At 34.5% G+C, this 128372-nt stretch overlaps 11 protein-coding genes, 1 non-coding gene and 3 pseudogenes across 17 annotated transcripts; 5 read left to right on the forward strand and 10 right to left on the reverse strand.

The window, feature by feature from the left end:
* Positions 1 to 2176: 2176 nt before the first annotated feature.
* LOC130956038 (floral homeotic protein AGAMOUS) lies at positions 2177 to 9479 on the reverse strand. The gene is made up of 9 exons (XM_057883060.1): positions 9309 to 9479; positions 8605 to 8868; positions 3594 to 3675; positions 3445 to 3506; positions 3188 to 3287; positions 3058 to 3099; positions 2814 to 2855; positions 2526 to 2737; positions 2177 to 2429 (listed from the first exon to the last, which is right to left on the reverse strand). The coding sequence occupies exons 2-8, from the start codon at positions 8841 to 8843 to the stop codon at positions 2528 to 2530; spliced, it is 777 nt and encodes a 258-aa protein (XP_057739043.1). The 5' UTR covers positions 8844 to 8868; positions 9309 to 9479; the 3' UTR covers positions 2177 to 2429; positions 2526 to 2527.
* Positions 9480 to 29399: 19920 nt separating this feature from the next.
* On the reverse strand, positions 29400 to 34121 carry LOC130956111 (integrin-linked protein kinase 1). The gene is made up of 12 exons (XM_057883143.1): positions 33503 to 34121; positions 32803 to 32877; positions 32612 to 32707; positions 32116 to 32201; positions 31914 to 32034; positions 31707 to 31786; positions 31280 to 31342; positions 31048 to 31154; positions 30782 to 30867; positions 30421 to 30542; positions 30068 to 30179; positions 29400 to 29864 (listed from the first exon to the last, which is right to left on the reverse strand). Exons 1-12 carry the CDS (start codon positions 33827 to 33829, stop codon positions 29757 to 29759), a joined length of 1383 nt encoding a protein of 460 aa, XP_057739126.1. The 5' UTR covers positions 33830 to 34121; the 3' UTR covers positions 29400 to 29756.
* Positions 34122 to 35338: 1217 nt separating this feature from the next.
* LOC130955364 (uncharacterized) lies at positions 35339 to 46698 on the forward strand. Its single transcript, XM_057882204.1, has 4 exons — positions 35339 to 35435; positions 35538 to 35734; positions 45880 to 46155; positions 46306 to 46698. The coding sequence occupies exons 1-4, from the start codon at positions 35339 to 35341 to the stop codon at positions 46696 to 46698; spliced, it is 963 nt and encodes a 320-aa protein (XP_057738187.1).
* Positions 41971 to 42078, forward strand: LOC130958356 (small nucleolar RNA R71). Its single transcript, XR_009077483.1, has one exon. It is a non-coding gene; the product is annotated as a small nucleolar RNA R71 (small nucleolar RNA).
* Positions 46699 to 51422: 4724 nt separating the features above from the next.
* LOC130955365 (vacuolar protein sorting-associated protein 45 homolog) lies at positions 51423 to 54109 on the forward strand (annotated as a pseudogene).
* A 9494-nt stretch (positions 54110 to 63603) lies between these two features.
* LOC130955367 (uncharacterized) lies at positions 63604 to 64979 on the reverse strand. The gene is made up of 3 exons (XM_057882206.1): positions 64936 to 64979; positions 63923 to 64822; positions 63604 to 63823 (listed from the first exon to the last, which is right to left on the reverse strand). Exons 1-3 carry the CDS (start codon positions 64977 to 64979, stop codon positions 63604 to 63606), a joined length of 1164 nt encoding a protein of 387 aa, XP_057738189.1.
* An 803-nt stretch (positions 64980 to 65782) lies between these two features.
* LOC130955368 (uncharacterized) lies at positions 65783 to 68514 on the forward strand (annotated as a pseudogene).
* Positions 68515 to 69744: 1230 nt separating this feature from the next.
* Positions 69745 to 75847, reverse strand: LOC130955786 (vacuolar protein sorting-associated protein 45 homolog). Of its 5 annotated transcripts, none has more exons than XM_057882753.1 (14): positions 75480 to 75847; positions 74055 to 74324; positions 73677 to 73878; positions 73444 to 73523; positions 73021 to 73248; positions 72572 to 72697; positions 72378 to 72458; positions 72138 to 72279; positions 71840 to 72018; positions 71092 to 71247; positions 70670 to 70777; positions 70459 to 70580; positions 70205 to 70336; positions 69745 to 70000 (listed from the first exon to the last, which is right to left on the reverse strand). In XM_057882753.1, the coding sequence occupies exons 2-14, from the start codon at positions 74142 to 74144 to the stop codon at positions 69940 to 69942; spliced, it is 1707 nt and encodes a 568-aa protein (XP_057738736.1). In that variant the 5' UTR covers positions 74145 to 74324; positions 75480 to 75847; the 3' UTR covers positions 69745 to 69939. The 5 variants fall into 5 exon arrangements, with proteins under 5 accessions (XP_057738736.1, XP_057738733.1, XP_057738735.1 ...); XM_057882750.1 differs by having other exon boundaries at positions 74055 to 74390; XM_057882752.1 differs by having other exon boundaries at positions 74055 to 74405.
* LOC130955369 (protein TRACHEARY ELEMENT DIFFERENTIATION-RELATED 6-like) lies at positions 74213 to 80538 on the forward strand. The gene is made up of 2 exons (XM_057882207.1): positions 74213 to 74253; positions 80079 to 80538. The coding sequence occupies exons 1-2, from the start codon at positions 74213 to 74215 to the stop codon at positions 80536 to 80538; spliced, it is 501 nt and encodes a 166-aa protein (XP_057738190.1).
* Positions 80539 to 80857: 319 nt separating this feature from the next.
* Positions 80858 to 83058, reverse strand: LOC130955361 (alcohol dehydrogenase 1-like; annotated as a pseudogene).
* A 6647-nt stretch (positions 83059 to 89705) lies between these two features.
* Positions 89706 to 91411, reverse strand: LOC130955370 (uncharacterized). The gene is made up of 4 exons (XM_057882208.1): positions 91368 to 91411; positions 90546 to 91253; positions 90362 to 90494; positions 89706 to 90254 (listed from the first exon to the last, which is right to left on the reverse strand). Exons 1-4 carry the CDS (start codon positions 91409 to 91411, stop codon positions 89706 to 89708), a joined length of 1434 nt encoding a protein of 477 aa, XP_057738191.1.
* A 5435-nt stretch (positions 91412 to 96846) lies between these two features.
* On the reverse strand, positions 96847 to 100061 carry LOC130955497 (receptor-like protein EIX1). 2 transcript variants are annotated; one of them, XM_057882368.1, is made up of 2 exons: positions 99704 to 99804; positions 96847 to 99174 (listed from the first exon to the last, which is right to left on the reverse strand). In XM_057882368.1, exons 1-2 carry the CDS (start codon positions 99718 to 99720, stop codon positions 97056 to 97058), a joined length of 2136 nt encoding a protein of 711 aa, XP_057738351.1. In that variant the 5' UTR covers positions 99721 to 99804; the 3' UTR covers positions 96847 to 97055. The 2 variants fall into 2 exon arrangements, with proteins under 2 accessions (XP_057738351.1, XP_057738350.1); XM_057882367.1 differs by having other exon boundaries at positions 96847 to 100061.
* Positions 100062 to 101026: 965 nt separating this feature from the next.
* Positions 101027 to 102685, reverse strand: LOC130955503 (oil body-associated protein 2C-like). The gene is made up of 4 exons (XM_057882373.1): positions 102139 to 102685; positions 101974 to 102056; positions 101779 to 101893; positions 101027 to 101707 (listed from the first exon to the last, which is right to left on the reverse strand). Exons 1-4 carry the CDS (start codon positions 102482 to 102484, stop codon positions 101451 to 101453), a joined length of 801 nt encoding a protein of 266 aa, XP_057738356.1. The 5' UTR covers positions 102485 to 102685; the 3' UTR covers positions 101027 to 101450.
* A 122-nt stretch (positions 102686 to 102807) lies between these two features.
* Positions 102808 to 106597, reverse strand: LOC130955501 (protein NRT1/ PTR FAMILY 4.5-like). Its single transcript, XM_057882371.1, has 6 exons — positions 106513 to 106597; positions 106101 to 106248; positions 105620 to 105837; positions 104434 to 104877; positions 104152 to 104279; positions 102808 to 103848 (listed from the first exon to the last, which is right to left on the reverse strand). The coding sequence occupies exons 1-6, from the start codon at positions 106513 to 106515 to the stop codon at positions 102966 to 102968; spliced, it is 1824 nt and encodes a 607-aa protein (XP_057738354.1). The 5' UTR covers positions 106516 to 106597; the 3' UTR covers positions 102808 to 102965.
* A 1522-nt stretch (positions 106598 to 108119) lies between these two features.
* Positions 108120 to 112391, reverse strand: LOC130955502 (MACPF domain-containing protein CAD1-like). Its single transcript, XM_057882372.1, has 6 exons — positions 111881 to 112391; positions 110515 to 110753; positions 110011 to 110206; positions 109632 to 109815; positions 109332 to 109486; positions 108120 to 109020 (listed from the first exon to the last, which is right to left on the reverse strand). Exons 1-6 carry the CDS (start codon positions 112169 to 112171, stop codon positions 108379 to 108381), a joined length of 1707 nt encoding a protein of 568 aa, XP_057738355.1. The 5' UTR covers positions 112172 to 112391; the 3' UTR covers positions 108120 to 108378.
* Positions 112392 to 128372: the final 15981 nt, after the last annotated feature.

A 128372-nucleotide genomic window follows, 5' to 3' on the forward strand; every position in this document is an offset into this window, starting at 1 on the left:
CGTGACGAGGACGTCTGCGCATTAGGTGGGGGAGAATGTCACGGTAAATTTTAGAAGGTTAGATTTAACGGTATTTGTATAGTTTTTTGGAGTGTTTGAGAATGCTCTAGATGGTTTTGAAACGTTTTAGAATGTCCTAGAAGATCCTGGAATACTCTAAAAGGTTCTAGAGAACTCTGGAAGGTCATAGAGTATTCTAGAAGAGTGTAGATGTATATAGAAATATGAATAGTTGTATGAAATAATCTAAAAGTATTTAGAAAGTTGTGGTATGATGGATATTTGTAATGATGGTTCTAGATGATTAATCTAAACTGTTGATTATATTTAATCCTAACCATCAATTGAGAAAGTGGACGGCTATAAATAGGAGGTAAGAGTTAAAAGGAGTGATGGGTGAATCATTTGTAACAAACACTTTGAGTAATAAAGTGTTCTTTCCACCAAAGTTTTCTTTCCTTTGTGTTCTCTTGTGTTCTTAGCTTTCTTACTAAGTATTAAGGGTTAAGCTGACTTGGTTTTAGTTCAAGAGGTTGAGTAAGTCTGAGTGCCGGCACGGTAGCATTGAAGTTTGTCCAAAGCCGTGACATACGGCTAACTACACTAATAATCCATGATGCTCACACTAATATCCAAAGCTTAGATTCAAGAAACAGACACCTAAATGGTACCCCATAGCAACTATCTAATGTAGGCTACGTGGATTCAAGCAAACATGAACCAAAATAAAAAAGGAGAGTGGCATGCAGTTATCCACAAAAATAACTACAACCACAGAGCAGTACAATAAAGTAGCGAAAGGAATTAGGAATGCTTACTAGGAAGATATGCAGAAGGTAGAAAAATGAAAGCAAATGGAGAAGGGAGCACAGGAGTCTCCCAAACAAAAGCAACTCAGAGCAAAAATGGAAGAGAAGCGAAAACAGAAGCGAACGAATTAGGGAATGGAAAATGAGGAATGAGGAAAGTTTTGGAGAAAGAAAGAATGGTAACCATTAAGAAGGGAGCGCAAAAAGGCAGGGGCATAATAGTCCTTTTCCCTGAATTTTCAAATTAATCATAATGAGCATTAAATGTCCAGCGCGAAGTTCAAAGCGACACACCAAGCTGCGAATAGAGGAAATACATGCGCACGAGATCACGATCCCCGTTGACGGACTCCCGACCTAAGGAGAAATCAACCAGGGAAAGAGCGAGTAGCTAAAACGTGCCGATCACCGCCTGGGCTTGCGATCAGCGCGTTGGGGACATTGTTCCGCCCCAGCCCACTAGCGAGTCGGGCCTGAATACCGAGTCAACGACTTGACGGGTCCTCCGACTCGCGAATCCCCTCCTTTCTTGCTTGATTACAGCACCAGGACACCTGGAAGGAAGCTTCCAAGGAGGGTCTGCTTCTGTGGATCCCGCTCTAGTATGTCACCTACTCTAACCCTAATAGCCGCCTCTTGTATGGACACTAATTTGAACGTTGAAGTCCTTGCAAATGGCTCTCTCCCTCCCCCTACTCCATCACACTTCGTCAGCTTCGAAGAGTCTCATTCGTCTCATCTCCGGAGCTCATCCAGGCCAAGCATCCAGCGACCCACCGATTCTCAACATCCATTGGACCAGACCCGTTTTAGATCCAAACAATCGAATAGTTAGATTTTAAACAATTCTATAATTATGAATTTATAATGCTTGAAAAATGAAAAAAATTTGACAAATTTAGTTTAAATATAAACACTTTAATATAATTTATATCCTTAATTATATATTTAGTCCTGTATACTGTATTATATGTTGATAAAATTTAAGAAAATTAAATTATATATTTTAATGAAAGTGTTAGCCTATGAAACTTTCTCTAATAATAATAAGATCATAATAATTAATATTCATTTGTTACGTTGCAACCAATCAATGACTATCCCAGTTCTGTTCTAGTATATATGAAGCTACATAATTGATTGTTCAAGTTTAGTGAATTACTTTAGGATTCTTAGAGAATGATTGTCAACCAAGTCATCGCTACTAAAACTTATTTTTCTTCAATTCTCTCTCTTATCTGGGGCTGAAATAAATAACCTCCCTCAGTTATTCAACTTGTAATATACATATAAATTAAACTCATCTCTTAGATCTAATCCTATTTATTTGGCAAATAAATATGCATATATATGTCAAGAAATTAAAGTAGTGTCTTGTTGATAATCTTAGTACACATACTAATTAATATAAACATAATAGAGATGGAGCAGTTGAGAATATATAGATACAGGGTAGTCTTATGAGTGATGAAAGCCTAAGATGGCAACTACATATATATATTAATTAATGGTTAAATCCCATGCAATGCATCCTCATATATTTTGCTGCTTATATTACGTACTAGCCAGTTGGTAATAATTAGGTAGCTAGGGTGACAATCACAATCACAATGACATCAACTGCAGAAACAAAGAAGAATATATAGTTAGTTAGATTAGTTATTAATTAGTTGATTCCATATAATTAATGAATGAATGAATGTTACTAGTACTTACTCTTAGACTAATTGAAGGGACATTTGGTCTTGGCGTGCATACTGACTATTGGGTTGTAAGCCAGTGACTTGAAAGTAGCCACGAGAATCAAATTGCTGCTGATGATGCTGATGCTGATGCTGATGTTGTTCATGAGATTGATGCATTGATTCATAGTTTGTGGGTCCAGTAGTTGGCAACACACTCATGTTGTTCCTCTCACTTTCTGCTATCTACCAACATCAACACCATATATAATTAGAAGAAATTAATCAAAGACACATGATATATAGAGATAGAAAAAGAAACCTTAGCTCGAAGAAGCTGGTTGTTGTTGTGCAAGTCTATCTCCTGCACCAGTTAACATTAAGTTAGAGGATTCAAGTGAATGTCATCTTTAATTATGTGGATAAATATAATTCCAAAACTAACCCTCTAGTATATATAGACTTATGATAGTCACATCCTCTTCAATTTAATCATTTCTAGTTTCTAAAAAGAAAATGTTTAGTCAAAAGCCACTATCAACTGAAGAACAAAAGGAGAAATTTACCCTCTTTTGCATGTATTCAATTTCAGCAAACAGCAGCTCGTTCTGTTGTATGTAAATAAAGGTTATTAGCAACATAATTAACAATGAAAAAATTAAGACCATATTCAATTTATTGAAAACATTATAATACCTTTTTGGAACGAATCTTGCTGATTCCTTTCTCTAATTTATTCTCCAGGTTTTTGAGGTCCCTCACATTCATACTGCTCAATGACTCACCTAGAATTTGCCTACAATTCAATTCAATTCAATTTTCTTTTCATAATATATATATATAGATATGGAAGCTCAAATTGAACAATGCAGATTCCAAACAACTAAATGCCTTGAAATTTTAATCCCTTCAAACTTTCTTGTACCACAAAACAGTTCAACTTAATTAATTACCTGTTGTTATTCTGCAGGTTACTAATTTGGGCACGCAGTTTTTCTGCTTCTTGCTGGTAATACTGCAAAATATAATGTAATTTAATTAATATAATGATAATTATGGTTATCATTGAATATATATAAAATAATATATTCTATACATATACCTGAGCATTAATCTCGGAAGTAGATCCAACACCAGATGAATCTGAACATGCTTTCTTATACCTATCAATAGTTGCTTTGACACTGCAATTTATTGTAGTATTATTTGATTAATTGATGTACATTTTTAAATATCAGCATTCTAAAATCTAATAAACAATTATCAACTAATCAGAAAGGCATGACTTGTACATTATCTGAATCCTACTGATCAAATCAAATATATGAGAATTAATTACTCAAATCATATAAGGAATTCTACAACTAGGTATGTATTTACTATTTTTCTTTTGAGAGTGTTATTGTAAACACTTGTAACTGAAAAGCCAAAACACTAACTAAAGCACAAGAACATGCATTTCATTATATATGTATGTTAATATAAATTCTTCAATTGCTTAACTGTTGAGATCATAACATTTCTTGAAACATATACCATGATAAGTTTGTTCTGATACAAGCTTTATGTGAGTCTCAAAATCATCACCATTTCATAGTGGACAAAAGTGGAGGCCTAATTTCAATGACATATATAGTACTTAAATAAAGGGTTATGGAAGAATGAAAAGATTTAGATTGAACCTCAAGCTGTATTTTTCTAATAACATTTTAAAAAAATTAATTAGAATAAAAAATAATTTTTATTTCTAATGTTTATTGTTTTTTTTAAATATTTTTAACATTTAATTTGATTCAATTTGGTTTTTAATATTTTTTATTAATATCAAAATTATTTCTAAACATTTATTTCATTTAAAATATTAGAAATAAAATTAAAAAATATCTAAAAATAATTTATATATATATATAAAAAATATTAGAAATAAAACTAAATGAATAAAAAAATAAAAAATAAAATTAAATCTAATTAAATATTAAAAATAATATTTTTTTAAAAAACAATTATAGATATTAAAAATAAAAAGTATACTTTATCTCCTAATTACTAGTGACTTTCAGCTGTATAAGCCTCACAAATCAAATTATAATCGTCAGAAATGGCAAATCAATCAGCTTTTGTTTGAGTAATCAGCACAACTAATAAGGCATATATGGGAATGGTATATGCTTAATATATGTGGGTTCCGAGTGATCATTAATCAATTCAACTGAAGTTTATCCAAAAAAAAAAATCAAATATTGCACAAACATAGAGCTAAAGAACTAAATTTTCTTCAATTCATATCTATCATAACTGATTTCAAAGATGAAACAATTGGTGAATTATATAGGTTAGGGCATATGGAAATTGGATAAGATGAATTATACATTGCAAAACTCTCATCTTCTTATCTCTCCATTAAAATTTTCAAATTATTTTTTATATGGTTATTCAAGCTATTTCTTTTAGTCTAACAAACAAGTAAGGATCTAATTAGAAAAAGGGGAGAAGGAGTGGTTCAAAACTCTAGGAGGAGTATATAATAAACCAAATTGGAGGTTTCAAATCAGATTTAATGCCATGGTGAGGTCAGCATGCATGTCACCTCTAGAATGTTGCAACATTTCATACGCAAAGAAGAGCATATTGCCCAGACATGAATACTAAACAAGGAAAGAAAATTTTTCCATTTTCCTTAAACTTGTGAAGTTAAGTATAATTAATAAGCATTGAAATATGAGCCTGAAAAAAAAGATTCATTTTCTTTAAGCTTGTGAAGCTAAGTATAATTAACAAGTATGGAAATATGAGCCTAAAAACAATGTAGATACAAGCATTTAGAGTCAGTTCCATGAAAACATAATATTAAAAAAAAAAATTTAAGTGCACCAATTAAAATCAACGGTTAAAAATTATTAAAACACCAGTGTACCAATATAAAACTTTTTCTATAACATTATGTATACAACTCAAAAATCACATCACCTCCTTGTAGTTGAGACCCTGAATTGAGTCTATTCCATATTACTGAGGAGTAATTACATATACTTTGAGAATGAGTCTGTGTTACATGTTAATTATGTTGAAAATCTTGAGATTGAAGTTTCCCTAGCTCATTTAGTTTATTTGAAAAGTGTGTTATTAAAATATGGTAATTAAAATAATGCATTTAAAACAGTTTAAAATATGGTAATTAAGTTTCCCTAGCTCGTATTTATTTATTTATTTTTGGAGCGGGTGTCATTTTTGTCTTTAATTGTTAATTATGAATGAAGCTAGCATCTTCCACAATCTCTCATTTAAAATATGGCAATTAAAAAAAGTAAAAAATAGAAGAATTTCTAAATTTCTTTGTCAAATTTTAATTTCAAATACCTTTTTAAGTATAAAATAAGAATATAGTAAACATTTTTTTTCTCATCGATATCAAACATATTAACTTTTTATTTAATATTAATAAAATTCTATTAGAACTAATATAAAAAATCATAAAAATGTTAAGTACCTACAAAAAATCAATCACTAGGTTAGACATTATATATACATAAATAAATTAATTGTCTCTTTTATTTTTTAATTTTATTAAAAATAATAATGCATTTAAAACAAAAATGTATCTAAAAATATTAATTTTTGAATATATAGGAAAAAAGGAACTACTTTGAGGGGGAAAAACTAAAGGAAAAAAATGGCAAATCCAACATATATGTAACCTTGTTATTTAGGACATAGATGGGTTAATAGAAGATAGTAAAGTGCATGCAGTTGGGGTTGAATTGAATCATAGATATGAATTTGAAAGATGAAATTGAACATTTAATTGGTGGTCAAATCATGCAGCTGCCTCAGTAAACTGAACCTTAAAGGCAACTTCTTTAAAAAGCAACATCAAATGATCTCATTAGTCAGTCATCCGATTAGATGTGATGCAAATAAATTACTATTAAAATAAAATAGTAAGAATTTGTTTGACCATGTTCTTCAGATACCTTAATTTCCTCGAGCCACGCTGGCACAGGTTGCCACTTTATGATTGGTTCAACCATTTCTAGGGCTAATTCCTCTGCCACTTGGAGGCAAAACCATTTGCTCAACGGTTAATACCCTCAACCCCATCCATATATCCACCTCGGTGAACCCAACAACATAAGACTCACACCACTCTTCCAAAATCCTAAGTAGCAATAACTAGGAGGTTACCAACCCCCATTCAATATCATTATTTTATTGAGTGAGAAGATCTGAGCCGTCCATTTTGCATGGAAGAAGCCAAATTAGTAATTACTCAGAACTCTTCCCTCATTGGCTACTTCAATTGTCGTACGTTGTCTCTGCTACAAAAATTATCACACTCACTACTCACTCATTTCAATCTCTTCCCTAGGAAAGCCTTTAACTTTCTTTTCTTTATCTTATTTTATTGGATTCAGTATTCACTTCTGATGGATGAGTCCATAACTTTCACCAATATATCAATGCAAAGATGTTGAGAAAATGCAAAACCCAGTCTGGGATACCCAACAGTGTGTGAAATTATGATAAGCTACTCTTATTGGCTTATCAATCTCTTCGCTGTCTTTTTTCTCTTCTCAAGCTAATATAAAAGAATTTTTACTGGGAAATAAACAAAGGGGAAAGAAAAGAAATTTGGGCCTGTTTGCACTATAGCAGATACAATTTTAGGGTTCAGATGGAAGAGTGAAAATCAACCAAGTATGGGAATCATGACATAAAACTCTTTTGTCAGAAGTCAAGAACTGAAAAATCATGTGTGTGACGTGACCAAAGATTCTTTCAACCGAGACAAATCCTATGGACTAGTCCTTTGAACCCTAACCAGGATCACTACCCACCCCGCCCCAATTTCCCAAAATCGACCCCAAAACACTTTCAACTTTCACACCCTTTTGACTATTGTCTAGTTCCCAACTTCCCCATTGCCTCAAAACAACAGAAAAAGTTTATTTTTTTTACTTCGATTTCTTAAGCATGATTACCCAAATCACTCAATTGCTAATAAAACCCTAATCTTTACACTAGGGTTATATTTGACCTAACATGAGATCTGGCACGTGGGCGCAAGTAAGATTTGGGGAAAACTCAGCTCAAGTATTTGGATTGGAAAATCTTTATCTGGGTTTTAATGTTTCTGAGCTGATTCAGCAGAAGTGGGCTTCAAAAGAGAAGATTTCTGCACAGTCTAACATAAAACCTAGCTTTGGGCTTTTACAAACCCTAAAGATCCTTTACTTCTTTTCCTTTCCTTTCTTATTTTCCTAAAACAAAATTAATTTTTAAATTGTTGTTTATTTATTTCAATTTGACATATTGACAAAAAATAAAAAATAAAAATTGAGAACTGTACTATACTTTTTCTCGATATCTAACTGACGTGTTATTAAGGAAGTGTCAAAGAGAAAGAAGGGTTTGGGCTTATTGAAGCATGACACCTTTTCCTTTTCTTCTTTTTTGTTTTTGTTTTTGTTTTGTTTTCCTTCTTAGGCCTTCTTCATAGCTCCATAGCCTTATAGATATGTGTAAGAGAAAGAAAGAAAGAAAGAGAGAGAAATATTAAAGAGAGAGTAGAGTAGAATAATAATAATGGAAGGGGAAAGAAAGAAAGAGGAAAAAAGGAAACAGAAAAAATGAACAAGAATGGAAGAGGGAGTTAGGGGGGTGTTGGAAGTGGCTGATCTCACAGGCCTGAAAATCCTTACAACAACCCCAATTGGCTTCTATTTCTATCTATTGCACCAGATCTATGTATCTAACAAACCAAGAGCTAAGAAAAATTATCATAAGCAGAAACAAAATATATAAACATAAATTAAAAAAAGAGGGCTCATATAGAAAGGAAAAAGTCAAAATCAGAAGTAAAGAAAGACAAGTGGAACTTCTTGTTTGCAGAACAACAGAGATACAAAGAGGAAAAAGAAAACCTCTTATATCTCTAGAACTGAATCACAAAAAAAAAATGATTGTGATTTTTCTTGTTCTCCAAAATCAAATCCTTCACAAGATCTATTTGCAGGAGCAAAAATCTAAGAACCCCAGAATCATAATTTTTAGCTGAACAAAAAAAAAAAGAAACTTTGGAAGAAAAAATGTCAACAAAAAAAATTAATCTCTACCTGTTATTAGCATATTCATAAAGACGACCACGGCTGGAGAAAACTATAAGAGCAACCTCAGCATCACAAAGCACAGATAACTCATAAGCTTTCTTGAGAAGACCATTTCTGCGCTTGCAAAAGGTTACTTGGCGATTTGTAGTGTTCTCAATCCTCTTGATCTCAATCTTACCCCTTCCCATCTTTCTCTGTGGTGAACTTGCTCCTGACATGGATTCATTTGCTCCTGGAAAAGCCATCTTCTTTATTTCACCTATACCTACCCTGAAAAATCACAAAAATCTTCTCAACAATATGAAGAAAAAATTCTGGTCTTGATCAGCTTCCAGATGGTGTTTGTGTTAGGGAAAAATCTGAAAAGAAAAAGACAATGAAATACTGAAACTTTTGGGGAATCTATCTTATCTCATTACAGCATACTTTTTCAACTTAGTTCACAACATTTATATTGTTAGCTTCTAAAATAGTTTCATTTGCTTCTAATATTATAGCATAGTATGCACTCCATGTCAAAGCTTGTTTTGCCAAATCTGAGGGCTTGAAGTGAAAGCAAAAGGAAAAAGAAGAAAAAAGTTTAATTAAGTCCAAAAGAGTTGAAGCATTAAAAATGGGAATTTCAAATGATGTTTCAGTATTTTGCTAACTAACCTGGGTGATTAGAAAAATAAATAAAAATAATAATAATAATAAGGGGGAGAATATACAAATTAAGACACAACAGAGGTTCTGAGCTCTTGCCCTTGATTTTCTTTTGGCTTTGATCCTTCTTAGCTTGTTTGTTCTTAGAAGAAGAAGAGGAAGGAGATAGCTTTATATATATAATTTCAGAAACAAAGTGACATGGATGAAGAGATGGGTATTTATAAAGTGATAAAACCACCTTTCATCCATCATGGTTTATGATTATGCATCAAAAACTCTATATCATAAACATACTCATATATATGCCATCTCTAATATATTTTATTTATTTTTTTTCCCTCTCTAGTGCCATGTGTTTCAGATAAAATCAGATTCAAAGAAAAAAAAAAGGATATATCTAGAAGATTATTTAAGTTATGCCTCATTAGCAACTTTTTTTCTTTTTTTTGGGTATTTAAAAAAAATAAAAATACAAGTGACAGAAAAACACAACATAGAACAAAATTGAGATTTTATTTGAAATCAAAAAAATAAATTAGATATATAAAATATAAAATTGTAGCAAAATTTAAATAATAAAATTTCTGTAGCTAATATAAATTTTGTAAAATTGATTAACTAATTTAAAATTGTAATATCAAAAAATTTAAGATTTAAATTGAGATTTTAAATAAGAAAAAGTATAAGTAAACAATGAAAATATTAAATAATGTGAACAATGGATATGTCGGATGTTCAATTTAATAGGTATGCGAATGGTTGATTATGTTAATTCTTAATTGGATGGTTATTTTTTTTATTCGATTTACTCATACACAGTTAACAATGACTGTGTATTCAATTCACTAGATATACGTATTGTTATCCTAATGTTAGAGTTTAGGAGATAATTTGGGATAGAGTATTTTTTTATTTTATTAAGTCAATTCTAAAATTTATTGTTCACATTATTTACAAAAGCCATTGTCTATGTGACAAAATTCTTTAAATAATAAAATTGCTATATCTAATATAAATTTTATAAAATCGATTAATTAATTTAAAATTATAGTATTAAAAAAATTTAAAATTTAAATGAAGATTCTAAATACTCTTCAAAGAAGGACATGTGTGTTTAGCCATAGGAGAGAGAGAATGCTCAGAAAACCATATTAATGGAATGAAAAGGACAATAAATTTACTTGCAAAAATTCAGAAAATAGGAACCAATTCTTTTTTGTTTTAAAAAAAAAATCTATATTATTTTGTTGGAGATAATTATATTCAAATTATATAAAATATTTGACAATAGAATTTTCTCTCTTTATTTTAATTCAATTACATCACTTATAAAACTTGAAATTAAGATTCATTAATTAATAATCTAACACAAATTTTGGCTAACTGATTATTTAGGTTCAAGTAATTTTTCACAGTAACATAATTTTAGAGGGACCTCTGTAGTTTTAATTTAACTCAACTGCCATTGACAATTGGAAGAGTAGATCATCAACTAGAGTTATTGATCTTAGGCATTTAATTTTCTAATAAATTTTCCATCTTAGGCATTCAAGCAAATAGCATTTTTTCCTTAATTGTACTAGCTTTTCTTACAAAGTGACAATAGGCATTAAACAATACAGGTTAATCAAATTAATTAATCAGTAATAGTGGTCCTTTCTTACTATAATATATATTTTTTGTACAACAATTAACCCATGAAATTGATAAATAACTAAACAGTCAAATGGTATTGTTTAGCTATGTCCATCAATCATGATCACAGTGCCTATTTCATATTTCTTTTTAACTGTTAGCATTTTGTTTGTGTGGGATTCCATCACTGTGGGGACTTCCTTCTATCATTGACACCATATTTATTTATTTATAAATATAAATAATGTAACTGTTATTAACTATTAAGTGGTGACCCAAAATTGAAGGCTACTAGCGAGTGCCATGTGACATGCATCCATTTATTTATTATAACAATTATTAATTATTCCTTTTTTCATGATTTTTTTTTTCTAGAAAAAAAAGAGAGTATAAGAACTTATGAAGCAAAGTCTAATACTTGAAACAATTATTGGACCAAAAACTAAGAGTTGAAGTCAAAATGAGAATTTCTAAACTCAAGTCATCACCACACAAATAATACATATTGATTTTATAAGAATGAGTAGTGAAATTGTGTGAGTCCAAAATAGTTTTCATATCCAGAACTAGAGAGTGGACAAAAGACAAGTGATGATGATTTGACCATAAAATTATAACCAAGTTCTATAAAGTCATAAAACCAAACATATGATATTGACTTGTTGTAAGAGCTTTACTTTGAATGGATAGAGTTTTGGGTAAAACAAAAATTACCATGTGAAATTAATAAGAAGGATTATTTACATTTACCATGCATGCATGTCGAATTGGTAAGGTATGTAAATTAAGATTGATTGGACGGAGCAATGAGGAAATTGTCGAGTGGGTACAATTTGTTCTATTCATGGATTGTGGCTTATCACTCATTAAGGTATGTGTAGGACATGTCAAGTATCCATGCCTACCTTAGCAATACATGTTAAGCATAGCGTTGACAGGTCCTTCTATAGCAAGAAATTTTGTTACACATTATTCCACTTATTACTTAACTTAAAAGTACATATATCATGTCTATCTATGTGGTCAAAATTTCTTATTATTTATCGCCTTGGTGTGTTTTTTCTTGCTAATACTTTATTTGCTTTTTTAGGTCAATCTAAGGTATAGTCTAGGCTTAGAGTGATTGGTCTTGGTTGGTAGTGTTCAAGGGATTTATTAAATTACGGCGCATAAGATGATAACAAGTTCTTATTAATGATTACGGTCACCTCAAATTGTAGTTGAAGATGAAACTCATGAGAGGAAAATTGAGTAAACGGATAGTATTAAACATCACAATTTTGGAAATTCAACTAATTAACGAGACAACCCCATGTGACCTTGAATATAATCATCAATGTATATGAGATCGTTACTAGGTTATTCTTAACCACGGAAACTAAAGCATAAGGAACCTTTCTTTAATTTCTTTTCGAAATTTTAACATTTCTTTTCATTTTGTGACTTATATACACACGCATGTCAAATCAATAACACGAAACTCCTATTATCGGTATTCAAGTTGGGATATGACTTTGACAACCATAAATAAATAAATAAAACATGCATATTACGTCATTAATTAGTTATACTAATATATTGAACGCTTACTAGTTTATTTATATTGAGTTTTATATTTTTTTTTGTATTTTTTCTTTATTACGAAAATATTGAGAAAACAAGTTATTCCTAGGGTATATTTATGAGAGGAGGGGGAATTATTGAACATAACGCTCTAAATTCAAATAAAACATGAAGAAATAACTATTAATTAGGTTGTTTTATGATGTGAGTTCAATTATTAATCACAAAATAAAAATAAATTAAGTAAAAATATTTAAAAAATAATAGAAAATCATCAGTTTAAAGTAGCTTAAATTATTTTATTTTATATTTTTTAATTATTATTAAAATAATTAGATAATATTAGATATAATAAATATATAAATATAGATATTATATACATAAAATTATAGATGTTAAATTAAAAAACAGTAACTTTGAGTTATTATCTCTAGAGTAAGTTAATCTCATTGTATTAATATTTAATACACATCTAAAATATGATTAATCTTAATTCAAGCTGTTGACTTTAATTATCCTCACAATTATATAGAACTTATTTGTTAATTTAACATACTATTAATACTAATATGTTTAATTTGTAGCAATTCTACTACTATGTATATTTATCAGTATTTTTTTAATAATCATACATGAATTCTTTTTATTTTTTTAGTTAAAAAATAATTTAAATATATAACTAATTAGTAATAATTATATTTTTGTACAAGTATTAAGAGTGTTTGGTGCATATAGTCATTCAGTCATGAATATGGTATTAAATTATAAAATTTCTAATAGAGTAACCTTTTTATTTACGGTATAATAAAATGAATAATACAAGTAAACCTTAATAGACACTTCTTGTTATATTAGGAAAAAGAATTGATATTATTATCCAATTAAAAATTGTTACACCAATTATTATCATTATACTTTAACTATTACTATTTGAATAGTCATATAATTAAGCAAAGTGAAAACTCAAGTGCAGTCGACTTCACGTGAAATTGATAGTTGAGAGTCGTTAGATGATTTGACTAATTTGATTAAATTTTTATCTAACAACTCTCAACTATCAACTTCACGTGAAGTCGACTGCACCTGAGTTTTAGCTTAAAAAATGGTGTACACAGGATGGTAAGTTGGTAACTAAGATCTAAGGTGTATTAATTGATGAACAGGAAGATTGCCTTGGTAGGTACCAACAAATCGTAGATGCAGATATATAAGCCCATAGCTTGTGGATGCAGGGGAATATATAAGCAGCTACTCCATCTATTAGGTGCTGTATTTTTGGCTTTTGGCATAACTCAAAATAGTCATCAACATCTATCTCTACCTCATGATTGGCCCAAATCAAATTTCAAACTTTGAAAACAAAATAACAAAAGGTGAAAACTCAACTCCACGTAAAGTTAACAAGTGAAAGTCGATAAATAAAAATTTAGTCAAATTAATTAAATTGTTTAACGATTTTTAACTATCAACTTTACGTGAAGTTGACTGCACCTAAGTTTTCACCTTCACTTCTTAAAAAATGGAAAATGTTATTTGTATACCAAAATCAGCCACTATCAATGTATTTATGTATAAATACATATGTGATTTAATTTATTTTCAATATGTATTTATATTTCAATATAAATTTTATACTAAAGACTGAATTTGGTGACTAATTTTAGTGTACACGTAGCATAACCTAAAAATAATTCTGATTATGAAAGCAATCTAATTATGCTTAACCATCACTATCTAAATGACTAAATAATCCTATTAACACATATTCGATTAATTTGATCTGATTTGACAAAATTTATAAATTTTGAATATTATTTTAATTTATAATAATGAATATTATTATTTTTTAGAAAAAGTCAATACAAGGTATTCTAAATTCTAAATTCTAAATTCTAAGTTCTAAATATAAATTATTGATATAAAATTATTGAAGAACATAATAGTTTAGTTATTGAAATCTTTCAACAAAAATATAATAAATAAAGAATTAAAATTTATTTAATTAACAAAGAATATAATATTTTTATATAAGAAAAAATGTTTAAAGTTAAACCATTCTTGGATTTAAAACTACTTCTGAATAAAGAACTAAAAATACCATATATTTTGACGAGTTTGATGATATTGTTGATAGAAGGTTTATAAATTTGTAATAAATTAAAAGTTTGACGGCTGTGACATTTTAGAAGCATTTTCATTTGAGATTAAAAGTAGCTAGTGGGGGGCTGGTTTGGTAAACTAGCAGTATATTGATGGTGGCTTGATAAGTTGCACTATTACAACGGCTTCTTAATTATATTGTGTTCTCCTTTCTTTTCTCTCCTCTCCGGAACTCATACATTATTTCAAGAGAACCTTGGACAAAACTTTTCTTTATGTTTTTATATGGCAAAAGCTAGTGCACTCCAGGTAAAGTAGGAAGTGCAACACTCTTTAAAAATTAACCTACTATCAAAAGTTATCAGGTAAATTAAATTTATTTATTATTATTATTATTATTTTTTTGTTATGGGCTGAACAAATAAAACGACACTAATAAAAATACTAATTCCCTCATTTAACTCAGAAAAATTTGATTGAATTCATCCATTACTCTGTTATTATCGATGTGATGTCTTCAAGCATTTTCACTGTTTTATTTGTTGGCAGGTGCTTCCATTATCGTTCTGACTAGTCACAGATTCCAACGCTTTTGAACCCACCACATTCCACCTCTACCATAAATGACCTTCAAAGTCCGAAGAATTGCTGCCATAGAAAAACTGCTGATTGGCTAACTCCAAACGCAAAATCGATTCTGTATAAGAACCTCGGTCTCCATGAAGGCGCCATGATTCTCAGATGACGACATAGTCAAAGCACAAAATAGATGGCAGTTACAACAAGTTCATTATCTTTTATTTTAAATTATCCTCAAATTGTAGGTAATAAAATGAAAAATTAAAATACAATTATTTTTAAACAATTATTTATATTAATTTATTTGAAAAATAATTAAATTTTAAAGTTAATTGGTATAAAATATTACAGATATAAAATTAAGAAAAATTTTTATTTGTATAAGAATGAGCCTAATAAATAATTATTCTATTTAATATATAATTAAGAAGATTTCTTTCTTTATCAACGAGTTATAGTTCAAATGACATAGTTTTCATCTAAGAGTTGGTAAAATAAAAAATAATACTTCTTTCTTTTATTAATTTTTTTTAAACATTAATTATTTATTTTACATGTAATATGAAAATAAATGAAATAATATTTATTGAGTAGACGCAGTTATGTAAAAAATTTTTATTGTCATAGTGTTTGAATCAAATAAAAAAATATTATTTTAAGAAAAACTAATAATATATTTTTAATAATATTCTTAATACAAAATAATAAATTTTAAATATTTTTTTAAATAATATATATTAACTAAAATAATAATATATTATAAATATAATAAAATAACATATTTCAATAAAAAATTTGTTAATAAAAAATTATATAAATATTTTTTTATATAAATTTCGCACAAAATAAAATTATTATATGTTTGTTTGCTTTTTATGTTGTATATATGTTCTTTTTAATTAAATTTATATAATACAATTTTTTTTATCATTTTATTCATATTTAATGTTTTACACAAAATAAAATTATATATATATATATATATAACACAAAATTTTTTATCATTGTCTTTATATTTAATATTATAATTTTATTTTACATAAAACAAAATTTATTTAAATTTTAATATTATATATATGTATAATACAAAATTTTTTATCATTGTGTTTATATTTAATATTATAGTTTTATTTTACACAAAACAAAATTTATTTAACTTTTAATATTATATACATAATATATATTTAATATTTTTTTTAAGATTCTAATATATCTTTTTTTCTGGATTTAGTACATGAATTTTTAATCTATTTTTTATGTATTATTTATTTTAATTCTAAAGTCCAATAACTTTTTTTTGTACAGACATGCTGTTTTTAATATTTATATACTATTTTTTTATTTAGAACTTCCGCCCAATATCTGATATTTACAAAAAAAAATCTAAAACTTGTAAAAAAATAATTAACTTGATTAACAGGTTGCCTTTTTAAATCTAGACCATTCAAATAAAATATAATAAATAAAGAGTTCAGATTTAATAAATTTACAAGGTGTGCAGCACTCGTTACTTAGCAAAGAACGTTTAAGGATGAGCCTTTTTATATATCCTCCTTTTTAATTTGCATCTTTATGAATCTTTTATTTGATACTAGCTAGTCGTTTTCACTAGCTAGCTATGCCTATTTTATGTTTACACAAATCCTTTATTTTTTATTGGAAAGGTGACAATACTACTCGAACCTGCATTCTACAAGTATTTATTCTGTCCCTATCCATTTGAGACGGGTAATTATTCGTTATGGTACAGAGCACATTTTCAGCAGAGCAAAGTCTTGAGCGAGACAAGTCTAAGTTGGGTTTAAGTAATACCTATCCGTACCTATCTCCGATATATATATAATATATAAAATTTTAATATATAATATATGTAATATATGTAAAATAATTGGTAAAATAATTAATAATATTACATCATATTTAAATTTTTACCTTAATTTATATTATATATGTGATGATATATAAATTTTAAAATTTTATTTTATTTAGAAATTTTAATAATTATAAAAGCGGAACAAGTATTTACAGAAATAAGTTAGAATTTAACTTTTTACTATTCGCTAATAAGAGTGGGACAGATTTTATGCGGATTATTATAAAGCGAGACAAAATCGGATATGACAAAAATCTGCTCCTACCAGGCCCGCCCCATTGCCACCTTCACCTGTAGCCTCATAAATAATAATAATAATAATAATAATAATAGTTTATTTATCAAATAAAAAAATAAAAGGCAAATGTATTATCTCTTCCTTATTGATCATTATGACAGAGGGTTTCATGCATGATCAATGATTGATTAGTTACACTCTGCCTTTCTCCTAAAATCAATCTTTTTGGTCAAGTCTTGATAGAAAGTACGGACTAAATCTAAGATGCAAAAGTGATCTGAATCTAGATGCACAAAGGAAAATTGTCAACAATATTGGACAAAAAATAAATAAAAAAAATAAAAAAGGACAAAATAGTCCTTTAAAATTTGAAAAAAATATAATAAATAAAATTTGCCATTGATCAAACTTATTTATCAATCAATTTGCTCACAATACAACCCCTTATGAATAAAACAAAAATGGAATGTGATTTTGAAGGGACGATTTTGCCTCTGATCTCATGTTCTCAAGGTTATTACACTAGCTAGTACATGGGACTAACAAATGTTCACCAATTACCTCATGGTTGTGGTAGAATGTTCCATGCAAGGCCTCTATTTCTAGCTACCTTCTTAGGATTCAAAGCTACCATCATCACCATGACACCATTCCACAAATCCTTCTCAAGATTTCCCTCTCACCCACGTTATATATACTACTACTCATCTTTTTTTTTTCTTTTGTAAAATCACATATATGTATAAGTTCTTTTTAGGTGAAAACTCAGGTGCAATCGACTTCACGTAAAGTTGATAAGCTGTTAGATGAAAATTTAGTCAAATCAGTCAAATCATCTAACAGCTCTCAATTATCAACTTTACGTAAAGTCGATTGCATATGAGTTTCCACCTTTTTTTTTTAAACCACTTATTTTAAAAGCTTAATCTGAGAGAAAAAAAATTAATGATTATGTTCGTAATATTTTTAAATAAAAAAAAATAGAAGTTCTATTGTTTGTATTAGCTAATTAAATATGATGGCTTAATCTTTTTCTAACTTTTGGACGACACATCTTCAAACTGAAATAACTCTTTAATACATTGACGATAAAATCAAATTCAAAGAGGTTTAATACGAATTATGCTAATTATGGTTGTGAAATTAATGTGTGATAGTGGAGGGAGAGAGAGAGAAGAGGGATATTGTGATGGGTCAAACTGGTTATATTTAAGAACAAGAAAATCTTGGCCATATCTGCAATGAGGACCACAGGAAGAGAGAGATAGGGTATGGAAGTGGTACCACATGCCTCTTGCTTCAACCATCCAAATGCTAAAGTTGAGAATTGCATGTGTCATCTATCGACTTATATTCACCTCTCAATTATTGCTTATGCATGGTTTTCAAATGTTTATGCAATACAAGTGGCTTCCCCTCCCCTGCCCTGCTGGAATCTATAAATATCAATTTAATTTTCAGGCTTAGTGCTCCATAACAACTCTCTTATTAAGGCCGTGTTTGGGTCGAACAGGAAATGGAAGACAAGGGAGGAGTCCCCCCCTCCTTTTATTATATAGTCTCGAAATGTACTATAAGTCTATAACCCTACCTCTTAATTTTAAACCAACACTAGAGTTAAACTAAGTTGGGTTAGTTTAATAATTAGTTTACTAGTTAGTTCGCTTAAATAAGAGGTCGGATTTAAATCTTGTTTTGTACATGCAGCAATTTATTAGTTGGCGACAAACTCTTTAATAAGAATTCTGTTAGAGAACCAATAGAGTATATGTACAATGTGTACAATGACTTGTTTATTTGGCCCAATATGAGTTAACAAATGAACAGGATAAAATGCTACTAATTTCTCAAACACAATACATCCATACTATTCAGAATAACCATCCGAGTACCAGGGATAATAAACATCTGATATCCTACTGAATTGAACATCCCTAAACCCCCTTATACACTTTATACAGATACTTTATTGACTCCCTATACTTCCTCCTTTAATAGAGTTTCGATTCGTGTTAAATTAGTCTTTAACAACTAAGTAAGGTTAGTTTAATAGTTAGTTCACTAGTTAGTCCGCTTAAATAAGTGGTAGAATTTGAATTCTGTCTTATATATGCAGCAATTTATTGGGTAACGACAAATTTTTAAATAAAACTCTGATCTGTGATGAATTAGTTTTTAATTTGCCAAATTTTTTTTGTATACTGCAAATTTGTCGAAGTGGACGATATCGTAAAAAATAAAAATTGAATAGCGAATTTGAGAGGATAAAATTGTAAGAGAAGCAAAGTAAAAGCTAAGAAATTGCTTTAATTTAAGGAAGAATATAATAATATGTATATAAAATTGAATTTGGAGAAGAGAGAATGGAATGGAAGGGGACCACGCACAAAGCAATTAGATGATGATTCTGAAATGGGGATTGAAATGATGCTACGCGTTAAGTTGGAGTTCTTGAATGCAAAGACCTAATCTCATAAATGCATAGTATGTAGGGTTGTCACAATCTCACCTTCTTTGTCGCAAAGCTATTCTCTATCACCCCCCAACCCTTTCAAGCCAAGTACTTTGCTTTCACTACCCACATGCTTACTATTACAACTTCATTTTTCCAACACATTTCATTTTTTGCACATTAATTAATTCCAACATCATCCATTTTGAATTCCTCGTCCAGATGGTTCATATAATTTGTTACATCACATGTACATCACTTCATGCCATCAATTAATTAGGTATCAAATGCTAAGATTTCATACCAGGAATAATAAATTAAGAATGCATACTTAATGTTTAGAATTAATGGATCGGATAATCTCAGTATTGGGGTAGCGTACATACATATCTATACGAGTTTGGTATTTGAGAATATACGATCTGTCTTGTCTTTTAGAGCATTAGAGGTGGCCATGTCATGTAAAGAATATTGATATTTTTTTATACCATGTATTTATCATGTCACACAAAATTCTTACATTATTATTATTTTATTTTATCTCATCTGTTGGAAAAATTAAGGTTCAATAAGAATCTGTCATTAAAAATAAATTTTTCATAATTTGTGCAATTAAATAGACAATACCAAAAATATTTTAAGCAGTAAATATAAATGACAAATATTAAATAATCAGACATTAAAATTTTAACGTGGAAAAACTCCTAAAAAGATTTAATCCAGTAAAATCTTCCACTATTAAAATAATATGTACACAATCAGTCTTCTTAGTAACACTAGAACATTTTAATAATCAACAAAATACATTATCAAAACTGATGAAATCAATATAAACCCTTTATAAAATAGGTATCTCAAATCAGACATAAATTTAAAAATAATGTTTTGATCCTAATAATATATAGTAAGGTCCATAATTTAAAGTAAATCACTTAATTATTTTATAAACTTATAAAAGGATCTCACTAGAGAGACAATGGATTATTGAGTTACAAAATGAACATTCTCCATACTATCTAGAATAACCATCTTCACCAAGGATCGAACTTTTGACCTTTCGAATCTAGCGCTCTAATACCATGTCATGATACCACTCATCCCAAAAACTTCAACTGATGGAAAAATGTAACACTAATGGTTATATCTCTAATACTCCATAAACCTCTATTATATACATTATACAAATATTCTATTGGCTTCTCATACTTTTCCATTATAAAAATATCAAAACCTGTTTTGGAAAAACAAAAACTACCAATGAATTGGAATTCATACTCCATTAAGAATGTCAAGTTAAGTGTAATAAGAACTCATTAATTATATTATATTGGATGAGAATGAGTGTAACGGGAGTAATGAATAGCGGTGGAATATATAGTCATCATCCTTTAATTTGAGTTAAAGTGAATTGAAGTGTATGTTGTTTGTATCCGATTCCAAGAGTGATCATAATTAGTTTGTGCAAAACCAACTTATGAAAATGTCATACCACTTGTATAACAAAAGTAAGCATTATTACATATTAGTGTCTTTGGCACTCTTATAAAAGAAAGTCAAATAGGCCTTACTTTCCACTAATGCTTTGAGAACATTGAAGATCAACCAACAAAAAATACTCAAAGCCATATTAGGTAATATCTTTAAGTTCTCATCTCTCTCTACTTTAAGGGTGACTGATGTTTGGTCCCAACCCTTCCTTTTGCTAAAGAGAACCCACAATGGTAATTTCTTTGATGCTTGTAATTCCCAATTAAAGTATAAATCTGTAGTCAATTTTCCCACCCCTTGTTTCTTTGTTACCTTTGCTCCCTTTTTCCATGAGCTTATAAAATTGAGTTTGATGGGTCCAAATTCACTCCCCCAAAATATGTACAAGATATAAATTGAGGGTCCTCTGCCACCAATGTCCGGTTAGATCAACAGAATAAGAAAAAATTTAGTACTTCTTTCTCCTATGAATGAAAAGTTTATACTAGTATTTGCAATCTGATACTTACCTATGCTATTATGCTTTTCTGTAAAGTTTCCAAAGTGCTTCTAACCTTTATCAAAACTAATTTACTTCAAGTTTTGTTTTTTTAATAAATATACAACATACTTAAGTATTCATCAATTTAATTACCTTGATGAAAAAATTTTTTTTTTCTAGTGATGCTTTTCTTGTGTCCGGAGACTCATTATAAAGCACAATTTTTATGAAACATTTAATTAGGTGAAATATATTTATATTTACTAATAAAAATTTATTATTTTAATATCTAAAAAATATATACAAGTAATTACTAATATCATTATAATATGTCAAAAAATTAGTATAAGTACTTGATAATATGTTTAAACTTATAAGATTTTTTATGTATAAAGTGTTATAAAACCACTCGTACTAAAAATTTAACCTGATAAGAGAAGACAAAATAAATAATTATATAACTAACATAAAGTATTAAAAAAATTGTTACAATAATACAAAATAATTTGTTATGAAATTAAAATTTGTGAATTTGATGGACAAAAACTAGTGATAGATATGAATAGTATTGATAACTCCTTTTGATATGGGGTGTATAAAGTGTACCTTTTTGTTAAAGGTTCCACTCATTCTCACAAAACCACTCTGATGGTTGAGCCTCCTTTCTCTTTTTTTCTCTCCCATTGGATTGATGATGCCAAACAAACTTTTGTCTTTGTAGTCACATGGAGCTGAATATAATTTTTGTTATTTATATATGACATTTATTTTCACATTGATTAATAATCTATATTCTACAGTGGAGTAGTGATGTCCTGGGAATAAAAAGCACAAGGCAGTTGGAAGTTGGTACCTGTTATAACCATTTTTTCCATATACAATTACCATCTGAAGGAACACCCAATCCCACCCTCAAATAAACCCTAAGTGGTGTTGAAACTTCAACATGGGAATGAAATCAAATTGGAAAATAAATTGCTAGATCCCTTTTCTTGCTGACATAAAATCATTATGTTTATATTATGCTGCCACATTTGTGTGTATATATATAAACCTAAAGAATGTACATAATGAATAATATTCTCAGTTTTCTCAAAATCAACTACCAAAGTCAATTACTAATATAAAATATATGTTAAAATATCAATATACATTAAAAATAAATTAAACTATATATATATATATTTTGATAACTAATTTTAGTGACTGATTTTGGAGACAAATTACTTAAATAAATAAAATAGAGGAGGAATTTATCCAATTACATATTTTTGAATACCAAGATGCAAATGCATTTTTTCATAATTCTATAGAAACCGTTACGTAATAACGGATTATGAGAAAATATAAATCGCTCCTGATAGCCACAATTTACGTGTATTAATGGTTTACGTAACGGTTTACATTCTTTTCTAGTCCGCTACTATCAGTAGCAGTTTCTATATATAGAATTATAAAAAAATGCATTTATGTTTTAATATTCAAAAATATATAATTGAATAAATTTTTCTTCTATTTTATTTATTTAAATAAATTGTTCTAATTTTAATGTACTAATAATATTTTTTTTCTTTTCCTACTACAAGATAATGGTTCATGTTATAGGCATAATAGTATTCCAAGAATGCCCTCAACAACAACAACCATTTGGGGGGCCCAAACAAATGTGTAACTATTAACATTGCCATTTTGATCTTTACAAAATAAATTCACTGAGTAGGGCAATCTTATCAACAACATTTGAATACAACTCAAAGACTAAATGTGGTTACAAAATGTGCATTGATTCTCTAACATAAGACCCTCTTATTTAGGATTAGACCTAGACTTCCCCATCACATCCCCATTCTTCAATAATCACAGGAAATCGTAGCAGTAACTTCACCATGTGCCTGCAGGTCTGCACCCCTAGGACTTTTATAAATATTTTTTTCTTTAAATTTTAATTAGTTTCAACTTTCAACATCAATCGATCTATAAAAATAAAGCATGTTTCTATGTCTATATTTACGAAAGGTATTTGAATAAATTTCTATTTTTAACTAAAAAGGTTAAAGCTTTCATAATTTTAGTCATGAAAAAACGTAAATTAATTTAGTTAGTGTGACAAAATTATGTAAAATATTTAATAAAAAAAAACTCAATAAATGATCTATTTTAATAGACCTAGCGTTAATTTAAATCTTTTATATTTAGAATTGTTTGTGCTTAATTAAATATTACATTATTGATAATCTACTTTAAATATTTATTAAAAAAATCATCACAACAATCTAATAAAATAATATATTCTTAAGATACATTTTAAATTTTTATTAACGTATATAATATTTAAAGTCAACAGATAAATTCAAAATATATAAAATTTTGTCATCATATCATATTATCAAAACATCTTAAGATATTTTCATAACAAAACTAGGCTCGATCGTTTTTTAGAAGATAAATTTGTATTATTCGATTTTACTTGAAGTTAATATTTAAGAATCGTTAGATGATTTAATTAATTTAACTAAATTTTTATCTAAAGATATTAACTTTACGTGAAGTCCATTTCAACTAAATTTATAATATTCTCTAAGCTAGATAACATGAAACGTTGAAAAAAAAAATGTCACTTAGAATGAATTATATTAGAGAAGAGAAATTATTACTTATTAGGCAAAGGATAAAATTGAAAATAAGGAGTGACACAATAAAAGTGCTTAGAAATGTCAGGTAATTAATTAACTGAACAATTTAAGTACTGGAGTTTGATAGAATGAAGTATTGTGTCATCACCAACAAACAGCTTTTGACTTGGAATTTGGATTGATTGACAGAAAAAAAGGTACGTACGTGTGAAGTGACAGAAATTTAGTGATCGGAGGAAACTAAGGAACGATGTTTGAAGCAAAATATATAATCAAATCAGTCAAATATGAGTGCTGATGTGTGTATGCACCATTCCTTTGATGGGATTCTAAGCATTAAATATACTTTTATTTTACAAACCTTATGCTATTAGATTTTGTAAACAATAATTTATTATTGATTAATGAAATTAATGCCTACCCCAAAAGTTTGATGGGACTTTTGGGTTAAGTCGAACAGAGAGAGAGAGAGAGAGAGAGACGGGTAGTTTCCATCAAAATAATAACAGAAACTATTTATAAGTATATTACTCTTGGCACTTAAATTAAATTTGGCTTTGATATATACTCTTTTTGTTTTAAAATGAGTGTCTCATGGAGTTATTAAGAAGAGCCAATAAAATTTTTTATTGGAGAAAATTTTACTTTTTTTAAGATGTTAAAATGATTTTTTTTTATTTGTAAAATATATATTTTTTTATAATTTTTAATTTTTTTGTATTAATTAATGTTAACTTTATCTATTTAAAATTTTTTTTTTACAAAAATACATTTTAATAAAAATTTTATTTTTTTGTCATTAAATTTTACTTACCAAAATATTTTTTTAAATTAATAATTAAATTATTTTTTTCTAAAATACTCTTCAATAATTTTTTAATTATTAAATTGTGATTTTACCAAAATTTTTAATAACAATTATTTTTACATTTTACTATTAATTTTTTAATATCAATATATATTATTTTAATATTAAATACAAAAATTTACCACTGTTAATATGTATAAAAATTAATATATATTGATATTGAAAAATAATCTTACCAAAATTTTTTTATTTAATGTTAAAATAATATATATTAATATCAGAAAATTAATAGTAAAATATAACTATAATTATTAACGAAAATTTTGGTAAAATCATAATTTAATAATTAAAAAATTATTGAAGGATATTTTAAAAAAATAATTTAATTATTACATTTTTTAAATATTTTGATAAAAATACAATTAATCAATAAAAAATAATTTATTAAAAGATATTTTGGTAAGTAAAATTTAATGACAAAAAATAAAATTTTTGCTAAAGGGTATTTTTGTAAAATTTAATTTAATTTTTCTTAAAAAATGGATAAAGTTAACACAAAAAAATTTAAAATGGATTAAAGAAGAAGTTTTTGAAAAGTTACAAAGGAGGAGAATGTATATTTTACAAGAAAAGTGTCATTTTAGCATCTTTCAAGAGATAAAAATAAAATTTTCTCTTTTTATTATGAAAAAGAAATGTGTGTAATTTAATTCTATTAGTTATACATGTGTTTTTATTTTAGTATAAGAATTAGTAATTGGATCTACCAATTACTTTGCAAGATAATTTTTAAAATTTGTTTAATATATATCAAATCGGAAAGGTTCGATTTGTTTGTTGTGATTTTTTAAAAGAAAAATTCATGAATCGGATGATCCAATTTTTGTTCTTAATAAATTGGATGGTTCGAGTTTTGTTCTCAAAAAATTAGAGGGTCCGATTTCTACATTTGAAAATAACACTTTTATAATCCATGATCCTAAAAAATACCATTCTCACCCTAATATAAAAAATAGATTAAAGTATCATTTTTGTTCTCAATATTTGGGGTAGGTTCTATTGTATCCCTAACGTTTATAAAAGTGATTCAATGTTATCCTACCATTAATTATATTAATAGATTAGATTGTATTTTTTTAAAGAAAAGTCTAGAGGACCAGCAACTTTATTAAATTCTGACCAGCATATAACTAGCAAAGAAAAATGAGCCATGTGATGAAATTTCACACCATTAAAATTATCATTGATGGCTACAAATAACAAAAATTGTTGGCCCCTTAGCACCCTCATTTTTTAATTATTCTCACTTGAATGTATTCATTCTCAATTACGTCTCATTTGGATGTGTTCGATTTTAATATTGTACCCAAAATTTGTGTTCATGTTCAATAATGTCCCTAAAAAAGTGAATTATGTAAATGTTGCAAGGATTAGTTTCAATATTAATTAGAATGGATCATCGATTCTGACCCAGACATTTGTATTCTAACTTCAAAATTTTTTTTTAAATTCCAACTAAAACTCATGAGGTATAATTGATGACAAGATATCATACATCACAACAGTATAGGAATAAAGTCGATAATCAGGAGAACAAACACAAGTTTTAAAGGCACAAAATCAACCATAAATGTATCAATACATTTATTTATCATTCTTCTTACAATTTAAATGAAATATTTTCTATAGAACTAAAGAGAATATTAAATAAATGTATTTGATGCATCCACGGTTGATTTTGTACTTTTAGAGCTTGTACTTGTTCTTCAAATTATCAACTTTATTCTTGTACTGCTGTGATGTAGGATATTTCGTTAATTATTTAACTTTGACTTCACAGTGAAATTAAATTGAAGCTAAATAATTTTTTTTTAAATCAAATAGGACATTTTAAATTTTAAGAACTAAAACAGAATTACGCCCAAGCGTAAGAGACCAAGTTTGTAATTTACCCTATAATAAAAATCTTAATATAAATATGATAACTCAAGAAATATTTATCTGAGATTAGGCCATAGGAGTTAGGCCATAGGAGTATGTAATTCAACTCATTAAATTGTAAACTCCAAAACGAGAGATATGTGACAACAAACAAGGAAGCAAGTGATGTGATGTAACCAAAATAAACAAATAAAAAGAAACTTATCCTGAATTTGCAAGGTCAAATTTCAACATCAACAATTTATAGTCATCATTATTAGCCTGAAGACAATTATTTGTTAGAAGATTAAAATACAATAAAATGAAAAGCAAAAAAAGAAAAAACAAAAAAGAAAAATAAATATGAATAGTGTTATTCCCAGTCACAATTTGCAGGTGTAAGTACGATGTATAATCATTAAAAAAGCAGGTGAATTATTAAGAGTTATTCGACACTAAATAAACAAATTAAATTCAACATGCTCCCATGTTCTTCAATTTCAACATAGCAGGCTGTCAAATAATAATGTTTCCGTACGAATACTAGAAAGCTACCTATATATATAGTATAGGAAAGTTATCAGGTATACCTAGGAACATTGGTATTCCAGTTGTTTTAACCATTGATTTTAATTAATATATATTATATATATTTTTTATAATTTAGATCAACGGTTAAAATAACTGGAACACTAATGTTCCCGGTACACCTGATAACCTTCCGTTAGTATATACCAATTCCAAGAGTAAAAAATTGGAAGCTGAAAAAAAACACTAATAAGGTGGAAGTGAAAGCTTTTTCTCATCCATTATTATTTTATGTAAATCTTTCTCAAAATAACATGGTAGAATTGTAGTCTAAGGTTGATATGGTTCAACACTAATTGGCAAATTCATGTTAACAACACCCAAATTTTGTGTGCTGTTTAAGCTATATACTAGTTTAGAATTATTAAAAGGTTCTCTATATGTATGAAATTTTTGTGTTCTGTGCCCAATGCCTTATGGCACACGGTGTGTTCTAAAACAAGAAAAAAGGTAGAACCGCCATAATTTGTTGCCGCATTCCAAACTCTCCAATAAGGGAAACGTTGCTTCTACACACACACACATTCTGTTATCTCTTCAAACAAATATTAAACATTTGCTTAACCATCTTGAGCTTAGAATATTAAAGGGGTTTCTCTTGACCATAGGACTAACTAGAAATATGGATTTGAACTTTATCTATTTTGTAGGCACCAAAATAAACTTAGCAATATTCATAAGGACCACAAAGATACTTAAGCTGAAATTATGTAAAGATAATTCAGCTACTATGAAATCACTCATTATATAGGCATCAAATTTACCTATATACCTCTACTTTGAACTTGTCAGATCGTTACTTTACGTTATGTATACTATCTAAATTTCCTGTCTGAATGGTTAAACTTTTTTTTTCCTTAAAGAAATTCTCTTTTTTTTTTTATTCCTTAACTTATATATTTAGCGATGTTTATGGATCGGTTCCTATCTGCATATCCGCTGTATTTATCCAAATTCGATCTGAAAATTACGGATATGGATCCGATTCGCACACTAATAAAATCAGATTGAGAATTTTGTATAGGTATCTACATATGTATTTGCAATAATAAAGAAATAAATAAGTAAATATTCTTTTTGTGTTTTTTTCAACCAATAATGATCATATATGTTATATTATTTTAATTTATTATTTAAGAAAAATATGTTTAATATTATTTTAAGAGTAAACATATTTAAAAGAATCGAAAAAATGAATTTTATGGATATTTTTTAATAAAAATAAGCTTTTAAAAATATTTTTTGTGTTTTGCAGATATATCTGATATCCAATTCGATCTGCAAATGTACAGATTAGATTGAATCCAAGCATACAAAATGCGGATATTGAATCCGATCCGATAATTTTAGTGCGGATTCAATCAAAATTTTGACTATATCCAATCTGCGTTCACCCTCTAGTTGTATTTATTTCATTCACTACTTTTTTTTGGTTGATTATTACCTTTTTATAAAAATATTAATTTTATAACAACCGAAACTAGGCAAATCATTTAGGAGAGTTAGTTATGAAAGATTCACATCACTTGGGATTGGGAGGATCTAGCATGATTTTTTTTTTCGCCCAAAATACAAAATTTGGACATCTAGTATTTTTGCAAAATGTAAACTTCACGTTGGGCCTTAGCCCATTCAGACGTAAAATGTAAACTTCATGTTGGGCCTTAGCCCATTCATGCGTAACAGGCTTCATTATTATTCCTATTGAAATTCTCTTATATCCGATCCCAAATAAAATAAAGATAATCATAAGTTCATAACTCAAAAAAAAAAAAAAAGAAAGCTGACCCGGAAAGAAACAAAAGAATAGATGCTAAATTTTATAAAATAGTAGACTTTTCAATTTAATTCGTTAAAGTTCTTAATCTAAATTTAAAAGAAAAAGAAAAACAGTTTTGATACAAATTACATACATAATGTACATTACAAAGGAGCAAATCTAATCTTATGTTACATCTTAGACGCAATTCTGTTGCCGCAAATAATGCAGTTGGAAATAAATAAATCTTTAAGAACTAATCAAGATTCTTGGAAAATCTGAAAACATAATAGCCAAACTGGGAATGAACACATCAAAAGAAGTAGCCAAATGAATCTGCTTGCTATCTTAATCTTTAAGCTAATGTAACTTGCATCACAGGACTTGTGTTGTTCATATCCGGCTGGACCTTGAACGCGATGAACTGCCTCGGCTGCTAAAATTCGAACGATCCCTCTTCAACAAGGCCTCCAGATTCTGGAAGCATTTCAACGGTTTAACCTGAAAATAGTGTCAGCATTACAAATGACAATATCAATGTAGTCGATTGGTGAACTAGAGCCTTATATTTTTACCAATTACAGTCTGTTCGGTTACATGGATTAAACGATGTCATAAAATCCAATAATAAAAACTAGTTTCTTTTGGTATCTTTTTTACTTCTAGAAACTAGTAGATAAACGGAAACGCGAGGTGACAAATACCTTCCAACGTCCTTTTTGACCAATAGTGTTGTAGATGGATTCCAGCCTTGGTATTATTTGTCTAAATGTTGGTCTCTTTGCTGGATTTTCATTCCAGCAATCTTCAATCAATCTATAAACAAATTCCATTGTAAACTTCAGCAAATATAAGTAACACCATGAAACATGCAAACTTTGAAGATTAGTAATATACAAAGCATATTATAGGCTATGAACAATAGTTAGATTAAGTTACATACATCAACATATTTAACAATTTTCAAATTTGTCTGGGAAAAATTTCTTGAACCTGATTTAAAAACTAATTTATTAGCAACAGAAAAGGATATCATCAATACACATTGAAGACTTACTCTCTTATCCCATGAGCATAACGCTTGGCTGGAGCTCGAAAAGGTGGACGCTCTTTTGCAGCATATACCTTAGGAACTTCATCTTCTTTCTTTGAAGAAAATGGTGGACAACCTTCAATCATCTAATGCATAGCAAATAAGAAATATCATGACAGTAGGATGTGAAATTGTAGGAATTTGACTAGAAGGAAGTGAAATTATCCAACTAAATGGTTTTGTAAGATTTCAAAGCTGATTTATGAGAAGAACAATGTAGTTTAAAATGATACTTAGGTAGATGATTACTTGAGATCAGTTCAACACTTTCAACTTTCACAAGGAATAGTTTTTGTTTGAGTACAAAGTATTTAAAAATAGATACCTCTTGCAGGATTAACGCAAATGAGAATACATCTACTTTGGTGTCATATTCTTCTTGTTTGAAAACTTCAGGAGCAACATAGCGGCCTACCAACAAAATCAACAAATTCCTAATGAGTCCATAAAAGGGAATGTCTTTGTTTACCAAAAAAATATAAAGCATGGCATTATTTTCTTATGTGCTAAGAATAAGAAATATAGCATTTTTCTATATATAGATAGTTCAAGTGTGCACTAATATCAATTCTGAAGAAAAGCAGCACCCACAAGATGTATCTTGGCAAGTTAGAGGTCTGTCTTCTTTAACTGCCAGCAACTTGCTAACCCCAAAGTCTGCAACTTTTAGGTGTCCCGAATCATCCCGCAATATGTTACTGTTAGCTTACTCATAAACAACATTATAAAAAGTGTAGACTATATCAGACTATTAAACCAGACACATGGACATCACATAAAAGAACAGAGGTTAAGATGAAAATAATTGAAAAAAGAAACTCACGAAGGCTCGAGATCACGGTGAATGATTGGTGACGGCTTATTCTCATGTAAATAACCCACTCCCCTGCATATTCAAGGAAAAATAAAAATGTAACAAGCAACACTTTTAACAGGCCAAAGGGCAAATACAGTGATGGAGATATCATTATTCATTTAACAGGTAACTTAACTTTTCTATGGCAAGTATTGGACAATGATAATGTTAAAGCCTTACAAGTATACAACTTTTCAGTGCTCACGCAAATATATAAGAGAAGAAAATTAGGACAAAATATTGAGAAAACTCATAATTTGAAAATGTCCTAAGGTTTATGAATGCTTTGTCCATATAACTAGAAATAATAACATATAAGCACCATCCAAGATCAAACCACAGAGTACCAGCCCCCTCTCTAGAACCAATATCAAGCCACATGAGTGTCAAATACCTGGCAATATCAAGTGCAAATTTCACAGCTGTTGAAGGTTTCAAAGCTCCTTTTCTTCCCAAGAATGCACGGAGATCTCCCTGACCAATACATACAGAACGTAAGATCACCAAATGTATATTTAATTCCACATAAGTTTTAGCCTTCATCAAACAACACCAAAAACCGCTCAAGAAATCATTTTCAAACAATTGAAGGATAAAAGACCTTGGGAAGATATTCTGTCACGATCATCATCGGGCTACTCTGTGTCACAGCACCCAGAAACTGAACTACATTTGGATGCCGGATCTTCAGGAATAGTGCAAGCTCATCTCTAAAGGCCTTCCTGTAAAAATTCAAGCATATTAACTACAGTGAAAGTAAGAAAGAAGCGGAAAAAAAGATTCAAGGTTTTTGAGCAACTCACACTTTCTCCTCGTCAGTAATTACGTCCTCCCCAAGTTTTTTTACTGCAACCTCTGTCCCACGCCAGAATGCACTACAGAAAGTGCCCTGCCATTTAAGACTAGATTGTGAGATGCAATAATTATTTACATGTCAATTGAAGCCTTGTGCTCTTAGGTAGTGCATACCCAGAATTTCTTAAGAAAACAGCATTTCTTAAGAAACATAGACTAACTAGTTTCCTAAAAGTTTTGTTCCAAGAACATGGCTACAGATAAACAAAATTATCATAAAAGTTCATTACTTCTAATTGCAGCTTACAGCTATTTGAATACTGAAGAAAAACATTAGCTAAAGCTTAATAAAAGAGATGTAACAAAATATTATTATTTAGTACCAGTTTTGGTCACTCGGGGGAAGGGGCTTTTTGTTTGGCGGGGCGGGGCCGCCGGGAAAAGGGGGGGATGATGAAACAAATTGACTGTTGATCAGAAAGCAGTAAATCATAATGACTTTACCTTTGTTATCTCCACACTATTGGTAAAATCAAGTTCTTTAGGATTGATTTCATATTCTGGTACTTCACGTGCATGATGAACATGCATAGGGGCCATCTGAGACAGTATAATTATATGTATAAGCAACCGTGAGTAGAATACCAAACATACATTAAAGACCAGGACAAATACAATCCTCAATTAACACATACCAAAGGCTTTGCTCCATTCTGCTCCAATAGTTTGATCACATCATTGTTTTTATAAAATATAGCATCTGCAAGTGGCTGTTTGGAAGATATGAGGTTAATTAGTCCAGCAATTATACTAAGACGAGAAACTTAATTCTAAGATGCAATCCATATAGAAGACCCAGGGATCTAATTATATTTCCACTGTTTCACATTACTTATACCCTCTTATGTTTCCTCCCATTGTAAAAGCAGGCCAATACTTCGCTAATGCCTAACAAAAGCAGTGGAAAAAAAAGCAAAGAATCTTAACAAGAACTTGATCCAACAAACTCAGGCATTGAATGACACTACATATCAATCATGTATCCGGGCTTCTAGTATGAGTGCCAAACAGAATGGATATATGCTACAAAGTAAAAGCATTTGTGATTTGATTAGTCAAGCAATCCAAAACCAGTCTAGCTAAAAAATACCCTAAATCTGAATTTTGGTCTTTGAAGCTAACTAAAACTTATAATACTATTGTCATTGCCATTTTCTAATACACAATAATTTCGTTATGAAAATGCGCAGCTTCTGTTGATGCTATATTCAGTTTCAGGCCAAAAGATAGTTCACACTTAACAACTACAAAACTAAGTTGCATCATGCATAAACACCCAGATCAATGATGGAAACCAGAGTAATTTTAGTTAGTTAGTTAGTTATAGTTAGTTACCGTGCTCCCCCAGCGATCTTTGGCGTCGACTTCAGCTCCTTTCTCGAGCAACAAAGAAACCACATCGGTTAATCCCTGACACGCAGCAACGTGAAGTGCAGTACGGTCATCAATGTCTCTGAAATTGACGCTCACACCCGAATCCAAAACTTCACGAATACCCTCAAGATCGTTCTCGTTCGCCGAATACATCAACCTCACACCCGGATGGATACCTTCCTCGCCATTACCATCGTTGTGGAGCTCTGATCCTTCTTCTCTGCGGTGTTCTGGTGCCAATGATGATTGCTTCATCAGCGTAAACCTCGAAGGGTTTTTCGTCTCCATAGTCAAAAAGAAGAGAAAGGCCCAAGCTTGAAATGCTGAAAGTGAAGATCAATGAGCTCAAAAAGATGCGATTTTGTTTTATGGGAAGTGGAGAATTGAGAACCCTGGAGGACTAAAGTTTGGCAATTTTTTTGTTTAAGCGGAGTCCACCGTTGACATGTCTATGATGTTCGGAGAAGGAGGAAGAAGAGGGTGGATTCTACGCGTTGAGCTAAGCGCGTGACGCGTCTCCTGAGACGCCAGCGCAACTTGAGCCAGTGGAATGAAGGTGGCGCACGATAACATACAGTTCACTAACGTGCGCCCTACTGGATGCCAAATGCCAATAGATATTGCTTGCCGCGCCGACATCGTACCGTGTCCATGTCACCGTGTGTATGATTGTTTCTACATGTCCAAAAATCTTCGGGATCAATAACTCAAAATTTTAAGAATTTAAGTGCCATTACTTTTTTGTCTCTTTTTTTTATGTAATTTTTATATTTTCATAAAATAAAATTTATCCATTAAATAGGACATATAATATTAAAATTAAACATTTTGTATGAACTAATGTTTTTTATCGTATAATTATTTTTAGGGCAATGTACTTAAATAAATTAAAAGAGAGAAAGCTTTACCTGAATGCAACAATTGGAACTTCCTTACGTGCATGTCCTTTTTTATTATTATGTAATCCGTGGGAGCTAACCACGGTTTCCTATTTACATGTAAACCGTGTCAGCTTGCAACGGTTTATGAAGGAGAAGCTTTGAAGGTAAACCGTAGTAGGTCACCACGGTTTAGGAAAGCAGAAATATGACCAAAAAACTCTATAGCCAACCACGGTTTATGAGGAGAAGAATTTTATATATAAACGAGCAAGATTGAAACTGCTGAAGAGATCATTATCACACAATGGCAAGTGAGGAAGAGAGTTTTCTTATCTTAGTGCATTGCTCAGGAAAAATTAAAAGAAGCAAAAAATATGGTGTGAAGTTCACTAACAGAGAACCATTGAGTGTATTCATCAGTTCATCAAGCACTTTGTCAGATGTAAAGAACGGCATCTCGTAGAAGCTTGGGGTATTTGGGAGCAAGTGGGTGAAGAAGCTATTCTACAAGATTCCCATCGCAGTTGTCTCGATCGGTGTTAAGTATGATACGTTTGTGCTAGCAGCTGATGAAGATATTAGGGTTCTGTTTCGTTGTGTTAGGAGTTTTTTGGAGGTCAGAATACACGAGCTGTATGCGAAGTTGGAGGTTGGAGTCGATAGTTCTGGGGCATCAGCTCCAGTTCATAGCTCGACTGCCGCAGGCGGTGCGTCTAGTTCGATGCCTGCGGCCGGACCATCTGTTCCGCAGGTCGCATCCCCTTCCTTCGCGGCTGATTTAGATCGAACGAAGGCAGTTGGTTCTGTACCGTTGAAGAATCCTGGGGTCTGGCAGCAGGCATTTGAGGCGGATACCGGTGGTGGCATGATTCATGATGTTTAAGGTTTTGGGGAACCTGATCGAGTAAAGAATGCAATGCGGGATGATGACTCTGACCAGGAGCCTGTAGATATCATTGGGGACAGCGATGATGACACAGGTGCCAATCCACATGCACAGCACGGGCCTTCAAGTTCTGGCACACAGTAGTACCCTCCACACTTCTCCACTCTGAACTTGGAGGCTTTGGGTCAACAGGCGGACGGAGGTGCTACAATTGGGGGTTCTTCTACAGATTTTCAGATTGGGCAATCATTCCAGAATAAAGATGAAGCAGTTCTGAGTGTGAAGGACTATAGCATCCATCGAGGTGTTGAGTACAGAGTCTTGGAATCGGATCATCTGAAGTATCATGAAAAATGCAAGGAGTTCGGTAAAGGTTGTAGTTGTTTGATTCGCATATCGCTTCGTGCACGAAAGGGCACCTGGGAGGTTGGTGCACGAAATTGTGATCATCAATGGCGCCATCAACATGGTACGCTCAATTGTAATCTCAACTCTTTATCATAACTTCGCACAACTAACCAGCAAGTGCACTAGGTCGTCCAAGTAATAAACCTTACGCGAGTAAGGGTCGATCCCACGGAGATTGTTGGTATGAAGCAAGCTATGGTCATCTTGTAAATCTCAGTCAGGCAGATTCAAATGGTTATGGATGATTTATGAATAAAGCATAAAACAAGGATAGAGATACTTATGTAATTCATTGGTGAGAATTTCAGATAAGCGTATGGAGATGCTTTGTCCCTTCCGTCTCTCTACTTTCCTACTATCTTCATCCAATCCTTCTTACTCCTTTCCATGGCAAGCTGTATGTTGGGCATCACCGTTGTCAGTGGCTACAGTCCCGTCCTCTCAGTGAAAATGTTCAACGCGCTCTGTCACAGCACGGCTAATCATCTGTCGGTTCTCAATCAGGTTGGAATAGAATCCAGTGATTCTTTTGCGTCTGTCACTAACGCCCAGCCTTCAGGAGTTTGAAGCTCGTCACAGTCATTCAATCATTGAATCCTACTCAGAATACCACAGACAAGGTTTAGCCTTCCGGATTCTCTTGAATGCCGCCATCAATTCTAGCTTATACCACGAAGATTCTGATTAAGGAATCCAAGAGATATCCACTCAATCTAAGGTAGAACGGAGGTGGTTGTCAGGCACACGTTCATAGGTGAGAATGATGATGAGTGTCATGGATCATCACATTCATCAAGTTGAGGAACAAGTGATATCTTAGAACAAGAATGAGCCGAATTGAATAGAAGAACAATAGTAATTGCATTAATACTCGAGGTACAGCATAGCTCCACACCTTAATCTATGGTGTGTAGAAACTCCACCGTTGAAAATACATAAGAACAAGGTCTAGGCATGGCCGAATGGCTAGCCTCCCAATGATCTAAGAACTAGACATCCAAAGATGATCCTAAGATCAAAAGTGATCAAAAGATAGCTACCAAGATGAGAATACAATAGTAAAAGGTCCTATTTGTAGAGAACTAGTAGCCTAGGGTTTACAAAGATGAGTAAATGATATAAAAATCCACTTCCGGGCCCACTTGGTGTGTGCTTGGGCTGAGCATTGAAGCTTTCATGTGTAGAGACTTTTCTTGGAGTTAAACGCCAGCTTTTGTGCCAGTTTGGGCGTTTAACTCCCATTCTTGTGCCAGTTCCGGCGTTTAACGCCGGGCATTCTTGAGCTGATTTGGAACGCCAGTTTGGGCCATCAAATCTCGGGAAAAGTATAAAATATTATACATTGCTGGAAAGCCCAGAATGTCTACTTTCCAACGCCGTTGAGAGCGTGCCAATTGAGCTTCTGTAGCTCCAGAAAATCCACTTCGAGTGCAGGGAGGTCAGAATCCAACAGCATCTGCAGTCCTTTTCAGCCTCTGAATCAGATTTTTGCTCAGGTCCCTCAATTTCAGCTAGAAAATACCTGAAATCACAGAAAAACACACAAACTCATAGTAAAGTCCAGAAAAGTGAATTTTAACTAAAAAATAATAAAAATATACTAAAAACTAACTAAAACATACTAAAAACATACTAAAAACAATGCCAAAAAGCGTATAAATTATCCGCTCATCATAACACCAAACTTAAATTGTTGCTTGTCCCCAAGCAACTGAAAATCAAATAAGATAAAAAGAAGAGAATATGCAATGAATTCCAAAAATATCTATGAAGATCAGTATTAATTAGATGAGCGGGGCTTTTAGCTTTTTGCCTCTGAACAGTTTTGGCATCTCACTCTATCCTTTGAAATTCAGAATGATTGGCTTTTATAGGAACTCAGAATCCAGATAGTGTTATTGATTCTCCTAGTTAAGTATGATGATTCTTGAACACAGCTACTTTATGAGTCTTGGCTGTGGCCCAAAGCACTCTGTCTTCCAGTATTACCACCGGATACATACATGCCACAGACACATAATTGGGTGAACCTTTTCAGATTGTGACTCAGCTTTGCTAGAGTCCCCAATTAGAGGTGTCCAGGGTTCTTAAGCACACTCTTTTTGCCTTGGATCACAACTTTATTTCTTTTTTTTTCTTTTTCTCTTTCTTTTTTTTTTCGTTTTTCTCCTTTTTTTCTCTCTTTTTTTTTTTTGTATTCACTGCTTTTTCTTGCTTCAAGAATCATTTTTATGATTTTTCAGATCCTCAGTAACATGTCTCCTTTTTCATCATTCTTTCAAGAGCCAACATTCATGAATAACAAATTCAAAAAACATATGCACTGTTTAAGCATACCTTCAGAAAACAAAAGTATTGCCATCACATCAAAATAATTAATCTGTTATAAAATTTAAAATTCATGCAATTCTTTTCTTTTTCAATTAAGAACGTTTTTCATTTAAGAAAGGTGATGGATTCATAGGACATTCATAACTTTAAGGCATAGACACTAAGACACTAATGATCACAAGACACAAACATAGGTAACATAAGCATAATTTTCGAAAAACAGGAAAATAAGGAACAAGGAGATTAAAGAACGGGTCCACCTTAGTGATGGCGGCTTGTTCTTCCTCTTGAAGATCTTATGGAGTGCTTGAGCTCCTCAATGTCTCTTCCTTGCCTTTGTTGCTCCTCTCTCATGATTCTTTGATATTTTCTTATTTCATGGAGGAGGATGGAATGTTCTTGGTGCTCCACCCTTAGTTGTCCCATGTTGGAACTCAATTCTCCTAGGGAGGTGTTGATTTGCTCCCAATAGTTTTGTGGAAGAAAGTGCATCCCTTGAGGTATCTCAGGGATTTCATGATGAGTGGGATCTCTTGTTTGCTCCATCATTTTCTTAGTAATGAGCTTGTCCTCATCAATGAGGATGTCTCCCTCTATGTCAATTCCAACTGAATAACAGAGGTGACAAATAAGATGAGGAAAGGCTAACCTTGCCAAGGTAGAGGACTTGTCCGCCACCTTATAAAGTTCTTGGGCTATAACCTCATGAACTTCTACTTCCTCTCCTATCATGATGCTATGAATCATGATGGCCCGGTCTATAGTAACTTCGGACCGGTTGCTAGTGGGAATGATTGAGCGTTGGATAAACTCCAACCATCCCCTAGCCACGGGCTTGAGGTCATGCCTTCTTAGTTGAACCGGCTTCCCTCTTGAATCTCTCTTCCATTGAGCGTCCTCTTCACAGATGTCTATGAGGACTTGGTCCAACCTTTGATCAAAGTTGACCCTTCTAGTGTAAGGGTATTCATCTCCTTGTATCATGGGCAAGTTGAATGCCAACCTTACACTTTCCGGACTAAAATCTAAGTATTTCCCTCAAACCATTGTAAGCCAATTCTTTGGGTTCGGGTTCACACTTTGATCATGGCTCTTGGTGATCCATGCATTGGCATAGAACTCTTGAACCATTAAGATTCCGACTTGTTGAATGGGGTTGGTAAGAACTTCCCAACCTCTTCTTCGGATCTCATGTCGGATCTCCGGATATTCACTCTTTTTGAGTTTGAAAGGGACCTCGGGGATCACCTTCTTTAAGGCCACAACTTCATAGAAGTGGTCTTGATGCACCCTTGAGATGAATCTCTCCATCTCCCATGACTCGGAGGTGGAAGCTTTTGCCTTCCATTTCCTCTTTCTAGAGGTTTCTCCGGCCTTGGATGCCAAAAATGGTTATGGAAAAACAAAAAGCAATGTTTTTACCACACCAAACTTAAAAAGTTTGCTCGTCCTCGAGCAAAAGAAGAAAGAAGAGAGTAGAAGAAGAAGAAATAGAGGAGATGGAGATGGCTTTGTGGTTCGGCCAAAAGGGGGAGAAGTAGTGTTTAGGTTGTGTGAAAATGAAGGAGTGAAGATGGGTTTATATAGGGGTGGAGAGAGGGGTAGGGTTTGGTTATGAATGGGTGGGTTTGGGAGGGAAAGTGGTTTGAATTTGAATGGTGAGGTAGGTGGGGTTTTATGAAGGATGGATGTGAGTGGTGAAGAGAAAGATGGGAATTGATAGGTGAGGGGTTTTTGGGAAAGAGGTGTTGAGGTGATTGGTGAAGAAGAGAGAGAGGGTGGTGGGGTAGGTGGGGATCCTGTGAGGTCCACAAATCCTGAGGTGTCAAGGAAAAGTCATCCCTGCACCAAATGGCGAGCAAAAATGCTCTCTGTGCCAATTCTGGCGTTAAACGCCGGGCTGGTGCCTATTTCTGGCGTTTAACGCCAACTTCTTGCCCTTTCCTGGCGTTTAACGCCAGTCTGGTGCCCCTTTCTGGCGTTAAACGCCCAGAATGGTGCCAGACTGGGCGTTAAACGCCCATTTGCTACCCTTGCTGGCTTTTAAACGCCAGCAAGGTCTTTCTCCAGGGTGTGCTATTTTTCTTTCTGTTTTTCATTCTGTTTTTGCTTTTTCAATTGATTTTGTGACTTCCCATGATCATCATCCTACAGAAAATATAAAATAACAAAGGAAAATAGATTAAATATAACATTGGGTTGCCTCCCAACAAGCGCTTCTTTAATGTCAGTAGCTTGGCAGTGGGCTCTCATGGAGCCTCACAGATGCTCAGAGCAATGTTGGAACCTCCCAACACCAAACTTAGAGTTTGAATGTGGGGGTTCAACACTAAACTTAGAGTTTGACTGTGGGGGCTCTGTCTGACTCTGTTTTGAGAGAAGCTCTTCATGCTTCCTCTCCATGGTGACAGAGGGGTATCCTTGAGCCTTAAACACAAAGGATTCTTGATTCACTTGAATGATTAATTCTCCTCTATCCACATCAATCACAGTCTTTGCTGTGGCTAGGAAGGGTCTGCCAAGGATGATGGATTCATCCATGCACTTTCCAGTCTCTAGGACTATGAAATCAGCAGGAATGTAATGGTCTTCAATCTTTACCAGAACATCCTCTACAAGTCCATAAGCTTGTTTCCTTGAATTGTCTGCCATCTCTAGTGAGATTCTTGCAGCTTGTACCTCAAAGATCCCTAGCTTCTCCATTACAGAGAGAGGCATGAGGTTTATGCTTGACCCTAAGTCACACAGAGCCTTCTTAAAGGTCACGGTGCCTATGGTACAAGGTATTGAAAACTTTCCAGGATCTTGTCTCTTTTGAGGTAATTTCTGCCTAGACAAGTCATCCAGTTCTCTGGTGAGCAAAGGAGGTTCGTTCTTCCAAGTCTCATTACCAAATAACCTGTCATTTAGCTTTATGATTGCTCCAAGGTATTTAGCAACTTTCTCTTCAGTGACATACTCATCCTTTTCAGAGGAAGAATACTCATCAGAGCTCATGAATGGAAGAAGTAAATCCAATGGAATCTCTATGGTCTCATTATGAGCCTCAGATTCCCATGGTTCCTCATTAGGGAACTCATTAGAGGCCAGTGGACGTCCATTGAGGTCTTCCTCAGTGGCGTTTACTGCCTCTTCCTCCTCTCCTAGTTCGGCCATGTGGATCATGTTAATGGCCTTGCATTCTCCTTTTGGATTCTCTTCTGTATTGCTTGGAAGAGTACTAGGAGGGAGTTCAGTAATTTTCTTGCTCAGTTGTCCCACTTGTGCCTCCAAATTTCTAATGGAGGACCTTGTTTCAGTCATGAAACTTTGAGTGGTTTTGATCAGATCAGAGACCATGGTTCCTAAGTCAGAGTGGTTCTGCTTATAATTCTCTGTCTGTTGCTGAGAAGATGATGAAAAAGGCTTGCCATTGCTAGACCTGTTTCTTCCACCATTATTATTGTTGAAACCTTGTTGAGGTCTCTGTTGATCCTTCCATGAGAGATTTGGATGATTTTTTCATGAAGAATTATAGGTGTTTCCATAGGGTTTTCCCATGTAATTCACCTCTTCCATTGAAGGGTTCTCAGGATCATAAGCTTCTTCTTCAGATGAAGCATCCTTAGTACTGCCTGGTGCATTTTGTATTCCAGACAGACTTTGAGAAATCATATTGACTTGCTGAGTCAATATTTGTTCTGAGCCAATATGGCATTCAGAGTATCAATCTTAAGAACTCCTTTCTTCTGATTCGTCCCATTGTTCACAGGATTCCTTTCAGAAGTATACATGAATTGGTTATTTACAACCATTTCAATGAGCTCTTGAGCTTCTGTAGGCATCTTCTTCAGATGAAGAGATCCTCCAGCAGAGCTATCCAATGACATCTTGGACAGTTCAGACAGACCATCATAGAAAATACCTATGATGCTCCATTCAGAAAGCATATCAGAGGGACACTTTCTGATTAATTGTTTGTATCTTTCCCAAGCTTCATAGAGGGATTCTCCTTCCTTCTGTCTAAAGGTTTGGACTTCCACTCTAAGCTTACTCAATTTTTGAGGTGGAAAGAACTTTGCCAAGAAGGCATTGACTAGCTTTTTCCAAGAGTTCAGGCTTTCTTTAGGTTGTGAATCCAACCATATCCTAGCTCTGTCTCTTACAGCAAAAGGGAATAGCATAAGTCTGTAGACCTCAGGGTCAACCCCATTAGTCTTGACAGTGTCACAGATTTGCAAGAATTCAGCTAAAAACTGATGAGGATCTTCCAATAGAAGTCCATGGAACTTGCAATTCTGTTGCATTAGAGAAACTAATTGAGGCTTAAGCTCAAAGTTGTTTGCTCCAATGGCAGGGATAGAGATGCTTCTCCCATAGAAGTCGGGAGTAGGTGCAGTAAAGTCACCCAACACCTTCCTTGCATTGTTGGCATTGTTGTTGTTTTCGGCTGCCATGGGTTCTTCTTTTTTGAAGATTTCTGTTAGGTCCTCTACAGAGAGTTGTGCCTTAGCTTCTCTTAGCTTTCGCTTCAAGGTCCTTTCAGGTTCAGGGTCAGCCTCAACAAGAATGCTTTTGTCTTTGCTCCTGCTCATATGAAAGAGAAAAGAACAAGGAAATATGGAATCCTCTATGTCACAGTATAGAGATTCCTTGAGGTGTCAGAGGAAAAGAAAAATAGAAGGAAGAGGTAGAAAATTCGAACTTATCAAGGAAAGATGGAGTTCGAATTGTGCATTAAAAAGGAGTGTTAGTCCATAAATAGAAGGATGTGAGAAGAGGGGAAGAAATTTTCGAAAATAAATTAAAAAGATTTTAAAAACATTTTGAAAAAAAAAACTTATTGATGATTTTCGAAAACTAAGAGTGGAAAAGAAATCAAGTGATTTTTGAAAAAGATTTTGAAATTAGAAATAAAAAAAGATATGATTGAAAACTATTTTGAAAAAGATGTGATTAAGAAGATATGATTGAAAAGTTATGGTTTTAAAAAGATGTGATTGAGAAGATATGATTTGAAAAATAATTTAAAAAGATTTGATTTTAAAAATTAAAGACTTGGCTAACAAGGAAAGATATGATTCAAACATTAAACCTTTCTCAACAGAAAAGGCAACATACTTGAAATGTTGAATCAAATCATTAATTGTTAGCAAGTATCTTTGAAAATGGAAAGAAATTGATTTTAAAAAAGATTTGATTGAAAAGATTTGATTTGAAAAAGATTTGATTTTGAAAAGATTTTGAAAACTTGAAAAAAATTTGAGTCAAAAACAGAATCTTCCCTCTTGTGCCATCCTGGCGTTAAACGCCCAGAATGGTGCACATTCTGGCGTTTAACGCCCAAAGCACTACCCTTTTGGGCGTTAAACGCCAGTTTGCCTTCCTCACTGGGCGTTTTGAACGCCCAGCTTTTTTTTCTGTATAATTCCTCTGCTGTATGTTCTGGATCTTCAATTTTCTATATTATTGACTTGAAAAGACACAAATTAATTTTTTTTTTGGATTTTTAATGATGAAGAATAATCAAAATGCAACTAAAATCAAATAACAATGCATGCAAGACACCAAACTTAGCAGTTTGTATACTATTGACACTAACAACTTGAGAATGCACATGAGAAACAACAAAACACTCAAGACAAGAGAATTTAAAGATCAGAGCAAGGAAATCATCAAGAACCTCTTGAAGATCGCTTAAGACACATGAATGAATGCAAGAAGAACAGAAACATGCAATTGACACCAAACTTAACATGAGACACTAGACTCAACAAGAAACATAAAATATTTTTGGTTTTTATGATTTTGTAATTTTTTTGGATTTTTCGAAAATTAAGTGGAAAAGAAAATAAAGATATCAAAATTCTTAATGATAATTCCAGGAATCATGCAATGTTAGTCTAAAGCTTTAGTCTAAAGAAATTAGACATGGCTAGCCAAGCTTCAGCAGGACATTACATTCAAGAGCTAAATTGATGAGAATCAATCAGCTTTGGTGATGATAAGAACATCACCTTGAAACACTAGAATTCATTCTTAAAAACTCTGAAGAAAAATACCTAATCTAAGCAACAAGATGAACCGTCAGTTGTCCAAACTCAACAATCCCCGGCAACGGCGCCAAAAACTTGGTGCACGAAATTGTGATCATCAATGGCGCCATCAACATGGTACGCTCAATTGTAATCTCAACTCTTTATCACAACTTCGCACAACTAACCAGCAAGTGTACTGGGTCGTCCAAGTAATAAACCTTACGCGAGTAAGGGTCGATCCCACGGAGATTGTTGGTATGAAGCAAGCTATGGTCATCTTGTAAATCTCAGTCAGGCAGATTCAAATGGTTATGGATGATTTATGAATAAAGCATAAAATAAGGATATAGATACTTATGTAATTCATTGGTGAGAATTTCAGATAAGCGTATGGAGATGCTTTGTCCTTTCCGTCTCTCTGCTTTCCTACTGTCTTCATCCAATCCTTCTTACTCCTTTCCATGGCAAGCTGTATGTTGGGCATCACCGTTGTCAGTGGCTACAGTCCCGTCCTCTCAGTGAAAATGTTCAACGCGCTCTGTCACAGCACGGCTAATCATCTGTCGGTTCTCAATCAGGTTGGAATAGAATCCAGTGATTCTTTTGCGTCTGTCACTAACGCCCAGCCTTCAGGAGTTTGAAGCTCGTCACAGTCATTCAATCATTGAATCCTACTCAGAATACCACAGACAAGGTTTAGACCTTCCGGATTCTCTTGAATGCCGCCATCAATTCTAGCTTATACCACGAAGATTCTGATTAAGGAATCCAAGAGATATCCACTCAATTTAAGGTAGAACGGAGGTGGTTGTCAGGCACACGTTCATAGGTGAGAATGATGATGAGTGTCACGGATCATCACATTCATCAAGTTGAGGAACAAGTGATATCTTAGAACAAGAATGAGCCGAATTGAATAGAAGAACAATAGTAATTGCATTAATACTCGAGGTACAGCAGAGCTCCACACCTTAATATATGGTGTGTAGAAACTCCACCGTTGAAAATACATAAGAACAAGGTCTAGGCATGGCCGAATGGCCAGCCTCCCAATGATCTAAGAACTAGACATCCAAAGATGATCCTAAGATCAAAAGTGATCAAAAAATAGCTACCAAGATGAGAATACAATAGTAAAAGGTCCTATTTGTAGAGAACTAGTAGCCTATGGTTTACAAAGATGAGTAAATGACATAAAAATCCATTTCCGGGCCCACTTGGTGTGTGCTTGAGCTGAGCATTGAAGCTTTCATGTGTAGAGACTTTTTTTGGAGTTAAACGCCAGCTTTTGTGCCAGTTTGGGCGTTTAACTCCCATTCTTGTGCCAGTTCCGGCGTTTAACACCGGACATTCTTGAGCTGATTTGGAATGCCGGTTTGGGCCATCAAATCTCGGGCAAAGTATAGATTATTATACATTGCTGGAAAGCCCAGGATGTCTACTTTCCAACGCCGTTGAGAGCGCACCAATTGGGCTTCTGTAGCTCCAGAAAATCCACTTCGAGTGCAGGGAGGTCAGAATCCAACAGCATCTGCAGTCCTTTTCAGCCTCTGAATAAGATTTTTGCTCAGGTCCCTCAATTTCAGCCAGAAAATACCTGAAATCACAGAAAAACACACAAACTCATAGTAAAGTCCAGAAAAGTGAATTTTAACTAAAAACTAATAAAAATATACTAAAAACTAACTAAAACATACTAAAAACATACTAAAAACAATGCCAAAAAGCGTATAAATTATCCGCTCATCAGAGGTTAGGAGGTATAATGGTCCGCACACTTGATTGGCGACCACTATTTCCAGTGATCACCGTTAGCTTGATTACCACGTTATCTGTGCGAGGATTTTTCCGTTGGTTAGGACGGATGCTGCGGTTACGGTAAAGGTTTTGCAACAAGCAACAGAAGCTGATTATGGGTTCAGGCCTAGTTACAGGAAGGTTTGGATGGCAAAACAAAAGGCAGTAGTACAAATATATGGAGATTGGGAAGAATCGTATGCCGAGTTGCCACGTTGGATGCTAGGGGTACAGTTGACCATGGCTGGGACATTCACTGTGTTGAAGACTTCTCCTGTTCGACTTGGGGATCAGGTCGATGAGTCAACGGTGTACTTTCATCGTCTTTTCTAGACATTTTCACCCTGTATAGAGGCCTTCCGGCATTGCAAGCCCCTCGTGAGTATTGACGGTACCCACTTGTATGGCAAGTATGTAGGCACGTTATTGTTGGCGATAGCGCAGGATGGGAACTCGAACATCCTCCCGATACCCTTCGCCCTTGTGGAGGGAGAAAATGCAGATTCATGGTCATTCTTCTTGTCCAACCTACAATCGCATGTGACACCACAGGAGGGTATCCTTGTTATCTCTGACAGGCATAATGGCATCAAGGTTGCACTTGAGGCCCCCGAGAATGGTTGGCTGCCTCCACGTGCTTTTCGAGCGTACTGTATTCGTCATGTGGCAGCGAATTTTAGCCTTAGCTTCAAGGGTAAAGATGCAAGGAGGATGCTGGTGAAAGCTGCCTACGCAAAAACTGAAGCAGAGTTTTATTACTGTTTTGACATCATGCGGACTGAGAATCCGGCCATGTGTGACTGGGTCAACCAGATGGAGTATGACAAGTGGACCTAACACGAGGATAGCGGTAGACGGTTCGGGCACATGACAACCAACATTAATGAATGTGTGCCTATACGCCGACGCCGATTCACTCGCCTGTTGTCCGGTCTGTCGGGAACCTGCATCCTGGGAGGTGCCTGCGATGACCCTCTGTGACGAGCCTCCTCGGTCAAAACAATCGGCCTAGGATCATGAAATGCAATATCTGGGGATAGGAATCTGTGAGCCACACGGCACCACTAGTCCAAGTACTCAGCTGATGGACCGGGGTCAAATACTCGATCGACCGGTATGACTGAATCAACCCAGTTCTCCCAATGCAAATGTCACTCCTGATAATATTTGGGGAACCATCGATCTCCACTCCTTCCATCCTTCGCATGGAGCCAATCTATGTTCAGAGCCAACTGAGGGAGATGCTGAACACCGCCAAACTGCGGTACCACCCTATCCACCTGATGCCACTCAATCGCAGCAAAATATATCAGGCTAGTGACCGCCGTCCATAGCTTATGGTGCTCGTCAACTAGTATCTCCGGATGAACAACATCAGCAACCTCAGGAGAAGAATAAGGCTCCCACACGAACTGTATCGGAGAAGGTAACGTTAGGTAAGACCATAAGAGTAAACATGAACGCCTACTTGTAAGAGAAATAACTACACGACTCACATCGTGGACACGCAATCTATCCAAAGAAAGGCGTGCAGACACCACTCTTTGATCCCCTGCATCGTTTCTTGGTAGATATGTAGCCCACCTACAAGTTTCATTAAAAACATGTCATAACGAACAACAACATATGAAATTGAACAAGTTATAGACCGAAAATAATAAACCGTACCTGGATGCAAGCGGAAACCCAAACACATCAAAACCATTAGGCCTCAAACTGGAAAACTTCCAGAAAATCCAAGATTGTAGAAGCTGTAGTGGCCCGGCCAAGTTAACAACGTTTCTGTTTGTTGATGAGCGGATAATTTGTACCCTTTTTGGCATTGTTTTTAGTATGTTTTTAGTATATTCTAGTTAGTTTTTAGTATATTTTTATTAGTTTTTAGTTAAAATTCACTTTTCTGGACTTTACTATGAGTTTGTGTGTTTTTCTATGATTTCAGGTATTTTCTGGCTGAAATTGAGGGTCCTGAGCAAAAATCTGATTCAGAGACTGAAAAGGACTGCAGATGCTGTTGGATTCTGACCTCCCTGCACTCGAAGTGGATTTTCTGGAGCTACAGAAGCCCAATTGGCGCGCTCTCAACGGCGTTGGAAAGTAGACATCCTGGGCTTTCCAGCAATATATAATAGTCCATACTTTGCCCAAGATTTGATGGCCCAAACCGGCGTGGCAAATCAGCCTCAGAAATTCCAGCGTTTAACGCTGGAACTGGCATAAAACTTGGAGTTAAACGCCCAAACTGGCATGAAAGCTGGCGTTTAACTCCAGAAAAGGTCTCTACACTTGAAAGCTTCAATGCTCAGCCCAAGCACACACCAAGTGGGCCCGGAAGTAGATTTTTCTGTCATTTACTCATTTCTGTAAACCTTAGGTTACTAGTTTACTATTAATAGGATCTTTTGACATTGTATCTGTACCTCATGACACTTTACACGTTTCTTTGTGTACCTTCCACGGCATGAGTCTCTAAACCCCATGGTTGGGGGTGAGGAGCTCTGCTGTGTCTTGATGGATTAATGCAATTACTACTGTTTCTTATTCAATCATGCTTGCTTCCATTCTAAGATATCACTTGTTCTTAACCCGGATGAATGTGATGATCCGTGACACTCATCATATTCTCAACTATGAACGTGTGTCTGACAACCACCTCCGTTCTACCTTAGATTGAGTAGATATCTCTTGGATTCCTTAACCAGAATCTTCGTGGTATAAGCTAGAACTGATGGCGGCATTCAAGAGAATCCGGAAGGTCTAAACCTTGTCTGTGGTATTCTGAGTAGGATTCAATGATTGAATGACTGTGACGTGCTTCAAACTCCTAGCAGGCGGGGCGTTAGTGACAGACGCAAAAGAATCAATGGATTCTATTCCGGCCTGACCGAGAACCGACAAATGATTAGCCATGCTGTGACAGAGCATAGGAACGTTTTCACTGAGAGGATGGGAGGTAGCCACTGACAACGGTGAAACCCTACATACAGCTTGCCATGGAAGGAGCCTTGCGTGTTTGATGAAGAAGACAGTAGGAAAGCAGAGATTCAGAAGATGGAGCATCTCCAAAACCCCAACCTATTCTCCATTACTGCATAACAAGTACTTATTTCATGTTCTTTTGCTTTTTACAATCAATCCTGATAATTTCTGATATCCTGACTAAGATTTACAAGATAACCATAGCTTGCTTCAAGCCGACAATCTCCGTGGGATCGACCCTTGCTCACGCAAGGTATTACTTGGACGACCCAGTGCACTTGCTGGTTAGTTGTGCGGAGTTGCAAAAGTGTGATTGCAACTTCGTGCACCATTTGTCCTACGACAAAGACATCTATACAACCAGGCCAGTGCCGCCGAACCCCAGCTATATCTACCAAAGTCGTCCATCGATGCCAAATAAGGTAACCAGCGAAGGTGAACCCAGTTTGCATTCTTGTCTGCAAACAGCTGAGAGGACAACAACATCAGAATATAAGCACGCGCGTATATACGCACGGTCTCTTCACTCGCGTCTACTGGGAGAACCCGAAACCTCTCATGGAACCATGTGTAGCATACCGTCATCTGTTTAACTTTATTCTGCGGTGGTAACTCGCCAAATAACTCACGAAACCACACCCATGCGGGTCTTTTGTTCTCCGTCAGATTCTCAAAGTCAGTCAGGCACCCACTAACGGCCTCTCCATCGATGGGCAAACCCAGCTGATATGCCACATCTTGCAAAGTGATGGTGCACTCCCCAAATGGCATGTGAAAGGTGTGGGTTTCAGGACGCCACCTCTCAAAGAATGCGTTAAGTAGAGGCTCATCAACCCAGAACCACTGACTGTTCAGCCTAGCGAGGTGATACAAGCCAGCGGTCTCCAGATACGGTATAATCCGGTCGTGTAAAGGCATATTCTGTTATCTCCTGACACCGCTAATAACCCTAGTAGATTACAAAATGTGGGTAAGAAAATCCTTAACATACGACCAATACTAATAACAACATATATAATTTAAAAAACTTATTATACACCCACATTGGTTTTCTATTTTTACTAATAATAGTGATCAAAATAACAAAACAATGGCAATAATAATAACGACAATAACAATAGTTACTAACAAGGATAAGAATAACATTAATATGAATAATAATAACACTAATCCTAATAATAAAAAAATTAACAATAATAACAATACCAACAAGAATAATAATACTAACAACTCTTACTAATAATAATAATAATAATAATAATAATAATAATAATAATTATACTAACAACTCACAATAATAATAATAATAATAATAATAATAATAACAATGAGAATAATAATAATAATAAGAATAATAATAATAAGCTTGTATAACTAACCTCTTCGTCGATGTATCCAGCCACGTGCGCAACGCCATTTAATCGGTACAGGCGAGCTTCGTCTTCCATAACTCCACCACCCAACTGGTTGAAAAACTCAAAGCCTCCCCCTAAACCTCCAAAGCTCCCTGGATTCTCTCTCAACCACCCACCCTAAAAAGTTTTGCTTTCCCACAAAAGTGATCCGTGATGACTTACAACGGCTAATGAATTTGTACTACTTCATGCATAAACCGTGGTAGCCAACAGGATTTTATGCGCACAAGGTTTCTTCATAAACCGTGGTGACCAGCCACGGTTTCTACCGCCAAAATTCAAGTGTAATCCGTGCTAGACTATAGCGGTTTACCTTCATTGTTTCATGCAAGTAAACCGTGCCAGCCTACAACGGTTTATATGTAAATTTAAAACTGTGGTTACCCACCATAATTTACATATAAATGCAATCAGGACATGCACGTAAGGAAGATTCAATTGTTGTATATACGTAAAGCTTTCCCTGTTTTATTTTAATCAAGTCAATTGCCCAATTAATTATTAATTTGGTAGATTAAAATATATTATAAAAAATAAAAGAATTAGAATATTTAATAAGATATAAACTATATTAAATTTTACAATTTTAAAAAACATTGTAGTTATTTTTTAAAATCATTTTTTACTTTTAAAATAAATATTTATTATTATTATTATTATTATTATTATTATTATTATTATTATTATTATTATTATTATTATTATTATTATTATTACATTTACGGTGACAAAATTTTATTATTATTTTATTTATAAAATCTCTCTAGCTCTCAGTTATCAATGATTTTATTCTTAATGTATATCTTCTATTATTATTTTTAGTAATTTATTTTATAAATAAAAATATTAATAATCATAATTGTAGATTTATTGAGTTAACCATAAGAGTTGTTGTTAGTGTTACTAGTTGCAATGCTGCCAATGCAATGAAAATTTGGGATCAACAGCATTACTTGGCAATTAACTATGCCTGAAACGGTGCGTTTAGAACCGAAGGCTTAAGACTCGTTGTCTTCGGTCCTTAGTGGTGGTGGATCTGAAATTCTGTAATCCCTCTACCAGATTTGCAACCCTTTGGCGAATTCAACAGTGTTAATCATCTTCGATTATAATCTCTCAACTGAGACTTAGATCGATCCATATTATTCGAGTCGCCACTACAAAAAAATGGTGCTCACGTCCTCTGCACGTGAGTACGTCAACCGCATGCTGCAGGACATCTCCGGCATGAAGGTCCTAATCCTCGATTCTCAAATGGTACGCACCACGATCTCAACAAATCAATTCATTTTCTCTGATATAATTCTTCATTCATTGTTTCAATTATGATATTGGCGTTCATTTTTCCATATGATTGTAAACTCGTACATATGTGTTGCTGGTTATGGTGTTGAGCTACAACATGGATGTGAAATGTGAAATTGATGGTGTAGGTGAGTATTGTGAGCGTTGTGTATTCACAGTCAGAGCTTCTTCAGAAGGAAGTGTTCTTGGTGGATTTGGTGGATTCCATAACTAAGTCGAAGGAGCTTATGTCGCATCTCAAGGCTGTTTACTTCCTTCGCCCTACGACGGAGAACATCCAGCATTTGCGCCGCCAGCTCGCCGCTCCTAGATTTGGGGAGTATCACCTATGTAGGTCTTTTAAATCTTTACAGATGCTGTAGTATATATAAAGCAATCCCTATTTAGGAATTCCGTTTTGTATATTTTCCCTAGTTGAAGTGATAATTTTTTTTCTCGTATTGATTCGAAGACACTTTGTGAATGCATTCTGAAATTTACAGTTTTCTCCAACATATTGAAGGACACTCAGATTCACATACTTGCTGATTCAGATGAACATGAAGCTGTCTAGCAAGTTCATGTAACTGCTTTTGCTTGCGCTGTAAACATGGGAACTTTTCTATCTATCCGTTTTATGATGATGGATGATTGCACACGTTCTTGTGCTGGAACCCTTGAACCCCCCATCTCTTTTTGCAGTAAATATATGATCTCAAATGCTGGGATTTGTATTGCGAAGTTTAATTCTAATGTAGTTTTTGTTACGATCATTCAGGAGTTCTATGCAAACTTTGTTGCAGTTGATCCTTATCATTTCACTTTGCACATCCTTTCAAGTTATATTTATATGCTCCCAGCTGTGGTGGATCCTTCAACACTGCAACGCTTCTGTGATCGGGTTGTTGATGGTGTAGCAGCTATCTTTTTGGCGGGAGACCAGTTATTAGATATCAAAGGACGTCTGACATTGCCAAAAGAATAGCACACGAAGCAAATGTGAGTAGAATTTTTGACATAATTATGTAGTCACTTTTTCTCAGTAGATAATATATATTATTTGTTATTTTCTTGTTTATGTTAGACAATCTTATGCATTTTAACTTTTGCATGTTTTTAAGGTGCGTTTGCATGTGTTTTTATTATTTTTTTCTTTTTTAATTGTTAACTTTTATCTTTTAAATCTTTATAATTTTCATTTTTCTGAACTCACCATGCATATCTCTAGGCATACTTTTGCCACAGATGTAGCTATCTTATTGTTGTTTTATCTGGCAATATGTGTATCCCTATGTGTTATAATTTATCATGCATATGTAGTGAAAACTAATTTACATTAATGGGCTTCAAACAGAAACTGATGTACCAAGAAGAAAGTGGTCTTTTTTATTTTATGCGAACAGAAGTTTCACCACTGTTGTTGGTGCTTGACAGGAGAGATGATCCTGTAACCCCATTGCTCAATCAATGGACCTATCAGGTATCTATGGGATTAATGCTATAGTCAGTGCTTATTGACAATCTTACAGCTTAGCTATCTGATAGTTTGTTTATTCATAAAGTAATTCTTGTTTGTGGCCTTATACTTTCCAGGCTATGGTTCATGAATTGATATGAATCCAAGACAACAAGGTGGACTTGAAATCCATTGATAAATTTTCAAAGGATCAGGAGGTTAGAGAGACTTTTATGCTGTTTAATCACGTTAGCAATATCTTCGAGTTTAGATTTTATACAAATTGAAAGAAATATTGTGCTATTTGCTGTTGCAGGAGGTTGTGTTGTCGTCGGAACAAGATTCATTTTTCAAAGCCAACATGTATGAGAATTTTGGAGATATAGGTATGAATATCAAGCGGATGGTTGATGAATTTTAGCAAGTGTCAAAGAGCAACCAGAACATCCAAACGATAGGTTTGTACTTATAATTGTCTCACATTTTAGAATAATAAAATTCCTTCTGCTATTACACCCAATTTTATACCTAGCAGCATAGTATGTAATTAATTGATTTATGATTTGACTCTTGTCAAAGGACATGGCCAAATTTGTTGACAATTATCCTGAGTACAGAAAAATGCATGGGAATGTGTCAAAGCATGTGACTTTGGTAACAGAAATGAGCAAGATAGTATAACAGCAAAAACTTATGACAGTTTCACAAACAGAACAGGAACTGGCTTGCAATGGAGGACAAGGGGCTGCATTTGAGGTATGTATTAACGATTAGCAAAATTTCCTTTGCTTTTTCTCAAACTTCAAGAGTTATTGGGTGATGGTCTAATGTATTCTCTCTCACTCAAAGAAAAGGCTCTTTGGAGATGAAAAAAGGTGAATATTCTTTTTGAGCGGTGCTGGCGGTGCAATGTTTTTTAATTTATCTTAAGCTCTGAATATTTATGCATGTTTCTTTGTGTGGTTATGATAAATTAGAAAACTCAACTATAGTAGTTTGCTCATTTCAGTGCTACCATTCATCTCAAAGGATATTTTATCTTGTAATTATTCTGTTCGTTGCCTTAATAAGCTTTATATTGTTTTCATAGAGAGTTGATTTGTTAATGGGGTAAAAATTTATTCTGTTCTCGGTACATCGTTCTGCAATCGGGGACTTCAATATGTTGGAGAAAACTGTAAATTTCAGAATGCATTCACAAAGTGTCTTCGAATCAATGCGAGAAAAAAAATTATCACTTCAACTAGGGAAAATATACAAAACAGAATTCCTAAATAGGGATTGCTTTATATATACTACAGCATCTGTAAAGATTTAAAAGACCTACATAGGTGATACTCCCTAAATCTAGGAGCGGCGAGCTGGCAGCGCAAATGCTGGATGTTTTCCGTCGTAGGGTGAAGGAAGTAAACAGCCTTGAGATGCGACATAAGCTCCTTTGACTTGGTTATGGAATCCACCAACTCCACCAAGAACACTTCCTTCTGAAGAAGCTCTGACTGTGAATACACAATGCTCACAATACTCACCTACACCATCAATTTCACATTTCACATCCATGTTGTAGCTCAACACCATAACTAGCAACACATATTTACGAGTTTACAATCATATGGAAAAATGAACGCCAATATCATAATTGAAACAATGAATGAAGAATTATATCAGAGAAAATGAATTGATTCGTTGAGATCGTGGTGCGTACCGTTTGGGAATCGAGGATTAGGACCTTCATGCCGGAGATGTTCTGCAGCATGCGGTTGACGTAGTTACGTGCAGAGGACGTGAGCACCATTTTTTTTGTAGTGGTGACTCGAATAATATGGATCGATCTAAGTCTCAGTTGAAAGATTATAATCGAAGATGATTAACACTGTTGAATTCGCCAAAGGGTTACGAATCTGGTAGAGGGGTTGCAGAATTTCAGATTCACCACCACTAAGGACCGAAGACGACGAGTTTTAAGCCTTCGATTCTAAACGCACCGTTTCAGGCGTAGTTAATTGCCGAGTAATGCTGTTGATCCCAAATTTTCATTGCATTGGCAACATTGCATCTAGTAACACTAACAACAACTCTTATGGTTAACTCAATAAATCTACAATTATGATTATTAATATTTTTATTTATAAAATAAATTACTAAAAATAATAATAGAAGATATACATTAAGAATAAAATCATTGATAACTGAGAGCTAGAGAGATTTTATAAATAAAATAATAATAAAATTTTGTCACCGTAAATGTAATAATAATAATAATAATAATAATAATAATAATAATAATAATAATAATAATAATAATAATAATAATAATAAAAATATTTATTTTAAAAGTAAAAAATAATTTTAAAAAATAACTACAATGTTTTTTAAAATTGTAAAATTTAATATAGTTTATATCTTATTAAATATTCTAATTTTTTTTTAATTTTTTATAATATATTTTAATCTACCAAATTAATAATTAATCGGGCAATTGACTTGATTAAAATAAAACAGAGAAAGCTTTACGTATATACAACAATTGAATCTTCCTTACGTTCATGTCTTGATTGCATTTATATGTAAACTGTGGTGGGTAACCACAGTTTTAAATTTACATATAAACCGTTGTAGGCTGGCACGGTTTACATGCATGAAACAATGAAGGTAAACCGCTGTAGTCTAGCACGGATTACACTTAAATTTTGGCGGTAGAAACCGTGGCTGGTCACCACGGTTTATGAAAAAACCTTGTGCGCATGAAACCCTGCTGGCTACCACGGTTTATGCATGAAGTAGTATAAATTCATTAGCCGCTGTAAGTCATCACGGATCACTTTTGTGGGAAAGTAAAATTTTTTAAGGTGGGTGGTTGAGAGAGAATCCGGGGAGCCTTGGAGGTTTAGGGGGAGGCTTTGAGTTTTTCAACCAGTTGGGTGGTGGAGCTATGGAAGACGAAGTTCGCCTGTACCGATTAAATGGCATTGCGCACGTGACTAGATACATCGACGAAGAGGTTAGTTATACAAGCTTATTATTCTTATTATTATTATTATTATTATTATTATTATTATTATTATTATTATTATTATTATTATTATTATTATTATTATTATCGTGAGTTGTTAGTATAATTATTATTATTATTATTATTATTGATATTATTATTATTATTGTTATTATTATTATAACAACTGAGTTTTTAAAATTAAATTTTATTATATTTTAAGTTATTATCATTATTATTATTATTATTATTATTATTATTATTATTAAAGTTTACTAGAAAAAGAAAGAAAATTAGAAAGAATGGCCGAAGCCATTAAATGGAATCAAGGAAAAAAAGAAAGTTAAACTTGAATTGTTATATATATATATATATATATATATATAATAGGAACACATGCACTTGAATCACTATATGAATCCCATTTTCTTTTCTTTCTTCCACCGAAACCAAGGGACAAAAGAAAAAGAAAGAAACATGCTTATATGTATATGTATAACCTAAGCATGACACCTAATCATTTCTTTTAATAACTAATGACACCTAGACTTCTTCATATGGTATATTTTCTCCTACAATAGTGATTTAGCAATACCTATCATCCTTGCATGCATTATTTTTCGGTAAGGCATGAGAGAAAGAACCGAGAAAGAGAAAGAAGAAACCGTGAACTTTCTTAGAGTTTTCAAGTTCGATTTCTTGTAATTCATAACTCCAATTAAAAATTCAGTCCGGTAAAAATGTTCGTATCTTTCTCCTCTATGTATTGGCGTCACTTTTGATCGGCGGAAGTCGATGGTGACGTAGCTCTCCTGCCCCTTGAGTTCGGCTAACTGGAGTTTTAGGAAGCACAGACGATTTCTGACGCTTTTTCCTTCAGCAGCTCGATCAGAAAGTTTCTCCGGAGCTTCTGTTGTTTTGATTTCGTACGGAGGTAGGGGATTTTATTTTGAAATTAACTGTTTTTTAAGCTATGAATGCCATAGAAGTCTAGTGGGTATTTGTAAATAATTTATGATTGTTTGAATTGACTGAATTTGATGAATATGTATTTGATTTCCTGATTGAAAAGAGGTTGAAAATGGTTCAGTTGGGACTCGAAAAAGGGTGGCTAACTCCGAGTTTTAGGGGAAGTGCTGCCAAAATTTTATAAAATCTGAAGTTTTATTTGAAAAGTTATTTTAAAAGATTTGGTTTTGGAAAATTAAATTATTTAAAATATATTTAGTTAAGAAAATATTTACTCTATCTTAAAGTTTGATTTATTAAGGAAAATATAATGTTTTAAACCCAATCTTTTAAGGAGAGATTTTGTTTTAAGTAAAGATTTGAGCTCAGTTTATTAAGAAAAAGAATCTCTGCCACAGGAGAACAGAGAACAAGGATTTAAAGAATATATTAATTAATGAAGCATCTGCCACAGGAGAGCAGATGTGACATTGTTTGGGCCTTAGTGCCAAATGTAAAGTGGGGACGCCCACACACTGAGAACTGTTTTCCAGATGTACGCTTATTGATTTGGAAAGTCACACTGTATGCGGCCTGGCCGTACGACTTAAAGTCACACTGTATGCGGCCTGGCCGTACGACTTATAAGCACACTGTATGCATCTGGAAAGCCATATCTGGGACTTGTGCCCGGGTAATGTCGGGAGCGGGTAGGCAACGACACATGAGCTCATGGCCTGCATTAGGAATAGACATGCATCATGTTGTTTGCACATTTATATTTGGTTGTGTTTGCTTGTAATATTTTCTCTGTGATTGTGCTGCTTGACTTGTTTGTCTTATTGCAATTTGTTTGTGTGTTGATCTGTTTCTTGTGCTATTAGTTGGTGTATTGAGGTGACTGAGAATTGGGCTTTGTTTTTAGTTCGAAAATAAAAAAAAAAGTAATTGAGTATATGAGGTAAGAGTAAGAAGTATTTCCAAAGGTTTTAAAAAGGAGAAAATAGTTTTATTAAGTAAAGTTAATTATTTGCATTAAATTCATTAATTTTACGGCATTCCCATTCCCTACTGAGAACGTGTGGTTTGTTCTCACCCCAAAATCTTCCACCCTTTCAGTGACACAGGTTCGAAGATTCAGTTAGAAGATGCAGACGACTAGTAGATTTACTTGTGATTCCTGTTATTTTTATAGAGTTCCTTCGCCCTTGTTGCTTTAAGTTTTATTTTATCCAGAGGGATATGTATTGTATTTGAGTTTTATATTGAATTCATTTGTATAGCACTTATTATTATTAATAATTGTGTGATTGTAATTACTACAAATAATTTTTTTCTGGTATTTTCTTATAAACTGAAACGCGATATCGACCTAAAGGCTCAATATTAAATAGTAAATAAGGAGAACAGGTTAGTAACTCCTTGCTTTTGGTACGATCATGACGTGCTAAAAGTTAGGGTGTTACATTATGGTATCAGAGCAGTTCGTCCCTGTTAGGGCCTTGGGAATGGACTGATTATGCTTCACTGCATACTCTAAGTGTCTGTCATGCAATGACAAGAGTTTGAGTTTTAAGATGCATGACTGTCTGTTGATTAATGCTGTTAGCTTGTCATTGCATACCTCATGGTAATAAGTCTGGCCAACTTAATACTAATGATTTATGTATATGAGAGTACTAACGGGTTATCATAGACGCAATAGAAGTAATAAATAACGTAAATTACGGGGTTTGGAAACGTTAGAAGTTAAGTTTAGGGGTTAGCTCCGTTTCAACGCATAATCCTTATTCGTGCTAATATGAATCTCTTCCTTGGTTGTTTACCATAAGACTTTTTGTTTCAAACTTCTTTCATCAGATATGGTTTCTTTCACATTTGCAAACTGAACATGCCACACCTCTCTATTTCTTTTCTTCGATATTTTTGAAAATGGAGTTGATATGAATCTTTTTCATCTTATATCAATTTTCGAGGACGAAAATTTTTGTAAGGTGGATAAGATATAACACCTGAATTTTTAAAATTAAATTTTATTATATTTTAAATTATTATTATTATTATTATTATTATTATTATTATTATTATTATTATTATTATTATTATTAAAGTTTACTAGAAAAAGAAAGAAAATTAGAAAGATTGGCCGAAGCCATTAAATGGAATCAAGGAAAAAAAGAAAGTTAAACTTGAATTGTTATATATATATATATATATATATATATATATATATATATATATATATATATATATATATATATATATATATATAAATAGGAACACATGCACTTGAATCACTATATGAATCCCATTTTCTTTTCTTTCTTCCACCGAAACCAAGGGACAAAAAAAAAAGAAAGAAACATGCTTATATGTATATGTATAACCTAAGCATGACACCTAATCATTTCTTTTAATAACTAATGACACCTAGACTTCTTCATATGGTATATTTTCTCCTACAATAGTGATTTAGCAATACCTATCATCCTTGCATGCATTATTTTTCGGTAAGGCATGAGAGGAAGAACCGAGAAAGAGAAAGGAGAAACCGTGAATTTTTTTAGAGTTTTCAAGTTCGATTTTTTGTAATTCATAACTCCAATTAAAAATCCAGTCCGGTAAAAATGTTTGTATCTTTCTCCTCTACGTATTGGCGTCACTTTTGATCGGTGGAAGTCGATGGCGACGTAGCTCTCCTGTCCCTTGAGTTCGGCTAACTGGAGTTTTAGGAAGCACAGACGATTTCTGACGCTTTCTCCTTCAGCAGCTCGATCAGAAAGTTTCTCCGGAGCTTCTGTTGTTTTGATTTCGTACGGAAGTAGGGAATTTTATTTTGAAATTAACTGTTTTTTAAGTTATGAATGCCATGGAAGTCTAGTGGGTATTTGTAAATAATTTATGATTGTTTGAATTGACTGAATTTGATGAATATGTATTTGATTTCCTGATTGAAAAGAGGTGAAAATGGTTCAGTTGGGACCCGAAAAAGGGTGGCTAACCCCGAGTTTTAGGGGAAGTGCTGCCAAAATTTTATAAAATCTGAGGTTTTATTTGAAAAGTTATTTTAAAAGATTTGGTTTTGGAAAATTAAATTATTTAAAATATATTTAGTTAAGAAAATATTTACTCTATCTTAAAGTTTGATTTATTAAGGAAAATATAATGTTTTAAACCCAATCTTTTAAGGAGAGATTTTGTTTTAATTAAAGATTTGAGCTCGGTTTATTAAGAAAAAGAATCTCTGCCACAGGAGAACAGAGAACAAGGATTTAAAAAATATATTAATTAATGAAGCGTCTGCCACAGGAGAGCAGATGTGACATTGTTTGGGCCTTAGTGCCAAATGTAAAGTGGGGACGCCCACACACTGAGAACTGTTTTCCAGATGTACGCTTATTGATTTGGAAAGTCACACTGTATGCGGCCTAGCCGTACGACTTAAAGTCACACTGTATGCGGCCTGGCCGTACGACTTATAAGCACACTGTATGCATCTAGAAAGCCATATCTGGGACTTGTGCCCGGGTAATGTCGGGAGCGGGTAGGCAACGACACATGAGCTCATGGCCTGCATTAGGAATACACATGCATCATGTTGTTTGCACATTTATATTTGGTTGTGTTTGCTTGTTATATTTTCTTTGTGATTGTGCTGCTTGACTTGTTTGTCTTATTGCAATTTGTTTGTGTGTTGATCTGTTTCTTGTGCTATTAGTTGGTGTATTGAGGTGACTGAGAATTGGGCTTTGTTTTTAGTTCGAAAATAAAGAAAAAAGTAATTGAGTATATGAGGTAAGAGTAAGAAGTATTTCCAAAGGTTTTAAAAAGGAGAAAATAGTTTTATTAAGTAAAGTTAATTATTTGTATTAAATTCATTACTTTTACGGCATTCCCATTCCCTATTGAGAACGTGTGGTTTGTTCTCACCCCAAAATCTTTCACCCTTTCAGTGACACAGGTTCGAAGATTCAGTTAGAAGATGCAGACGACTAGTAGATTTACTTGTGATTCCTGTTATTTTTATAGAGTTCCCTCGCCCTTGTTGCTTTAAGTTTTATTTTATCCAGAGGGATATGTATTGTATTTGAGTTTTATATTGAATTTATTTGTATAGCACTTATTATTATTAATAATTGTGTGATTGTAATTACTACAAATAATTTTTTCTGGTATTTTCTTATAAACTGAAACGCGATATCGACCTAAAGGCTCAATATTAAATAGTAAATAAGGAGAATAGGTTAGTAACTCCTTACTTTTGGTACGATCATGACGTGCTAAAGGTTAGGGTGTTACAATTATTAGTGGGAGTTGTTAGTATTATTATTCCTATTAGTATTGTTATTATTGTTTATTTTTTTTATTATTAGGATTAGAGTTATTATTATTCATATTAATGTTATTCTTATCCTTGTTAGTAACTATTGTTATTGTCGTTATTATTATTGCCATTGTTTTGTTATTTTGATCACTATTATTAGTAAAAATAGAAAACCAATGTGGGTGTATAATAAGTTTTTTAAATTATATTTGCTGTTATTAGTATTGGTTGTATGTTGAAGATTTTTTTACCCACATTTCGCAGCCTATTAGGGTTATTAGCGGTGTCAAGAGACAACAGAATATGCCTTTACACGACTGGATTATACCGTATCTGGAGACCGCTGGCTTGTATCACCTCGCTAGGCTGAACAGTCAGTAGTCCTGAAACCCACACCTTTCACATGCCATTTGGGGAGTGCACCATCACTTTGCAAGATGTGGCATATCAGCTGGGTTTGCCCATTGATGGAGAGGCCGTTAGTGGGTGCCTGACTGACTTTGAGAATCTAATGGAGAACGAAAGACCCGCATGGGTGTGGTTTCGTGAGTTGTTTGGCGAGTTACCGTCGCAAAATAAAGTCAAGCAGATGACGGTGTGCTACACATGGTTCCATGAGAGGTTTCGGGTTCTCCCAGCAGACGCGAGTGAAGAGACCGTGCGTATATACGCACGTGCTTATATTCTGATGTTGTTGTCCTCTCAACTGTTTGCGGACAAGAATGCAAACCGGGATCACCTTTGCTGGTTGCCTTATTTGACACCGATGGATGACTTGGGTAGATATAGCTGGGACTCGGCGACACTGGCCTGGTTGTATAGATGTCTTTGTCGTAGGACAAACAAAAGCGTTGTTAACTTGGCCGGGCCACTACAGCTTCTACAGTCTTGGATTTTCTGGAGGTTTCCCAGTTTGAGGCCTAGTGGTTTTGATGTGTTTGGGTTTCCGCTTGCATCCAGGTACGGTTTATTATTTTCGATCCATAACTTGTTCAATTTCATGTGTTGTTGTTCGTTATGACATGCTTTCAATGAAACTTGTAGGTGGGCTACATATCTACCACGAAACAATGCAGGGGATCAAAGAGTGGTGTCTGCACGCCTTTCTTTGGATAGATTGCGTGTCCATGATGTGAGTCGTGTAGTTATTGCTCTTACAAGTAGTCGTTCATGTTTACTCTTATGGTCTTACCTAACGTTACCTTCCCCGATACAGTTCGTGTGGAAGCCTTATTCTTCTCCCGAGGTTGCTGCTGTTGTTCATCCGGAGATACTAGTTGACGAGCACCGTAGGCTATGGACGGCGGTCACTAGCCTGATATATTTTGCTGCGATTGAGTGGCATCAGGTGGATAGGGTGGTACCGCAGTTCGACGGTGTTCAGTATCTCCCTCAATTGGCTCTGAACATAGATTGGCTCCATGCGAAGGATGGATGGGGTGGAGATCCATGGTTCCCCAAATATTATCAGGAGTGGCATTTGCATTGGAAGAACCGGGTTGATTCAGTCATACCGGTCGATCGAGTAGCTGACCCCGGTCCATCAGCTGAGCACTTGGACTGGTGGTGCCGTGTGGCCCATAGATTCCTATCCCCAGATGTTGCATTTCATGATCCTAGGCCGATTATTTTGACTGAGGAGGCTCGTCACAGAGGGTCGTCGTAGGCACCTCCCAGGATGCAGGTTCCCGACAGACCGGACAACAGGCGAGTGGATCGGCGTCAGCGTATAGGCACACATTCACTAATGTTGGTTGTCATGTGCCCAAACCGTCTACCGCTATCCTCGTGTTGGGTCCACTTGTCATACTCCATCTGGATGGCCCAGTCACACATGGCCGGATTCTCAGTTCGCATGATGTCAAACCAGTAATAAAACTCTGCTTCAGTTTTTGTGTAGGCAGCATTCACCAACATCCTCCTTGCATCTTTACCCTTGAAGCTAAGGCTAAAATTCACTGCCACATGACGAATACAGTATGCTCGAAAAGCACGTGGAGGCAGCCAACCATTCTCGGGTGCCTCAAGTGCAGCCTTGATGCCATTATGCATGTCAGAGATAACAAGGATACCCTCCTGTGGCGTCACATACGATCGTAGGTTGGACAAGAAGAATGACCATGACTCCGTATTTTCTCCCTCCACAAGGGCGAAGGCTATCGGGAGGATGTTCGAGTTCCCATCCTGTGCTAGCCAACAGTAACGTGCCTTCATACTTGCCATACAAGTGGGTACCGTCAATACTCACGAGGGGCTTGCACTGCCGGAAGGCCTCTATGCAGGGTGAAAATGTCCAGAAAAGACGATGAAAGTACACTGTTGACTCATCGACCTGATCCCCAAGTCAAACAGGAGAGGTCTTCAACACAGTGACTGTCCCAGCCATGGTCGACTGTACCCCTAGCATCCAACGTGGCAACTCGACATACGACTCTTCCCAATCTCCATATATTTGTGCTACTGCCTTCTGTTTTACCATCCAAACCTTCCTATAACTAGGCCTGAACCCATAATCAGCTTCTGTTGCTTGTTGTAAGACATTTACCGTAACCGCAGCATCCGTCCTAACCAATGGAAAAATTCTCGCACAGATAACGTGGTAATCAAGCTAACGGTGATCACTGGAAATAGAGGTCGCCAAGCAAGTGTGCGGACCGTTGTACCTCCTAACCTCCCAAGTGCCCTTTCGTGCACGAAGCGATATGCGAATTAACCAACTACAACCCTTGCCAAACTCCTTGCATTTTCCATGATACTTCAGATGATCCGATTCCAAGACTCTGTACTCAACACCTCGATGGATGCTATAGTCCTTTACACTCAGAACAACTTCATCTTTATTCTGGAATGATTGTCCAATCTGAAATTCTGTAGAAGAACCCCCAATTGTAGCATCTCCGTCCGCCTGTTGACCTAGAGCCTCCAAGTTTAGAGTGGAGAAGTGTGGAGGGTACTGGTGTGTGCCAGAACTTGAAGGCCCATGATGTGCATGTGGATTGGCACCTGTGTCATCATCGCTGTCCCCAATGATATCTACAGGCTCCTGGCCAGAGTCATCGTCCCGCATTGCATTATCTACTCGATCAGGTTCCCCGAAACCTTGAACATCATGAATCATGCCACCATCGGTATCCGCCTCAAATGCCTGCTGCCAGACCCCAGGATTCTCCAACGGTACAGAACCAACTGCCTCCGTTCGATCTAAATCAGCCGCGAAGGAAGGGGATGCGACCTGCGGAACAGATGGTTCGGCCGCAGGCATCGAACTAGACGCACCACCTGCGGCAGTCGAGCTATGAACTGGAGCTGATGCCCCAAAACTATCGACACCAACCTCCAACTTCGCATACAGCTCGTGTATTCTAACCTCCGAAAAACTCCTAATACAATGAAACAGAACCCTAATATCTTCATCATCCGCTAGCACAAACGTATCATACTTAACACCGGTCGAGACAACTGCGATGGGAATCTTGTAGAATAGCTTCTTCACACACTTGCTCCCAAATACCCCAAACTTCTGCAAGATGTTGTTCTTTACATCTGACAAAGTGCTTGATGAACTGATGAATACACTCAATGGTTCTCTGTCAGTGAATTTCACACCATATTTTTTGCTTCTTTTAATTTTCCCAGAGCAATACACTAAGACAAGAAAACTCTATTCCTCACTTGCCATTGTGTGATAATGATCTCTTCCGCAGTTTCACTCTCGCTCATATATATATAGAATTCTTCTCCTCATAAACCTTGGCAGCCTATAAGCGTTTACGAGTTTAAAAAACCCTTCATAAACCGTGATTGGTTATAGGATTTTTTGGTCATATTTCTGCCTTCCTAAACCGTGGTGACCTACCACGGTTTACCTTCAAAGCTTCTCCTTCATAAACCGTTGCAAGCTGGCACGATTTACATGTAAATAGGAAACCGTGGTTAGCTCCCACGGATTACATAATAATAAAAAAGGACATGCACGTAAAGCTTTCTCTCCTTTAATTTATTTAAGTACATTGCCCTAATTAATCTATCACAAATTTAAATTTTATTTAAAAATTTATTATTGATCAATAAATTTCTGTATACACAATTAAAATCAAACCCTGACACTTAAAGCGAGCTAAATATTTCAATTTATTTTATAGTTACTAAAACTCTAAAAGCAACCTTACCAAATAATTTTTTTTCTTAATGATATTTTCAGACAATTAACAGTTTTTTTGTCATTAACACAGTTTTTTTTGAAAAGGCAATACAACAATTTCTGGTATGGGCTTCAGCCCGTCACGGTTACCCATTGCAAAAATGCAGGCCCAAAACAAGTGACCAAAAAGAATGTAAAGACTACAGACGACGTCGTTTCAATGAGTGTAAGTAACATCGCATTATCAACTCAAAGTAGCAAGCGGCAACAGCAATTGAGCTTTTGCATTTGAAGCTTCACACACGAACTCGCTGAACTGAAGTGCAGCTTCTGAAAAACCCTCAATAATGGATTTGATTAAACTTCGAACTTGACACCCTCACTGTTACCATTTTTCACTACAACGACCGAATTCTCTTCCCACTTTTGCACATTTCTATGTAATATTCCCAGAAAGCCCCTTGCTTTGCGCGCCAAGAGAACCTCAGATTCTGAGCCGCTTCTAGAACCTTCTCTCCTCCAAGAAGTATCCTTCGACGACGAAGAAGAAGATGACGAACTCCTTGACGAATTTGAATTTGGTATATACATACACCTTCTTTCTTTCTCTCTTTACGTTATTGAATGGTGTTTTCTGACGAAAGTTTTTATTTCTTTAATTCCGTTTCCCAGAAGCTGAACTGGATGATGATGATGATGTTATTGTTGATGACGGTGACGATGTTGATGTCGGTGCTGGTGAGGATGAAGAAGAGGAGGAGTATGAAGATGGCGATGCCGTAGTCTATGTAAGTTCTTTCGGAATTTCCATTTTGTATTGTTTTATTGATAGGAAAAATAAGATAATAATTCAATTTCATGTTTATTTTTATCTTTGGGATGATTATGGTTTTTTATTTTCAATTTTGAAGGTTGGTGATGGCGGAGCAGGTGGTGGAATCTCCCTTGCTGGGACATGGTGGGATAAGAAGGCACTAGCCATTGCTAAAGAAGTTACTGCCTCTTTTGATGGTGACCTGCAAATTTATGCCTTTAAGACTTTGGTCAATTCCACCATTCTAGTGCGCATTGAAAGGCTTACCAACAAGTTAGTAACATAACACATTACTCCAAAGTTGGCTAACTTGCTATCTATCTATATTGTTTTGTTTTACAGTAGACAAGAGGCAAAATGCTGAGGAGAACTTTGTAGTTTAAGCTGTCTTGAATTTAGTTGCCTAAGTTTCCTAGTTTGTAGAATGTATAATTCTTGATTCACATTTGGCTGAACTTCCTAAAATAGTAAAAATGGATGGTTGGTTTTATTATTTAGTGGTTTTTATATGAATCTTAGTTTTATTTCATGTTATTGTTGTTTAGGGAAGTTCTGAACCTATGTTTAATTGCATGATTAGATTAGATATACTAGGCTGGATAATCCCTAAAGAAAAAATGAGACAGTAACTTTGTTTTTGAAACAATGCATATAGCTATATTAGTGATATAACTATGCATTGCCAGAAATTTCAATGATCAATGGATACATGGCCATTGGTGAAATTTATGAGTTATATATAACGCTTTCCCCTTTAGTGTGTCATTCATGTTTATTGATCTTTTAAGTGTTTTTCTGCCGTCATTTATATTTATTCTGAGGGTTATTTCCTTTGTTTATATCAAGTATACTGAAATAAGTGTGTTAGACTTGGCCACTAGAAGTGGGTTAGTGATGAGGGGTTTGGATAGTTGGTGTGAAAATGAAATCATAGGTTTAAAACTTAACTGCCATTGATGTACCAAAAGATAATGTGTAGATTAAATCTCATTTAGGCTGGATAGATGTGGGGTCATTAATGTAATTTCATCTGTAAAGTGCGTCACAAAGAGAAAGGAATGTTGAATGCAATTTATTAGTTTTAATATTACTACCCCCAGCAAAAAATGGAAAGACTTGAACCTCTATAATTTAAGGAGGGTAGAGAACGTGAATCACACATAATATTGCCTTTTTGTACCTTCCCTTCTAATAGAATTTAATCACCCATAAAGGACTTTTCACTTCATTGTTAAATCAGCTAATGCTATTTGCACACTGCTGATTGCTCAATCAATGAATTTTTTTGCCCCCTTTTTTTTTGGAGATTGGGCTTATCATTGGACTTGCACTTATATCAATATTTTGATAATATTTTTCCTCCCCGATGCAATGTGTGCTTGAATTACCATTTCCTTTTCATCTTGTGCTGAGCTTTGCTATTATAGTGCTACATTCTTAACTGCTGAGGTCTGATTTCCATATACGTTAGGTCTGGCTCCCCAACAATGGAAGATATTGAAGCCTTTTCTACAACCTACAGAACAAAATTGGATGAAGCAGAGATTGCCAAATTTGTTCCTGAAAATTTGAGTTTGGAGGTACCATTTCAACTAACTTACTAGCAGTTTGTTCTATGTTGAATATATATAATGCGAGACTATCACAATCACAACTTGAAGCCCTATGTTATCATATTAGTTCCACTAGTGGCTTAATCAAAGTTTCTTGTTCGTTGGTTCTATGATTATTATCTTAACAAATCTGGCTTTGTGTTACTTTAGGTGTCTTCTCCAGGTGTTGAAAGAATAGTTCGGATTCCAACCGACCTGGATCGATTCAAGGACCGGCCTATGTATGTGAATTACTCCATTGTTAATGATTCTGATAATTCATCTGCAGAAGGTGATGGGGTCTTCAGGCTTGAATCCTTTGACATGGAAACTAAGTGTTGCACGTGGGGTATAGCTGATGTGAGAGTCAACAGAGGGAAATGAAGACGACTGAATAAGAAACAAAGAGAATGGCGTTTAAACACTCCCTTTGATTCATTACGTTTAGTACGGTTGCACTATGATATTTAAATTAATTATTCCCCCCAAAAAAAGTGTTAATGGCATCTCCATCTTCATGTGCAAGTCTGTGTAGATAATTAGGGGAACAGTTCACACATAGATCCATATTTGTTAAATTTTTGAATTTTTGAAACTTGACAAGTTTGAGGTCTTTTCACTGGATTGTAATTTCCCTTTTGTGGATGGTAAATTACAAAACTGGTGAAGAGATATATACTGTATTATGGAATTAATAAACAAACTGAAAGCAGGGGGATATATATTATATATATTATTCCATTCCTTAATTTATGACTCCATCCATTGGGTAATGCACTGCGTTCTAATCTTTATTCTATACTTGGCAGAATCAATTTTCTCCATGATTTATTCCTTTCTCTCTCTATACCCTAGGTTTCAAATTTCTGTTTATTATGATAGATCACTTTAGTTCTGACCCATATAACTCTTTTTTGGATTTTGATCCGTTTTAGTTATGTTTTTTTTTTTTTAATTTACATTGTTAAAGTTTTGGTCAACATAAATATTTTAAAAATGTGTTTAACCACTATAAACATTTCTTAAAATATGTGTTTGGTTTTTGTAATTTCTTTTGTTTCTTATGATATAACCTTTTCAGTGGCGAGAAGGGAAAAAATTAACTAAAAATCAAAGCAACAGAAAAATATTGTAAACATAAGAAAAAATTTTTATATATAGGAATATAAGTGGTGAATTTTTTAAAGATGACTTAAATTATGCGTTATACATTGTTGTGGGTTTTTACAAAACGTCACTTTTGATAATTCAAAAAAGATTCTGTTATGGAACTAACTTGGTATAACAAATTATAGTCAACTGGTTGAAAAACATACTAGTTACATAAAAAAATAAAACAACTCCTTATTATCCCTATTTTGTGAAATTTTAAAATTAAAAACAAAAAAGAGATAATTGAGTTGACTTATGCTATAGTTAATTTCCTAAAATTTGTTTTTAAAAAAATACTTTACAAAATGTCAATACCATCATAACAATGTAAAATACTAAAATAATTAAATATTCTTGTGTTTTACACTGAAATTATTTATATATAAAAATTTTACGCTAACTTTAAATTATATGTAACTATGTAAGCTTATATTATTACTATACATATTCAAATTGAATTGTAAATGGCTGAGTTGTCACTTCCATTTTTTATAGTTCTTCCCCTCTTCTAATATTTTTCTTTTTGCTGTCAAGTGATGTTTTAACAACTGAATTGGCATACCTAATATTAAATCATGTTTGCGTATCTTTCTTCCGATTACATGTTCATGAACTACTAAATTAATCACGGTGTTTGCTCCGGTACAATGATAAATTCATACGTACCGATATATTTAAAATACGGATAAGTAATAACAAGTCACGTGAAATTTATTTTTTACATCAGTATTTAATTTTTTTTTAAATATATATTATATCACCACTTTTACTAATACACCCCTTCAATTAGATTAAAATAAAATATATTTTTTATTTAATTTTATAAAAAATCTTGAACATCTTTCCTTTATTTGATTAGACAAAAATATCCTTTTAAATTAATCAAATTTTAGAATTCAATTAATCCTAATTTTATAGTTTCAAATAATTGAAACAACAAAACAAAAACATATTAAAATGCAAATTGTGCCAGGATGGATTTCAAACAATGCTGGTGTTCGAACGAGCTACCCTTTGAGCTTCTTCCAGGTCCCTAATAAACCTGCAAATTCAAATAAAACACACGACTATAGCTAAGAAATCCAGAACACTAACAAGTTTTGTAGTCAATCAATACAAGAACAAAACTGGAACTATCAACTCAAAATTATTGGCATTGGACATCAAATTGAAAGCCCACTTGGAATACACTAAACATGAAATGACCACTAGTTGAATCAAAACTATTTTATTCACTTCATTATACCTCTTAGAATTGAGTACAGAAGAGCCACCAAGTATAAACCGAATTCCAGGATTGCTGGCATTTTGTAGAACAACACATCTTGACTCCTCATAAGTTGTCCCACCAACAATGAAGATGATTACTTCTTGTGGCCTGCATGTCAATTGTCATGTAATCATTAAATATAAAAACTCATACTATTCCACAATTCTATTGTGTGTGACTTCTAGAAATTCACAAAGAAAATACAACTGCTAGATTTAATAGCAACAAACCTTCCTTGTTGAAAGTGATTTCCAACAAATGGGTAGTCCACATCTCTCAGCCGTCCTTTGACTATGCTTTCCATGGTTTGGAAAAGAAGGGGTTGGTGCTGGGTATACACATTCTCAACACCCTGCAGCAAATCTCAAAACAGAAGTTGTTTAGAGTTGAACTTAATCTATCAAAGATAGGGCATGGTAATCATAATACTTCTGTGCATACCTTCAACCCACGGGCCATATTACGGGCAATATTCATTAGATCTCGATTTCCAAAAAGATCACCAGTTCTCTTGTCAACACCTGCTTGCTTTAAAAGAAACTGGACGAGCTGTTGTCTCAAAAACAAAATATCGATATCAGCAACTATTGCAGGCATGCATAGCCACATTATTTATTTGTAAAGAGGTACTTTCCATCTATTTGCAGTTCTTCGCAATTTAATCTAGTTAACATATATTTCTATTCTCTGGAATCCAAAACCAAGGATATAAAATGACAATAGGACCCAAAATTGACTTTACCAAACACACTACTTCTCCAAAGTTTAAAACATGGACAACATCCACTAAAAGATTAAGGACAGGCAATCATGCCTGAGGATAAAAGGATTCAAGAAGAAAGCAACATCATAGATTAATTTACCCCAGATTTATACTTGGCAGATCGGGAAGCCAGTTTGTTGAAAAGCTGCATTAACTGAACAGGGCTATCCTTCTCATATCGCAAAGCATATAGCATGACTAAACGCAGCCGGTCCACATCTGATATGCTATCATCATTTAGTAGATTTGTCACTGCCTGAAGATAGTACATTGAAACAGAAATTGTCACTTTTGTTAGTCTAAACTCCAAAGCCATTGCCAGTACATATGATAACAATTAGAAACATCGAGAAAAAATATTGGGGGAAGATAATAAGACACTAAAAAAATTGCTTTATGTATCTTGTAATCTGCTAGTGTAAGCATGGGTTGTTGGCCAAGGGAAAGGAGTCCCCGATTGCAGAACGATGTACCTCAACAGAATAAATTTTTACCCCATTAACAAATCAACTCTCCATGAAAACAATATGAAGCTTATTAAGGCAACGAACAGAATAATTACAAGATAAAATATCCTTTGAGATGAATGGTAGCACTGAAATGAGCAAACTACTATAGTTGAATTTTATAATTTATCATAACCATACAAAGAAACATGCATTAATATTTAGAGCTTAAAATAAATTAAAAAACATTGCACCGCCAGCACCGCTCAAAAAGAATATCCCCCTTTTTTCATCTCCAAAGAACCTTTTCTTTGAGTGAGAGAGAATACATTAGACCATCACCCAATAACTCTTGAAGTTTGAGCAAAAGCAAAGGAAATTTTGCTAATCATTAATACATACCTCAAATGCAGCCCCTTGTCCTCCATTGCAAGCCAGTTCCTGTTCTGTTTGTGAAATTGTCATAAGTTTTCGCTGTTGTACTATCTTGCTCATTTCTGTTACCAAAGTCACATGCTTTGACACATTCCCATGCATTTTTCTGTACTCGGGATAATTGTCAACAAATTTGGCCATGTCCTCTGACAAGAGTCAAACCATAAATCAATTAATTACATACTATGCTGCCATGTATAAAAATAGGTGTAATAGCAGAAAGAATTTTATTATTCTGAAATATGAGACAATTATAAGTACAAACCTATCGTTTGGATGTTCTGGTTGCTCTTTGACACTTGCTGAAATTCATCAACCAGCCGCTTGATATTCATACCTATATCTCCAAAATTCTCATACATGTTGGCTTTGAAAAATGAATCTTGTTCCGACGACAACACAACCTCCTGCAACAGCAAATAGCACAATATTTCTTTCAATTTGTATAAAATCTAAACTCGAAGATATTGCTAACGTGATTAAACAGCATAAAAGTCTCTCTAACCTCCTGATCCTTTGAAAATTTATCAATGGATTTCAAGTCCACCTTGTTGTCTTGGATTCCTATCAATTCATGAACCATAGCCTGGAAAGTATAAGGCCACAAACAAGAATTACTTTATGAATAAACAAACTATTAGATAGCTAAGCTGTAAGATTGTCAGTAAGCACTGACTATAGCATTAATCCCATAGATACCTGATAGGTCCATTGATTGAGCAATGGGGTTACAGGATCATCTCTCCTGTCAAGCACCAACAACAGTGGTGAAACTTCTGTTCGCCTAAAATCAAAAAGACCACTTTCTTCTTGGTACATCAGTTTCTGTTTGAAGCCCATTAATGTAAATTAGTATTTACTACATATGCATGATAAATTATAACACATAGGGATACACATATTGCCAGATAAAACAACAATAAGATGGCTACATCTGTGGCAAAAGTATGCCTAGAGATATGCATGGTGAGTTCAGAAAAATGAAAATTAAAAAAGAAAAAATAATAAAAACACATGCAAACGCACCTTAAAAACATGCAAAAGTTAAAATGCATAAGATTGTCTAACATAAACAGAAAAATAACAAATAATATATATTATCTACTGAGAAAAAGTGACTACATATTTATGTCAAAAATTCTACTCACATTTGCTTCGTGTGCTATTCTTTTGGCAATGTCAGACGTCCTTTGATATCTAATAACTGGTCTCCGTTTTAATGCCAAAAAGACAGCTGCTACACCATCAACAACCCGATCACAGAAGCGTTGCAGTGTTGAAGGATCCACCACAGCTGGGAGCATATAAATATAACTTGAAGGGATGTGCAAAGTGAAATGATAAGGATCAACTGCAACAAAGTCTGCGTAGAACTCCTGAATGATCGTAACAAAAACTACATCAGAATTAAACTTCGCAATACAAATCCTAGCATTTGAGATCACATATTTACTACAAAAAGAGATGGGGGGTTCAAGGGTTCCAGCACAAGAACGTGTGCAATCATCCATCATCATAAAACGGATAGATAGAAAAGTTCCCATGTTTACAGCGCAAGCAAAAGCAGTTACCTGAACTTGCTGGACAGCTTCATGTTCATCTGAATCAGCAAGTATGTGAATCTGAGTGTCCTTCAATATGTTGGAGAAAACTGTAAATTTCAGAATGCATTCACAAAGTGTCTTCGAATCAATATGAGAAAAAAAAATTATCACTTCAACTAGGGAAAATATACAAAACGGAATTCCTAAATAGGGCTTGCTTTATATATACTACAGCATCTGTAAAGATTTAAAAGACCTACATAGGTGATACTCCCCAAATCTAGGAGCGGCGAGCTGGCGGCGCAAATGCTGGATGTTCTCCGTCGTAGGGCGAAGGAAGTAAACAGCCTTGAGATGCGACATAAGCTCCTTCGACTTGGTTATGGAATCCACCAACTCCACCAAGAACACTTCCTTTTGAAGAAGCTCTGACTGTGAATACACAACGCTCACAATACTCACCTACACCATCAATTTCACATTTCACATCCATGTTGTAGCTCAACACCATAACCAGCAACACATATTTACGAGTTTACAATCATATGGAAAAATGAACGCCAATATCATAATTGAAACAATGAATGAAGAATTATATCAGAGAAAATGAATTGATTCGTTGAGATCGTGGTGCGTACCGTTTGGGGATCGAGGATTAGGACCTTCATGCCAGAGATGTCCTGCAGCATGCGGTTGACGTAGTCACGTGCAGAGGACGTGAGCACCATTTTTTTTGTAGTGGCGACTCGAATAATATGGATCGATCTAAGTCTCAGTGGAGAGATTATAATCGAAGATGATTAACACTGTTGAATTCGCCAAAGGGTTGCAAATCTGGTAGAGGGGTTGCAGAATTTCAGATCCACCACCACTAAGGACCAAAGACGACGAGTCTTAAGCCTTCGATTCTAAATGCACCGTTTCAGGCGTAGTTAATTGCCGAGTAATGCTGTTGATCCCAAATTTTCATTGCACTGGCAGCATTGCAACTAGTAAAAAGTAAAGGTTCTGAAAACCGAACCGGTCATCGAACCGTTCTAGTGATTGGTTCGCTGGTTTATTGGTCCAACCGGTTCAACCGTGGTTCAATTTATAATAAAATAATAAATAAAATATAAATAAACACACCAAGATTAACAAAAATCAACTATATTTAACTAAGATTAACAAAATTTTCAAACATAATTTTAACAAGATAAATTAACAGTTTTCAAACCAATTTTAACAAGTTCAGCACAATGATTAATAGCAAAAAAAAGGATCAATTAGAAATTATCAAACCACATTCATTTTGTATGCCAAAAAGTTTTAACATGGAAAGCTTTATTGCAAGAATGCAAGTCGGTGTGCAGGTCCTCAGACAGCTAATCAATACAAACATTCAAGTAAAAAGAAAAACAACACAGCAACAACACAACAAAGAATCAAAGGAACATTTAAAACACAGCAACAACACAACACCTATAGGAATATTTAAAACAAAGCAACAAAGAAAGAAATATCTAAGAATCAGCATTGTTGAGAACAATAACTTGAACGTGTATGCTTAAAGAATCAAAGGCTAAGTTTCACTGGGAAATTGAAGAACACCCAAACGAAGGAAACTTCAATAACAGCTTAAACCAAAATTCACAATCCCTTTAAATTGAAGCAGCAAGCAACTTGAGAACTAAAGCAAGGTTAACAAGGTTAAGCAATGAACTAAATCAGCGTTATTTTAACAAAGATTAACTGAAATAAATAAACTAATTATTCAATGATTCAATCCAGAATAAGAGAACAGTATAATACACCACAGGAGCAGAGCTAATTAATGATTTAAATTTCAATCTGAGTAGCACTAACAGAATCCAAAAAAAAATAAATATTCCAGCAGAATCTCAAAAAAATCATTTAATAATGCTTCAAATGGGTGTTGACCCGTATACGAATGGTGTTGCTGAATGAAATGATGTAGAACCAACAATTAATCATACTTCAAGTAATAACAGCAAGGTTTAGAAGTGAGAACCAACAATTAATCATACTTCAACAATTATTATTACAACAAATTAGGTTTATACCTAGGGTTAGTGGAAGACAGAGAAGAATGCAGAGCTGGCGGCGACAGGAACAGTGGCTGGGGTGGAAGGGTCGAACAGAGCTGGCGCCGGCAGGAAGACACTCGCGACGGCAACTGGCGCTGGCGGTGGCTGCGATTTTGACGGCTGAAAAGAAAGCTTGTTGGGCGAACGGAAAGCTGGCACCACGGGTCTGTGCAGGTGAGTGACTTCCACGGACCTTGCGACAGCGGCGGTGGCTGGACGGAGGTTGCGCCGGAAGCTCGCGGGGGAGACTGAACGTGGTGAGACCGTGAGAGCGAGAGGTGAGAATGAAGGGAGGGGAGGCTCGAGAGTGGGTGTGTGCAGTGTGGGTGTCTGGGTGAAACAGTCTTAGGGTTCCATTTGGGGGCCAAGCTGCAAAACGCGTTTTTAACTTTTTTGGCAAAATTCAAAAACCGGCCGGGTCACAGTTCGGTTCGACCGACCGGTTCCCGGCCGGTTTGACTGTCTAACTTCGGTTTTTAAATTGGACGGTTTTGTTTATTGTCCAAACCAAGGTTCTGAAAACCGAACCGGTCATCGAACCGTTTTGGGTACTGGTTCACTGGTTCATAAGTTCAACCGGTTTGACCGTGGTTGAACCGTAAAAACCGTTTTATAATAAAATAATAATTAAAATATAAATAAGCACATGAAAATATAATTATAGTCTAATCTAAACTTTAAAATATCATTCAAATTAAAAGTACTACATAAACCAAATGTTATAATCTCATTCAAATACAAATTCAAAGTTCAAAAGTCAACAAACAACCAATCAAACATAACATAGCAGCATCAAAACGATCCAAGTTTGTCATCAATCATCAAAATCCTCCATAATTTGCTGCAGATTTGCCTCATTGAATTGTCACAAGTGCAAATAAATAAATGGAGATGCTCAACAACAATCAAACCTTCATTTCCACTACATTAATTATTCTTACAAAATTCAAAACTAGTGGTACAATTTCTTATAAAATAAATGTCACAAGTGCAAATAAATAAATGGAGATGCTCAACAACAACTGGCACACAATTAAAAAAGAAGACTCAATGAATTGAAGAACTGAACATAATATAATGTAGCCATTCTTATCTTTAATTTGTCGATCCAACCACAATTTTAATTTTCTCTTAGTCCTCACTCTGTTCTACACTGAGAAAATGAGAAGCATTATTTCAAAACTTGTTCTTATTATTTTTGTAACTGTAACACTTGATCATCATGTTGTGGAATGCCGCACTCTTAACACTCTGAACAAGTACAACATCTCAGGTTCAAAAAATTCTTTGTTCACAAAATCAGTTCATATTTCATCACAGTTTCATGACTTTCATCACAGTTCACAGAGTTCACAGTTTCATGACTTTCATCACAATCTAGCAGTTCACAGTGTCACAAAATCAAAGATCACAAAACCATGTCACAAAATCAGAGTTTACAAGATCAGACTTCACAAAATCATGTCACAGAATCAGAGTTAACAAAATCAGATTTCACAAAATCATATCACAAAATCAAAATTCAGTTCACAAAATGAGTTCAGAAAATCAAAGTTCACAGTTTCAGAATTCAGAGTTCATCATGTCACAAAATCAAAGAGCTACTCAATGAACAGAGTTCACAATATCAGATTTCATCACAGCATCAGAGACTCAGAGTTCATCACAGTATTCACACTTCACAGTATTCAGATTTCAGAGTTCATCACAGTTTTCAGAGTTCATCAAAGTATCACAGTATCACAGTATTCAGAGTTCATCACAGCTACTCAATGAACAATAATAAGTTCATAACTAAAATTTCAATTACCTGGAACTCGAAGGCTTTCTCTCAGAGCTCGAAAGGAACCTTCAGGCTTCAACGCGGAGTCGAGTGGTGACGGAGAGTGGGAGAGTGGGAGACAGACAGCGACGCCGACTCGAGTGGTGACGGAGCTCACTTCGCGGCGGAGCTCACTGCCGTGTGGCCGTGTGCGCCGGTGAGAGTGATGGCGTTCTCTCCTTCTCTCTGAAGTCTGAACCTTGATGAACGATGAGAATGGTGATTGGTGAAGCTGAACTGTGAAATGGGAAGGGCGAAGGCATTACCGCATTAGGGATTCAGATTTGAGATCTCACTTTCAGAAAATCAGAAGAGAGAAAGAGAACAGAGAAGAAGAAGACTACCCTCGCTCCCTCAGCGTTGCCGTTCATCACATTGTTTTAGCCATTTAGGGTTAAACTTTTCCAGAGCTCCAAACGGCAGCGTTTTGCTGCTGTGCTCAAAAACCGGCCGGGTAACGGTTCGGTTCGACCGACCGATTACCGGCCGGTTCACCGATTTAATTCCGATTCTTAAATTTTACGGTTTTTTTCATTGTTCGAACCATTTTAGCTTCCAGTTCACGGTTCGACCAGTTCGACCAGCCGATTCGAACCGATTTTCAGAACATTGGTCCAAACCGTATTTACTAACGGTTTTTGATTCGACCGGTTCGATCGACCGGTTCAAACCGATTTTCAGAACATTATTATAGAAAGCTATATTTTTATTTCTTCTTTCCGTGTTTATCTTGTTATTCCTTCTTTCTCTTGTATGTTGTTAGAGAGATTGGGCTTGTTTAGGTGAGCTTTTAAGAAAAGATCTTTTTTCGAATTATCTTTTTTTAAAAGATCTTATAGAAAAATAAAAGTAATTTTATGTTTGGATATCTTATGTAAAAAGGTCTTTTTATTTATCAATTATGTTTGGGCATAACAATATAAAAGTACTTTTTTGTTTATTTATTACATGAAAAACATCTTTTTTTTAAGGAAAAAAGATCTTTTAAAAAAATATGTAAATTACAACTTCTCAAAAAAGATCTTTTTTTATTTTACTGGTGCTTTTACTTTTACTACTAGAAATTTGCCAAATACGTTAAAAAATAAAAAAGATCTTTTTTCATTGAAAAACGATATTTTTTTAACAAAATAATGACGCTCAAACATGCACATTGTCTCCTCAAATATTTACTTTTAGATTTTTTTAGTGTCCTCTTTCTACAACTTTCTTTGTAAACTCTATCGGAATTAGGGTCTTCCATTTGTGTATACTTATTTTTCCTTATAATTTTGCGAGGTGTGTGTTCTTCGTCGAATGATATTAGTATTAGTGATGGTGATTGTTAAAATATTTTTTACAAAAATATTAGTAATATATATTTTTCTAAAATAAACACGATAAATTAAATAATTTTTAATAATTAAAATCTTTTGTTATTATTTAGTATAGCGACTCAGCTTCAATTTTCTTGATTGGTAAAATGTCTTTGTGATCATATAATTTTGATACCCGTCTTGATGTTAAAATAATTTAATTTGATTTCAAATATAAGCGTTAGATTACAAAGATTTTGTAATTGTGGTGGTATTTGAGTGTTATTGCCATTTTAAAGGGTTATCAGATATGTATCGGAATCAAATTTTTTTGGTTTTATGTCTGTAGAATTGATTATGGTGACTTATTTCACAAAAAATTTATTTTAGTTAAGTGATTCTCATAAAGTATTACTACTGATACTATGTGCATGTTTGGGCGCCATTATTTTGTTAAAAAAAGATCTTTTTCAATGAAAAAAGATCTTTTTTTATTTTTTAACGTGTTTGGCAAATTTTTAGTAGTAAAAGTAAAAGCACTAGTAAAATCAAAAAAAGATCTTTTTTGAGAAGCTGTAATTTACATCTTTTTTTTAAAAGATCTTTTTTCCTTAAAAAAAAGATGTTTTTCATGTAATAAATAAACAAAAAAGTACTTTTATATTGTTATACCCAAACATAATTGATAGATAAAAAGACCTTTTTACATGAGATATCCAAACATAAAATTACTTTTACTTCTCTATAAGATCTTTTAAAAAAAGATAACTCGAAAAAAGATCTTTTTTTAGAAACTCACCCAAACAAGCCCTATATGTCAAAATATTAAAGAATCAAACCTGAACGGCCTCTATTACTTCATTTTTATACTCTAATCTCGAAACTCTGTTAGTGTCATCAGTCATTATTATCAACTAGAATAAATTCAGACAAAATGAAGTCTATCAGATCTTTTGCAATTTGTTGGATTATAAATTGATAGCTTGCAAGTAATATAAACGGAATAATTAATCCCGTTCAATATATCTTGTTTTCTTCAAAGTGTAAAGCAAAATGTAGAATAAGATAATAAGTCAGTGATAAATCTAGAAATGTTCTGAATTCAAGTGTTTTACACACATTTCAAATACCAAATATTGCACATATCAAAGGTGGCATGAATATGTCTTCTGAGAAATGATGATTTTCTTGTAAAAGAGTTACAGAAAAATGTTTCTTACACGTCTTGGCCAATACATAAAAAACAGAGAAGAATGTGGAGAAGCAAAATAAGCTAAGTCATAAGTGTTTTTCACTGCAACCAATCCTTTCAGAATGAGATCCAAGTTATTATTGTAATGCATCCGTACCCCAAAGTTCTTGCTATATAAATTCAATTAAGCCATAACATCAGAAAAGAACATAAGATCAGATAAAAACATTCTGAAAAATATTCATCAATTGATGGCATCTTCTCAGCCAAATATTCATTTCAACTTCCCTCAGTTCCCTCCTCCATCACCATCCCACCCTTTCAACTATCCGCCACCGCCACCCTCACATTGTTTCACTCCTCCACCACCATCACCGCACCACCCTGTGCTTCCACCACCATACCCAGTTCCAACACCACCCAACTATCATAGTGATTGTGTTTGTATCCTTTGGAGGCCTTTTGTTCCTTTCAGTGCTGGCTTTTGCTCTGTTTTGCCTGATCAAGAAGATGAAGAAGAAGAAACAAGAAACTGATATCATCCATTTTGATGAGCACAGGCATTTCACTGAAGCCATTGTGCCTGGCCCTTGTGGTGAGCAAGTGGTGGTGCTATCAGTTGACGATGATGTCCACATTGACGAAGAAATCATCAAGAATGAGGAATTTGGTCATGCTTTGCAGGAAAAACAATCATCAACTGCCAATGAAGGCAATGATCCTTGAAGCCCTGATCATGATCATCAGCAGAAAGCTTGAAAATAAAAGACTTCATTGAAAGATTTGTGTGTTATTATTGATCTTAATCTTTCACACTTAAAGCTGTTTTTTTTTTCTTCTTTCAATGATATCCTCCTTGTAAAAATTGACGAATTCTCAACATGTTGATGCTGTATTATGTATAAAATCCTATGTTGATAAGACCATAAACGGTTGCATTTTATCACACATCAACATTAACATGCCAATTTGGGAACTAAGAATTCAGACATGCAACTATATCACTGAGATAAAAGAAATGCTAAAAATGTGACAAGAACAAGAATTTGACAACAATATTTTTATTTATCAGAAACAGAAACTACACAATGGCAGTAGGAAAAGGCCTATCATTCATTCTCTACATTCAAAATCAAACTCCACAAACTCGATAACTTTTAAAAGGGATTACAAAAGACGTTTATTTTTGTTTTTTTCTTTTTCTTTTTCTCTGAAAGAGAACCGTCCCCTATCAGGGACAATTTCCTCACTGTTAAGCTTATTCATCCATCCGAATGATGCACCTGATGGACTCTCCTTTCAGCATCAAATCAAAAGCCTTGTTAATCTCTGAGAACGGAACAGTGTGAGTGATGAATTTCTCAAGTTCCAACTCCTGAATTATAACCAATGAAGGGATCCATTAGCAACATGAATAAAAAAACATATCAACTTGTTAAGACTACAATGAAGAGTTTAGTATAAAAAGCTTACCCCTCTCATGTACTTCTCCACAACATTAGGAAGATCGGTTTGGGGTTTGTAGTTACCATAGAAGGTACCCTTGAGAGTCCTCTCATTCAAGAAGTTCGTAGGATGACTTTTGAAAGCATCATCTTTGCTTGGCACACCAACAAGAACAGCAACACCCCAACCCTGAAAAGGGAAGAGAATATTTAAGTTTCAGTATTAGTAAATAACTTATCATAACAACATTATAGCAACAAATTAAAAAAAGAACAAGTTCTGATTCAATTACATCATGGACACATTCAAATGCTGAGATTATAGCTTGGATGCTGCCAGTACATTCAACAGAACGATCCACACCTCCATTGGTCATTTCAGCAATTACCTGTTGAGCAACATTAACATCTTAGTCTTTCTTCCATGAAAGTATAAATAATTATGGAGAAAAACTTAGAATGAACTAACCTCTTGTACAGGTTTGTTATGATCTTTTGGGTTCACAAATTCATTAACCCCAAACTTCTTGGCTGCCAACAATAGTAAAATGAGAAAATACCATTAGTAAGTGAATACAATTTGTAGTTTTGGGAAACTTGCTCAATTTATTCTATGCTTAGTCATCTATTACATTTGATTCAAAGAGAATGGCATTATACCTAATTCGAATCGGCTGGAAACTAAATCAACCCCAATGATTCTTGATGCACCAGAAATCCTTGCCCCTTCAGCAGACTAAAATTTGGATTGAAAAAAGAACAAGAGTCACTACTCACTAATGCCCTTGATCCATAGCTATAAAAACTGCAATGCAAAGAAAAATAGAGGGTAACATACAGCAAGACCAACAGCTCCGAGTCCAAAAACAGAAACAGAAGAACCAGGTTTTGGTTTTGCAACATTGATAGTGGCACCAAGACCTACAAAACATGAAAATGAAACTGAATTGTCAGAGAAGAGAATCACCAACAAACAAAATGTGAGGAAATATACTAATCTAGGATGATGTTGCAAACCTGTGCAGATTCCACAGCTGAGAACACAAACTTTGTCAAGTGGTGCTTCAGGGTTGATCTTTGCAACACATCCAGCATGAACCACAGTGTATTCACTGAATGTGGAGGTCCCAACAAAGTGGTAAATTGGTTTTTCCTTAATGGAGAATTTTGATTCTTGATCATGGATCATGACACCCCTGTCAGTGTTGATCCTGAGAAGGTCACACATGTTGCTCTCCTCCGACTTGCAGTGAGGGCATTCGCCACACTCTGCGGTGAACACAGGGAGGGCATGGTCACCTGGTTTCAGATGAGTCACTCCCTCTCCTACACTCTCCACAATCCTGCACCATTACCAATATCATTGTTCTTTAACTTTCTTAATCTTGTTTGATATAATGTTGTATAATGAATGAACCAATGTACATGGTAAAGAATCACAGAACTTAATACAAAGAAGTTTATGCTGAGGGATTCAATTCTTATGACACTCAGTTTAAAAAACAGATGAGAATAGACATACCCTCCAGCTTCATGACCAAATATCCGAGGAAATAATGGAGTCTGGCCCTGAAATTGGGAAAAGAGATAGAAACATATTAAACTCTTGGGATGCATAAAATAATCATATCATCATAGCTATAATAATAATAATAACAAAGAAAAAAAATTTGAGAAATGAAGAAACAATCATAAAGTAATCCCTATTCCCTAGTCAACTTGTGATCAAGCTACATCACTATATAAATTTCAAACCTTGGCTTCCCAGAAGTAAACATCGGTGTGGCAAAGTGAGGTGTAGAGAATCTTCAAACAGATTAGGTTTCTTGGTGTGAGGTTTAGTACTTTCGATTTGAGGATTGATTTTTATCGATCAGTGTTCCTTGTGAGGCCTGGTTCTGTGCCTAAGCATTCACCCCAAAGGATTAAGACAACATTGAGATTGGACAAGATTGATGATATTAGCCATGAGTGGATTGATTCAGATGTTCTAATATTCAATTCAGGTCATTGGTGGACAAGGACTAAGCTTTTTGACATGTAAGTAACTAGTAACTTAATTTTTCCAAGTTATAGGTTCATAAATTGAAGATTTGATTTACTCCATGGCATGTTTTGTTTTGTTTTTGTTTATATGTGATTCATTGCAATTTGCATTGCATTTGTGATTGATTTTCTTCCTTGGAGAATTCATGCTATAGTTGCCAGTTTGTTACTAAATGAGTTCCAAGGAGATAGATAGTATTCTTGGAAGCTTATAAAATGAGTAAACACCCAAATTATTCCCAACAAATTTCAGATCGAACATGTCTCTTAACAATTTTATTATGAGATAATTTAGTTAAAAAAATATTTATAAGACAACTTAGTCTCCTTTCAAAACAACGGAGGGACCAATCTGTTTGATAAAGTAATTCTTGAGGACTTCTAGAGTAATAATTGTCTTTTGGAGCAAAGTATCCCAGTTGGAGTTCCTTGAAAACCAATTTAGGTTTTTACTCTTGTAAATCTAGCAAGGTTTTTTGTTTCTAAAACAATTCTGCTTAGGATTTGAGAAACTTTTAAATGAATGCCCTATGATGATTTTTGTCAATAATGTAGAAAGGCTTATTGCAAAAGAAAATTTCTTTGGTGAAGAGTGAAGATTGTAGTTAAATTTTTTACTTTTTTTCTCTATTGTAAAAAGAGTAATTTTCACTCTCCATTGAAAAATAACCTTCACCATACCATGTCCCATTTCAAAAGGTCATTCAGTAACTGTAGATGAGAACCTAGATTTTCACTCAAAGTCTAGTGTTTTGCCTCAAATTAGAAGATTGTTATGTTCTTATTTCTCTTAGGTCACTTGGGGCAGACAGATGATAGATTAGAACCAGACTGGTGATTTTTGTTTTGAGGTCTCTATGTACAGGATCAAGGTAAATGTGAACAGCATGGAAATAATTTGATAATGAATAACCAAAACCTTGAATTGAATGTACTTCATGTTAGAATCATTCATTACTTCCATTAATTGTTAGTTCAAGTCCTTTTGCATTAGCCGTGTGATTTCATAGTGTGAGATTCTAGAATAATTTGGTGCTAACATGATCTTCAGACAGGGGTTGGTACTTTCAGGTTGGTAGCTCAGTGAAACTTGGAATGACAATCAATTCTGCTTATAACACAGCCCTTCACACCTGAGCATCTTGGGTGGAGAATTCAGTCAACATGAATAGAACAAGAGTGTTTTTCCGTTCATTACTTATTTTTCATTTTGGCAAGAATGCAAGTAAGTGGTGTTTATATTTTGATGGCAGTGGAAAGAACCACAATGCATGCAAAGTGAGTAGGAATCCATGGAAGAGAAGCCCTATATCAGATATGATCAATAGGGTTGTGAAGAACATGAGTGTTCCAGTAACAGTTTTGCATGTAACACCAATGAGTTCTTATAGGAGTGATGGTCATGTGGGAACTTGGAGTGACAATCCATCTGTTCCTGATTGCAGCCATTGGTGTCTCCCTGGTGTTCCTGATATGTGGAACAGTGGAACGAAATTCTCTTCTCTTATTTGCTTCCAAAACCTCTCTAACAATATTAACACCAAACCCTCTATCTTAGTGTGTTGTTATTTGTTGTCTAATTTTAATCCCATATGTCTTGTCCCTTGTTATGAAGCTCTATAACCTCAATTTTGACCTCCATTACTTGGATTAACTTAGATAACATATGCACCATTATAAAACAATAATGTTAAGCATACACACAAAATTGCTATCAAATTATTATATACATAGAATAATAGAAAATGTCCCAATAACATGGATGGCTATAATATATAACATGCATTGTGATGATCATGATATGGTATGATGATCACGGTCAGGAGTGGCAAAACGGGTTGGTCCAATGGGATAATCTGTCAAATTTGCCAAAAAGGATGGATTGGGTTAAAATTCGGAATTCGCCAAATTTGCTAGTTCGAGTTTGGAAAAGTATAGGTTACCAACATATTATCTGCCAACTTCTGCCCACTCTTATTTATATTTGTATTTTATAGAAGTGTGTTTGTAGATGTGTCTAATAATTAATATATTTTAAATACATATATAAAGAGACACATCAAGAAAATATATCTATAAAGACACTTCTATTAAACACAGTTATAAAAAAGATATTTTTATTAGACACATTCATGAACACACTTCCATAAAACACAATTATAAATAAGAGTTGGCAGAAGTTGGCAGATATGCTGTTGGTAACGTAGCGGAACCGTTCGAGTTTTGGTGGGATGGCCGACCCATTGAGTCCAAAGTTTTTTTTTTTTTAATAAAAGAGGGATTAGTTCTCTAAAAGTTAACAATTGTGTAATTTTTAAATGCACCTTTTCACTTTTTTTATTTTTTTAATTAATTTTATTTTATATTTTTATATATATATGTTCAAATGATGTGAATTGTTTTTTAAAATAAAAATATTCTATTAATGGATATTATTTTAAATAATTTTATGAAAGTTAAAATTTTAAAAGAAAATAATGAAAAAATTGTATAATGATTTTATTATTTTTATTTATATTTATTTTTTAATTATTTTTTTTAGAAAAAAATTAAATAGGCTAACCCGTCAACCCACCCACCATAAAATGAAATGAGTTAGAATTTTGAGTCCAATTTACTCTGCAAGACAGACTAATCCACCTTGGTTTTTGGGGTGGGTCTTGACTACCCACTTTGCCATCCTTATGTACCTCTCTTGTCATGTGGCTTATAAATTTCACATCCATCAATTTATTTTGAATACACAACGCTCACAATACTCACCTACACCATTAATTTCACATTTCACATCCATGTTGTAGCTCAACACCATAACCAGCAACACATATTTACGAGTTTACAATCATATGGAAAAATGAACGCCAATATCATAATTGAAACAATAAATGAAGAATTATATCAAAGAAAATGAATTGATTCGTTGAGATCGTGGTGCGTACCGTTTGGGAATCGAGGATTAGGACCTTCATGCTGGAGATGTCCTGCAGCACGCGGTTGACGTAGTCACGTGCAGAGGACGTGAGCACCATTTTTTTTGTAGTGGCGACTCGAATAATATGGATTGATCTAAGTCTCAGTGGAGAGATTATAATCGAAGATGATTAACACTGTTGAATTCGCCAAAGGGTTGCGAATCTGGTAGAGGGGTTGTAGAATTTCAGATCCACCACCACTAAGGACCGAAGACGATGAGTTTTAAGCCTTCGATTCTAAACGCACCATTTCAGGCGTAGTTAATTGTCGAGTAATGCTGTTGATCCCAAATTTTCATTGCATTGGCAGCATTGCAACTAATAACACTAACAACAACTCTTATGGTTAACTCAATAAATCTACAATTATGATTATTAATATTTTTATTTATAAAATAAATTACTAAAAATAATAATAATAAAAGATATATATTAAGAATAAAATCATTGATAACCGAGAGCTAGAGAGATTTTATAAATAAAATAATAATAAAATTTTGTCACCGTAAATGTAATAATAATAATAATAATAATAATAATAATAATAATTTTTTTAAAAGTAAAAAATAATTTTAAAAAATAACTACAATATTTTTTAAAATTGTAAAATGTAATATAGTTTATATCTTATTAAATATTCTTTTTTTATTTTTTATAATATATTTTAATCTACTAAATTAATAATTAATCGGGTAATTGACTTGATTAAAATAAAACAACGAAAGTTTTACGTATATACAACAATTGAATCTTCCTTACGTGCATGTCCTGATTGCATTTATATGTAAACTGTGGTGGGTAACCACGGTTTTAAATTTACATATAAACCGTTGTAGGTTGGCACGATTTACATCATGAAACAATGAAGGTAAACCGTTGTAGTCTAGCACGGATTACACTTGAATTTTGGAGGTAGAAACCGTGACTGGTCACCATGGTTTATGAAGAAACCTTGTGCGCATGAAACCCTGCTGGCTACCACGGTTTATGCATGAAGTAGTATAAATTCATTAGCCGCTGTAAGTCATCACAGATCACTTTTGTGGGAAGGCAAAATTTTTTAGGGTGGGTGGTTGAGAGAGAATCCGGGGAGCCTTGGAGGTTTAGGGGGAGGCTTTGAGTTTTTTAACCAGTTGGGTGGTGGAGCTATGGAAGACGAAGCTCGCCTGTACCGATTAAATGGCGTTGCGCACGTGGTTGGATACATCGACGAAGAGGTTAGTTATACAAGCTTATTATTATTATTATTCTTATTATTATTATTATTCTCATTATTATTATTATTATTATTATTGTTATTATTATTATTGTTATTAATATTATTATTATTACTATTATTATTATTAGTGGAAGTTGTTAGTATTATTATTCCTGTTGGTATTGTTATTATTGTTAATTTTTTTATTATTAGGATTAGTGTTATTATTATTCATATTAATGTTATTCTTATCCTTGTTAGTAACTATTGTTATTATTATTATTATTATTGCCATTGTTTGTTATTTTGATTACTATTATTAGTAAAAATAGAAAACCAATGTGGGTGTATAATAAGTTTTTTAAATTATATTTGCTATTATTAGTATTGGTCGTATGTTGAGGATTTTCTTACCCACATTTTGCAGCCTACTAGGGTTATTAGCGGTGTCAAGAGACAACAGAATATGCCTTTACACGACCGTATTATACCTTATCTGGAGACCGCTGGCTTGTATCACCTCGCTAGGCTGAACAGTCAGTGGTTCCGGGTTAATGAGCCTCTACTTAGCGCATTCATTGAGAGGTGGCGTCCTGAAACCCACATCTTTCACATGCCGTTTGGGAAGTGCACCATCACTTTGCAAGATATGGCATATCAGCTGAGTTTGCCCATCGATGGAGAGGCCGTTAGTGGGTGCCTGACTGACTTTGAGAATCTGATGGAGAACGAAAGACCCGCATGGGTGTGGTTTTGTGAGTTGTTTGGCGAGTTACCGCCGCAGAATAAAGTCAAGCAGATGACGGTGTGCTACACATGGTTCCATGAGAGGTTTCAGGTTCTTCCAGCAGACGCGAGTGAAGAGACCGTGCGTATATACGCGTGTGCTTATATTCTGATGTTGTTGTCCTCTCAACTGTTTGCGGACAAGAATGCAAACCGGGTTCACCTTCGCTGGTTGCCTTATTTGGCATCGATAGACGACTTGGGTAGATATAGCTGGGGCTCGACGGCACTGGCCTAGTTGTATAGATGTCTTTGTCGTAGGACAAACAGAAACGTTGTTAACTTGGCCGGGCCACTACAGCTTCTATAGTCTTGAATTTTCTGAAGGTTTCCCAGTTTGAGGCCTAGTGGTTTTGATGTGTTTGGGTTTTCGCTTGCATCCAGGTATGGTTTATTATTTTCGGTCCATAACTTGTTCAATTTCATGTGTTGTTATTCGTTATGACATGCTTTCAATGAAACTTGTAGGTGGGCTACATATCTACCAAGAAACGATGCAGGGGATCAAAAAGTGGTGTCTGCACGCCTTTCTTTGGATAGATTGTGTGTCCACGATGTGAGTCGTGTAGTCATTACTCTTACAAGTAGTCGTTCATGTTTACTCTTATGGTCTTACCTAACGTTACCTTCTCCGATACAGTTCGTGTGGGAGCCTTATTCTTCTCCCGAGATTGTTGCTGTTTTCATCCGGAGATACTAGTTGACGAGCACCGTAGGCTATGAACGGCGGTCACTAGCCTGATATATTTTGCTGCAATTGAGTGGCATCAGGTGGATAGGGTGGTACCGCAGTTCGACGGTGTTCAGCATCTCCCTCAGTTGGCTCTGAATATAGATTGGCTCCATGCGAAGGATGGAAGGGGTGGAGATCGATGATTCCCCAAATATTATCAAGAGTGGCATTTGCATTGGGAAAACCGGGTTGATTTAGTCATACCGATCGATCGAGTAGCTGACCCCGGTCCATCAGCTGAGTACTTAGACTGGTGGTACCGTGTGGCCCACAGATTCCTATCCCCAGATGTTGCATTTCATGATCCTAGGCCGATTGTTTTGACCGAGGAGGCTCGTCACAGAGGGTCGTCGCATGCACCTCCCAGGATGCAGGTTCCCGACAGACCGGACAACAGGCGAGTGGATCGGCGTCGGCGTATAGGCACACATTCACTAATGTTGGTTGTCATGTGCCGGAACCGTCTACCGCTATCCTCGTGTTGGGTCCACTTGTCATACTCCATCCGGTTGGCCCAGTCACACATGGCCGAATTCTCAATTCATATGATGTCAAACCAGTAATAAAACTTTGCTTCAGTTTTTGCATAAGCAGTATTCACCAGCATCCTCCTTGCATCTTTACCCTTGAAGCTAAGGCTAAAATTCGCTGCCACATAACGAATACAGTACGCTCGAAAAGCACGTGGAGGCAGTCAACCATTCTCGGAGGCCTCAAGCCTCAAGTGCAGCCTTGATGCCATTATGCCTGTCAGAGATAACAAGGATACCCTCCTGTGGCGTCACATGCGATTGTAGGTTGGACAAGAAGAATAACCATGATTCCGCATTTTCTCCCTCTACAAGGGTGAAGGCTATCGGGAGGATGTTCGAGTTCCCATCCTGCGCTATCACCAACAGTAACGTGCCTCCATACTTGCCATACAAGTGGGTGTCGTCAATATTCACGAGGGGCTTGCAATGCCGGAAGGCCTCTATGCAGGGTGAAAATGTCCAGAAAAGACGATGAAAGTACACCGTTGACTCATCGACCTGATCCCCAAGTCGAACAGGAGAGGTCTTCAACACAGTGACTGTCCCAGCCATGGTCGACTGTACCCCTAGCATCCAACGTGGCAACTCGGCATACGACTCTTCCCAATCTCCATATATTTGTGCTACTGCTTTCTGTTTTGCCATCCAAACCTTCCTGTAAGTAGGCCTGAACCCATAATCAGCTTCTGTTGCTTGTTGCAAGACCTTTACCGTAACCGCAGCATCGTCCTAACCAACGGAAAAATCCTTGCACAGATAACGTGGTAATCAAGCTAACGATGATCACTGGAAATAGAGGTCGCCAAACAAGTGTGCAGACCGTTGTACCTCCTAACCTCCCAAGTGCCCTTTCGTGCATGAAGCGATATGCGAATCAACCAACTACAACCCTTGCCGAACTCCTTGCATTTTCCATGATACTTCAGATGATCCGATTCCAAGACTCTGTACTCAACACCTTGATGGATGCTATAGTCCTTCACACAAAGAACAGCTTCATCTTTATTTTGGAATGATTACCCAATCTGAAATTCTGTAGAAGAACCCCCAATTGTAGCACCTCCGTCCGCCTGTTGACCCAGAGCCTCCAAGTTCAGAGTGGAGAAGTGTGGAGGGTACTGCTGTGTGCCAAAACTTGAAGGCTCGTGCTGTGCATGTGGATTGGCACCTGTGTCATCATCGCTGTCCCCAATGATATCTACAGGCTCCTGGTCAGAGTCATCGTCCCGCATTGCATTCTTTACTCGATCAGGTTCCCCGAAACCTTGAACATCATGAATCATGCCACTACCGGTATCCGCCTCAAATGCATGCTGCCAGACCCCAGGATTCTCCAACGGTACAGAACCAACTGCCTCCGTTCGATCTAAATCAGCTGCGAAGAAAGGGGATGCGACCTGCGGAACAGATGGTCCGGCCGCAGGCATCGAACTAGACGCACCGCCTACGGCAGTCGAGCTATGAACTGGAGCTGATGCCCCAGAACTATCGACACCAACCTCCAACTTCGCATACAGCTCGTGTATTCTGACCTCCGAAAAACTCCTAACACAATGAAACAGAACCCTAATATCTTCATCAGCCGCTAGCACAAACGTATCATACTTAACACCAGTCGAGACAACTGCGATGGGAATCTTATAGAATAGCTTCTTCACCCACTTGCTCCCAAATAACTCAAGCTTCTGCAAGATGCTGTTCTTTATATCTGATAAAGTACTTGATGAACTGATGAATACACTCAATGGTTCTCTGTCAGTGAACTTCACACCATATTTTTGCTTTTTTTTTAATTTTCTCAGAGCAATGCACTAAGACAAGAAAACTCTCTTCCTCACTTGCCATTCTGTGATAATGATCTCTTCAACAGTTTCAATCTCGCTCATATATATATAGAATTCTTCTCCTCATAAACCGTGGCTGGCTATAGGATTTTTTGGTCATATTTTTGTCTTCTTAAACCGTAGTGACCTACCACGGTTTACCTTCAAAGCTTCTCCTTCATAAACCGTTGCAAGCTGGCACTGTTTACATGTAAATAGGAAACCGTGGTTAGCTCCCACGGATTACATAATAATAAAAAGAGTAATACCCCAAATAGGTCCCCAAAGATTTTTCGGTCCGATAGATTTGTCCCCCAGAAAAATTAACTAGGTCCCAAGTCCCTAAAATTACTATATATATGCCATATAGGTCCCCAAGCCAGGTTGAACCGGTTAACATGACACTCTCTCTCCTACGTGGAGGTTGTAGGTGTGACGTGTCAGGTAAAGCAACACGTGTCACACTCAGGACAAATTAGTCCCTGAACACGTGGGTAAAACGACGTCGTTTTGGGGACAACGCCAAACGACATCGTTTTGAGGGGACAGATTCGTCCCTATCTTTGTTCCCTGGTTCTCGAAACTTCGACTTTTTAAAGTCAAATAGGTCCCCAAAGATCTTGTTATAAGTCAAAAAGGTCCCTGAATTTATAGTATATATCAAATTGGTCCCTCGAATTAAGCAACTAGAACCATAATTAGAACCAAATCATGATGAAATTATCCAAAGTATGTCAAAATATGTAGTCTCAAGCACATGAAATGGTAGATCTCAAGTATAATTACAGTCAATAAAGGGGATCATACTAATACATTGTCTTGTGGTCATGGTAACCCAAGTTCAAGAAAAATTTCTATAGGTCAAAGAAACAAATCAAGTCAATGTCCATTGGAAGAAATTTTCTTATTTCTCCATTAATGTACACAAGTACCCCTTTGTTGTCTCTAATAAAACTTTCACTACGGTAAAATACAGGTACCATGTCTTTACTCATCTAAATACTAAAAAATAAAACTCTGTCACAAGTTAACCAAGCAACCAACACAATACAACAACGTCATAATAGAATAAAAAATTCAAATACCTATATTATTTTTGTTATTATCAAATATCTATCGGTAACCACTTCACATCTCTCATTTAAGCTACACCTGCAACAAACTGTCTTTGATCTATTCTAAACATACATCACATGCACGTTCATCATACTTCACTCTTTACTGCCAATTTAATACGGCAAAAACTAACTTAACTTATCTCAAACAATGGCGATATATACGACACACCACCACCAAGCAGTCCCTATTCTCACTGTCAAAGCACCATTACGAACTTGGATAAACGTTAATGGAGGTGAAGAATATGAAGGGTTAGGTCGTAAAATCTAGGTGAGGGTTTGGGATACTTGTAATTTTACAAAGAGAAAGGGAAATGATACATTTTTTTTACCTACTGACGAATTCTAATTGTTTAACTATAATTATACTTGAGATCTGCAATTTCATGTGCTTGAGACTGCATATTTTGACATACTTTGGATAATTTTATCATGATTTGATTCTAATTATGGTTCTAGTTGCTTAATTTGAGGGGACCAATTTGATATATATACTATAAATTCAGGGACCTTTTTGACTTATAACAAAATTTTTGGGGACCTATTTGACTTTAGAAAGTCGAAGTTTCGAGAACCAGAGAACAAAATTGGGGACGAATCTGTCCCCTCAAAACGGCGTCGTTTGGTGTTGTCCCAAAACGACGTCGTTTTAGCCACGTGTTCAGGGACTAATCTGTCCTGAGCGTGACACGTGTTGCTTTACCTGACACGTCACACCTACAACCTCCACGTAGGAGAGAGAGTGTCGTGTTAACCGGTTCAACCTGGCTTGGGGACTTATATGGCATATATCTAGTAATCTTAGGGACCTGGGACCTAGTTAATTTTTCTGGGAGACAAATCTGTCGGACTGTCAAATCTTTGGGGACCTATTTAGGGTAATACTCTAATAAAAAAGGACATGCACGTAAAGAAGTTCCAATTGTTACATTCAGATAAAGCTTTCTCTCCTTTAATTTATTTAAGTACATTGCCCTTATTTTTATATAATTAAAAATTTTGACGTAAAAAATAATAAAATTAATCTTATGTTGGTTATATATATTATTCTCTATGATATTATATTATTATAAACATAATTATATAAATAAATATTATTCTTTAAATTGCTAAGAGTTAAACTTAATATTAACACGACAAATTTATTAAAGAAGTTTAAAAATTTAACTATTTAAGTGTCACTAACTTCTTTTTTTTTTTTAATATGGAGTGTCACTTAATTATAATACTATTTTAATTGAATAATGTTAAAAAGACAATAATAATAATAATAATAATAATAATATAAAATTAGTTTATTTAATTAACATTTATAATTTTATATATAATATATATAATTATATGTTTATTATATCTAAAATTATTTATTTATTTTAATAATAATGAATAAATATAAAATATATTTTTTTACTTATTTTAAATTAATTTATATTATCTCTCAAATAATTTTCTTTAATCTCTCTCCTTAATAAATCCTTTTGTGTTAAATTTCCAAAAACAAGGCATTAATAATTAGTGCTAATTTTACATTTAATGTCTTTTTTAAACAAAAATATTATTTATATACTAAAATGAATTACTGCATAAATAAAAAGAAATGAAAGGGAAAACTAATTACTATGGTACACATTTTATGGGAAATAGATACTCTCCAATTTATTTTTTTAACACTTAAGAGAATAAAGTGTGATCTCTCGCCTTTAATTTTACGGAAATGTTTGGTAACCAAAGAAAATCAGCCAAAAACAGTCATAACTTGTCTTATTTAGCATTCATTAATTGTTGCGACAATTAATAAATACTAAATAAGGTAAGTTCTGGCTGTTTTTTTTGTCTACCTAACATTAGGACCAAAAATAAAGAGGAAACAGAGAATAATAAAAGATGAGATTAAACACTGGACAATTTTTTTCCACCGAAGAGGATCCACTCCCCACTTTATGGGTGTCGTCTCAGTTTGTTTCCAATCCAAACCTGCATTTCGCACGAACCATATTAACAGCAATAAAGACCAGTAACTTATCTCTCATGTGATCATGTCATAGACAAAACTAAAATAGGCGTGTCTCCAAGACCTCTTCAATACCAAACTGCCGCATACCACCCAGAAGCCCGTGATGTACCCAAAAGCAATGCTTCCATATAACCAAACTTCTTTTTTTTTTTTTTTTAATATGGAGTGTCACTTACTTATAATACTATTTTAATTGAGTAATGTTAAAAAGACAATAATAATAATAATAATATAAAATTAGTTTATTTAATTAACATTTATAATTTTATATATAATATATATAATTATATGTTTATTATATCTAAAATTATTTATTTATTTTAATAATAATGAATAAATATAATTTTTTTTACTTATTTCAAATTAATTTTTATTATCTCTCAAATACTTTTATTTAATCTCTCTCCTTAATAAATCCTTTTGTGTTAAATTTCCCAAAAACAAGGCATTAATAATTAGTGTTAATTTTACATTTAATGTCTTTTTCAAATAAAAATATTAATGTCTTTTTTAAATAAAAATGTCAATCACTATATATTTATATAAATATATTTATAGTTATGTATTTTATATTTTAATACAAAAATATTATTTATGGTTGGAGTTTATCCAACGCTCAATCATTCCCATTAGCAACCGGTCCGAAGTTACTATAGACCGGGCTATCATGATTCGTAGCATCATGATTGGAGAGGAAGTAGAAGTTCATGAGGTTATAGCCCAAGAACTTTATAAGGTGGCGGACAAGTCCTCTACCTTGGCAAGGTTAGCCTTTCCTCATCTCATTTGTCACCTCTGATATTCAGTGGGAATTGACATAGAGGAAGACATCCTTATTGATGAGGACAAGCCCATCACTAAGAAAAGAATGGAGCAAACAAGAGATCCCACTCATCATAAAATTCCTGAGATGCCTCAAGGGATGCACTTTCCTCCACAAAACTATTGGGAGCAAATCAACACCTTCCTAAGAGAATTGAGTTCCAACATGGGACAACTAAGGGTGGAGCACCAAGAACATTCCATCCTCCTCCATGAAATTAGAGAAGATCAAAGAATCATGAGAGAGGAGCAACAAAGGCAAGGAAGAGACGTTGAGGAGCTCAAGCACTCCATAAGATCTTCAAGAGGAAGAACAAGCTGCCATCACTAAGATGGACCCGTTCTTTAATCTTCTTGTTCTTTATAACAGATTAATTATTTTGATGTGGTGGCAATACCTTTGATTTCTGAATGTATGCTTGAACAGTGCATATGTCTTTTGAATTTGTTGTTCATGAATATTGGCTCTTGAAAGAATGATGAAAAAAAAGAGACATGTTACTGAAGATATGAAAAATCATAAAAATGATTCTTGAAGCAAGAAATTAATCATTATATATTTATATATAAATTTATTATTTAATTTATTTTTAATGTATGTTTTATATTTTAATATATATTTTATATTTAATATAATTAATTTTAATATGTATTATAAATTAATTATTAAATTTAATAAATAATTTTAATATATATCTAATATAATTGGTATTGACTATTGAGGACTCAATTATAAAGGGCAGAGCTTGGGAAGAGGCAGAATGAGAGAAGAGAATAGAGAGATGGCAAAAATGTGTGAAACAAGGTCGAAAGTGACAACACTACTACTCTTATGCGTTCTTGTTGTCTTAAGCTCACTCCCTCCTTCTCTCTCTATTCGTTATCCTTTTTATGATGACCCTTCACAGCCACACCCACCATCTTCACATTTTAGGACATTCCGGTCAGGACCCTATCGTGGTCCTCCTCTTTATTTGCGTTCTCCTCCTCCGCCGCGCCGCATCCCTCCGGGCTCTCATCGTTAATACAGCTCCAATACTTTGTAATCATAATAATAATAATAATAATAATAATAATGACTATATCTAGTTATCTATGGCTCTTTATCATTTTATTCTAGAGATGCAAACACACCTAATCACCATTTCTCCATGATGAACACTAGAGGATTACATATTTTACGCCTATTGCTGTTTCAACAACGCTGGGGTGACAACGGGGCGGGTAGGGACGAATTTTTGCTATACCCAACTCGTTTTACCCTACAATAATCTGCATAAAATTCGACCCGCTTCTACTGTGAATAGTAAAAAGTTGAACGATAATCCGTCTTCGCAGGTACCTTCCCATCTTACCCGTCCTTATAATTATTAAAATCTAATAAATAAAATTAAATTTTAAAATTTATATAACTATCATCATATACATAATATAAATTAAAGTAAAATTTTAAATATAATACAATATTATTAATCATTTTACTAATTATTTTACATATATTACACATATTATATATTAGAATGATATATTATATATATACCGGAGCAAATAGTACCAAAATCCAACCTCATCCCACCCCGTCCCGCTAAATACCCACCCCGAACAGGTAGAGATGGAGTGAGTACCGGCAAATTTGGATAGTGTTGCCATCCCTGAACAACGCATACAAACACAACTTAAAACAACATACACAAGAAGAAGAAAAAAAAAAGGGAAAACTAATTACTATGGTACACACTTTATGGTTGTCGTCTCAGTTTGTTTCCAATCCAAACCTGCGTTTCGCACGAACCATATTAACAGCAATAAAGACCAGTAACTTATCTCTCATGTCATAGACAAAATTAAAATAGGCGTGTCTCCAAGACCTCTTCAATATCAAACTGCCGCATACCACCCAGAAGCCCGTGATGTACCCAAAAGCAATGCTTCCATATAACCAGAACCTTTCACTCTTGTCTTCACCTTCATTTGCATCTTCTTCTTCATCCCTTGGTGGCAACATTAATGAGGAGCAGTTAGTTGGCAGTGGTGTTCCACAAAGATGTGGGTTGCCCTCATAAATCGATGGATCGCTGAATGTCCCAAATTGATTAGCTACTGGAATCTGTCCTGACAAGTTGTTGTATGACAAGCTCAAATTACTCAAGAAAGTCATTGAAGTCATGCTTGGTGGGATTGAACCCGAAAGATGGTTGTGGGAAAGATCAAGGCTTTCCAAGTCAGTCAATGATCCAATGTTGCTTGGTATGTTACCAGTGAGATGATTCCATGACAAATTTAAGGCACCCAAGTGAACTAGCTCACTCAACTTTTCTGGTATCTCTCCAGTAAGATCATTTTTAGAAAGATCAATGGTCGAATGCACTGCCATCTGGTTGATATAGTCCTTTATTCTGCCACCGAAGACCAATTCTATATGCCTCGTGTATGGTACATGGTCTTCAGAAACAAATGAATACATCAGATATATAAAATATGTTTGAGGCAGTTTGTAACCGTGCACATCTCCTAAACATGCAGGAATAGAACCTGATATTCTGTTTTCTGCAAGATCTAACAAATGAAGAAAAGGTAGATGACATAGGTCTTCAGGGATGCTTCCAGTTAATGTGTTACCTCGCAATAGTAACTCAGCAAGTAAAGGAAGATTTTTAGTGACATCTTTTGGAATGGACCCAAAAAGCCTATTGTTTCTTAGCACAAGAGTTTCCAATTTAGTACAATTTTGAAAAACCGAAGACAAGTCTGTGGAGAGGTTATTGTTGCTCAAGTCTAAGATAAAAAGTGAAGGCAATGAGCATATTGAGGTTGGAATTCCACCTGAGAAACTGTTATTGGATAGATCAATAATTCCCAACCTCTGCAAACCCATCCAAAATATGGGTATTTCTCCCACCAAATGGTTGTTGGACAGATCAAGATAACTAAGACTTTGCATCTTATTAATAGACAGAGGAATGCTCCCACTCAAGTAGTTATTTGAGAGGTCCAACTCTGTCAATTGTGACATCTCTTTGCCAATATCAACTGGTATTTCTCCGGAAAGCAAATTGTTCCTTAGGTAGAGTGCAGACACACCAGACCAAAGTGGGAGAGAACCCTTCAACTGGTTGAAAGCTAAGTTAATAATGGGTGAAAATGAGGAAGAGAAGTTCAATGCTTTGGGAAGGTAACCAAATATATTGTTGTGAGAAAGATCAAGCTGCCAAATTTGGGAGGATATGTTGAAAAGCCAAAGGGGCATCTCCTCCGATATTCCAACATTTTCTAGGATTAAAACTATGTTATTAAGCAGGGACTTTAGGTTTCTGAGCCAGTTAGGAAATGCTGGGCCAACTTGACAGTCACGAATTTCCACATTATATAAGTAGTGAAAACGGGGAACCCAGTCATGCGTCACTTTCAAAGCCAGTGACTTATTTTTGGATGATACAGAGAAAGATATGAGATTTGTCAGATTATGGAAATGAATATTGGTCATTGTACCTTCCCAAAAGTTTTGGAGCAGATTTAGACTTGACAACTTGGTTAGTTGACCAATACTTTCTGGAACTTCACCATTCATCATGTTGCCTTGCAGGTTCAGTGAACCTAGACTGGATAAATTGCCTACAGATGCTGGTATTGGACCTGAGAGTGAGTTGTTTGAGAGATCAAGTTCCACCAGAGAGTTAAACTGCCATAAAGAATTAGGCAATTTCCCAGTTAGTTGATTTGAACTCAGTAAGAGCCACTCTAGAGTTTGGTTGCTACAAGACAAGGCCTCCAACAATTCAGATATATCCCCAGTAAGCTGGTAATTGTTTGACAGGTGTATCTTCTGAAGTTTGCAGAGTTTCCCTCTCCCAAACTTACTACTAAGGGGGCCACTGAGATATGAAAAATAAAGATTTATTTCTGTGAGTGTGCTTATATTAAACAACCAAGAAGGTATTATTGTGGAACTGAAATCATTGAAAGAGAGGTCAAGAATGGAAAGTGATGTAATGTTTTGAAATGGAAGTGATGGAGGGAGAGTATCAAGATTGCAAAAGGACAAATGTAACTCTAGCAGCGACGGAATCATATTTACAGCTTGAAACAATTCAGTTGATGGGCAGCTAATGTTAACAAAATTCATGTTTAGATGTTGAAGGTTAGACAAAAGAGAAAGCCAGCTTATATCTCTAACCCATATTGATGATGCTATTAGACTTGAGATATCTAAATAATGCAAATTTGACAAATTTCCAACTTGAGAAGGGACCATTCCAGAAAAGTTTGCCCGAGATAGGTCAAGGTAACTCAACATACCAAGAGATCCTATAAATTTTGGAATGGGGACTCCTTGGAAATCATTATAACTAAGGTCCAAGTAAGTCAGATGTTTTAAGTATGTCAATGAAGGATTTAACTGACCACTTAAGGGAGACCATTTCATGCCACAGATGTGTGAGTTCTGAAGGTTAAGCCTTAGGATGTGACCAGTTTGATTGTCACATTCTATACCCTTCCAATTACAGCACTCTTTCCCAATCCATGAAGAAAGGCAATTCCCAGGATCTTTAAGATCTTTCCTGATTTTGAGGAGGGCAATTCTCTCTTCCTTGATGCAAAGAGTGCTAACATTAAAGCTTGTAGCTACATAGGATAAGGATACAAGCAGGAGAATAGAAAAGGTAGCATATTCAAAGATGATTTTTGTGCTTGCCATCCTCCAAAAACCGGACATCATAGGTTTCCAAATTTAACTGTGTGAGGCTGTGAGCTCCGTTTGATGAACTAGAGCTATATATAGAACAGAATATGTATCTTGATAACATAGTCAGATTAAATATGTTTTAAAAATTGATATGCACCATCTTCTGGGAAGTTCACCAAGTCAAAATCTGGATAATGCTTATGCTAACACTTGAAATAGAAACAATTATTATATAAACTATTAACAATTTTGAAGATGTCAGCTGCTACTGCTAAAAGCCTAAAAGTCTATGTCCATGCAATTTTCTAAAAGCTACACTGCATGGATTTGCGTTGGACTACTTGCTCTTTTTAAAATATTTATGTCCTAATTAATTTGTAAACAAATATATTATAAGCACTTGATTAGTAATGTGAGTGTGACAATGGTGCATACCTGTTATTGACAATGCGAGTCCTTGACTGAGTAAGCTTGTTGAATTTGGATTCTAGGAGCAAGAATTTGAGGGTGGCCTTCACGGTAATGCAGTGAATCCATTATAAATTGATCTCTGAATATGACATATTAGTATAAAATTGATCAATAATCATATTATCACAAAATTATCCATTACCTTCCTTCGCGTCTCTTTCAAGCTCACTTCATGGTTCCTTCTCTGCAATTAATTAAAGCAGCAGCTTCAAATAAATTGTCTCCGACCTGAAGTGAAAATATAGGGAAAGAACCAAAGACAGACTTGTAAATTATAAAGGACAATTTCCTAATTCAAAATTACTAACATCTATAATTAAAATCTTATTACATCTAATCCTATGTATTTATTCTAGCGATAATTAATAAATACAAATAAAAGTAAAAAAAGACAAATTATGACTATCTTTGGCTCCCAAACATTTTTTAATATTGTGTGTAAAAATATACAACAAGCTCAACAATGACTATTGCAGGGTATTATTGTAATAAATCGGATTCAGTTATAGCAGTTGGTGATAGTTGGCGGCTACTAGATGTTTATAGCAAGTTGGCACTCTTAGTTAAAGCTAGCTATTTATACTATTAATTGTAACTAACTAAAGCAATATGTGATCTCTCATTCTATTCTATTGAATAAGCAATAGCAAGTTCTCTGTTTGGTTCATTTCTCTCTTCACTCTAACCACTTCCTAACTTCTGAGTTGTTCATATTAAATAGTCCACAAAGTATACTAGAATTAAAATCATTCAGATATATATTTTGTATATAGTGCTGATTGACGGATAAACTATGAGGATTCAGGTGTCATATGAGGAATCAATACAACAAATTCATTTTACATGAACAGAACCCAACTCACTCACTCACACGCAATTATTAATTGACAAGCTCTCAGATAACAGCTAAACACTTGAGACAATCCACTATTACATTTCATCACTTTAGATTTGTTCCCTCATCAAGATCTCATACATATATAGAAACATTGTTCAAGGAAAAGGTGCCCTGAGTATCATCTCACTATCCACAATGTCAATGGCAAACCCTTTGCCATGCTGCTTCCAATAATCAGCGAAAGGGCTAATCATCTCAGGCTCAGGAATCTCAAGCCTTGAGGTCTTATAGCTGTCTGAGGCAATATGATACTTTGCATCCCTCTGATGCACCAGATCTGGCCTCACCAGCCCAGGCTTCACCCCTTGTAGTGACATCATTAGTGCTGGTGCACCCAGTGGAACCCTATCTCCTGAACCAATAATAAACATAAAATTAAGCTTAATTAAACTCCAACAATAAAATAACACAAAGATTGTTAACCTCTGTCGGCCTGCCAAGTACACCAGAATTTTCCATAGGATTTAGCAAGGTTTTCAAGCTCAGGCATGGCAATCATCTCTGGAACTCTTGGGCTTATTAATAGACCCATCTTGACCTGCACCATCCAAATCAGTCTAAGATAAAATATTTATGACACAGGGAAACAAAATAAAAACAGAGAATGAAGTGAAAAACCTCATAAGCATGAGAGTGCCAAAGCTTCTTCTCCTCGTCAGGCAGATCTTCAAAGATCCTATCAGAAACGATGTACTCCACACCTGCCACACATTCATATGGAGTGAGCGAGTCAGTTTAAATAACAAGAAGAAACATGCATGGGAAGTGAGGGAGTAATTAGACCAAGGAGGCGGGCATTGGCGTCGTCGGAGTCGTAGACAGCGCACTGGAGGAAGTCCTGGTTGAGGCGGGAGCAGTAGTGGTGAGTCTCGATCTGGCGAGACATGTCGTGGCTGTAGATGGCGAAGGAGCAAACATGCTGGCTGAACTGTTTCACGGGTTTGAGGGACTGAAGCATCATGGCGCCCTTGTCTAGCATGTGCTGCCCCACACTCATGGATTGCCCCAGTGGTGTGGGGTCCGGTGACTTGTCCGCCGAAGCCATTACTGTTGTGTTGGAAGAGATGAGAGTGAATTGGAAATGATATAGAGGAAGGAAAAGGGGACGTGGTAGGCATGCAAGGTGCATTACGTGGCTTAGACTTGTTAATTACTTGTCAGGTTATGTTGCCATTTGTGAAGCTTTGGGAACTTGGACACCTTTACATAACTACAAACAACTTTATCAACTTCAACTAGTAGTGACGTAATAATGAGTCTTGAATAACCCTGTAACGATTTTTACTTACCGTTATCAATAGTTTTTTTTTCTTACCAGCAGGTTTAACTTTCACAAATCTCAAAATGAATAATATATACATAATATGAAGACAAAATCATAATAAAAAAACATTGAATGTAGAAAAAAGATTAAAATGGAGATTAATTTCTCTCAAAAGGTATGGAGTCGATAGTAAGATCCATATGTGGATTGTGAAAATCTTGAGACAAAAAAGCCTCCAAATTGTGAGGAATAGAAAAAGAGGCTCACAAAACAACCAACAATTATTTACTCCTTATGATAACCCATCTTTATTACTTTTTTTTTTCTTCTTCCTTGAAAACAATAATCATTCCTTTGATTTTGAATTGTCATCTGGCACTATAGGTTGTTGAGGCCGGTACTTATACATCTTTGAAACAAACAAATAGATTATGAAGTTGATGAAGCTCACCACAGATAGGAACAAGTAGAAAAGGTTTAGATGGTTTCTGTTAATGTTGTTTCCTGCTAACCATCCCCTACTATTAGTGTGATGCTTGGTTGCACCATTCACACATTTCACCACAATAGTACTTAGAAAATACCCGAGTGCCATTGAAGTCCAGAGGAAGCATGTTGATGTAGATTTAAGCCCTTTTGGTGCTTCTGAATAGAAAAACTGAAGCAACCCCACATAGGTAAACATGTCAGCTATGCCAAATATGAAGTATTGAAAAGAAAGCCAGAATGTGCTTATTGGCAATGGCTGAAGTACTGGTATAGCATCAAGCATGTTATGGTCTCTTGCGACTTGTTTTCTCTTCACTTCCATTATTGAAGCCGCTGCCATTGATATGCAAGAGAGTACTAGACCTACTCCTATGCGCTGCAAGTGCGTGACTCCAGTGGGAATACCGGTGAATCTGCGCAAAAGAGGCACAAAGATGCGGTCGTAGATTGGAACAATTATGATTAAGAACGTGACTGGGATGATTGGGAGGGATGCTGGTGGGATGTGGAAATTATTGATGAATCTGGTGTCCATTGTATAGCCTTGTTGGATAGAAAATGTTTGGAGTTGAGCCAGGCAAAGGGTCATTATGATTGTGCAGCAGAAAATGGGGACCATGCTAAGAAGGATTTTCGCATTTTCTACTTGTGTAACTCTGCAAAGCTTCCATGGGCTTTGAGCCTCTGGTTTCTCAGATTGATCATTAGGTTTTGTTTGGATGGCTGCTTTGTCCAAAAACCTGTGAAAAAAGAAGCTTCTGTTCAGAACTACAAAACCAAAGACATTGGAATTGGAATGATATATACTAATTGCAAATGTTGAGTTCTTTGACCAATATGGCACATTTTTCATAGCCAAGATCTTTTAGGGTTCATCAAAGTGTAGACTATCCAAATCCACATGTTTTAATTAATTTACAAAATATCGATATTATTAGACCTTTTACTCTAGCCTTGTATCAATTTTACTTCTTTATTATGGCAAAGAGGCATGCAATAGAACTATATGTGTGCTTTAACAGTTACAAGAAGGAAAATTGAACCTGTAAATATCTCTATGAGGTAGAAACTCTGTTTCCAAAGCAGCTTCCTTGTCCTGCTCAATCTCATATAGTTCTGCAGGATCTTCAGGAAGGGTAAGTCTTCTATTCCGGATTGCAGCAACATAGACCTGGAAATTAAAAAACATGAATAAGTGCAATGAGGAGTTTGCAACCATTATAGACATCATCGTCTGGGGTATTAAGCTTATCGAAATTCGAGAGTAATGCTGATTAAGTTAAAACTTAAAACCAACACCACTGAGGCATGTATACAACAGATACCTGCACGATCTCAAGTAAAGCACTTGATCCTTTAGCAGGATGAATTCTGTATAGTGGCAATGCAACAGCAAAGATAATGATGCCAAGTAACATAGCAATGGTGCCAATCCCAAATCCCCAATCCCATCCTTTATGGATTTGTATCCACACAATGAAGGTTAAACTGACAGCACCACCAAGGCACACTGCAAGCAAGAGTGTGTTGAAGAATGTTGACATCAGCCTTGATTCTTTTGGGTCTGTTTCATCAAACTGGTCAGCACCATGTGATGGCAAAGAAGCTTTGACCCCTGCACTTCCAAATGCCAACAAGTACAAGCCAATGTAGAGAAATGCTTCTTGGCCTCTTTTGAGTTTCTCACAGTGGAATCTTGGATCAAACACATTGCAAGGGGGCGGCTTAAGGCTAGAATAGTGCGCTTGTACCGTGATCAATGCAAGTCCCTGCATAACATAGTTCACATTTCACAATATCACCTCAAATTTTCATTCAGACATTATTACAAGCAGTTGATAGTCATAATTACTACTTACTACCGTACATGTTATCTTAAACTAGAAAATGTATTCCTAATTGTTTTTTTTTTGAAAAAAGTGAATTAAAAATTAAATTCTATTTGTTATAAAAAAAATTAAAATATATAACCACGAGGATAAAGGTTTAATTATGTGATGCTATAAAATACAGTATATGGCAATAAATTTGTTGTTTACAATCCAAATGTACAATTTGGTCAGCTTGTTTTAAATTTTAATATGATTTTGCGCGTGTGTGTCTGAAGATAAAAAAAACCACATACAGAGTACAGACAATAAGAACACCCAATTTTGCTGATCTACACATAAAACTATGTTAATATGTTAATTTTAAAAAATACTAATAACTATATATTCATAACTATGTTTGACCACAATGATAAATTGATAACCAAGTGCTTATGTGTATATATATATAATTAAAGGCGAGAGGAAGTTTAATTAAGCTAACTTGAGTCTATTCTGTCTATATATGAACTCTATAATTTGTCACGAATTTGAGTGTGGTTATTATTTAGGGTTAAATTTAAATATCATAATAATGAAATATTTTTTTAAAAGTATTATTTCATTACTTTATTTTTCGACATAAATACGTATATTTTGTATAATACGAAAACATAATGTATAGGTGCTAATTTAACTGTACCAGAAAGTCGAGGGAGCCAGAAATAAGAACGGATTTGTATCTGCCAAGCCAGGTGTCAGCAACGATGGCGACCAAAAGGGCGAGGATGTAGCTTACACCCAGATAGGTGGTGAGCATGTTAGCCGCATCTGCCAGATCATAGTGCATTTCTCCGTTGAAGTATGGCACCCCGTTCACCGCCAGCGAGAATGTCGCCAAGTTCTCGAAACCAAGCGTCACTGCATCCATCCATTCCATGCATAACGCACGTGACCATATCAAATTCATTTTACTATTCACCCATAATAGTTGGTAAAAATTTACGTACAATTATATTATTTTTATATAAAATTATTTATTAAAAATTATTAAATGATTTGATATATTTAATTAAATTATTATCTAATAAATTTTAACTATCAATTTTATATAAAAATAACTCTATATGAACTAAAATAATTAGGGACATACAAATACTTAACCCTAAAATTTTAGGATGTACCTAGCATGGGGATTGCAGCTATCATTCCACCATGCTTATTTTTGAGAGCTCTTCTTCCTTTCCAATCAACCTTTCCATCTACCGCCATCAGCTGCTCCAGCTCCACCGCCTCCACCTTCGAATTCCCATCGACCACTTCAGAAGTTTCCTGCATGTATATATGATAACGAATGAATGTGTATATAACAAGTAACAAGAAGAAAAATCAAAACTAGAAAACTTATGGTGGAAACTCAGGTACAGTCAATTTTACGTGAAGTTGATATCTGAGAGTCGTTAGATGATTTGACTGATTTAACTAAATTTTCATCTAACGACTCTCAGGTATCAACTTCACGTGAAGTCGACTGTACCTGAGTTTTCACCAAAACTTATTAACTGATGAGCTTTTTCTAGCCAATATAAAAGATACCATTTCCAATACAAATAATGAATATGCTGATCTTGTGCAGAAGATACAAATTTAGAAACGCAGCAAGCAAGACCAACTCCCTCTCCTTATATAATGTGAAAAATGCTTATCAAAAAGTATATTAATTAAGTATTTCTTAATCATAAAGATAATACAATGATTCCCTTTAATAGACAATAATAACGAGCACATCAAGTGCCTCACTCGACAAAGATGGACATGGTTGTAGCTGATTCTTCCTAGTCAGAATATACACTCTTCTTGGTTGGTAGCAAATTGCATTACATTGAAAAAGCCGACTTTACAATATAATAGCTATATATTTAGTGGCGGTTCTACATGGGTCCATCCGTCACAATATCCTTAGTTTAGTTTCCTCTTCTTTCATATATTTTTAATTTAATCCCATGCCTTAGCTTATGAGCATTTAACTAACGATATGATCACAATCTCGCTTAGTTATTCTCTAGAAAAATTCTCGTGGATTTGTAACAACAACAAAACCAGCCTGTTTGGGATATACCAAGTTACGTTTTTTTGTTTTTTATTGTTTGATTTTACGAGGTTTATTAATAATTATCGTGGTGTTTGTTCGAAAATGTTAATAGAGAAGTATAATCAATTAGCTTAATATTAGCCATGGAAAATAATGAGAGACTAATATGGATTTTAGGCTGCGTTTGTTTTCAGAGACGGGACATTCAGACAGGGACACGGAAATACAAAATCGTGTTTAACAGATAAGACATGGACAGAAATATTGTGTTCAGGACACTGAATTAGTGTATTTTGTGTCCATCCTCATAGGAAGGACACAAAAACACTAACAAGATATACAACTTATTTTTTTATATTTTTTTCATTATTCTTGTTAATTTTTTATAATTATATTTTTTATTATTATATTTTTTTTCTCAAATTTGTTGAATAAAAAAATAGAATAAATTAGATGTTCATAATTTATTCTAGATTATCATTAACCAGAATATAAGAACACAAAATTTTGTGTTTTTGTCCTTTGTATCTTATTTTGAATGTTTTGTCTTGTCCTCTTCTCAAAAACAAACGCAGCCTTAGCTATTATTATTGTTGTCACACTATGAGTGCAATATGTATCCAAAGCATCTCTTTAGAAATCTTGAGAAATGATATCTTTTAGTGGTAAGAATTAAATAAACTGAATAATACAGTCAATGAAGTACTAAAAAAATGTCACTGAAAAGAGCATTTTGTTGTTATGTTTTCCTTTCCATATTAATTATGTCAACGGTTCACACCATAATATACACATATAAGTTAAGATGATGGAGAAAATTGTACTATATATGATATGATATGATGCATTATTGATATGTTTTGAGTAGGGGACCAGAGCCCTCCTGGTTGCTTCTACTTCTGTCTCTCATCAACTTGACTCGGCAAATGTCTCAAATTATCTGATAGAAAATTTCAAGTAACAGCTGTATAATCATTTTTGTTGGGGCTGAGTTGAGTTGTTGAGTTGTTGAGTTGTTAAGTATATTGGTGTGTAAACATAAGCTTGATTGTTGAATCCTGTCACTGTTAGTTAACTAAAATAATGTTGAGTTTATCTTTAGATGAAAATGTTGAATATAAAACAAATGGTAACTGTCTTTATGTAATGATGTCACTGTAAACAAAATTGAATTCAAAATCATTAGCATAATCAATGATTTGCATGATCATCATCATCTAAACTAATAAGGCAAAAGTACACCAAAAAAATATCTCAACCGGTTCCCTGTGCAAAGAATGCTTGACCTTGACTATTGTTTCTAGTGTGAAGGGGAAAAAAAAAAAAAAAATAACACATTTTTGGGGAGAAGAGGGAGTGGGGGATATGAATCAGTAGTTTAGCAAAGAGTACTTTATCCTCAGTACAATTTTTCCTTTGTCAACTCCAAGCTTAGCACCAGTAACTAACCAATGACCAGGAATATCTTGGGGCCCTTTTGACATTTCTGTCATGTCCACAATTTTGGCTAATTTTCCAATGTGAATTGAACTATCTTCCTTCTTATCTTCAGAGGCTTTCTTTGTTACTGATGATGATGCGCCATCGGATCTTTGTGCTGCAGGAGTAGAGGGGTTATGATCCCATACAGATCGCCGTATCGTGCATCCTGGAACCTTGGAGAAGAGGAGCTTGAGGTGCAAAACATTTTTGGCACCAAAGTCCCAAACACCAAGCTGTGCTCCTGTGACAATGTGGACACCAGAGAGGTCGCCAATGCTAGTCTCAGTGTACTCGATTGGAGCGGTGCTTACGTGGGAGAAGTTCTTCCATTTAATTGGCTCAAACCACCGGCTGTCCTGCTCTTCAGGACCATGCCACTTGGGAGCACCTATGGCCATGTGTGTGTCCCAGTGAGGTTGAAGGTTTTTCGGGAGCGAGACTAAATGCTGCAAATGAATCGCGAGACGATTCAGTTTGGTGCCTTCTAAGCTAAGTCTTAGCCCAGTGACAGGTTTTCGTCCAACAGTTACCTGCACACCAAGTCTTGTTATTGGCTAGGAAGAAATATACCAAAGGTTTGTGATCTATAGTTTACAATGCCACCAACAATGTGATTGTGGAATCATAAGCTTAGTTCAACAGTTTTATAACTTGGTTGCAACATATTAAAGATTAATGCTGGTACATCTTTCCAAAAGAACATGAATAAGGTAGTTAGCAATACAGAATAAAATGATAGTTTTAGCACCTATCCTATGTTCTTAAAATGTGCATGATCCTTTTCGTCATAATATGATTGCGATGTTCAATCAAGTAGGATTTTAGTAAACATTAACAATACCTGATCTGGACTGACATAAAGCTTTGGTCCCATCAAGCTGAAATGGAGGGTCGGACAGACGGGCTCCTTTCTTTGTAGATTGTTCTGCTCCGGTGCCCAAGCGCGAGTAATTTGGAAATCCAAGAAATACTGTAGATCTTCAATGGGTGGTTTGTCTGGTGGATATAGAAGAGTGGTGAATTACAATAACATATTGTTCTACTTCTAAGTACTGCTAATCACACTTGTCCAGCAATCTGTCCATAACCAATGCATCTAACAACAGAGTATCATTGTATCAATAATTTGATGAAGACTTACACTCAAGATATAGATCAATAGCACGGCTCAAATGCTTTACACCGGGCACTCCTTCAAGAAGGGAAACAATTGGAGTAAATGTCATGTTAATGATATCGGGTGCCGATTTAACAGTCTCCACCCATTTAGTGTGACTTTGCTCAAGATCATCACCTCCTCTCCTCCTAAAAATCACAGTAACATCCTGTAGCAACAAAATGAAAGATCACTTCACTCAGATTCCTATATTTTCTACATTACATCAGTGACTCAATGATTTTCAAAGGGAGAATGAAATAGGAAGAAATAACAAAATTAGTGCAACAAAGCTAGGCAGGAATGTATTTGCATAAGAAAAAATGTGAGTAATAATGGGAACATGGCATTTCTTAAAACTAACCTTCTCCTTGTACTTTAAAGGACCAGAACCAGATGTGTTTTTGACATCAAGAAACCTATCATTTCCAATGTCATTTAAGTAGTTCTCAATGTCTGAGGCAGACAAACTAGATGAATGGTGCTGCCTGATATACACTACGTCTCTTCCGCCAACTGTTGCAGATGTAACAATGTGGGTACCATAATTCTCAATAAAACTGAGAAGAATAAAGGGCAGAGGTTTCTGATTAGAACTTGAATATATAACTCTTCCTTTTTGGATTTTTGAGGGAAAAGGAACCAAGTATTTTGGACAATAAACTTAAGTCATGACAAAAATGCCTTGTAATATCTACTGTCATAATACTGCAACCAAGAAAAATTCCACTGCCTTTTGTACAATATAATGGAACGACATCGGCGGCATGCAACATTTTGTCATTGTCAGACCTAACAAGCCAAAACCATTGCCTAGAGCAAAAGTAACTAGATTTTATCTACAGGAAAAGATAAGAGTTTGGTTTACCTTGCCAAGGAAGCAGGATCCCAAGAGTAAGGAACAGCGCGTTTGACTTGATCATTCAAATCCAAACTTAGTTTGGTTAATTTAACTTCAACCAGTGGAATGAAATATCCAATCATAGCAAGGGATTTGGTGGCTGCAGCATCAACCGTCCAGGAGCCAGTAAAATTGAACATGGAATTAAAACTTCCAAGTGGAATTTGTCCTTTAACACCTGATTTCTCATTGAAATATTTCGCCATCTGAAAAATTCAGTCATCAAATAAGGCCACCACAACTTCTAAATTGGTTATACAACAAGCCTGCATCTTTCATTTCTAAGAAAACAAGAACAATTGTTATAGGAAAAATAATACATTACGATAACTAGGCATTATTTTCTATTTATATGGAAAGATTATATTATCAGAACAATGTAACAGAACAGGCTCAACCATCACTTGTCAAAACAAAGTTCCTCATTATTATCATCACTCGTGCACATTAATGTATCATAGTCTCATGCCATGTCTTTTTCAGGTCCCTCTTCCCCTTTTTGTTTGGCATCACACTTGGATTCCACATCTTACCAGGGCCTGCAAATTCCTGTTACATATTATGAACTACTACACTTCAATACTTCTAAAGAATTTGGGAACTTGCTGCTCCATTTGCCAGATTCATGGATACTTATAAATAAATCCAATTTTTCAATCCTTAAAAGAATTCAACATTCTACTCCCAGAATAATATTCAAACAAATTTCTACATCCTCTCAGGCCGATATACTGGTTCGAGATTAGGACAAACAACAGAACCATATTTGGTAGAAATTTTGCTATAAATTTGCAATGCTTGTAAGACAAAATGAAGTTTTGTCAGAGCTTGAGAAAAACAATTTACAGTTGTCAAGTGCCAACCAACTTAAGATGATAGGGTCTAATTCAAATAAGTGTATTGCTTCAGGTCCATCAATTGGCAAGAATAAAAATGCAACTTGGGAGGCCACATAAAAATTTCACTTTAACTATCCGGTTCTTATTTCAGGAAATCAATGACATAGAGCCACTTTAATTGCTACAAACCACATCTTCATATGTCATAGACCCCCACCCTATTCCAAGTGATATATCCAGAAAATGCAGCAAGGAACAGAAGATTCCATATTAGATTGAGTTGGGTAACGAATCAAGAAAACACAGTCCAACACATTGACCAACCCACCAACCAACCAAAAAACAGTAACAATAGAGAACAGGGAAAAATGAGCCAAAAAAAGGGGAAATTCTTATATGCCCAGGTTGCCCTTTTCCTTCATTTCTAAGAAGAAATTCCCCAGAAGCAAAACAAATCAAAATCAAAATCTAGAAACCATATAAAAATAATTCACCTCATGGAAGCTACACACAGGGGTCTTGTTTATATCACCCTTGCCATTCCCATAGGAGCAATCAATGTCCACAGAAACATTGGGAACAAGAACACCATGGGAAACAGCAAGATCCCTTGTATTCCCCTCATCAAGATGAACAAGCCTCGACCCTGGTGCCCCTTTGCAGTATAGAAGCCTAATATCAGATGTTACATCAAAGCCACGACCTATAGCTTGGATTGAATTTGCAAGTGTGGCTGCTAGTGAATCAGAGCTCCTCAATGAAACCGATGGGTCTTCCATCATCATGGTCAAAGAACATAAGAAGAGCAAGAAGAAGGTGTTGGAATTGGTGAAGCGGTGATGATGATGAAGTAGTAGAAGAATATGAGCAATAACAACAGCATTTGATGTTATGTGCTCACAAGAAGAAGAAGAAGAACAACATGGCTTTGTTTTTTTCTTTGAAGGTTGGACCTTGTAGTTGTTGTTGGTGAGCTTCGAAGGTTGTTCTTTCTTCTAAAAGGCAACTGTTTGAGTTTGACTGTTAATCATCTACTGTCTGAAAACGCGTTTTTTTTTTCCATCCTTTCCCTTTGCATATTTTTTTTCACTTTTAGATTCTGAGTTGACTATTTTTTTGGTTTATGACTTTATGTTATTAGATATTTTCACTCTTAAAATGGTGATTTTTTTTTTGCCTACGTTATTTCCTAACTCGACAGATCAAGAACTAATTCATCACGGATAAATTGTTACATGTACAAGATAAGATTCGAACCTCTAACACTTGCTTAAACAGACGAATGAACTGACCACTCGACCAACTCAAATTGGTTATTTTTTTTTTATTACTAGGCTTAGAATAAGGCAATAACATCACTTTCTAAAATTTGGAACAATCTCGCTATGTTACATTGTTACTAACAATATTTTTTGTTGGGTATATGAAGATGGTAAGATGACAAAATCTTATATTTGTGTAGTGGTTTCAAGGCACGATTAGATCGCTTTCTTTAGAGAGATATTTGTCCTCACACTTAGTTGCTATAGGGTTGATGACAATACTCTCCCAAAATACAATGAAATCTAAGAATTTCTTAATTAGCAATAGTAAGAAATTCTCAACTCTCTTGAACAAAGAAAATCTCTTAATAGTAGTGTAAATTGTACGCTTAGTACTTCATATCTGAAATAGTGGACAAGGACTTGTTTATACATATTGCACGTAGCAATTATGATTAGTTACGTATACAAATGGTTGTGTCATTTCTATTGCCAATAGATACAATGTTTTGAACATATACAACTCTTAAAGAGTTGTGTCCCTTTAGTCAATAGACATAGTGTTTTGAACATACACAATCCTTAAAAGGTTGTGTCCCTTCAACCAAATGGTACAAAACGGTTAGTAACCGTTTATTAATATTAATAATATTAATAATAATATTAATAATATTAATTAATCAAATTTGTAAATACCTTTCATTTCTATCAACATATACCAACTTTTATTTATAATTGTGTTTAATAGAAATGTTTTTGTGGACGTGTCTAATAAAAATATCTTTTTTATGACCATATTTAATAAAAATGTCTTTATAAATATATTTTCTAAATATATCTCTTTATATATGTATTTAAAATATAATAATTAATTATTATTAATAATAAATTGACAGATAATATATTCGTTCCTATATTTTTCCAATTTAAAAACATCTTTGGATGCGATTATGTTTTTACATAAAGTAGTATTATTTTTCAACAATAAAAATGAAATAAAGCATTAGAAAAATGATTGATTCCAAGTTTCCAACTCGTACATAAAAATGGAGAATGTAGCTGACCATTCGAGTATGATTTTAATATTCCTTGTTGATTTTAATCCCTTCTCTTATCTCTATATCTTATACATGAAGTTGGGATGTACTACACGCAATAAAAGGAAAATGAATTTGACTAGTCATACTAATCTCATTTAATCAACAAAACAAAAATAACAAGGGGTTATATTTTTATCTTATAGTAACCAAAAATATTTCCATGTGTTTAATAACAAGTATTGACTTACACAAGCAAAGAGTTGAGTGCAGATCAATAAATAAATAAGAGATAGGTTTCTAAAAATTATACCATCTATATTTAATAAATTAAATTAAAAATAATTTCAATAATTATAAGTGACAATAATTATACTTAATAAAATAATTTTTAAAATTTAAAAATATTATAATAGAAATAAATATAAGAATTAAATTTAATAATTAAATAATATATAAAATTATATTAGACTTTTTTTTAAATTGGTAATTGAAAAAAGAGTTTACAAGTTGGAACGACTTAACAGGCACGACTTATACGGCGTTTCTAACCATAAAAAAGCTCTATTGATTTGGTAATTTTGTCAAAAGTTTTTGTTTAGTGGTTTTACAAAGTCTTTCTTAGTTCTTTAATGTTCCTTTTTTCTTTTATTTTTGTATATATTTCTATTTTTTCGAGCACTCTTTTCTACTCGAATAACAACGAAAGATTTTAATGAGGTTTACCCTTCAATAAAAGTCATTTTTTCTATTGTAAATAATTTCTACCCAAACAAAATAGTACGAATAAAAAAACATTTCATTCGCGTTCTAACCAAGCAAGCAGTACAAACAGAATAAACTAGACGGCTAACCCAAGGCCCGATCACCCCCAAATCCAACAAACGGATATCCACGAATAAACATATGTACTTAAAACGGTACATTAAATCAGATCACCAAAAAGCAGTTCAACGAGCCGAAAGAACGGCTTACAAATTTCATAAGAGAAATTGTTCCATAAAAGTAACAGTATGAAATGATGAACAGACGGCTTACAAACTTATAAAATGAAATAAGAAATAGCAACAAACTACTCCAAATCCACGATTTGACCATCCTTCACGGTCTGGAATGCTCCCACACATCCACATCCGGGGATAGAACCTAGACTTGGGCTTTCAAAGCCTGCTCAGTAGCTGCAATGGCTTCCCAAGCATCAGCCAGAAGGATGACATTTTACTTTGTAATAACTAAAAAAAAAGAGAAAGATATGCAAATAAATAAAACAAAATTGTAGGCCATTCTTCTTTTTCTTTTTTTTCCCTAACCCTAATCACACACAAACACTCTCTCTCAACCTTCAGTCCCTCACTAGCCGTCACCCTCCCCAAACCCCCTTCCTCACTCACACACGGACACAAACTCACAACACACAGACAAATCATATGAACAAAGAAGAGAAGAATGGAGGGAGAGCTGCGCTGCGAGGGAGAAGAAAGAGGACCGCCACTACGTGTCCTGCCGCTGCCCTCCCCACCGATCCGCCGAACCCACCACACCTCGTTGCCAATTGCCGCCGTCATCAACAACGATGGAGGAGAGAGAAAGAGGCGAACACGAGGAGTGAGAGGGAAGCCTTTGTGTTGTTGTCATCGTGCTAGAGGGCTGGCTGTTGTGGAGCTGCTGCGACGAGCTCACCGCCAGCTAAGGCCCGTCGCTGTCCGTGGAGAGTCATCGCCGTCTGGGTCGCTGCCGGAGGAAGAGAGATTGCACAAGGGATTGCTGGAGTGGCTCGCCGCTGCCTCTGGCCACCGGGAAGTCACATTGAGGTCGCCATTCTTCTGCCTCGCCGCTGCCGGGGTTTCTGGTTAATGGGTATGGCGCTGTTGTTGCCGGAACCACCACCGGTGCTGCCGCTACTTGTTTCCCTTAAGTCCGAGTCGTTTGTGGTTGCTGAGAAAGTGGTTTGGAGCTGAGGTTGCGGCTGCCGCTATTTTGGGTTGAGAGGAAAAGTTCCATTGACGCGTTTGGATTATAGTTTCAACAATCGAGAACTATCGCCAACTCCATCTTATCGCTACTCTGGTCCAAATTCTACGCTCATTCGTTCCATTCCACTTTAATCCTCTTTACCATGAATTTGGCACTCTGGGTTTCGTATCTTCGGTCCCTTGGGACCACGTTGTGAGTAGGCTTTACATTTATAATTGTTTGATTATGCATCTATAATTATTTTGACATATATCTATTATGATCTTTGAATTATACTCATTATATTTGCTTTGAATGATTTTAAATTAATTAGAATAATTAATTTATTAAAATTAAATAATTCATTTTTATGAAGTTTATACTTTCGGAACTATACATGAGACTATATATATTTTTGATGAAGTTTTGTATTATTTCAAAATGTTTGATTTTACTTGAATATCTGTTTTTGAAGTATTTGTTGGTACTCACTTACTTTAAAAATTGTGAAATATATTTGAAATCTCTTATGATTGAAAAGATTTCTGATGAAAAAGTATTATCTAATTTGATTTGATTCGATATCTTATATATTTGAAAGATAAAATATTTGTTGTATTTGAAATTATATGTTTTGAATTGGTTTGGGAGGCTCGTATTAGAAAACCGTAGTTAACGGCGGTTATGACGTTAACTTAGATGCATCTAACTCAGACTCTAGCTAGCAGGGGTGTTGCTAGCCTAACGTGTAGGCCACACGTTAGATCTGTTTTTCTGTTAGGACACACAAGAGGAAAGGACTACCCATAGAGGTGGAGCCGCCCAAGTGTAGACTTTTGATTTGATTTTTGTATGAGAACTCCTTTATTGATTCACTTATTATAATCAACTATTATTTTCTAATTAAAATTATTTTGATGATAATATTTGTATAGTCTCATGTCAATTATAGATGTATTGTCTAGTCATTGAGTTGCAAAACTCACCCCTTTTTTCTAAAAATATTTTTCTGGAACAAATATTTGACTATGTGAGACTTTCTATTCAAGAATAACGGTCTGCAATGAGTACTTATTCTTTGTCGAATTTCTAGAAGTGTATGCTCCATATGTCACAAGCAGGATCCAACCATTCTTAGTTATTTTAATTTTTGTTAAATATATATATAACTATTTATTTTAGAACTTGTAAAATATTTGTAACTTGCTTATTCAACTTATATTTGACTATGTTAGGCTTGCTATAGGATTATTTTCCTGAGCGCCGGTCATGACTCATTTTGGGCCATGACATGCTTCTTTAAATTCTCCACCTCAGCCTTTGCCTCAGCACGGGCAGCGGCAGCGGCATTCTCAGCATCAGCAGCCAGCCTTAGCCGCCTGGATTGACAGCTCAATCTCCCGCTCTGACAATCTCATGATCCCGACACCAAAACTTGGCATCCTTGGCCGCCTTTACCCTGGCAACCTCAGCCGCCTCCAACTGTCCCTTCAAAATGCCCAAATCTTCCTGAGCCTACTTCAGCTTCCCTTCCAAATGGAAAGTTTGCGAAAGCGCAGGCTAGGCTTTTCAAATAATTGCAGCAGAGTGAAGGAGGGCACCATACACCGACTTAGCTTGGCCAGAAAAACCACAGTCCTTGAAAAACTCATTAGTCTCAGGCAGCAGGTGCCTGTCAATAAAGTCAGGAGCATCAAAAGAGCGGCCCATCACATGGGGAGTGACCACCCTTGTGCTAACTCCCCCCGACCAGCGCCTTCACCCGCTTGCACTTGCTATCAGTCTCGGAAATTGGGATCTCCCAGAGGTCATCATCCATGGCGACCCCCTTGTTGGATGATCTCTTGTGAGACCATTTGCGAACTAGGGATAGAGGTCGCCAGAGGAGTTGATTGAGACCACCAACTTCTGGAGTGCGACAAAAGTAGCCTTCGAATGCTACAGAGTCGTCAATCCATCAGCCATGCCAACTATAAAAGCAAAGAAGACATGAGAAATAACAAGTTATAAGATCTACCAACAGAAGACCTGCTTGCCTTGGGATCCCCCATCACGTCGTGATGATTCAAAGGTCGGTCTCCGAAAAGTGCCAACAAGACGTTGGCAATTTTCCTATTCTCGGAAGAGATTCCCTTATAAGTCACTCTCTCATATAAGAATCCCTGGCCCCAAAGTTCTAATGTAGGAAAATTCGGCGATCCCCCTCAGGCAAAAGCCAAAAGGGATGACAACCCTTGACGGGACGAACTTCGAAATACTCCTCCTTGAAACCATGAAATGAATCTTCGAACAAGTCGAAGAGTCAACGATTCGTCTGAGCTTGGAAAGAAATGTATCATTTTCTGATGTTTTCCCTCCTTATGCGGAATGGTAAACAAGAAGAGTTCGATTCGAGCCTGCAACTCTAAAATGTCACAAACCAACTCAATGGTTCGAATAGCCACCCATCTGTTCAGATGCAGTTGAAATGGCACTGCCGAAATCCGGTTCAGAAGAACCATCTGGAATTCAAAAAAAAGGTAGCCTAACTCCTAACTTAATAAATAGAGATTCGTGCACCCAAATCCAGTCCGGGACATGAGGAGAATGTAAGTTGAGATAACAAACCCTCTCATTTTCGTCAGCAAGCACCAACTCGTACTGCCCCCCCCCCCACCTCACCACCTAACATGGCCCCTTCATCATGGAGCTTCTGAAGATCCCCCTCGTGCAATCGAGAAGGTGTGCCCGAAACATTGGAAGTTACCCAATGGTAATGATTTGACACACCCCCCCCCCCGGTGTGAAGATAGGACCCATGTTCCCCTAAACTCCCCTCTATCGCACCATACCTATATCCAAATAGAAATTTTCATTGTCAGCCCACTACCCAGAAACACAAACATACAAGGAGTTCCTAAACCATACTAAAACCACAATCGAAGCATCCTACCAAAATCCTTAAAACTACACCAAACACAATACCACCAATCAACATTTCTCCATTGATAAACACAGAAGCATGCAAAAACATAGAAATAGTAAACAAAACAAAAATGCAGAAGAAAAATAAAGCGATCAAAGTGACAGAACACACCAACCTGGTTCTCAGAAAGCGAGTGAAAGAAATGAAACAACAATGAGCAAAGAGGCACAACACCAAAAGCCCACCGAATGTTCAAGCAGAGCACAATACCAAAGAAATTTGTGGAGACCGTTTTTAAGAAAGTGAAAGAAGAAAAAGGAGAAGAAACAGTTACAAATGAAAAATAAAACCCCCGACGTTTAAAAAAAATACGAAAGGGTGGAGGGTAAAAAGGAAAAAATAAGGAAATTTCTATCTTCTCAATAAGCTTCGTTATAACGCCTTGGGAACCACAACGGACAAAAATCCCTTAGAAGAAATGCGACTACCAAGCGACCTAGACATGTGCGAACCCCGATCTTGGCTGCAAAACATGAGACCTCATCATCCCATTTTTGATAGACACGAGAAACATCCAAACCTAAAAGAGTGGCCCCCAAAACGGTCAAAAACTTGGCCCGGTTCGCCGACCTTGGCTAGATAACTCGAACGGCACTCCATGGCAGACTCACAACAAGACGAATCCTTCTGAGCAATGAGATTGAGCAAGAACGCTCTCTCACTCTGGGAGCAACTGTTCCAGACCATAAGGAGATTCGAATCTGCAACTTCTCAGATAAGTATGAGAAGATTATGTCATTTAAATTATAACTCATTGACATTTATTTATCTATACAATTGATTGTTACGAGTTTTTAATTAGAATTATTTGACCCAAAATAGTTATATACTATTTGATTGTTGTTAAATTAAATTAATTAGATTAACAACAAACACAATTTTTCAATGGTTTACACGAGATTAAAATAACAAACAGATCAAACATGAAAATTCATTGATTCACATTGTTTTTCCTTATTCTTCAATTCAAAAGAACAATAAATGTTGAATTTTAATTTAACAAAATTTGAATTTTAGAAATCAAATTAATTGAAATTGTTCTTACATCAACCTCATAATCGTATTCATAGATTAGAATTAAGGTCATCATTTTACTTCTTTACAACTTCTAATTGTTAATGATATAGTTGTGAAAATAAGATAGATAATAAATAATAAAATAATATATAAAGAGTTTATTAATAAATAAAATTTAAAAAATATTATTTGGTAATTATTAAAAATTTAAAAAATAAATTTTGTTACTAAAATTATTTAATAATTTAAATGTTATTTGGATCATCTAATGAAACCACCTCTTATCATTTAAAGCTAATGTTTTCAATCCAGTTTGTGAAGACTACTCTGGTTGAGAATTTTTCCGTAGACACTACGTATTCTTAAATAAATTCAGTTTGTGGAGCACGCCGAAAATCCGCCGAACACAGAATTGCCGAGGCCCGAGAGACAAAGGAGGAGAGATGAGCAGAGGGCATAGTAGAGGCAAGACCAAACAGCGACGCCGGGACTTCGATTTGGTGAGGACTGACGAGAATCGAGATGAGACAAGGACCGGTGACGGAGAGACCGACGGGCGACGACGATGAGCTGCTGAAGGCTGAAGCCGAGGGTCAGAGTCTCAGGATCAGGAAAGGGTTCTTGGGTTAGGGCCGGCTGTTGACTGTTGTTGGTGGGACTGGGAAGGAAAACGGAAAGCTATTTATATTATACATAAATTTACAAAATTACCCTTTAAAAAAATGACAGTCCGCTGGGCAGCCCGCTCCGCTCTGTTTTGGCCCGCGGTTTTAACAGTGCGGTTTAGGCTGATTTTTAAAATTTGGCAGGCTCAAAATCTCGCTCCGGCCCATTTTTTTGTCGATTTTGGCAGTTTGATCCGGCAGATTCGATTCGTTTTGCCACCCCTACTTCTATTATCCCGCTATGAGGATTTACAACATTAGTTTAAAATTTTTTACTAAAGTTTGTACTATGAGAAGAGTAAATGAATGTGATGAATATGTCATGAAGGTGTGGCTTCCGGCTTCCGCACCATCATGTAGGGCACAATAATAATAGCCTTATGATTAGAAGTGAAAAAAGACCAGACAGTCAGAGGCTATAATTTGATTTATGTTTAACTTAATTTGATTTAGTCTTGCTATAAAATAGATACAAATTCAGATTTTTATAAAAATTTTAATATGTTAATAAATCATATTCAAATTTACTAATTAATTTTCTTGGTTTATCAAATCTGTTTGGATCTATTAAAATATAATTAAATATATAAATAATTTTTATTATTAATAAAATTATGAAATATTATAAATTTATTATATTTTATTATAAATATTTATGAAATGGACATTTTAATAGATATGCAGATGGTTATTTTAATTCTTATATGAATGGTTATTTGATCGAGTTGAATTTAGTTATATATAATTAAAATATGGTAGATGTTCAATTAACTAGGTATGCGAATGATTATTTTTATCCTTAAGTGGATGGTTATTTTTACTAGGAGTGAGCGACACCAGTAACGGTGTGTGGCAATGCCAATGATGGTGTGTGGCAAGCCAAGCAACGATGGCGAGGAGGAGCCCAATAGCGACAACAAAGATTTGGAAAAAAAATTGATGCTTTGATAAATTAGAGTATAATGAATAATTTGTTGTAAAATAAATAAAAGATATATTAAATATAAAATAAATATGTATAAATAGAAGACTCTATTATTAATATAATTAGCTCAATAATATTTATATATATATAATAATATTATATGTTGTATTGTGTATATATATACAAAAATAGAAAGAAGTATTAAAAATAAAGAGAGAGAGAATTGCATTTGTTTATTGTTACTATCTCAATATAATAAAGATGATTAATATTGCTATTAATATTATATGTAAAGAGTAATAGAAAATAGAATTTAAAATACTTATAAAATAAAAGAAGAGAAAGAATTGTAGTAGAAATATAAGGAGAAGAGTATTTGATTGTAACATAAAGAGAGAATAGATTTCTTATTACTTGCTTTTCACTGTACGTATTGCTTCATATCAAGTTCTTATTTATAGGCAAACACATGGCATCATTTTCAAACATTATTTAATAAGATTCCCTTTGAAAAACTGAGACTTGTGGAAAATGGAAATCCACCTCAGGCAATCTTATCACAACACTCCCCCTTGGATGACCATTTAGGATTATTGCCTCATTAAAACCTTACTAAAGGAAAACCCTGTGGGAAAAACCTTAGTGAAGGAAAAAGAGTACAATATCCTTTGTGATGGGGACTGCCGCATCAAAAACTTTGTCAAGAAAAACCCAATGGGAAAAAAACCTGACAAAGGGAAAAAGAGTACAGTCTCCCCCTCTTGCTGACATTATTTAATGTCTCGAAATCGGCACATCCCAATCTCATGTACCAATCTTTCAAAGGAGGATTTTGGGAGTGACTTTGTAAATAAATCTGCCAGATTGTCACTTGAGCGGATCTGTTGGACATCAATTGTCCATTGATTTTGAAGATCATGAGTGAAGAAGAATTTGGGAGAAATATGCTTTGTTCTATCACCTTTGATGTATCCACCCTTAAGTTGAGCAATGCATGCTGTATTATCTTCAAACAAGACAGTTGGAGCTATCATATGATCAATTAGTCCACATGATGATAGAATATATTGGATCAAACTCCTGAGCCAAAAACACTCGTGACTAGCTTCATGTATCGCAAGTATTTCAGCATGATTAGAGGAGGTTGCAGCAATCGTCTGTTTCGTGGACCTCCATGATATAGCTGTTCCACCATATGTAAACAGATATCCTGTTTGAGATCTCTCTTTATGTGGATCAGACAAGTATCCAGCATCTGCATAGCCAACTAGTTGTGACTTGGATCCGTAGGGATAAAACAATCCCATATCAACCGTTCCATGAAGATATCGAAAGATTTGCTTGATTCCACTCCAATGTCTTCTGGTTGGAGAGGAACTATACCTTGCTAGTAAATTCACCGCGAATGATATGTCAGGTCGCGTATTATTAGCAAGATACATTAGTGCTCCAATGGCACTAAGATATGATACTTCAGGACCAAGGATATCTTCATTTTCTTCTTTAGGACGAAATTGATCGTTTTTCACATCCAAAGATCTTACGATCATTGGGGTACTTAATGGATGTGACTTATCTATATAAAATCTCTTCAAGATCTTTTCTGTGTATGTTGTTTGATGAATAAAGATCCCGTCTTTTATATGCTCGATCTGCAGGCCGAGACAAAATTTAGTCTTTCCAAGATCTTTCATCTCAAACTCTTCTTTTAGAGTTTTTATAATTGTTGGAATCTCTTCAGGAGTCCCAATGATATTTAAATCATCAACGTACACAGCAATTATAATGAACCCAGATGTAGTTTTCTTTATAAAAACACATGGGCAGATATCATCATTCTTAAATCCATTTTTGGCCAGATACTCAGTAAGACGATTATACCACATTCGTCCAGATTGCTTTAGACCATATAAAGATCTTTGCAATTTAACTGAGTATAACCCTTGCGAATATTCATTGGATGGTTTAGATATCTTTAATCCTTCAGGGACTTTCATATAGATATCCCGATCTAATGAGCCGTATAAATAGGCTGTTACCATATCCATTAAATGCATATGCAGTTTATGATATGCAGATAAACTGACCAAATAACGCAAAGTTATCGCATCCACTATAGGGGAATACGTTTCTTCATAATCTATACCGGGCCTTTGTGAAAAATCTTGTGCCACAAGTCGGGCTTTGTAGCGCACGACTTCATTTTTCTCATTTCATTTTCTTACAAATACCCATTTGTATCCAACAGGTTTTACATCTGCAGGTGTACGGACTACAGGTCCAAAGACTTCACGTTTTGCAAGTGAGTCTAATTCAGCCTTCATGGCTGCTTCCCATTTTGGCCAATCATTTCTTTGTCGACATTCTTCAGCTGATCTTGGCTCAAGATCCTTATTTTCATGCATGATATTCAATGCCACATTATATGCAAATATTTTATTGACAATTGTCTTATTTCGGTCCCATTTCTCTCCTGTAAAGACATAATTTATCGAGATCTCGTCATTTTCACAATTTTCAGGTACCTGAACGTCTTCTGGCGTTAATATTATATCAGAATTTTGGACAACTGCAGGTGTCTCTACTATGTCTTTTTCAACAGGAATATTATTTACCTCTTTTCTCTTTCGAGGATTTTTGTCTTTGGAACCGACAGGCCTGCCACACTTCTGGCGTGAATTTGCTTCAGTGGCTACTTGTCCTACTGGGACATCAATTCGAATGGGGGCATTTTCCGCTGGTATATAAGATTTGGTAATCCTCTTTGTATCGGAAAATGCATCAGGCAATTCATTTGCTACTCTTTGCAAATGTATAATCTTTTGAACTTCCAGTTCACATTGCCCTGATCGAGGATCTAAATGCATCAACGATGATGCATTCCAGTTAAGTTCCTTTTCAGGAAGCTTATTCTCTCCCCCTAATGTTGGAAATTTTGATTAATCAAAATGACAATTCGCAAACCGGGCTTTAAATACATCTCCAGTTTGTATCTCAAGATACCTCACTATAGAGGGAGAATCATATCCAACATATATTCCCAATTTTCTTTGGGGTCCCATTTTGGTGCGATTAGGTGGTGCAATGGGAACATATATCGCACACCCAAATATTCTTAAATGGGAAACATTTGGTTGCTGGCCAAAAGCTAATTGCATAGGAGAGAACTGATGATAACTCGTTGGTCTCAAACGAATAAGTACTGCGGCATGTAAAACAGCATGCCCCCAAACCGAGGTTGGGAGATTTATTCTCATAAGTAAGGGTCTAGCAATTAATTGGAGGCGTTTAATAAGTGATTCTGCTAACCCATTTTGTGTGTGAACATAAGCTACTGGATGTTCAACACTTATTCCATTAGTCATACAATAAGCATCAAAAGTTTGGGAAGTAAATTCACCAGCATTATCAAGACGAATTGTTTTGATTGGGTTTTCTGGAAATTATGCTTTTAATCGAATAATTTGAGCCAGTAATCTCGCAAACGCCAGGTTGCGAGAAGATAATAAGTACACATGTGACCATCTCGAAGATGCGTCTATCAGGACCATAAAATATCTAAAAGATCCACATGGTGGATGAATAGGTCCACATATATCACCTTGAATCCTTTCTAGGAATTCAGGGGACTCAAATCCAATCTTTACTGGTGATGGCTTTAAAATTAACTTTCCCTGAGAACATGCAGCACAACAAAATTCACTAGTTTTAAGAATCTTCTGGTTCTTTAGTGAATGTCCATGAGAGTTTTCAATAATTCTCCTTATCATGGTTGTTCCCGGATGACCCAATCGATCGTGCCAAGTTATGAACTCATTTGAGCTAGTAAACTTCTGGTTTACAATAGCATGCAATTCAATTGCACTAATCTTGGTATAATACAGCCCAGATGAAAGTGAGGGTAATTTTTCTAATATAACTTTCTTATTTGAATCATGAGTTGTGATACATAAATACTCAAGATTTTCTTCATTCATCGTCTCAACATGATATCCATTTCGGCGAATATCTTTGAAACTCAACAAGTTCCTCAGAGACTTGGTAGATAATAGTGCATTATTTATTATAAATTTTGTTCCTCCAGGAAACAAAATTATAGCTCTTCCGGAGCCTTCTATCACATTGCCTAAGCCAATAATAGTATTAACATATTCCTCTTTTGGCACAAGATGGGTAAAATATATATCACTTTTGAGAATAGTGTGTGAACTTGCACTATCCGCAAGGCATACGTCTTCATTACATATCCTTGCCATTCTCTTCAAAAAAAAAAAAAAACAATTAATAATAAAATGAGTAGTATGCACAGTTAAATTGAATACTTGATCAGAATTATTTTTCTAAGAAACACTATACATAAAATAATGTCATATACTAAAATTTTATTTTAAAACATAACACATTTAATGATTTCAAAATTCATAAACATTAATATTTCATTATTTATGTACATCACATTTGAAACTTAAATACATAGAAAATAAAACTTAACAATAAGTTCTTTACATTATTTATTTACATAGATACTTCACAATCCCACATATTAAACTATTCTATCATTGATCAAATGACCAATATTTCCTTCAGGATCCTCAAAGAAATCAGATACATCATAATGGGTGGTGGAGTTCTCAGCATCATTTGAAACAAAATTTGTTTCCTTTCCTTTGTCGTCCTTTTTCAAAGATGCTTGGTAAAGATCGACTAGGTGCCTTGGGGTACGACAGGTACGAGACCAATGGCCCTTTCCACCACAACGGAAACATTTCTCCTCGGTTGATTTATTCTGCCTGATATTCCTTTCTTTATCTCACTTCTGGTGAGATCCTCTCTTTTGAACATAATTCTTTTTCCTTCCATAATTTTTCTTGTTATTAAAAGCTTGCCATTTAGCTCTTCTGGGGTAATGATTTGCCGCATTTACTTCAGGAAATGGGGCGGCGCCAGCTGGGCGCGCTTCATGATTTTTCAATAACAACTCATTGTTGCGTTCGGCAACAAGAAGGCAAGAAATTCACTCAGAATATTTTTTAAACCCTTTCTCTCGATACTGCTGCTGCAGGAGCACATTCGAGGCATGGAAGGTTGAAAAAGTTTTCTCCAACATATCATGATCAATTATTTTTTCCCCACACAATTTCATTCGTGAGGTGATTCGAAACATTGCAGAATTATATTCATTTATAGATTTAAAATCTTGTAAACGCAAATGCGTCCATTCATATCGGACTTGAGGAAGGATCGCCATTTTCTGATGATTATACCTTTCTTCAAGGTCTTTCCAAAGATTTGCATGATCTTTTAATGTGAGATATTCATTTTTCAACCCTTCGTCAAGATGACGACGAAGGAAAATCATGGCTTTGGCTTTATCCTTTTGGGATGCATTATTTTCAGCCTTAATGGTATCTCCAAGATCCATTGAATCAAGATGGATTTCAGCATCTAATATCCATGATAAATAATTGTTTCCAGATATATCAAGAGCATTGAATTCAAGATGAGAGAGCTTCGACATAATGAAAATATTACCTGAGTCTTCCTAAAGATTTGATCAGAGTCTCGTGTTGATAACGTGTTGTGAAATAAATAAAAGATATAAAATAGAGATGTATAAATAGAAGACTCTATTATTAATATAATTAGCTCAATAATATTTATATATATAATAATATTATATGTTGTATTGTGTATATATATACAAAAATAGAAAGAAGTATTAAAAATAAAGAGAGAGAGAATTGCATTTGTTTATTGTTACTATCTCAATATAATAAAGATGATTAATATTGCTATTAATATTATATGTAAAGAGTAATAGAAAATAGAATTTAGAATTGGCTTTTTTACTTAAATAAATTAAACAAGTTCTAAAATTACTCAAATCCCCTAAATCAATTTTTGATACGTAAATACCCTAATCCTAATATTATATAAATCGTGCTAGGGGAATGTGGTTTATATAATATGTTAACCATTACACCCTGGAACGATTTATGCATGAATAACTTCTGAGCAATAACACATAAATCGTCCTAAGGTTGCCAGCTTTATTAATTTTATGTAAATCGTTCCAGGTTAGGAGGATTTACGTGGTTTCAGGCAAAGACACAAGACCCTGCAACGATTTATGTGTAAGTTATAACCCCAGCACCCTACCACGATTTATTTGTCAGCTATAATCCCCAACATCCTGCCATGATTTATGTTCTAATATCACACCCTAAGACCCAACCATGAATTACCCACAACTCTTAAAGTTACACACAAAAACATACAAAAACCTCCATTTTCACCCTATCTAAACATTCAGTGATAAGGTTGGAGAGAAAGAGAGCCCGCAGTGATGCGAAAGAGGCATTGAGTAACCGCATCTGGCATACAGCAGTGGGAGAATGGGCATTAAAAATATCAAATTAAATAAAAACAATACTAAAAGAGAATACTAAAAAATTATAATTAAAATTTTGACACATAATTTTGTTTAATAATTTAAATTTTATATATTTTTTACTTAAATTTATATTACTCAAAAATACATGAATTTATATTAAGCAAAATTATATTTTTTTTTCAACATTTTTTGCTCTTAATTTAAAAAAAATAAATTATATGTTAAAATTTAGTATTTTTTATTTAATTTGATCTTTCAATTCAAATAAATAATTTATATTATAAACAAATGACAATAGTAAGTAAAGTACATACTAATTTAAGAATATACAGTACAAATATACGAAGTTAAAATAAAAAAATAACAAATTTTTGTTTATAGAAAATATATATAAATAAAAATAATTAAAAAAATTATATGAACAATAAGTATTAAAAATTTTATATTAATTTTTTTATAAATTTTAAATCCTAAATTCTCTCTTAATATTTTAATATTAAAAAATTTTAATTTTATTTAATTTTAATATTCTCTTTTAATATTTTTTTATTTAATTTGATCTTTATAATGGAATAAGTAATTTACATTATAGCCAATGAGTTATAACTCAAATGGCATAGTCTCCCCATATTCAATTAAGAGGTTGCGGGTTCGAGTCTCCTATCTTTGGTAAAAAAAAAAGTAATTTATATTATAAATAAATAACAATAGTAAGTAAAGTACATATTAATTCAAGAATATACCGTAAAAATATACAAAGTCAAATAA

Source organism: Arachis stenosperma, chromosome 10, assembly GCF_014773155.1.
Source record: "Arachis stenosperma cultivar V10309 chromosome 10, arast.V10309.gnm1.PFL2, whole genome shotgun sequence".
Taxonomy (NCBI): Eukaryota; Viridiplantae; Streptophyta; class Magnoliopsida; order Fabales; family Fabaceae; genus Arachis; species Arachis stenosperma.

Bases quoted from the DNA above. Each gene is read 5' to 3' on its own strand.
- LOC130956038 (XM_057883060.1), bottom strand. From the start codon at position 8,843: ATGGCTTTTCCAGGAGCAAATGAATCCATGTCAGGAGCAAGTTCACCA. The intron at 3,288-3,444 runs GTAATTAATTAA...ATTGAATTGTAG, and splicing joins AACCTGCAGAATAACAACAG to GCAAATTCTAGGTGAGTCAT. The intron at 3,100-3,187 runs GTATTATAATGT...TACATACAACAG, and splicing joins GCAAGATTCGTTCCAAAAAG to AACGAGCTGCTGTTTGCTGA.
- LOC130956111 (XM_057883143.1), bottom strand. From the start codon at position 33,829: ATGGAGACGAAAAACCCTTCGAGGTTTACGCTGATGAAGCAATCATCA. The intron at 31,787-31,913 runs GTCTTTTATCCT...TGTATTGGTCAG, and splicing joins TGACAGAATATCTTCCCAAG to GGAGATCTCCGTGCATTCTT. The intron at 30,180-30,420 runs GTAAGTCTTCAA...ATTTGTTTATAG, and splicing joins TATGCTCATGGGATAAGAGA to ATTGATTGAAGATTGCTGGA.
- LOC130955364 (XM_057882204.1), top strand. From the start codon at position 35,339: ATGCGGGATGATGACTCTGACCAGGAGCCTGTAGATATCATTGGGGAC. The intron at 35,436-35,537 runs GTTCTGGCACAC...GTTCTTCTACAG, and splicing joins TGCACAGCACGGGCCTTCAA to ATTTTCAGATTGGGCAATCA. The intron at 46,156-46,305 runs GTCGATGAGTCA...GCGATAGCGCAG, and splicing joins CTGTTCGACTTGGGGATCAG to GATGGGAACTCGAACATCCT.
- LOC130955367 (XM_057882206.1), bottom strand. From the start codon at position 64,979: ATGAGCGAGAGTGAAACTGCGGAAGAGATCATTATCACACAATG. The intron at 64,823-64,935 runs GCAAGTGAGGAA...TGTATTCATCAG, and splicing joins GAGATCATTATCACACAATG to TTCATCAAGCACTTTGTCAG. The intron at 63,824-63,922 runs GTACAACGGTCC...TCCATTGGTTAG, and splicing joins GGCACTTGGGAGGTTAGGAG to GACGGATGCTGCGGTTACGG.
- LOC130955786 (XM_057882753.1), bottom strand. From the start codon at position 74,144: ATGGTGCTCACGTCCTCTGCACGTGACTACGTCAACCGCATGCTGCAG. The intron at 73,879-74,054 runs GTACGCACCACG...TTGATGGTGTAG, and splicing joins TAATCCTCGATCCCCAAACG to GTGAGTATTGTGAGCGTTGT. The intron at 70,581-70,669 runs GTATGCACAGAA...GATTTGCTGCAG, and splicing joins ATATGGCCCGTGGGTTGAAG to GGTGTTGAGAATGTGTATAC.
- LOC130955369 (XM_057882207.1), top strand. From the start codon at position 74,213: ATGATTAACACTGTTGAATTCGCCAAAGGGTTGCAAATCTG. The intron at 74,254-80,078 runs GTAGAGGGGTTG...GCATCTTCTCAG, and splicing joins GCCAAAGGGTTGCAAATCTG to CCAAATATTCATTTCAACTT.
- LOC130955370 (XM_057882208.1), bottom strand. From the start codon at position 91,411: ATGAGCGAGATTGAAACTGTTGAAGAGATCATTATCACAGAATG. The intron at 91,254-91,367 runs GCAAGTGAGGAA...TGTATTCATCAG, and splicing joins GAGATCATTATCACAGAATG to TTCATCAAGTACTTTATCAG. The intron at 90,495-90,545 runs GTAATCATTCCA...GAAGGACTATAG, and splicing joins TCTACAGAATTTCAGATTGG to CATCCATCAAGGTGTTGAGT.
- LOC130955497 (XM_057882367.1), bottom strand. From the start codon at position 100,019: ATGATGTCCGGTTTTTGGAGGATGGCAAGCACAAAAATCATCTTTGAA.
- LOC130955503 (XM_057882373.1), bottom strand. From the start codon at position 102,484: ATGCACCTTGCATGCCTACCACGTCCCCTTTTCCTTCCTCTATATCAT. The intron at 101,894-101,973 runs GTTTTTCACTTC...TGGATGGTGCAG, and splicing joins GGCACTCTCATGCTTATGAG to GTCAAGATGGGTCTATTAAT. The intron at 101,708-101,778 runs GTTAACAATCTT...TTATTGGTTCAG, and splicing joins TACTTGGCAGGCCGACAGAG to GAGATAGGGTTCCACTGGGT.
- LOC130955501 (XM_057882371.1), bottom strand. The intron at 105,838-106,100 runs GTACATCCTAAA...GGATGGATGCAG, and splicing joins AGCTGCAATCCCCATGCTAG to TGACGCTTGGTTTCGAGAAC. The intron at 104,878-105,619 runs GTACAGTTAAAT...TATGTTATGCAG, and splicing joins CTGGCTCCCTCGACTTTCTG to GGACTTGCATTGATCACGGT.
- LOC130955502 (XM_057882372.1), bottom strand. From the start codon at position 112,171: ATGATGATGGAAGACCCATCGGTTTCATTGAGGAGCTCTGATTCACTA. The intron at 110,207-110,514 runs GTAAACCAAACT...TATTCTTCTCAG, and splicing joins GATCCTGCTTCCTTGGCAAG to TTTTATTGAGAATTATGGTA. The intron at 109,021-109,331 runs GTATTGTTAATG...CTTGGTGTGCAG, and splicing joins TTTATGTCAGTCCAGATCAG to GTAACTGTTGGACGAAAACC.